General features: G+C 38.3%; 11 protein-coding genes, 3 long non-coding RNA genes and 1 pseudogene across 16 annotated transcripts in view; 7 read left to right on the top strand and 8 right to left on the bottom strand.

Annotated features, from left to right (window-relative positions):
- Nucleotides 1-8,634: 8,634 nt before the first annotated feature.
- On the bottom strand, nt 8,635-9,436 carry LOC132113820 (uncharacterized). The gene is made up of 3 exons (XR_009425214.1): nt 9,192-9,436; nt 8,741-8,878; nt 8,635-8,693 (listed from the first exon to the last, which is right to left on the bottom strand). It is a non-coding gene; the product is annotated as an uncharacterized LOC132113820 (long non-coding RNA).
- Nucleotides 9,437-11,386: 1,950 nt separating this feature from the next.
- On the top strand, nt 11,387-19,907 carry LOC132113812 (serine/threonine-protein phosphatase 2A catalytic subunit alpha isoform-like). Its single transcript, XM_059521831.1, has 8 exons — nt 11,387-11,619; nt 11,706-11,833; nt 12,888-13,097; nt 13,203-13,376; nt 16,050-16,139; nt 16,254-16,415; nt 18,886-19,004; nt 19,118-19,907. The coding sequence occupies exons 2-8, from the start codon at nt 11,732-11,734 to the stop codon at nt 19,188-19,190; spliced, it is 930 nt and encodes a 309-aa protein (XP_059377814.1). The 5' UTR covers nt 11,387-11,619; nt 11,706-11,731; the 3' UTR covers nt 19,191-19,907.
- A 1,074-nt stretch (nt 19,908-20,981) lies between these two features.
- On the top strand, nt 20,982-26,318 carry LOC132113811 (sideroflexin-1). Its single transcript, XM_059521830.1, has 11 exons — nt 20,982-21,137; nt 23,580-23,749; nt 23,862-24,032; nt 24,160-24,258; nt 24,410-24,485; nt 24,639-24,724; nt 25,260-25,387; nt 25,662-25,711; nt 25,905-25,954; nt 26,058-26,105; nt 26,222-26,318. Exons 2-11 carry the CDS (start codon nt 23,586-23,588, stop codon nt 26,316-26,318), a joined length of 969 nt encoding a protein of 322 aa, XP_059377813.1. The 5' UTR covers nt 20,982-21,137; nt 23,580-23,585.
- Nucleotides 26,319-31,137: 4,819 nt separating this feature from the next.
- On the top strand, nt 31,138-47,033 carry LOC132114133 (septin-8-B-like; annotated as a pseudogene).
- A 2,680-nt stretch (nt 47,034-49,713) lies between these two features.
- LOC132113803 (palmitoyltransferase ZDHHC5-B-like) lies at nt 49,714-62,328 on the bottom strand. 2 transcript variants are annotated; one of them, XM_059521820.1, is made up of 13 exons: nt 62,106-62,328; nt 59,425-60,677; nt 59,221-59,342; nt 58,619-58,776; nt 58,328-58,500; nt 58,123-58,225; nt 57,911-58,002; nt 57,703-57,817; nt 56,196-56,304; nt 55,978-56,084; nt 51,429-52,177; nt 51,094-51,116; nt 50,142-50,277 (listed from the first exon to the last, which is right to left on the bottom strand). In XM_059521820.1, exons 2-12 carry the CDS (start codon nt 59,559-59,561, stop codon nt 51,095-51,097), a joined length of 1,887 nt encoding a protein of 628 aa, XP_059377803.1. In that variant the 5' UTR covers nt 59,562-60,677; nt 62,106-62,328; the 3' UTR covers nt 50,142-50,277; nt 51,094. The 2 variants fall into 2 exon arrangements, with proteins under 2 accessions (XP_059377802.1, XP_059377803.1); XM_059521819.1 differs by lacking the exon at nt 51,094-51,116 and having other exon boundaries at nt 49,714-50,277.
- A 275-nt stretch (nt 62,329-62,603) lies between these two features.
- On the bottom strand, nt 62,604-68,810 carry clp1 (cleavage factor polyribonucleotide kinase subunit 1). Its single transcript, XM_059521826.1, has 6 exons — nt 68,665-68,810; nt 68,130-68,407; nt 67,930-68,037; nt 64,521-64,640; nt 64,281-64,418; nt 62,604-63,460 (listed from the first exon to the last, which is right to left on the bottom strand). The coding sequence occupies exons 2-6, from the start codon at nt 68,403-68,405 to the stop codon at nt 62,765-62,767; spliced, it is 1,338 nt and encodes a 445-aa protein (XP_059377809.1). The 5' UTR covers nt 68,406-68,407; nt 68,665-68,810; the 3' UTR covers nt 62,604-62,764.
- LOC132113817 (uncharacterized) lies at nt 66,254-67,591 on the bottom strand. Its single transcript, XR_009425212.1, has 3 exons — nt 66,701-67,591; nt 66,472-66,632; nt 66,254-66,343 (listed from the first exon to the last, which is right to left on the bottom strand). It is a non-coding gene; the product is annotated as an uncharacterized LOC132113817 (long non-coding RNA).
- Nucleotides 68,811-71,497: 2,687 nt separating the features above from the next.
- LOC132113814 (macrophage migration inhibitory factor-like) lies at nt 71,498-72,919 on the bottom strand. The gene is made up of 3 exons (XM_059521833.1): nt 72,618-72,919; nt 71,932-72,104; nt 71,498-71,733 (listed from the first exon to the last, which is right to left on the bottom strand). The coding sequence occupies exons 1-3, from the start codon at nt 72,723-72,725 to the stop codon at nt 71,667-71,669; spliced, it is 348 nt and encodes a 115-aa protein (XP_059377816.1). The 5' UTR covers nt 72,726-72,919; the 3' UTR covers nt 71,498-71,666.
- A 1,099-nt stretch (nt 72,920-74,018) lies between these two features.
- Nucleotides 74,019-78,450, top strand: LOC132113807 (zinc finger protein 696-like). Its single transcript, XM_059521825.1, has 4 exons — nt 74,019-74,721; nt 74,921-75,099; nt 76,300-76,396; nt 77,312-78,450. Exons 1-4 carry the CDS (start codon nt 74,427-74,429, stop codon nt 78,184-78,186), a joined length of 1,446 nt encoding a protein of 481 aa, XP_059377808.1. The 5' UTR covers nt 74,019-74,426; the 3' UTR covers nt 78,187-78,450.
- A 1,136-nt stretch (nt 78,451-79,586) lies between these two features.
- Nucleotides 79,587-82,058, top strand: scocb (short coiled-coil protein b). Its single transcript, XM_059521834.1, has 4 exons — nt 79,587-79,692; nt 80,105-80,208; nt 81,068-81,148; nt 81,267-82,058. The coding sequence occupies exons 2-4, from the start codon at nt 80,190-80,192 to the stop codon at nt 81,407-81,409; spliced, it is 243 nt and encodes an 80-aa protein (XP_059377817.1). The 5' UTR covers nt 79,587-79,692; nt 80,105-80,189; the 3' UTR covers nt 81,410-82,058.
- Nucleotides 82,059-82,912: 854 nt separating this feature from the next.
- On the bottom strand, nt 82,913-93,750 carry LOC132113806 (alpha-1,3-mannosyl-glycoprotein 4-beta-N-acetylglucosaminyltransferase B-like). The gene is made up of 15 exons (XM_059521824.1): nt 93,654-93,750; nt 92,683-92,835; nt 92,478-92,609; nt 91,739-91,872; nt 90,599-90,645; nt 90,387-90,500; nt 90,016-90,091; nt 89,815-89,929; nt 89,252-89,382; nt 89,031-89,138; nt 87,497-87,690; nt 86,447-86,525; nt 85,129-85,204; nt 84,098-84,210; nt 82,913-83,038 (listed from the first exon to the last, which is right to left on the bottom strand). Exons 1-15 carry the CDS (start codon nt 93,739-93,741, stop codon nt 83,021-83,023), a joined length of 1,578 nt encoding a protein of 525 aa, XP_059377807.1. The 5' UTR covers nt 93,742-93,750; the 3' UTR covers nt 82,913-83,020.
- Nucleotides 93,751-93,777: 27 nt separating this feature from the next.
- Nucleotides 93,778-95,265, top strand: LOC132113821 (uncharacterized). The gene is made up of 2 exons (XR_009425215.1): nt 93,778-93,874; nt 95,096-95,265. It is a non-coding gene; the product is annotated as an uncharacterized LOC132113821 (long non-coding RNA).
- Nucleotides 95,266-95,300: 35 nt separating this feature from the next.
- LOC132114132 (saxitoxin and tetrodotoxin-binding protein 1-like) lies at nt 95,301-100,160 on the bottom strand. Its single transcript, XM_059522259.1, has 6 exons — nt 100,000-100,160; nt 99,766-99,908; nt 96,023-96,087; nt 95,825-95,935; nt 95,602-95,706; nt 95,301-95,344 (listed from the first exon to the last, which is right to left on the bottom strand). Exons 1-6 carry the CDS (start codon nt 100,114-100,116, stop codon nt 95,301-95,303), a joined length of 585 nt encoding a protein of 194 aa, XP_059378242.1. The 5' UTR covers nt 100,117-100,160.
- A 391-nt stretch (nt 100,161-100,551) lies between these two features.
- LOC132113804 (matrix metalloproteinase-17-like) lies at nt 100,552-112,670 on the bottom strand. The gene is made up of 11 exons (XM_059521822.1): nt 112,414-112,670; nt 111,589-111,721; nt 111,360-111,513; nt 111,089-111,197; nt 110,831-111,008; nt 110,061-110,237; nt 109,825-109,954; nt 109,116-109,186; nt 108,421-108,570; nt 101,454-101,714; nt 100,552-101,334 (listed from the first exon to the last, which is right to left on the bottom strand). The coding sequence occupies exons 1-11, from the start codon at nt 112,579-112,581 to the stop codon at nt 100,985-100,987; spliced, it is 1,881 nt and encodes a 626-aa protein (XP_059377805.1). The 5' UTR covers nt 112,582-112,670; the 3' UTR covers nt 100,552-100,984.
- A 6,941-nt stretch (nt 112,671-119,611) lies between these two features.
- The window catches only part of LOC132113799 (SUMO-interacting motif-containing protein 1-like), a 5,470-nt gene continuing 655 nt past the window's right edge, over nt 119,612-124,426 (top strand). The window contains exons 1-9 of one of the 2 annotated variants that reach the window (XM_059521809.1): nt 119,612-120,043; nt 120,261-120,287; nt 120,978-122,264; nt 122,924-123,174; nt 123,330-123,399; nt 123,512-123,675; nt 123,770-123,862; nt 124,027-124,158; nt 124,344-124,426. The exon at nt 124,344-124,426 is cut by the window's right edge and continues 74 nt beyond it. In XM_059521809.1, the coding sequence (XP_059377792.1) occupies nt 119,915-120,043; nt 120,261-120,287; nt 120,978-122,264; nt 122,924-123,174; nt 123,330-123,399; nt 123,512-123,675; nt 123,770-123,862; nt 124,027-124,158; nt 124,344-124,426 (2,236 nt within the window). In that variant the 5' untranslated portion in view covers nt 119,612-119,914. The remainder of the gene's footprint in view (nt 120,044-120,260; nt 120,288-120,977; nt 122,265-122,923; nt 123,175-123,329; nt 123,400-123,511; nt 123,676-123,769; nt 123,863-124,026; nt 124,159-124,343) is intronic. The other variant, XM_059521810.1, reaches the window with a different exon arrangement.

Below are 124,426 nucleotides of genomic sequence, written 5' to 3'. Positions count from 1 at the left end.
TAATGAATATTAAGTAGGAAGCCTTCGCGGTAGTAGGATTCGTTCCCTTTCATAGGTCACTTCGATGCTGCGGTATACCATCCCGCCAATCCTACTGGCCAAATAGCGCTTGGCACCACCCCACGCATGCATACGCCTCGTATACCTGGGTGCCGCGCACTATTTCGCTCAGATTTCATTTCCTTCAGGAAAGCGAATCATCTGTGCCCTAGGAATCATCTCACGTTCTCAGCGGTTTTCTCCGAACGGTGTTAACTCCTCTTCGCGGACGCGATGAATTTTCGGAAATGTAAGGAACCCTGAACCAGGTTCATCACGAAGGGAGACTCTCATGAAAGGTGCATAGTGTGCTTGGGCTTACATCACGCACAGGCAGCACTTTGCGGCCTTTCTTCTTGCCCTCACTGTGATGGCCTGCGGCTTATAGTACTGGGCTCGAGGGTAGAAGTGTTTTCTAATATCGCCCCTGCGTCTAACCCTCGCCGTGTCACTTCTGTGGCTGCCGAGGCATCGCATGAGGCGATGGCTTGGGGAGACATGTGCGACATGGATTACGAGGACAGCGCTGCATTGGAGTTTTCTCCACATCGCTCGCTCGCCCCTACCCTAGTGCAGGAAGCGAGCTTTGTCGAACCAGTCGTGTTCTCAAACGAGGATTTACAGCCCACCCCAGAGGCATATGATGCTATCTCCTTCGGTTGTGGATGATGTGACGATGAGATCTTATCCCCCGCGGCCTCGGGGTCTGAGGACTTCGTGGCCGACGCTAGCTCTCTCCCTCCTAGTGGACAGGAGAAGCGTGTTTCCCCCTCCTACAGCGAGCTTTTGGGCGTGGTTTCTCGCGCGGTGGGTAAACTGGGACTGGATTTGGAGGTTGAGAAGGTCGAGGCCCAACCTTCATCGAAGCTGGACGACCGTTTTCTGACTAGTCGTACACCTGCGCAGCCCCGAAGGCACTTGCCTTTTTTACCGGACCTCCACCAGGAGGTTTCGAGGTCCTGGAAACAGCCGTACTCGGTGCGCATTACTAACGCTGTGGCTGCAGATTTCACCACCATTTCTGACAAGGCAAACCATGGCTATGCAGCGATGCCTCCGGTGGAAGAGACTCTCGCCGAACATCTTGTGCCTAATTCGGCCACGGCATGGAAGTCTCGCCCCCTTCCGAATCCTACATGGCCGCAGGCCTTCACCTATGGCGCCCCCTCGTAAGGATTGGGGTCCTAAGGTTTTTCCACCGGCTCGCCAACGACAACGAAAGAGGTTAGACCTGAGCTCGACGTCTAATGCCTCTCGTTCTTGGGCCCCGAATAGCAGCTCCTGATACTCTCGCTGCTTGCCAGGGACTGTGCCCTCCACTAGAGAGCGCTGTTGGACCGCTTTTGCGCATCCAACCCTCTCGCTGCAGTCCCCACACTCAAACATTGACTGTCTTCCCCTGCTTATGAACGCCGTGAGCTTTTCGTGCCCGGACATTTTAACGCGTATGAAAACGTCGCAGAAGGCGGAAATCTTGAAACCGCTAACTTTGTTTCGGGCCGCGTCGGAACGCTTGCCCGGCATTTCACAATGGGTATTACGCACAATTTGTCACGGATACACCATTCAGTTTCAAAAAGGCCCACCTCCTTTCCGCGGAATTCTTCCCACGGTTTTGAAGCCAAAGGAAATAGCGGTGCTGCGACAGGAGATGTCAGCTCTGCTGAGCAAAGGGGCTATAGAGGAAGTACACCCCTCTCAGATGGAGTCAAGTTTTTACAGCCGCTATTTTGTTGTGCCAAAAAAAGACGGCGGATTGCGACCCATTTTGGATTTACGTCGTTTGAATCTTGCACTCAGGACGAGCAAATTCAAGATGTTAACGGTAAAGTCTATTTTGTCTCAGATTCAACCAAACAACTGGTTTGTCACGATCGATCTGAAGGATGCATATTTTCATATTCAGATCATCAAGAGACACAGGAAGTTCCTCAGATTCGCTTTAGAGGGAAAAGCGTATCAATACCGCGTTCTTCCCTTTGGCTTAGCTCTGGCTCCCCGAACTTTTTCAAAATGCATGGACGCAGCTCTGGCCCTGTTGCGGCTCCAGGGCGTTCGCATGTTGAACTACTTAGATTATTGGCTGGTGTTAGCACAATCACAGACTCAAGCACACTCTCACCGGGATCTTGTGCTGAATCATCTAAACAGCCTGGGCTTATGCACGAATTTCCAGAAGAGTGTTTTAATTCCCTCTCAACAGATAACCTTTCTGGGAATAGACTTGGACTCTCGCGCGATGACAGCAAGACTATCTCTCCCGCGCGCTCAGTCTATCGGGTCATGCGTTCGTCGCTTCAAAGCAGGCTGCACAGTGACGGTGAGCTTGTGCCTCAGACTTTTAGGTCTAATGGCAGGAGCATCCCCTGTAATCTGTCTGGGCTTAATTCATATGCGCCCTTTTCAGTGGTGGACGAAAAGTTGGAACATTTCACCCCGTTGTCTTCGGCATCGTACGATTTCGGTGACACGGAGGTGTGTTATGTCAATAAGACAGTGGATGTCAACCGAATTACATCTAGCCGGAGTTCGGCTGGGGATTTGTGCTTCCCGAGAGACTGTCACGACGGACGCGTCTTTGACCGGTTGGGGAGCTGTTTGTCAAGGGCGCCAAGCTCACGGAGTGTGGACGGCGACACAACGCAGTTGGCATATAAACAGGTTGGAATTACTGGCAGTTTTCTAGCTCTCCAGTACTTCTCGAATCTGCTGATCGGCCGTCATGTACTGCTCAGGTCAGACAACATAGCGGTTGTGTCGTATCTGAATCATCAAGGAGGATTACGCTCTCGCCCCCTGTGCAGGCTGGCGAGAAATATTCTTCGTTGGTTTCAGAACAGATTTCTGTCGATCCGAGCGGTTCATGTCCCCGGACGTTTGAACTTCGGAGCAGATTTGCTATCCAGAATACCTGGAGCAGGGGGAATGGAGGTTGCACCCCCAAACGGTGAGCCTCTTATGGCAGATTTTTGGAGAAGCAAGAGTGGACTTATTCGCGTCGAGCATGAATACGCATTGCCCGCTGTGGTTCTCCCTATGCCCTCCATCGCCCCTGGGCTTGGATGCGTTAGCTCACAATTGGCCCAGAACCAGCTTGTATGCTTTTCCCCCGATTCGTCTAATTCCAGCGGTGTTACCCAGGATACGGCTGGACAGAGTGGAGCAGCTGCTGCTGGTGGCTCCGTGGTGGCCCACACAGCTGTGGTTTGTGGACCTGGTCAGTCTGTTAGCAGGCTCTCCATGGGAGATTCCCCTCAGACAGGATTTATCGCAAGCACAGGGAATGATTTGGCACCCAAGGCCAGATCTATGGAAGCTGTGGGCGTGGCCTCTGAGCGGAGTGAGTTAGTATGTCCCGGTCTTTCTGTTGAAACCACCGAGACTATAATGAATTCTAGAGCAGCTTCTACGAGACGCTTATATGCTTTCAAATGGAAACTGTTTATGACCTGGTGTGGAATTCGTAATATGGATCCAGTTTACTGCCCAGTGGCTTCAGTACTGGAGTTCCTTTAGGACCGTTTCTCTGATGGAGTAACGGCAGCTAGCCAGCCATTTCAGCTAACCACGTATATATAGATGGTGCTTCAATGGGCCGTCATCCGCTGGTTTCTCGTTTTATACAGGGTGCGTGATGGCTGAGACCTTTCCACCCTGTGCGAGTTCCTTCATGGGATTTATACATTGTGTTGCAAGGTTTATCAGGGCATCCGTTTGAGCCCTTGGAAACTATACCGGATAAAATCCTGACTCTAAAGACAGTTCTTCTTGTGGCTTTATCCTCCCTCAAGAGAGTTGGGGATTTACAGGCTCTTTCTGTTTCACCCTCATGCATGGAATTTGCACCAGTCTCTCTGAAGGTATTGCTGCGACCGAGGCCTAATTATGTCCCTAAGGTCACTTCTAACCCTTTCCGCTTTCAACAAGTGGTCTTGGAGGCTTTACCCCCTGCAGAGGCGGGGCCAGGAGATCTGAGTTTTTGCCCTGTTAGAGCGCTAAAGACTTATGTTGATCGAACAGCCCCATGGAGTGAGTCTGACCAGCTGTTTGTCTGTTTCGGACACAAGAATAAAGGCAGAGGTGGAAAGTAACGAATTACATTTACTCACGTTACTGTAATAGAGTAGCTTTTTTGTGTACTAATACTTTTTAAAGTAATTTTTTAAATCTGTAATTTTACTTTTACTTAAGTATATTTTGTTTGAAGTATTGTACTTCGCTACATTTTAAAACACATTTATTACTGAGTAAAAAAAAAAAAAAAAAATCGCTCCCTGGAAACTACGGCAGTAAATAATGGGCAGGAGGGCAAACTGGCGCTAAAATCACAAGAAAGATGCAGACGGACAAAACAGGCGTTAGTGGTGCAGACACCGCTGAAAACGAAACCCCGTCATATTCTGAAGTTGAACTCGAAGGAAATGAAGTGAACCCCTGGCCATATGTATGCTCTATTAGTGAAGTGAAGTGAAGTGACATTCAGCCAAGTATGGTGACCCATACTCAGAATTCGTGCTCTGCATTTAACCCATCCGAAAATGCACACACACAGAGCAGTGAACACACACACACTGTGAGCACACACCCGGAGCAGTGGGCAGCCATTTATGCTGCGGCGCCCGGGGAGCAGTTGGGGTTTCGATGCCTTGCTCAAGGGCACCTAAGTCATGGTATTGAAGGTGGAGAGAGAACTGTACATGCACTCCCACCCACAATTCCTGCCGGCCCGGGACTCGAACTCACAACCTTTCGATTGGGAGTCCGACTCTCTAACCATTAGGCCACGACTTCCCATTATGCAGTGTAAGCTGTACTTGCCTAGGAAGACCAAACTAGCAGCATATAAAATCTCGACAAGACATCAACCCTTCGCAAGAATGTAGAGGTAAGCTAAATAATTGCATCGTTGCATTGGTGGTTAAAATTAAGCTTTGACATTTTAGCAAGAGGTTTTGCACAAATTAGCAAAAAAGACAGTGGTGAGGAGTGTGCTATTTTTGTTTTAATGATGTGCGCCCGCATTTATAGTGCGTTCTTTCACTGTGTGATTCAGTCTCCTAAAATGCATTTAGAATGATCACAAAATTGAAGATATAGGGGCAGAAAATTAACATATTTATATAATTTCATATATTAAATCAAAATCACACAAAGAATGCCATCTTTTCCTCCAAAAATCATCATGAATATATACATACATATATATAACAGTTCAGGAAACAAGTTAATTAAGAGACTTGCGTTTTAGACACCATATTGCCTTTTTTAGCTCTATTTCTACAACAGAAAATAATTCCAAACACAGCCACCAAAGCACAGTTTTGCGTCTGAGCAACGTGACAGTGTTTCGTTCCTGAATGAATCAACCGTTTAAATGATTCGGTTCAATCGCAATGACTCACTTATTAACAGTGACTTGCTGACACATACTGGCCATTTTAATTTCACATTTAAAGTATCTTTTGATTTTTTTAAATAATTAATTTCTTATCATTTCAAATGAGTATTCAACATTTTATGTCTTGTATATCAAAACATTATTCATGCATTTGTAACTGCAGGTTAAATGCATTCTTGTCCTGCACTAAACAGTGTAATACATCTAAATGCCACTTCCAATGAATCTTCTGCATTTCCTCTGCATTAAAAGATGAGTTTGTTGATACTGATTTGCCTGGTAACAGCCCAAATGTTTTATTATTCTAGATAACTGATTCCTTTAATTAAAAACAACTAGTTTGAGATTAATAGACCTATCCCAGGGGTGTCAAACTCAGTTCCTGGAGGGTCGTAGCCCTGCAGAGTTTAGTTCTAACCCTGCTCCAGCACACATATCATGTAGTTTTCAAATAAACCTAAATGATTAGATTAGCTGGATCAGGTGTGTTTAATTAGGGTTATATCTAAACTGTGCAGGACTGTGGCCCTCAAGGAACTGAGTTTGACAACCTTGGCCTGTCCCATTTTGACTCCCTCCCACTGTTAAAATGTAACTAAGTAATTTTTACTCTGAGTAAATTTTAAATGAGCTACTTTTTACTTTTACTTGAGTAGATTTTTAGACTGGTACTTTTACTTGTACTTAAGTAAAATTTCATTAATGTAATGGTACTTTTACTTGAGTAGAATATTTTTGTACTCTTTCCACCTCTGAATAAAGGCCATGCTGTCACAAAACAACGCATGTCCCATTGGCTGGTGGAGGCAATATCTTTAGCCTATGAGGCGCATGGACTCGCTTCCCCCTTAGGAGTTAGAGCTCATTCCACGAGAGCAGTGGCTTCTTCACAAGCTTTTCTCAGTGGATCTTCTATGGATGATATCTGTGCTGCGGCAGGATGGTCCTCACCGAGCACTTTTATCAAGTTTTACAGTCTGGATGTGAGGACGGCTCCTGGCTCCCGGGTTCTCTCCGCTTGAACAGATGCTTCCTTGGATCCCCGCTATCAGGTACGTCAGGCGTTATGGTATAGGGTTCCCATACGGTGGCGTCACCGCAGCATCGAAGTGACCTATGAAAGGGAACATCTCGGTTACGTATGTAACCACGGTTCCCTGAATAGGGAACGAGATGCTGCGGTCCAGGCCGTTCCATACCTTGATAGCATTCTTCTTCAGTTCATGAAATCTGAGCGAAATAGCGCGCGGCACCCAGGTATACGATGCGTATGCATGCGTGGGACGGTGCCAAGCGCTATTTGGCCAATAGGATTGGCGGGATGGTATTAGGGCTTCAGACATTCGTCACACCGAGAGGTGTTCCCATACGGTGACGTCACCCTTACGAAAAATAACCATGGTTTTATTATAGTAAAACTGTAGTAACCCATGGTTTTTTGGCGTGTTGACTACCATTTGTATAACCACAGATTTACTACAAATACCATGGTTAAACTATGGTTAATTTAGCAAAACCATTGTTAATTTGTGGTTACCATGGTTTAACTATAGTAACCATGGTTTTTTGGTTTTATTTGTAGTAAAACCATGGTTAATTTTCATGAGGGCACCACAGCATCTCGTTCCCTATTCAAGGAACTGTGGTTAAATACGTAACCGAGATGTTAGGCTTGTTCGACTTCATGCAGCTCTGCGCAGACCGATCGTCGGCTGACTTGAAGCAGTGCATGCCGGTTAGAAATTTTGTCCGACTTGATACAGCGCTGACGCCACGTGACTGTGACGTGTGCCATCAAAGTACCGCGAGAGCGATTTGAGAGTAGACGGAGAACTCAGCCAGCGCAGCTTCTGAAGAGCGGCTGCACAGGTTCTGATGAGGACACAACTGATTGTTTCAAGTTTATTGCGACGACTTCAGTTTCAGAAATTCTCATATGGACTTTTAAAACAGTTCAATACGTTTTTATGTCGTCTTCATCTTATAAATCATATTTAATAAATATTGTTTTACTGTAATATAGTTTGTGTATGTTTATTTTGCGTGACTTTCTTTTTTATACAGACCTTTTACAGTATTCAGCAGCATAACCTATTCAAATGAGCATTTTTAATAACTAAAATGTTAATCTTAAAAACATACAATCTAATGTGGTCATAAATGTATGCTCCTATACAAATGATACATAATACATTATGTTCCTCCATTTGTTTGGTTTCTTCATATTCTCTAGTTTATTTTGTTGTGTTTACACTTCACCTGCATGTGGTTAGCAAACTGCTAACAACTTGCTGTAACTTCAACTTGACAACATTCTGTTCACTTTCAAATAGTTGGTCTAAATCACAATATAAATCCAACAGAATTGTGCTTTTCTGTATATGAAATCTTGTTGCTGAAACCTTCTTAAAAAACACATACCCACCAGGGAATTTTTTTGTAGGTTACTTTTATCATTTTGTAGTAGCAGAAACACCCATGTCATACTGCTAAAGTATAAATCCAATATGTTATCTTGTTTTGGAAGACACCCTTCCAAAACACCACTTATACACACATCTTAAACACATGTTAATACCATGAATACATAGAGTTACTTAATCACTAAATCATGAAAACAATGATCAATGATACAAATGTTGAGCCAAAACTGAAAGTGGACTTAAAATGGTAATTGCAATTGTTGCTTACTATAAGTAATAATGAATGGAACAGGTGTTGGCTATGGTCCCATGGTTCCTTAGGATATATAAAGAACCTGCATTACCCTGTGTAACACACAACAAAATGGACAACGCTGAAAGGATGCAAAATTGTAAGTAAACCACATGACTGTGAAATAATTACAAGTCACCAATGATTTGTGCAAGTGTTTTATTTATCATTTATTCCCCCAGATCAAATGTTCCTTTCCTCTGTCATGGAGAAAGTATCAGCTGTTGAAACAAACGGTACACATTTACTTAATGAACAAGAATATACAGAAAATAATTATTGAGTGACACTGACCACATCTACAATCTTCTCTCCAAACAGCTCTCCTCAGTGGCCCAGCTTGTGCTGCAAAGCTTCTCCAACCTCCTATTCCATGTCCCACTACCTCCACTAGGTCGCCGGCACCCCTAAACCTCAGTTTTGTGAAACCACCATCCACCAGCCACCAGCCAGTGCCCCATTACTACCACTAGGCCCTCTGTACCACCTCCACCATCCACCAGCCAGTGTCCCATTACTACCACTAGGCCCCCTGTACCACCTCCACCAGCCAGTGCCCCATTACTACCACTAGGCCCCCTGTACTACTTACCTCCACTGTCAAGGACCCACCACCTTCCACTCTGCAACCTGGTGCAGTGTGTGGAAACCCTTCAGCATCCATTCAACCTTCATCCTCTTCCTTCCAGTCAGACAGGCATGAATCTCAAGGTATTGCATCAAATTCTGTAAGGAAGATAAATGCCAATACTGTTGTTAAATTACATAATTTTCTTTGTTGATCTATTTCTCTCCTTATCCCCTCCATTTTACAGAAATAACACATACAATGACACTATTTCTACTGGACCTTACAAAAACTCATCAGCACCTTTATTTCCGGAAAAAAATGGCATTCTATAAAAAAATACAAAACTTATTCTCACTAAAGGGCTACAACTTGTCAAGTGAGAAAATGTGAAAAAAAAAAACTAGCAAACATGTTAACTACTTATAAGAGAGTGAAAGACAGGCGCCGTGCAACGACCACAACCCTTACAATTCCTGGACGCTTATGAAGAGCATGCAGAGAGAAGGACTGCTGTGCTTGAGTCCCTGGTAAGGCCAAATCTGGAGAGATGGCGGCGACTTAAGGAGAGGCGGAGAAGGTCCTTCGAAAAAAAGATGGTGACCAGCTTGGGAACAATTGTCGAGGAGCTAAAAAAAAATGGGGAAAAGACAAGAGCAAATTATGCATCTATTACAGAACCCACATGAACCCCAATAAAATTATAATCTAAAGATGTTCTCTTTTGATTTACACCTTTCCCCAAAATGTCCTATGTTTTTTTTTCTCCAAATAACAATTTCTAATGACAAACTAATTTTGTTCAATAAAACAAATTTCTTTATTTCAACACAAAATCTGTTTGTTTTATCATTTGTTGAATATTTCTGAACATTCAAATTTTTACTTTTCATCTTTTGTTTTGTATGTTAAGTATACACATACAAGTTAGATCTGGCCACAAATCTGGTCTCTATAATGACATGCATTAGTGTTGTGGGGTTGCTGGGGGTATGGTTCATCATCAACACCATCACCTACCACAACCACTTGATCACTGGGCACTTAACAAAGATTATGCAAAATGCAGCAGGCTGAGACTGCTGAGCTGATATTAGAAATGCTTCTCATTTGCAGGTAATGAAGCCTCCTAAACTTAGATTTTAGAATGCCAAATGCATGCTCAATGACCACGCAAGCTGCATTGAGCTTTCTGTTAAAATATCTTTGCCTAGCAGACAAGTGGCCATTGTCTCTATAAGGCCTCATAAGTTGAGGCAACAAAGGGTAGGCAGAATCCCCAATTATGTGCATTCCCTGTGGAACAAGTGAATGAGGATCTTCTTCAAGAACACGACAAACTTCTGTGAAGCGAAATGCTCTGGCATCATGCCAACTCCCAGGGTGACCCACACTAATGTGACAGAAGTGCTGCTGACTGTCACAAAACTGTTAAATTTACAGAATAAAACTGTTTCCTATTCATGTATGCTAGGGGATTATCACAGTGGGGTCTCATTATAGGAATGTGACACCCATCTACTGCACATACAGTGTTGGGGAAACCTGCTGTGTCAAACCCTAACTTTGACATCTCCAGCCTTTGACCTCTGGGCCAGGATACGTGGTGGGCCATGTATGTGTTAATATTGTAACAAAACTCATGGAGATGCTTGGCAAGAGTGGATTTTGACATGTTAAATCTATCTGCCACCCCAAGATATGACTCCTGATTCACCAATGTCCAAAGGCAGACAAGAACACTGTTCATGAGTGGCAGTTTGGTCTGTTGTAAATTCATATACACAGGACCAAGGGTAGTGATGACATCCTGCAAAGGTAGAAAAATAGGTAATCAAGACAACATGCTAACACTTGTAATAGTTCAATGAATTTTATATTAACCAGTCCAGTACAAACCTCCACTTGTTCTCTGGAAAGCCTGAAATGACTTCTAAATTCTGAGGGACTGTAGAGAGGGACAACATCCTCCAGAAAATTGTCTATTTTTGGAACCATTCTATATAAGAACAAGAGGAATTGTACTCACTATATACAGTACATGTAGCCTACCTGAACACACATGTAACATTAGTCAAACATTTATTATCAGTGTTTTATGTTGAATAGGGATTTTAATTAAATAATTAGTCTATACAGAAGTGTTAAAATTTGAGTAAAACTCAATTATTTATTTGTCAGAATTAGTCATTCTCTCTAATTAAACTAAAATAATAACAATTATTGTTAAAAGGCAAGCAACAAGAGCTATTGATTACAAAAACACCCATTACATCATTGCAAAGACTTTAGACTTTCGATACAATATTTTTATTCAACATTTAATTTTCCGATTCTAGGTATAGGTCTAGTAACTTTAAAGCTAAATTGATAATGTGTCTATAATTTGTTTAAAAATATACTTTTTACATTTAACCTTTACTCACCTTCGTTGCTCATCGTGCTCAATGTATTGCAAAAATAATAGATTTTCTATTGCTTCCAGCTCGTCGGCGATCAAGTAAGCAGACGCCACGTGATCTGCCATGACTGACGTAATTGCAGCAAACTACGGGAGCCACAACGTGTCGTGTCCGGCTTCATATCTCCGTTTGCAGCTCCTCCCCACCTGCACGCGGCATCTAGCCGCAGCCGATGTCGAACACACCTTTTATCTCGAATGCGGATTAGGTGACGTCAACCTACATGAGCGGATTCTTCGTCGCTGCTGCGCATCATAACCAGACAATGACCGAAATCAAAGGAGCTTTCAGGCTCTAGTTTTAATCATTTACTGCTTGCAGAGAACAGTAATTAATTGATTTATTCTTGAGGGAGTCAAAGTAACAGCGCTTTAATTCATTTCGCGGCCTTAAAGTATTTCAAGTAATCGAGGACTCAACAGCTTTAATTTAAACTGGTAACGATACTGATTACTTTGACGCATGACGCCAACGCCCCCAAAAACCTAATTTTAAGTCATTTTACATTATTTTTTTGCATTAGTTGAATGGTTTAAGGAATTAACGAGAATGGACGAGAAGGTATTCACGAAAGAGCTGGACCAATGGATCGAGCAGCTGAACGAGTGCAAGCAACTATCGGAAAACCAAGTGAAAATCTTATGCGAGAAGGTGAGTTCCGTGTGACGGTCATCGTCACCTATGTTACAGTCTGTGGTTAAAACATGTGCTGTGTCAGGCGGCCCGTGGGCGCAGTAGGCCGTCTAAATTTGTTATCTCGGCTCAGATACAGTTGCAGTGCGCCCTTCCTACTGGCCGCTCACCCGAAGATGGCGGTGCCGAATTATTCTATTATTGGCCGTCCGTGTGTCATGAATCTGACTATTGGTTGTCGGCTGTGCAACGCAGTTGGCAACCAGAGCTCGTCAGGTTATGCCTACTTTTTTAACGTTATTGTTATTCGTTGTCAGGCAGAGTTTTGGGTGTGTTCTTTCTAAGCGAGTACGGGACTGTTATCGTTCGGATCCACCAGCATCAGTAAAAAAAAAAAAAAACCTAAACAACCTAATTTTGCGTTACATTAAATATTCTTTTTAAGAGACATTTTATGTAAATTGTTTAGCAATGTCAAAAAAGTGCCCAGATTATTTCAAGTGGCGCATCTAGAATTAGTCCATCTGCATTAATCAGTATAACCTTGTTCTGTTAAACCAAAAATGTCAATGTCGTATAACTTTACCTCCACAATGTAAAAGTAAAAAATGTGCGGTTGTTGCTTGAAAATTAGTTGACATTTAAAATGTAAATTCTGTCATCATGCACACACTCACATGTTGTTCCTTATCTGAATAACTGACTGTCCTCTGTGGAGCACAAAAGGGGATGTGCCTGAGTTTGTATTGTGAAAAATATACATAAATTATATAAAATAAAAAATAACCAATGATGATGATTCATTTATTTTTATTTTATTATTACCAGTTGGTTAAGATGTTACCACATTTTAAGGTTACCTGACCCACATTTTTACAGCAGTCGCTTTTAAAACCATTTCCAACAAAGACCCATTAAGCATATGCCAATATTTATTCATTACTGGTCCATGTCAACGTTGCCCCTTGCAGTTTGTTAGGAATTTTAAGTGCACTTGTGGTTAATAGTTGATATCATTGTTAGTGTGCTTTTGTAGTCTAACCTGCCTGTTTTTTTTTTTAATCTATTCCAGGCTAAAGAAATTTTATCCAAAGAGTCAAATGTTCAGGAGGTTCGTTGCCCAGTGACAGTATGTGGAGATGTACATGGCCAATTTCATGATCTAATGGAACTGTTTAAGATCGGGGGTAAATCACCAGATACCAATTATCTATTCATGGGAGACTATGTGGATAGAGGTTACTATTCAGTAGAAACAGTCACACTTTTGGTGTCTTTAAAGGTATGTGCATAGACACAGATTTAATTTTGAATTTTTAAGTTACTAATACAAGAAAATGTTAATTTGCATTGTTAATGGCTTGTTTTGTCATTTTAAATCGTCCAGGTTCGATATCGAGAGCGAATCACCATCCTTCGTGGAAATCATGAAAGTAGACAGATCACACAAGTTTATGGCTTTTATGACGAGTGCCTGAGAAAATACGGAAACGCAAATGTTTGGAAATATTTCACAGACCTCTTTGACTACCTTCCTCTTACAGCCCTTGTAGACACACAGGTAAATTGGTTTGTGATTAACAGTATTTCATTCCTTGTAACTGTACTCAACTAGGGCTGTCGTGATAACTGCAATATTGTAATATTGCGATACTGAGAAGCAACTGCCCCAACCTCGATGTTCACTTTATATATATATATATATATATATATATATATATATATATATATATATAGCTGTAGCCAAAAGTTTTGAGAATGAAACAAATATAAATTTTCACAAAGTCTGCTGCCTCGGTTTTTGTGATGGCAAATTGCATATACTCCAGGATGTTATGACGAGTGATCAAATTAATTCCAATTAATTGCAAAGTCCCTGTTCATCAAGAAAATTAACTTAATCCCAAAAACATTTCCACTGCATTCAGCCCTGCCACAAAAGGACCAGCTGACATCATGTCAGTGATTCTCTCATTAACATAGGTGTTGACGAGGACAAGGCTAGAGATCACAGAGTTATAATAACCTCTGTTAACTATGATTACCTGCAAGAAAACGTGCAGTTATCATTGCTTTGCAAAAAAAGGTAATCACAGGCAAGGATAATGCTGCTAGTAAGATTGCACCTAAATCAATCAGTTATTGGATCATCAAGAAATTCAAGGTTTCCTAAAGTTGATTCAGCTGTGGGATCAGGACACTACCAGTTAAGAGCTTATTCAGGAATGGCAGCAGAGAGGGTGTTGGAGTATGGCCTAGTGTCAAGAAGGACAGCAAAGAACTCACTTATCTCCAGGACAGACTGAAATTCTCCAAAAAGTACAGGGATTGGACTGCTGAGGACTGGGGTAAAGTCATTTTGTCTGAAGAATCCGCTATCTGATTGTTTGGGGCACCCGGAATAAAGCTTATCCGGAGTGGAAAAGGTGAGCACTTCCATCAGTCCTGTGTCATGCCAACAGTAAAGCATCCTGAAATGTGTGGGGTTTATTCTCAGCCAAGGGAGTGGGCTCAATCACAATTTTGCCCAAAAACACAGCCATGATTAAAGAATGGTACAAAAACATCCTCCAAGAGCAACTTCTCCCAACCATCCAAGAACAGTTTGGTAATGAACAGTGCATTTTCCAGCACGATGGAGCACCTTGCCATAAGGCGAAAGGGATTATTAAGTGGCTTGGGGAACAAAACATCAAAATTTGGGGTCCATGGATGGGAAACTCCTCAGACCTTAATCCCATTGAGAACTTGTGGTCAATCCTCAAGAGGCGGGTGGACAAACAAAAACCCACAAATTCTGACAAACTACAAAAACAAGCAGTGATTATGCAAGATTGGGCTGCCATCAGTCAGGATGTGGCCCAGAAGTTGATTGACAGCATGCCAGGGTGAATTACAGAGATCTTGGGGAAAAAAGGGTCACCATTGCAAATACTGAGTCTTTGCATAAACTTATTGTTATCGTCAATAAATAACCTTTAACAGTTATGAAATTATTGTAATTATACTTCAGTATACCATAACATCAAGACCTATAAACACTGAAGCAGCAGACTTTGTGAAAATTAATATTTGTCATCTTCAAAACTTGTGGCCACATATATATATGAGGATGTGCCCTTATTGTTTTACACTTAATGCACATGTATTGAATGTTAATATCATATTCAAGTTCATATCATAACAAAAGTGAAGATAGTAATATTTTTACACCATCTGGCTCTTTTTTTTTACGTCTTTAAGACCGTGTACAATTGGGATTTGAACAGAGGTTCCTTAGATATGCAACAGACAGGGCAAGAGTGAGAGAGAACGTCTGAGCATGTGCAGTTATCTGCGTCTGTCCTTCTTCAGGTCAAGTGATGTATCAGTTTGCCATCAGTTATCAGAAGATGAAAGCGAAATCATTGTCACAGCATCCTTTCACCATGTAAGGGGATTTCCCACGACTGCATCAGCAGCACTGTTCAGTGCAATGAATCAATGGCATTGTTCTTTTTGAAGTGAAACATCAACTTCAGTATTACCCAGGGAATGCATTAATCGATGTTGAGCCTTGTAAAGTGGTGCTCAAAGTTAAATTAATTTTAACACATTGTTCCAATTATGAATGAATCAGCATTTTTAAACATATTAGTTGACTCACTTGTAAAGATAGTCACTTGCTGCAACCTCGTTGTGTGATAATGTAACTGCTCTGACTGACGGTCTATAAAATGAGCCGGACTATAAATCACACTTTTTTTCATAGTTTGGCTGGTCCTGCGACTTATAGTCAGGTGCGACTTATTTATCAAAATTAATTTGACATGAACCAAGAGAAAACATTACAGTCTACAGCCGCCAGAGGGTGCTCTATGCTGCTCCGTGCTCCTGTAGTCTACCCCTGAGCAGCGTAGAGCGCCCCCTCGTGGCTGTAGACGGTAATGTTTTCTCTTGGTTCTTAGTTCTAAATAAATGCGATTTATAGTCCAGTGCGACTTATGTTTTTTTTTTCCCTCATCATGACGTGTTTTTGGACTGATGCGACCGTGAGCTTAATTATGTAGACAGATAGATTGATAGATAAGTAAATAAATGGTTATAACAATGCATGTTGTGATATGGAGGAACTCAAAATTACAGCTAGGATAAATTTCTTCACTGAGACAGCCCTATTCTCAAAACAGAGACGTTGCATAGTAACTGGAGTGCACTAAAAGCTTCAACTAAACTATTTGCTTCGTCTGCACAGATTTTCTGTCTCCATGGAGGATTGTCGCCTTCAATTGACACGCTGGATCACATCCGTGCATTGGACCGTATCCAAGAAGTTCCCCATGAGGTATAAATTCCACCTGTGGATATCAGAAAGATGTATAGAGTTACAATAATCAAAATCATTAAGAGTTCCAGCTGTGAATACTACTCACAGGACCTTATGAAATCTCATTGGCAGGGTCCCATGTGTGATTTGCTGTGGTCAGATCCGGATGACCGTGGAGGTTGGGGGATTTCCCCAAGGGGGGCTGGGTACACGTTTGGCCAGGACATCTCAGAAACATTTAACCATGCCAACTGCTTGACTCTGGTCTCACGAGCTCACCAGTTAGTGATGGAGGTAAAAGAGAATTTGATTACCATGTAGAAATATTTGTTAATTAGGGATTTTTGGACACATGAATGTTCCTAGATTTTTGGAGTAAATATTATAGGTTTTATTTTTAGAAGTAAAAAGCTAAAATTAGTCCCTTGGGGTAAGATGGGCAGAGGTGGGTAGAGTACCCAAAAACTGTACTCAAGTAAAAGTAAAAGTACTTCTAGAAATATTTACTCAAGTAAAAGTAAAAGTACCAGTCTTGAATAGTTACTTGAGTAAGAGTAAAAGAGTATTGGATAAAAAATCTACTCAAGTAGTTAGTTACTAGTTACTTTGGGTCATATATACTGAGCATATTTTTATTTAGATATATAGATAAAATGTATGTAATGTATGTGTGCTTGTATAAATGTATATATTTCATCAGCCTTTACTCCAATTTATGTAATTTATTATAAAACCCTGTCTGTTTACTTAAGTAACAGATATAGGTGTCATGCCATAACATTTTTAATACGACTGACTTTATATTAAATGTGAATTTAACATTGAAAGTTAATGTGATATAAATATTGCTACTAATCTTTCATTGTTCAGAAAGAGAGCAAATAACATTTACATTATTATAGATCATTTTCACTGACAGTCTAGATTTCAATCACTCTCAGAAACTCCCATTAAAATCACTGAAACTGTTAACACTGTGAAATCAATATCTTAATTAAAGATTCGTACACACATCTGCACTTTGTTGTTTCTGACGAGAGAATTCGCCAGAAAGAGGTATCCAGTCAGTGAGCGAGTGAAGGAAGCACCGGCATTTCAGCGATGACTCATCTGAACGCCTCTGATTGGCCAATGCTTTAATAAGCTCAAAAAGATCATGTGTGATTTGTTATAATGCGCAGCGCTGTATAAACGCATCTATCTCTGGCTAAGCGCCAGCAAGCAATCACAGATCTGAATTTAGCAGCTGATAATATGACTCGCTGAACGTACTTGCACCAGTGTGATTGTATTAAAATTAATAAAATCTTAATCGGCTGTTTTTTTGTCTTTTGGAAGCTGCATTCAACTTGACTTCCCTCTGTTATAAGCCACACGTACAACAAACTAATGTCACAGTGGTATCGTGTACTGTAATCAAATGTAGCCCAAGTTATTACCTGTTAAACAGTAGACAGCACACACGGTGTTCATCTAATAAGGATCTCCATCGCTAGCAAATAATAACCTTTGCAGATTTCAATTCAGTGCAGTTCCAGTCACGTTTTCAACACTCTTTCTGTTCTTAAACGTTACAACTCCGAGTGAACCACTTCAGACGCTCAGCGCGTGCGGCAGGGAACTGAACGACTCATTCAAACTGATTCATGAACCAATTCACTCTTTTGCCAATTGGTTTGATCAAGCCTTTGAACAGAATTGACTCAAAAGAATGAATCATTTGCGAATGGGCATCGCTCATTGCCCAGAGAAAAGTAGACGGCGCGTTTGGAATAAACTGAAGCATTTATAACATTTATTGCATTAAGATAAAGTAACGAGAGGAGCGTCGCCCACAGTAACGAAGTAAAAGTACAGATTTTTCCCCAAAAATTTACTCAAGTAAGAGTATAAAGTACCCATCTTTAAATATACTCAGAAAAGTATTCGTTACCCCAAAAAATTACTCAAGTAAATGTAACGAAGTAAATGTAACTCGTTACTACCCACCTCTGAAGATGGGCCCCTCAAGATTTGGCACAGAAGGCCCCAAGTGGCATGTTATTATATTATTGTTCTATTATGTTATATTACTTACTGTAACAGGGTTATTATTCAGTATTTCCATGAGTTAGATGTACATTTCAGACATTTTCATTTGTCATTAAAACCTGTATTCTAATTGAGCAAAAACATTTAGTTTGCATGCATATTCTTGCTCTTAAGACATCTTTAATTACAGTAGGGACAATATATATATATATATATATATATATATATATGTATATATATATAAAAGTCTTAGAGTAAATTTACTTTTCAGATGAATGTCTGTTTTCTGGGACTGGAACTGTCAAAGTACAATTTTAAATAGAATAGTTGATTTAGTATTTTACATTAATGACCATTTATAGAACATATAAATATTAATACAAATTTTAGCAAAATCTAAATGTTTATTTTGACCGTTTAGTTAATTAAATAATTGAGTCCCAATAAAAGATAATCATCTGAAAGGTACATGTATATAATTATGTTGTCGTATATAATTTTTGTTGAAGATATTAAATGTTGTTTTTTGCACAAGTAATTTAAACCATAACATGAAATTTTTTTACATATTTGAAACAAAACTATATAATAGAAATTTGAAACTGCACGAAAGTCTAAAAATATTCAAATAACTTTTTATTTTGAATTTGTAACAGCGAATATTTGGCGAATAATACACCTACCTACCATTGATTATGTGCTGGCTAATATATTTTTAAAATCATTTCTACAGGGTTATAACTGGTGTCATGAACGTAATGTTGTAACAATCTTCAGTGCACCTAATTATTGCTACCGATGTGGTAACCAGGCTGCGATCATGGAACTTGATGACACGCTCAAGTACTCCTTGTATGTATATGACATAAAGCATTAAACGATTTCTGTTTTGTTAACTCCCCTTTCCCAGTGTTATATATCTGTAATTTTTCTGTTATGAATATTAACAGTATGTTTTCCTTTAGTTTACAGTTTGACCCTGCACCACGCAGAGGAGAGCCTCACGTCACTCGCCGCACTCCAGATTATTTCCTGTAAGATGGGAAGGTGTTTTTTTTTTTTCTCTTTTTTTTTATTACAGTATTGCAGCACTATCTGACCCATGGACAGTGATCATTCATTGAAGACATCAGTTTCAAATTTTCCAACACAAACCCCTGTCCTTGGACCAAAACGTGCCATATCTATACTGCAATAAGATAGAAGCAGTCATCTCAACAAACACACAAATGTAACTGTGCTCTCTCATCTGCATCGTACTTTACTCTCTTCTGAACTAAAAAAGCTGTTTTGTTTTTGATCAGGATCCGACTAATGGGTTTATGTACATTATTCAGAAACGCGGTGTTTTGAAATAACATTTTGAATATACACACTAAATGCTTATGACTGGATTATGTAGAATTCATGATGAACTTAAAATAGTACTGTGTATTATAGCTGCATTCTCATGCTGCATGGCCTCGGTACACGATATTGAGCCATCATCTGTCAAATTTCCGACAGCTGTTTTAATGATTGCCTATTGCAGTGTTTGTTGCAGGTGGGTATGAGACACTTTAGTTTTAGTCCCTTCTCAATGTCTTTTAAGCACTTTTATCAATGCATTCTTTTGTTATTGTTCTTAGTTTACAGAGCCGTGGTTTTGTTTGTTTTTGCCTTTGTATGTTACTGTATTATTTCACAATAATTTGTAAATCAGAGCACAATTAAATAGGGATTTGAACGGCAATAAAGACTCACGCTATTTATCTATGTAAAGCCTGTTTCTTTAAAGACAGCAGCTGTAACATTCTGTTCTTCCCCTGATATAGGATGGTGCAAAATGTTGGTAGTGTTGCTGATTGATTTTAACTGTCAAACTGGGTCATTCCCGTTATTCAGTACAATGTACTGAGCACTGTAACTATAAAAAATTTATATGATTTTTTTAGTATTTAAAGAATTATATTTTAACTGGTTACAGTACAGCAGACTTTCATAAAAATATGGTCTGGTAAAGTTCAGGCAACTACTTAATGGAAATAATTGGGTAGAACCTAATAGGAAGAAAATATAGAGCTAAAGTAAAAAATTGCTGCGTGAGAGATAAAGAGTTTGCTTATACGAGGGTGAAAACCTGAAATTATTTCACATTTAAAAGTGAGAGATTTTATAAAATCCAACATTTCTTCGTGATATAATGTTTGTTTTGCGGGGAGTGAAACAAAACAATTCTTTTTTTAAAGAACGTGTTTATTTATTAAAACATTCCTTATTAAATGTTTAGGGAATAATGTCCAACAGCCACTCAAACCAAAGTGTCTTAAAATTCACGCGTTTGTTGGCTTAATGTGATATTGCGATAAAACAGAAGTGATTTGCCTGACCGATAATCTTGAGTTTAATATTTCACACATCAGAAGTGCGGACATGAAAATGAAAAGTATAACAGGAACGACTTGGTGTTTAAAATATCCACTATATGAGGCATTTTCTTAGACCAGTCGTTCTTTTAAATTTAAACGGAGCTCTGGATGAATCCATCAGTCTCTCTTTTTTTTATCTTCTTCTTTTTTTCAAAAATTGGACAGGAATGGAACCAGTGTCGTCTTCACCAACTAGATCTGATTTTTTTTTTCACAGCAAAGGAATGTGAAAAACAGGCGTTATGTTTAATGTATATTACCAATAAACACGCTGACTGCTGGAATACAAAAACATTGTTTTAGGTCGAGCTCGATTTGTGAAAAGTTTCACAATCGCATTTTATCTATAACTCTTTTCTGTCATATAAATCTAGTGTTCCCATGTTACAAATATTTTCCAAGCTATTGAAGACTTTTATTTTGAATGCTGAACAGCGTCTCTGGTTGGTTGGGCCAGAGGGCGGTGTTTACTGCAGCGTACTTCACATTCATTCGTAATGAGCCTCTGTGCGGGAGACTGATAGCTGCTGCGGAGCGCTGTGATTCGGGCTGACGGCGAGCTTTGCACTGTTGCACTGTAAGTGACCTTTCTTTATGGATTTCCACGGATGCCATCATCAAGATATAGGTTTCTTCTTCTTCTTTTTTTTTTTTACTGGCTGCATTAGAATGTAAAACGTTAAGCTGCCATTAAGTGGATTTGTGATGTGGCATCCAGAGGTTGATAAAAGGTGCACAGCTGGAGTTGTACAGATGATTTTAAATATTAAAACGTACATTGATGAAGATTTGTTTCATAAGGTGCATCCCTGCGACATTTTTATCATGACATTTATACATACAATTATTCTTATATGGATTTATGACATATTGAAAACCTCAATGGAAGCCACCTAACCGGTACTGACTGGTTTTGAACCATTCCTTGCCATTGGGCTACAATGATGAAACTCTAGCAAGTGATTTCATAAAGAGATCTATCATATAAACCATATAAATAATGTAATTTACCCACAGTGTTTGCTCTTTAAAGAGCACCGTTGTTTTAACATATAAAATAAAACCTATGAATTATAATGTGTGCATGCATATTATTAATAGGCTATTATTAAAATAACACGGTCATGAATGCATACTATTGGGCAATAAATGGGCTGTTTGGGGAAAGTGTCATAAACACGGCGTCTACGTTCAAAGTTCATTTCAGATCAAGAGGCCTGTGCATCAGTCAGTATCTTATCACTACAATCCATAATGTGCTCGCGCTGTTGTAGTGTTCTTATTGTAAGACGTAATGTAGTCGCTTTGTTGCGATATTCGATTCGTGAATCAATTGTTCTTTTGAGTCGGATCTTTGTTTAGCGAATCGGTTGAGCTTCTGTACTCAGGCTGTCTGAACCATAACGATTGTTCACGAAAAGGACTGAACGATTCGTTAACGAATTGGATTGAATCATCTATTATCAAATTTTTAATAAACTTTAACTAAACTAAACTTATTGGCAAATAGAAGAACGTTCTAGAAAACGTAATTTAAAATGTTTATTTTTTTTACATACGTAATAATGTTGAGTTGGTTTTACTAAATTGCTTGTTATAAAATGCTCAGATATTTAAATCCATTTAATTAAGTACTTAATGTTAATACACATTTTAAGTTCGAAAACATTTTTGTGAATTATGGCTGATCTACATAAACACTAACCCTATTATTAAACATAATAGAATTAAAATGTAAACATAATAGAATAAAAGTAATTGCCTACATATTGAAACGTTTCTTAGCAATACCACACTGTCTGAATCACTGAATTCTTTTCGAATCGGTTATTTGCAACGAACTGTTCAAAAGAATCGATTAGCGCAACTGACTCGGTCTTCCTATCACCAGTCAAACGCGTTACAAACATAGACTGTATAAAAACGGGAAAGAGCTCAAGCCAAAGCATCAAGTGATCTCGTGCAAATCACATGAACATGATTTGATTTAAAGAGACAGGCCCACTTTTGTAGCTGTCATCAGTGAAACATTTGATTTATTGTCCTCACTTTAGCTGTTTCTGGTGCATTGTCAAGATAAAATGTCACCAAGCTGCACATTTAAAGCGCTTGATTTATTTATTTCTGCAACTGCGAATGCTTTTTTCTTGTAATATGCACATGTAAATAAATGGTTAAATTCTGTTTCTTCTTAAAATTTTATCTGAGCTCAACCTTGAAGCATTTGATAATGAAGCTGGTTTTCTATTTGTCATTGGAAAGGCATGGTTCACCCAAAAATAGTAACCTCGTATAATTTTAAACCAGTATGACTTTCTTTCTTAAGTGGAAGCAAAACTTGTTGTCTGGTATAATGAGCCTCTGTGATCTTGACTTGAATTGTAAGAAAAATGATGCAGTGAAAGTGAATGTTGATTAAAATTGCAGTCCTTCACATTCTGTCGAATTTCTTTTGTCTTTCACAGAAGAAAGATGAAAATAAATGAGGAACTGATGTCATTTTTTGAGAGGACTATCCTTTTAAGGAATCCCAGACTCAGTTTCTAATCTGGTACTTTTTCTAGTTTTGTATATAAAAACAGGCTTTATATACAGAGACGCTGCTTTATAGTAGTAGCCCCTTATGCAGTTTTCAGTGTGACTGATGTTTTCTTTTCTTTGGTTGGCTGGTCAGCTGTCTTTAGCAGCCCAAGCTGATTCAGCAGTGGCTTAATCAGGAGAGGAATGTCATGTGCAAGCATTATTTGGTTTTGTTTCTGGGGGAAATGAAAATCTAAAAAGGCTTTTGATTCATTAGATTTAAAAATGTATTTAAAAAGAAAAGAGTTGTTTATTCTAATTATATTTCACAATTTTACTGTTTTCATGTATTTCGGTACAAGTAAATATAGTTTAGGAGCAGCGACTTCTTTTAAAACCAATGAAAATAAAACCATCCTAAACCTTTGAACAGCAGTGTACTTACCATCAGAAATAAAAGATAAAAAGACGTGTTTTTAACAGTGTAATGTTTTCACAGTGTACCATGGCAGCTGAGCTCTCCACCTCCATAAATATTAAAGAGCCACGCTGGGATCAGGGAACATTTGTGGGGCGAGCAAAGCATTTCTTCACCGTCACAGACCCCAGAAACATCCTTCTGTCAAATGAACAATTAGAAAAAGCTTGTCAGATCATTCTGGATTACAAGTAAGATTTTTCTCTGTATTATCTATGTACTTTTGTATAATAATACATAATTTTCTAGATAACAAATCCGTTACCATCATCATCATCATCTTCTGTTTTCTTCTCCTTGAAGGAAAGGGGTGGTAAAACCAGGTCTCACAGAAGATGAGCTATGGAGGGCAAAGTATGTTTTTGACTCTGCATTCCATCCAGACACAGGCGAGAAAATGCTCCTGATCGGTCGCATGTCTGCTCAGGTCCCCATGAACATGACCATCACTGGATGCATGATGACGTTTTACAGGTGAAATCATGCTGAATTTCGCTGTGTGATCCATTATTGTAGGGTAGCTGTAGGACTTGGTGGATATTTTCTGGATATTATTTGTCCACAAATAATGCAGAATATATATATATTTTTTTGCTTTTAGAACAACTCCAGCCGTTCTGTTTTGGCAGTGGATCAACCAGTCTTTCAATGCAATAGTCAACTATACCAACAGGAGCGGAGACGCCCCCATCACAGTAAAGTGAGTAGGGTTGGGTTTCAAGAACCGGTTCCAAATTTCCCAAACCAGGTATTCAATAAAACACAGGGAGTTTCACTTAATGCATTATTTATCTTGTCCTCTACTTTGACCCAATTTACAAAATCCCTAAATTCCTAATATGTCCTTGCAGCCAGCTTGGCACAGCATATGTATCAGCGACCACAGGAGCCGTGGCTACTGCTTTAGGACTAAATGCATTAGCAAAGGTAATGGTCTTGCTTTCTAATGTTTAAGGGCTGTAACACTTTCAAAGCAAAGTAATAAAGTTATAAATATTAGAGTGTTTACTGCTCACTTTTTGTTTTCGTGTATTAATCAATATGTATGTTTCAACTAAAACTGATTTTTCTGTCTTTCAGCATGTGTCTCCACTAATAGGACGCTTTGTTCCTTTCGCTGCTGTAGCTGCTGCTAACTGTATTAATATTCCACTCATGAGACAACGGTAAATAATTACCTAAAACAAATCTTTTGCATAAAGAGCTTTGACCTCATTTTACTTGGGTTGCTCAGAATTGGTTGTTCGGTAGTCATGAAATACTGGAATCACAAAAAAAGGTTTCTCAATGCATATTATATATGTGACCTTGGACCATAAATCCAGCCTTAAGCAGCTGGGGTATGTTTATAGCAATAGCCAAAAATACATTCTATGGGTCAAAATGATAGATTTTTCTTTTATGCCAAAAATCATTAGGATATTAAGTAAAGATCCTGTTCCATGAAGATATTTTGCAAATTTCCTACCGTAAAAATATTAAACCTGATAACATTTTTCCATGATTCTTTGATAAATAGAAAGTTGAACTAGAAACAAAAAATATCTCGTAATATTATAAATGTCTTTACTGTCACTATTTTCATGCATCCATGCTGAATAAAAACCAAACATTTGACCGGTAGTGTATATTGTGTGCTGCTGTTCATTTAACAGACATAAAGTGATGTAAACTATGTTGTTCCTTTGGTTTTTCAATCAGGGAACTCAAACACGGCATCCCAATAACAGATGAGAATGACAATCGGTTAGGAGAGTCTTCAAAGGCAGCTCAACAGGCCATCACACAAGTAGTGGTTTCCAGAATCCTCATGGCCTCTCCGGGAATGGGTTCGTTGATTTTAAATCTGATATTAAGCTTACTGCAATAGAATGGACTTTACACCTATGTTTATAAAATGATGCACGTACAGTGACGTCCAAAAGTCTGAGACCACACTGAAAATCTGGAATCTAATCAAAACCTAGTAATAATGTTGAGGGATTTTATATGTAATAGAATATAAAATATCAGGGTTTTTATGACTGGTCTCAAACTTTCTGGTTATATCTGGTTATGAGACACTGATAAATAATCTATCATTCTAATTAAATCTTCCTATAGCCATCCCTCCCTTTTTAATGAACTCTTTGGAAAAGAAGGCTTTCCTGAAGGTAAATTCCAACCTACATTAAAAACATTTTGTTAACATGAATGAAAACTTACTGAAAGCTGGTTAGCAGAGCATGCACACAACCAACTACAGTGTCCGGTCTGCTTGAATGCAATAGCCCTTAAAATGGCCCCATAGAATCGTGGGCTTTGTTGCCAGGTTGATTTTTTTTTTCTCGCCCCTTTATTTTTCAGAGGTTTCCGTGGATGAGTGCACCCATTCAGGTTGGCTTGGTTGGATTTTGGTGAGTTGCCAAAGATAGATAGATCGTCTTATAAACAGTTATTTCTTGAAAGGCATTCAAGAATTTGAGACCCATTCTTTTGTACATTCTTTCTTTTTGTCAGCCTTGTGTTTGCAACCCCATTGTGCTGTGCACTGTTCCCACAAAAGAGGTGAGAACATTCTCAAAACTTTCTGGATTGAACGATTTAGGAACGTTTTCAGAAGGATTAATTTTGTTTTATGAATCATTCTGTTGCACTTAATAATTCTAATGAAAATCATGCAGCTCTATGGCAGTGAGCCGTCTGGAACCAGAGCTGCGGGAGAAGATTCGAGCCAGTCATCCTGGAGTAGAGACTGTCTACTTCAACAAAGGACTGTAAAGACTGTCATGGTTTCACGTACCATCTTTGTGTGCCAAAGTTCACCCGTTCCTCTCCAGGACATCCCAGTTCAGTCATTTTGTAAGATGTTTTTACATTTATGATTGTTTTAATTGTTTTAAGCTAAATGCTGATTTTTTGCTGATCTTTTGTCTGACGGTACATACTACTGTTTTTAATTTCTGAAAAAATTTAGTTTGCTGCCAGATTATTCCATGTGCCATTCAATGTTGTTTTCAGTAAGGATCAAAGATAGCTGGTGTTGACCTTGTTTTTCTTTTTGTTAGTCTGTATTGCATTGTTGTTTTCAGTATTTGGTCTTCATGACATATGCTGTTTATATGTTACTGCCAAATTTCATTTCAGTTTCCAGAAAAGTCAAGGGACCTCCTTATGACAATAGTGCAATCCATTGAAAAAGTTGCCAAATACAAACCTCTGCTGCACATTTCTTTCGAATGCAGGTTTATTAAATCGATAAACTACAGCATGGGTTTTAAAAAGAGTTTTATCTATTTTACTATCCTCAGTATTTGGGTTTAACTAGGATGTTATTCAAGATGTTCTTATATTTTTTTCTGCCTGTCGACAGTGCATGAACAAACCTTTTTTGAATGTGAAAATAGTGTGAGGTTAAAGTTCAAACGTGTTCTCATTGACTGCTCCAAAGTCCACTCCTCCAGCAGTTCAAGGTAACGCGTAGTTTTTCAATATAAACGTATCAAACCTGCATCTGTTTTGTGTTTAATGAAAGGCCATTTACTTTAGTCCACCCTGAAAACGGTCTTTTCTTGTGCCATATTTTGTTATGTTTAAGGTAACACACAGCGCTCTACATAAAACCTACCAGAATAACTAGAATAATCAAAGAGTATAGCAGTTAAAAGCTAATGGAAGATAATGTGTCTTTTAAAAAAAGGACCCAAGCCAAATGTTTTTTGTCGTTTTCTTTTTTAACTAGTGTGACTTTTCCTTTTATTGCCTTTCCATAAATCCTGTTTCTGTTTGCAATCTAGTACATGGCCAAAGTATGTGGACTGTTCCTTTGAATGAATAAGTTTGGCTATTTCAGTCATTTATGATGACAAGTATTAATGCAGCTACAAAAAGGAATTCTATCAAGAGATTGGTATTTTAAAGGAATAGTTCCATGTATTTTTGGTTATGTTATGTGTTATTGGATTTAACGATGTTAATCTTTGTGAACTTTCCATTGAATTGATTCAAGTCTCCATGTGTTGAGGTGTTTAAATATGTTTAATGTTTACTATGTAACATACCAAGAGAGCGTAACAGCTCTCGGTTAGCTGTGTGTGGAGCGCTCTGATCTTTGTTGATGTGCCACATTTGTTCAGTTCTTGAATGTAGTGTTGGCAGTATTGAAATCAAACTGAGAGCATGTACATTTCTGTGGATATATGGCTGGTTATGTTTGTAGCCACTCATAGTTTTTAATTGTGACAAAAGCACAATGGTCCTTGATCTTCAAGATTCCCTGAAGGTTTTCAGTGTTATGCATTAATGATATCTGTTAAAGATGATGGTTAGGTGTTTATAATTTGTTGAATATTTTTTTTTGGCAAGATCAGGCCAGCATCTTCAATATTCACAGGTCCTGGGACAGTATTTAAAAAGAAAATTATTTGTCCCCGTCAATGATGGCCCTAAGTGCTCAGATCTTTGATAGTTCCTATTCCATTTGAAAACTTTGATACTTACAGAGCTTGTATAAATGAAATGATTTCATAACTGATGTAAACGAGCAGATGCTGGATTGTTCAGGAGAATCACAACAGTATTGCAGCCACGAGGATCTTTAGACCAGAATTTACAGCACACCTGTTCTTTTTTATCTTTATGAGGTGGCTGATTTTATTAATTATATACTAAGTGAAATGCAGTGTTTTCCTGGACAAGAAGACATTCCCTTGTGCATTGAACACAGCATAATACTGTTTGTTTCTTGAGCCCATATTACATAATCAATAACTCAAGACATCTGCATACTGGAAACAAAACGCGAATACTCTGACGTGACCCTCGCTGAAAAAAACGATAGAAACCATTACAGAATTTGTAATGCTTTTACTAGTTATAATGTGAATTGAATAATGGGAATTGAATTTAATTGAATCCTAATTGAATACGTCCCAAAAGACACTACAGGAAGCCATTTTTTAATGGTTATAATGGTTAATAGATGATGGTTTGTACTGGTATTTGTAGTGAAAACAATAAGAATTTCCATGATGGTTTCAGTTGTTTTGTTTTTTTTCAGCAGAGAGGTGGGACTCAATGGTCTGATCTTTAAATGAACAAGTTGCTCTCGTACAATAATTTGTTTACAGTGAATTAGATGGTTGTATGAATTTAAAGATTAATATTTTAAAAATGTTTCTTATTTTACAGTGAATGGGGATAATGTACTGTGTGGATTACCTAAATGAAATAAAGAGTAGTGAGCAATGAATTGATTTTGTGGCTTGTCCTCATAGCACGTTTATTTATTTATTTATTTGTGTGTGTATGTGACACACTAGATTTTGGGGCTGTGAAATTAAATTTCTTACAGTTTGCTCAGTATGAATGAACAGACATTAGTTCACTTACCTTTAACTGGTTGTTGTTCTATTCATCAGTATTCAGAGCTCATGCCTAAACGTGTATGAATGTCATCGCATTAAATAACAACATTGCAAAAATAGCTTAAATGTAATTATAAAATAATATACTGGTAAAAAGAAGTATTTGGCTTTAAACGTTATGAAACAAGTTCATAGTTAACCTGTTTTATCGTGTTTTTGAGGGTTAACTTTGTGAAACATTAAAAAGCTGAGGTTCTTGTGATTGGAATGATGCAAACCATTTTAAGATACAATCAACTCAGCAGGTACAATCAGTGTCTTTGTAAGACCACCAGCAAGGATGAAATGTAGGCTGAAATTATTATTATTATTATTTGTGAGTTCAGTGTTCTATTATTCAATACCAGGAAGACTTACAGTGATTCTGAGGTTTGTTCTGTTTAGTTTTACCTTTCAAAAGACCAAAACCATGCCTATACTACAAATGGTTCAAGAACAGCATGCAATTTACTTTGAGTATGCATTTTTTAGGCTTTTTTGACCAGTTTTACAGGAATGCTAAGGGGTTAACGTGAAGAACTACACCTTTGTTAACGTAAATGAAACCGACTTCACCCTCTAAAACCTTAGAAGACTTGCAATCATTTCTGGGAAAAAAGGTTTCCTTTCCTGTTTTTTTTTTCTTTTTTTTCTCGAAAAGTTCTAAAATTATTTTACATTATTAAGGTGTCTGCTTTATTGTTATCTTTAAGATTCATAACTTTTAAATCTGGCCCAAGTGTCTTCTGTTGCTGATTGTACGTAAGGGGTGGAAATAAAATGGGCAAAGGGTGACACATACTGGACATACATGGAACTCAGCACTTCGGGCAGTTTACTGTAGACACAACAATATACAGTAGATGTAGATCCGTAGATGATGAAGAAAACAACAACAACAACAACAAAACGATTCACTGAGTTGGAAAAGGGATCACCCATGTCAGTATTTTGTTTTAATTTTTAAACCACATTTTGATTTAATTACAGATTTTAGTCTGTTGGGATATGTCTCTGTCTCTACTAACTTTGTACATCTAGACTTTGCTATATTTGCTTACTTTTCTTTGCAGATCCGCTCAAGTTCAGTTCAATTTGATGGCGAGCGTTTGTGGACTGCAGTCTTCAAGTCATTCCACAGGTTTTCAATGAGGTTTAAGTCTGGGCTCTGACTAGATCATGCAAGGACATTCATCTTTTTGTCCTTCAATCCCTGTGTGCTCAGTTCTGCTGTGTGCTTTGGGTCATTGTCTTGTTGGAAACCTTCTTCCCATTGATATCTTTCTGGCAGAGGGCAGCAGATTTTTCTCAAGAATTTGACCATTTTTTGCCCCATCCATTGTTCCTTCTATCCTGACAAGTGCTCCAGTCTCTGCTGCAGAGAAACCCCCATAACAGGATATTACACCTCCGTGCTTTACTGTATGATTTCTGTTATTTAGATGGTGAGCTGTATTGGATTTCTGCCAGACATCTCGTTTGGTGTTGAGGCCAAATAATTCAGTCTTCCACTCAAATAATTTTAGTCTCCTCTGTTTTAAAATCATCACGGTGTGTTCTGGCAAAGCTCAAACTTCATGTGGCCTTTCTTGGGGAGTGGCTTTCTTCTTGCAACCCTCCCATACAAGCCACATTTGTGGAGAATTTGTGATATTGTTGTCACATGCACAAAATGAACACTCTTTTTCATAAATCCCTGCAACTGCTTCAGAGTTGATCTTGGTCGCCTCTCTGAGCAGTTTCCTCCTGGCTCTTTCATCCAGTTTGTAGCAACATCCTGATTCAGGATCCCACCTCTTAATAATAGACTTCACTGTGCTTCTAGGCATTGATAAAGCCTTTGAATATTTTATTTTTCTTATTTTGTGACAGTCCACAACCGGAGATCTTTTGACAGTGCCTTTCTATGTTTGATTGTTTGCTTCAGTTGCACTACCAAGGACCGAAATGCTGCAGGAAAGCTCTTTTCATGCTGAGCTAATCAACATGACCACAGCTGATCACAGTTGAAAGTTGGTATCTTTCACTTGGATGATAGAAGTTTTACAGCTGCAAAAATGATAGAGTAAATACAGCTGGATAAAACAAAAACTGTGTCCATCTGCATTTCAGGCCGAAGTTTTATTATGTTGTAATCCGAAGATCCAAAGCTTTCATCGGTTTTATGGTGTTTATGCTACAAAAATGGAAAAACAATGTGCCTAGGGTAACGTAGACTAACCATGTTCCGTACACAACTAAAAAAGCATTATATTTAGCTCTGCTGTAAATCACAATTTGTAATGCTTCATAATGCATGTCATGAAACTATTTCTAGATGCATATACCGGTATTAGTAGTTTATATTTATAGTTTAACATTGGGGTCTTTCTCTGGTTAAATCCACTGTCAAAGTTATTTCAAGCTGATTAGCTTAGTTCTTATAAGCAGCTTTTGTTCTTTTGGTTGCTGCTTCAGTCATCATAGCCTACATCCCAAGTCTGTAACGTTTTTGCATTGATGCCATAGTATCATCCTAATACTGTTCATTTATGATTTTAAAAATGCCCTTTAACTTGTTGCATTTGTTAACCCAGCACTTAAAGAGCAAAAGCAGTGGAAACCTTTAGTTCCTGAGAAACACTGGCTAAAGAGTCCTTTGTGCCCCAATGGCTACGTTTACATGCACAATTTCTGGTTCAATTCATTCCTATTGATGAATCCGAATGTAGTGACTTTTATGTCTCAATGATTTATTTACTCATATTTTCTCTAAAATTAGTCACATATTTATGAGATATGGCTTAAATTGTATATTTAAGTCTTCTATATCACTTTAAAAGAGATAATAGACATTTTAAATACTGTTTTGCATTTTACACACCTTTTTGTTGATGTATGCATTCAATTTTATTATGCCCTCAGTGCAAAGTAATCAACTTCCACAAGAAACATAAACCATGAAATTATAAAAAACTCAAAATATGTTTTAATTATGTTATAGACTATAGGCTAAACTGCCTCTAATCATACATACAAATCATGTGAAAATATAGAACCTGTTAACACTGGTATTCCACCCTGTTATGCTCATTTCCACCCTGTTAGACAAGTCGTTTTAAATAATAATTTCAGAGCAACGTTAAATGTTTGGCATACTTTTGTCTTATTTTGTGAGGTGAGGAGCACTAACAGCATATATATGTTTTTGAGCAAAACTTTTTTTTATTATTATTATTTACCAGGCTTTTGACAAAAATGGGCACAAAATAGTACCTGTTCTTAATAATTAAGACTATTAATCTTCTATTAGTCAATAATTGTTTTGTTATTGTTTTGAAAATAAAAAAATTATACGATGGCATATATCAAAGAAAAGCTCATTATTGTTTAACATTTTCATTATTAACATGTTGTGATAACTATCTTTATGTCCCTAACATTGTGGAATATTACATAAAAATATACATAAAAATCATGTATTTTTTTCTAACACTTATGAAGCCAAAATGTTACCGCATACCAGGAATGACCCGTTTACATGAACGCTAAATAAAGTTATCGGGTTGATGTGTGCGTTTATGTTACACGCTTCAAATCGGAATTGATTATTTATTTTTATTTTTTTTTTGACATGCGCACACTGCACAAATATAGAGTTTCTCACTACTACTGTTTGCACATAATAACCACTCTCCTACACATTTCTTATTTGTTTTTTAACAGCAGAATTAATATTTATCCATTTATATAAACATAACCGCTGTGCTGTGCTGCTTATATTTATCACGGATAAATAAATAATAAAGGAATAAACCACTGCCTTCAATCCGATCTAAATTTCCATGCATACCAATATGCTCAGTTACATGGGGGGGGGGGGGGGGTCAGCATCTCTTTGATCTGTATCTCCCATATAGACACAATAGGGCAGACTATGAATTTGTGATGGAGCACTGATTATATTTTTGAAATGGTATTACAATTTAAACTGTTTTCATTTGAATATATTATAAAATGTTATATTTTTCTGTGATGCAAATCTGAATTTTCTGAAGCTCCACTCTTTAGTGTCACATGATCCTTCAGAAATCATTCTAATGTGCTGCTTTGATGCTCAGGAAGGAAATTTCTAATTATTATCAATGTTCACAACAGTTGTGCTGCATAATATCTTTGTGAAAACTGAAACATTGTTTTAACAGGATTCTTCAATTAATAGAAAGGTCAAAATATTTTAAAAAGTAGCACTAAGGTAATGTCTTTACTGACACATGATCAAATCGATGCATTTTTGCTAGATTTAATATTTAAATGTAATTGTATATATTTACATTAGTAAACTTCAGTATATTTATAGATTTACTGTTTAACTGATTCTCAAACCATTATTATTTCTGCAAACAAAAATTGTTTTTGCTTAATTAAATCCACTAAAATATTTTTTTGAAAACAATTTTTTTTCTTTTACAAAGACGCTTGCAGCAATTATTCATTACTATCAAATTTTTTGATGTTGTAATTTCTCAGAGAGAGGAGATGAGCGTTTTGGCAGTCTTCCTGATCAGCTGGTCAACAAAACATCCTTGAAGAAGAGCTTAAAATGAAATGCTCCCTACACAACTATCACGATTCACGCATCTACGTCTGCTTCTCTTTTACTTCTCCCACCGGTCACTCACTGAAATCTCTGGACTTAGTTGCCATGAAGAAACTGGACAGCAAGATAAATTGTTCAGAAAGTATATGTTATATAGGATGAAATTATAAGTTATATACATAGAATTGTTGAATTAATGTATATCCATATATTTCCTTCCCAACCAGGTCAACATTATTCAATCATAGTGAAGGAAGACACTATATCCAAGAGCGAGCTTCAGACGTTTAAGATCAAGATCATGAGTTAACTGGTGTTCAGATCTACCAGTTCTCAACAGATGATGAATATCAGATATGTTTTGTAACAATTTTGCTATTGATCAGAACAGATACACACTTTATGCTCCTATACAAATGTTTATGCTAGAACATAACTTTTAAGAACATTAAGTTAGACAAAATGGACATATTGGGCAATGCTTTTTATATACTGATAAACACAGGAAATATTTTAGCGCAAATGCAAATGAATAGTAAAGGCTGCACTAGCACATAATTAATACATTATTCGGCATGCATGCATAAAATTAATCAAAAGTGACAGTAAAGGTTTTACATTGTTACATTTGGGATAAATGCTGTTCATTTGAACTTTAAAAACGAAAAAATTTATATATTACGCAGCGCCACTGTTTTCAACATTGATAACAATGAGAAATATTTCTTGAGCAAGTCCGCATCATGTGACACTGAAGACTGGAGTAATGATGCTGAAAATTCAGCTTTGCATCACAGGAATAAATCACATTTTAACATACATTAAAATAGAAACAGTTATTTCAAATTGTAGTATTTTGCAGTAGTACATTTTTGATCAAATAAATGCAGCCTTGGTTAACATTACAAAAACATTACAAAATCTTAGTGACCCCAACCTCTAGTGAAAATTAGTATTGTAATTTATCTTCTACACATAATGCATACAATCTAATTGTACAGTCTGCATTCAAAATGAAATCATAATTACAATCAATTTGCATCTCACAGACATGATTATTTCAGACATTAATTGAAGCATTATTAAGTATACTGTATGTCCATTTAGATTAAAGTGACAGATGATTGAATACTTAGTGTCCACTGAAATATATATTTACTTCCATTAATTTCTGCTGGTACTCACAGTGTATCCTGTAGCTTGTCAATATGAATGCAAAACAAGCAGCAGATGGTGTCTTGATTACTGTAGGCATCATGAGAGCTACACCAGATTATTAGTGAAGTTAAGATGTCTGGGCTTTGTGGAGAACGAGTCACTGTGACTTTGTAAAGCTGAGAGAGATGCTAATTCGTGTCAACATGTTGGACCTGAGGAAACAGACCCACGCCAGACACTATGAGCTGTACCGCCGCTGAAAACTGGAGGAGATGGGCTTCAAAGACACCGACCCTGACAGTGAACCCTTCAGGTTCTGCAACACACTTCCACAGCTCATGAATGTCTTGCTTGTACTGGTTGGTCTTACATAACGCTACACAGTAAATTTGAAATCCGGAAAACAACACCATAGGAGTTATTTTCAACACTTTGAAAGTGTATATATGAGAACCACCCACAAAGTGTTAATTTAACACTTTCAAAAGTGTTGCTTCATGCAACACTAATACAGTGTTAAAATGTGAACACTAAGAGAGTGAAATATTAACACCGATGCAGATAAAAACAACACTGTTACAGAGCTGGGTGTAGCTTTGAAACAAACACTGTCAGAGTTAAAATTCTACACTATTCCGGTGTTGACATGACACTTTGAAAAAATGAAAAATCACAATATACTCAATGTATAAAAGAGTCAAAATTTACACCATCCTGGTGTTGATAGAACACTTTTTTGGGAGTTATTTATGGTTCTGCATTACCTACTAAAAAAAAAACTAAAATAAACTAGAAATTCACTATGAAGAAAACATCACTGTCAAGGTTTCAAAACTTTATTTCAGCACAGAGCAAGAAACCATAAATGCCATGAAATTATTACAAATAACAAGTAATGTAAAAAAGATGGTCATTGCCATTGGACATTTGTAAATCAAATGGCTTGTAGTACATCAATTCCTCAGGTTTTTTGAGTACAAGACTGTGCTCTTGTTCAACAACACTGAAAGCATGAAGGTGTTCAATAAACTCTGATTGAAAAATTGTAACAATCTTTCCAAAAACAGGTGCATCATCAACAAACTCTAAGAAAACAACAAGACCATTGCGATACTCAGTACCTTGACACTTTACCCACGGTGTGACCATTACCTCGCTAGAGATATCAATCTGGAGCTGCTCTGAAATAAAATCAGAGTTTTCAAGGTCAGACAACAGCTCATTTGAAACAGGGCCAGACTCAATACCCATGGTAGTACAGGACTCCCAGTGATAGGCAATGGCTAGCTGGTGTTTTTTTGCAAGTGATTTGGTCAGGTTTTTGAAATTTTTTAGATTTTTCTTAAAAAACCTGTGTTTTGCCTCATACCTCATGGTCCATACATGAATCAATGGGCCAATTTGTCTGATGCATTCAGGGTAGTGAATCATAAGGTGGTGTTTTGGAATTAGATTCCTAGGATACAAATCCTTAAACAACTGATGATGCTCTTTTATCAGATGCTTCAAAAATTTTTTATCATTCCTTCAGAGATGCAAGGAGAAAAGATAATATTAACAATATGTAAGAGCAGCAACATCAAATGCCAGTGCTTATCTCCCACTGGGACTACATCTCCAAATATGAGAGGGATGTTCTTAATGAGACACCACGTCTGACTTGCATTGAGACCAATGTTGTTTCCTGCTTGTTGAAGGTTGACCTTGGTTGGGCGGTTATTTCTTTCTAAAAAGCCATAGTTGAAGGCATACAATCTTTGAGGAATGGAATCGCCAGAAATTAGATTGCAACTCATATATTCAAAAAGCAGTTTCACTTCATACTGTGCAACTCCCTCCAGGATATCATGCATAATATCCAGCACAAAGTTCTCAGATACATTAAAGTAAGTCAAGGTATGGAGTATAGAATTTCTTTTAACACCATAACAGGAGTTTTCATTGGGGTTGTCAGCAAGATACTTGTAATGCTCCTCATTTAGATTTCTATTACGCAATATCATCCGTGGGTCATCCTCACTAAATACTTCCTGTGCTAACACCTTGTCAGTGAGACAGAGTCTGCAGTAATGTTTTGCAGAAAAAGATTCAACATAACCAAGAATACTATTTAGACCTAGGTTATCACCAGTAATTTGCGAAATAGTACCAAAGATGGGCTCCTCAGAAAATGACACCATCATTCCCCTCTTCTCAAGTACTTTCACATCATCAACCAATGGGCCAAGTATTTTGTCCATGCCATACTTTTTTCCATCTTCAGAATGGAATAAAGAAATTAGATGCATGTTCATTAAGGAAGAGTTAATGTGTGCTGGCAGGTTACGAAGTACAAAATATAAACAGCCAAGTTTATGAACTCCTGCTTTAGAACCTAATGGGTTCGCTGTTTCAAAATCATCATAGTAAATTTGGATCTAAAGTGCATTGCTGTGGATGGAGTACAAAGGATGTTTTTTGTAATACTGTCCATCACAAAAATCACAATACATGTCACTTTGCCGTTCCTCTTGGATAAGATTACACACTTTATCATTCCTAAAAATGAACTCAAGAGTCTTCAGAAGAGGGATATATATGAAAGTGTCATTTACTGTTGTCTGTTCATACATCCCAGAGATTTTATTTCTTCTTGAATCGTATCTGACACCTAAGTGTATTTCAATAGGTTCAACAACCCCCCATTTCTCACTGAAATATTTTCTCCATTTTGTATCAGTATTAAAATCAGAGAATGGATTATTAAAACCATTAAAAACTTCTTCAACTGAACTTCTACTTGTGCTGTCAACAGGCACAACATTTAAAACATTTTCCCTTAAACTTGTATGGAAATCATTAACAAAATCCTCCATGCTTTCAACAACTGACATGATTACACTGTTTGCAACACCATTGCCCTGTAATTTGGCTATTATTGATGCACACCTTTCCCTCGAACTATCCCTTGAAACAGAAGAACATTGAAGCAAACTCGCATCATTATGTAATCTTTGCTCTGTGTCAGACACAACAAGTGATACTGCTTCATTGAGATCTGGAGCTTGTTGATTTTGTAAAGATACAATTCCACTGCTTGATGCTACAGCCCTCAAATGAAATCTAGTTAAATGTTTTCTAAACCCTTCATAACTTTTAAATTGCAAGGAACAACCATCCTGATCACAAACCAGACCAAATTTCTTACCAGGATATAAACCATGTACAAGTTTTAGGTGCCGAATTAATTTAGCTATTGTAGCAAACAGTGATTTACAGACATAGCATCTAAACATCATTCAAAAACTTAGCTCTAAGCTCCTTTACTCTCGGGCTCTCACTTGTAGTGCCAACATCAATTTTGTACACTGTAGTCTGGAGAAAAGTGTACAAATTTTTGAGTGGAGGATCATAACTGAGACTGAAAACAAAATGAACCTTGAAGAGTTCATCAATGGCAGCCAGTGAAGAGGATTCTTGACAGGGGATGAGCTTTTTATCCACCGCAATGAAGTAGTGACTGATGGCTTCCTTGCTGCTCCCTGAGGCAAGAATGTATGGCTGACGATTCTCTTCCAGCTCAAGGTGTTCCTGTATACTCCTGCATGCCTAAATGGGTAAAAATTAAGTCTATGAATAATAATGATAAATTAATAAGAACAGCTTTATCAGTTAAAATTTATTTGCGACTTTTTAGCTTAATTACACATCATAAAGACCGGGAAGCACTCCAAATCAAAACAGTACATGCACGAACAACTGTTAATTTTAGTTTAGATTTAGATCAGATTTAGATTAATTTTACATTTATCATTTTACAGTTTATCTAATAGTAAAAAATAAGATGAAGAAATTACTGAATCAATTCCAAGTGTAACACTTATAGCCCTTGTATTGTGGCACCAGTGTACCAGATACCTACTTTGTGAAACACCACCAGATGGTCAATAGTCTGTGAAATACTGATCCTTTGGATTTTCTTTCTTCCTGAAGCCTGGGGTGATAGGAGATGCAAAAGTAGAAGGAAGGATGATACATCACTGTCCCACTCTGAAGAAAAAAATAAATAACTTTGTTAAATATCTACACAAAAATGAGTATATATAGTATAATTTCACTGCAAAGTCATTGGAAGTTTCACCTGGGGAACCCTGTGCCTCGCTGCTTTCTTTGCTCTGTTTGGCAGATGACAGTAATCTTTTCAGCAGTGGAGTGGAAGTCAAGGTTTCTCCTAGTTTGATAACCTTTGCTTTGAAAACTGTCGGCCACCTTTCCAAAAGTCTGGAAGCAGTTTCTGACCCAAAGAGGAGTGTGAAGTCCTGAAGAATCTGAAGCAGTTTGAAGAAAACACAAAGAAATTACAATATATTGTGATTACAATAATGTGGTCAGTTTCAACAATGCAGACCATTTGACAGTTCTCTGATGCTAACATTTCAATTTTAGTAAAAAATGAAAGAAAATCCATACCAATCCTTTAGTGTCCAGGAATCGAGGAAAAACAGAGAGAATGGTGGTGGATCCCTCTGGATCATGGACAAGGCGCTGTCTGTATTCAAACGTTGCCTTCATCTTCTGCATGATGACCTCACGTTCACTTGTATGATTCATCAAAGAGATGGCCTCTACACTTTGATCATTATCTAGCTCATGTTCTTGGTAACATAGCTGTCTGTCAAGCAAAGGACCTCCCTTTTCTTCTGTTTTTGGATCGTCCTTATTTCCAGAAGGTCTTGTCCCCCTTTGTACTGTCTTGAGGCGCCATGACAAGAATCCAGTGTTTTTTTGGCCATCATAGAAATGTTCCTGTTGAAATGACACAAATTCTTAATTTAACCCTTAATTAAAAATGAAAACATCTTTAGACATTTCCAACTGAGCACAAAATATTGAATGTCCGATCAGTGATAATGACATATCCAGTCCTTCCTTGGGGATCTTTGAGTGAGGGAAACAAGGTGATAATTCCCAATCCATACTTCTGTTTGGTAAGTCGATGTGGGACCATTCTGAAGAATTGGAACACTCAATGTTACTTTACGCTGATAGGAAATGTTTAAAAAATTTAATTAAACTAACGTTTAGGGGAAAAAAAAGAAAAGAAAAATTTGGACAATTTGCACAAATTTGTATCACCCAACTACATTTATCTACTTCACAATCTATAGAGCATCAAAATCACTAACAAACTGAATAATGCATGAAACGAATTATATTTTTTATAATTACCCTTCGGTCTCCATCATGTGTGCAACTAAGATGTTCACCATCACTTTTCTCGTGTCATCACTAATTGTGCCTGTATCTTCAAACTCCTTAAGCACATTTCCTCCACCTGGTCTTGTCTGTGGAATTTGATTTATCAGCTATAAAAAAAGGAGAGGATTATTAACAGATACTATTATGAGAGAAGATAGTGCAGTAATATCTAAATTACCATTAAACATGACCCTGATCTAAAAAATATTACCAATATATATGGGGATAAAAAAAAAACCTTAATGAAACTGAATATCATGATGAGTAAAACACCCAGTGTCTGTGTAAGGCTACTGGGACTCACATCTCTGGCCTGTGCTCGTTGTGATGCCACATCATCATCCTTTCTGAATCGTTTTGGACTAAACCAGTCACTCTCTTCACTGCTTTTTGAAGTTAGAGACAGTGTATCTGTATCCAAGCTGACTGAAGACTGAGGTGTGGAAGATCCTGTTAACGTTAAAACTGGGGTTAATAGATGTCATGTTAGTATATATAAATACAGAATTAAAAAATAGAAATGAGAATTTTTAAATCCAGGACATTGGTTGTTGAAATAAAAAGACTGAATATGACCCTTGCCATTTGTTTACTTTTTAGAAATACATTGTTGTACACCTACAATATTTTGAACACTGAACATATTAAAACACTACCAGTACTCCAGTACCAGATACCAGATACTCCACTACCAGTACCAGATACAGATCATTCAGCAGGTTCTGTTTTCACTCACCAATGTCAGTCAACTCATTTATGACTAAAACCAACCCACTGGTGGACATTAGATCAGGAAACACATCTTTATCCACCTCTGTACCAGTTTCATCTGTAACTGTAACTGTAACAGCAAGGTCGTCAGGAATTGAGAACTTCTCTTTCACTGCAAAACAAAACATTTACCAATTTTAGTCAAGTTTTATTCATAATTTGACAAAGATATAAAAAAACATATAGATTTAATTATTATGATATTAAATATCACTCACCCTCTGCTAGAAATAAATCAAAGCACGCCTCTGAGATTTTTATGAATTTCTTCCTATTCCGAAATTGTGCTTTGACAATCATTGTGATTAAGCACCTGAACTCCTGGCTTGTAGAGGAAAAAACACATCTTACTGGTTTGCTACAAACACAGACTCAATTTGAAACAATAAAAATATCAAAACAACTTTCATAATTTATCAAAACGGCAAAGACACCAATTAAATCGAAATAGGTTAACTTTTTATCTGTTATAACCCCTCATTTACAAGACAAAACGGGAACTTTTGAGAAATGATACCATTTTCGTCTCCGTGTAAACTTTCACACTCTCCTCCTCCTGCAGTCTAAATAAGCGCGCGGTTTCTTCATCTATTGTATCCGGAAAGACTTGCAATACAGTTTTACGCTACGTACAGCGCCCCAATGGTCAAACTTCATTATTGCCGATACATTTTACATAAAAATATATGTTGTAAATTGGTTTTAATTGTCGAAGTTGTCCACTTTTCTCAAATGAGTAGAGCTGAAACAACGAATCGATTTAATCGATTAAAATCGATTATTAAAATAGTTGTCAACTAATTTAGTCATCGATTCGTTGCTAAATAAGTTTTATTTGCCGTAAGCGGCTCATTTCGTGCATATTTCAAATCTGCGGTGACCAAAGTGTGGCAGTAATGAGCCACCGGAGGTTTTACTCAGCCAGTACAACAGGAGAAGTAGCGAATAGCCAATAGCTGGCCTTGTTTTATGTCACGTGCTTCCCGAGCAGCGTCTCTGCAGCCATAGACATCATATGATGTCTATGTCTGCAGCATTCAGCGTGATGTGGGAGTACTTTACATTGAGCCTTTAAAAAAGAAGAGTAACCTGTAAACTCTGCACTACTGCACTGTTTAAGGGGACGTTCACATATCGCGTCTTTTGCGCGCTCAAGTTCGTTATTTCCAACACCGCACCGCATCGAGTTAAAAACATTTAAACTTTTCAGAATGCCGCAACCGCACCGCGGGTCATGTGACAAGAACTAACCAATCAGCTTCATCCTTTCCCGTAACAACGTTAAAAGCTCAGTCAAGATGAAAGGAACAGCTGATCATAGCTGTATATGGATTTCCATTTTGAAATAAATTTAGTAGCAGAGCTACTGCAAGCAATTTTTTGAGCTGCAAATCCATTTATCCTTTGCTGAAATTTCCTCGTCTTCAAGGAGAGAGCACGTCATGGTTGCTTAGCAAAGGCAGACGCCTCAGGGGCGCTTCTGCGCGAGCGCTTTGGAAAGAAGGAGAAAGCGGCGCGCCTAGCGTTTTCCACGCGTTTTTAGGCACGATATGTGAACGGCCCCTAAGACTTTTATTTGTGCAGATTCTCCAGTACAATGTTGTTTGCAAATGTTTAGTCGTAAAAGCTGAGAACATTGCTTTTTAACAGTTAACATTTAAAGCTTTACAAACATGTTCTGTGATCAGTTTGTCGTTTACCAGTTCAAAATTCAGTCGTGCAGCCTAATTATGACTGAATGAGAGAGGTAAATGTAGATATTTGAAATGCACTTTTTTTTCTAAGTATTCACTGCTCTTTTTCACACAGCAGGTTTTTTGTGTGTGTCCTATTTTTTTTTCTGGACAACCTTCTGATGGATTTTACTTTAAATTGTGAGTTCCATTCAGGTTTCATGCCATTGGCACTTTTTTTGAAGGATTGTTTACAATTTCACAGCAAAAGCTATAAAGCTGTTTCCCAGTAAATAATAAAATACAATGCACTGCAATTTTATTCTGTTTTATCCTTATTCTTCGTGAAAATATGTTCTGAAAGATTCCTTAATAAGCTTTGTTCAGGATGTTAAACTACTTTAGGAGCTCTAAGGACTGCCATGGTGAAAACATTATTTGAAATCTCCTTGTGAAATTTGCTAGAGTATGGGTCAGTGTTCTGATTGCAGAAGAGTTCGACAAAGGATTACTAACACAATAAAACAACTCCAGGTATATTTTTGATGAGGATATGACAGTGCAAAATGGTTAAAATCTCTTAAATCTATGCTGAATGATAAAGACCATTTATTAATAATTTACTTGGGGAAAAAATGGAAAAAACTAAAATATAAGTACATAAACCGATTAATCGAAAAAATAATCGACAGATTAATCGATTATCAAAATAATCGTTAGTTGCAGCCCTACAAATGAGACTTCCCCGATGACGTATGCAGCCTTCAAATGCGATCTCCGGGGGACGCAGCCTCCGAAATGAGACAGCAATATATTCAACAACTTTGTTAATACAAAAACACATATTACATTTTTTTTGCTCCTTAAAATGTAATAGAGTACTTTAATTCACTAAAATAATTAAACTAACGTTAATCACGTGTGACCATAGACTGTATAAAAACACAAATCATATAATTCTGCTCAAACATTAAAACGTATCATTAAGTTACCACAGTTCAAAACCATGAAGGTCCCAGAAGCATGGTCAACGATCAGCAGAAATCCAAGCCGAATCTTAAAAACAAAATCTGAACAATCTTTTTTAGGCCAATAACCATATTGATATATACATTTTCTGTTAACGTTAGAAGACTGCAGAAATTGCACGTGCCAGTTCACCTGTAAAATCAAGTAGGGCTCGCTGTAAAATGGCGCGCGCGCGTGACTTTAGACTCATTTTGAAAAGAACACGATTAGACTTTAATCAATAAAAATGACTGCTGTGTGCGACACGCGAGATGACAGACGAAACTACTAACGTTAAGTTACATTCAAAGCTTTAATTCGTTGATAAAGGGGCATGACACAGGATGAATTTACAAAAAGCAAATGTCAGAGCTCGGTGGCTTTCTCAATCATTATTATAATTATCTGTGATTGAATTATAATGATTATATACAAATTATGAATTAGAATAAATTTACAGTCTGTATCTGTATTATAACATTAAATTTAAAGACTTACCACGACTCTTCCAGCGAAGTAAAATGGCGTACGCATGTGGTCTGTTTCGATAAAAAAATGACGTCTGTCTGCACGTTAATGGAGGTGTGGCTTGATTAACTCTGAATGAGAGTTGGCGTTTGCAACTATGTAAAATAACACGGTCCGTGTATATTTTGGTCATTTGATTTTCTATTTAAAAATAAATAAAGATAAATGAGAAACGGTTTGATTTTCGTTTTTTCGTTTTGTTTAAGAAACGGAAAACGAAAATTTAGCTGCATTTTTCGTATTTTTGTTTGTGGGTAAAAAATGAGATTATGCTTTAATATTTGTTTGAATGTGTGGGCGGCGCTGAAACGCCCCTTTCATCCCTTCTGTACTGCACCGACAAGCGGCAACCGCAAGCTCAGTTCATTTTCACCAGGAGAGAAGCGGCAGACAGCAGAGCATATTATACTAGTGGTGCTTGCAAGCTTTATATATATATATATATATATATATATATATATATATATATATATATATATATATACATTTTTTTTGACCAAACAGAAATTAATTTATTCAATGACATTTGAATTTTACTGTAGGCCTATATGATCTACAATGACATGAAATATGCGGATTTTTAGCCTACTAATTTTATTCTATACCTATTTAAGAAAAACCTCACAAGTAGCCTATGTTTTCATTTGCTATTACAAACAACAGCAACTGAAGCTTTATCTTGTAGCTAGTGTAGTCTGCTGCACTTCTCTGATCGGCGGATCCCGATCCACACCTTCCATCCCGAAAACAGGGGAAAGAGCTTCAGCTCCGTCAGTTTGGATCGTAAAACACCCTAAATAACACGAAAACCTTACAAAACTCAACACGATGTGCTTTCTGCCATCTCGGTCTACATTAACTTCTTTCTGAAACGTCAGAAATGAACCAGGCTCATGCATCAGACGAACCATGTCTAGCTGGACATGTCTACTTTTAAAATAATCAATTTAAATAGAAAAATAATAATAATAATTTTATATTAAGGCCTATGTAATTCAAATGAAACCAAGGAGAGGTGCAGTGTTTCCCGTCTGAACTCATTATCTGTAATGATGTCACACCATCACTATATTCATACTGTCATCTACAGAATTCGTGAATTCAGTTCATAATTCTAAGTAGCCTATAGCCTATAATTAAAACATTTAAAGTAGACTAATTATGGGGAAAACTTAACTTATTTTAATATAAATTTTATTATAAATGTGGGGTTGGGTTTTTCCTATTTTATATTTTTTTTATGAATGGCCTAGAATAAAATAAATAAAAATTAAAATAATTAAAATAAAGTTGTCAAGTCTGCTTTGTCAATAACATGCAGCAGCTGGAAAATTATAATATTATTTTTTATTTTATTATTAATTTAATTAATTAATTAATTATTATTGTTATTATTATTATTTTATCTTGCAAGCACCACTAGTATAGAATCCGCGGGATTAATATGCTCTGCTGTCTGCCGCTTCTCTCCTGGTGAAAATGAACTGAGCTTGCGGTTGCCGCTTGTCGGTGCAGTACAGAAGGGATGAAAGGGGCGTTTCAGCGCCGCCCACACATTCAAACAAATATTAAAGCATAATCTCATTTTTTACCCACAAACAAAAATACGAAAAATCCAGCAACATTTTCGTTTTGCGTTTCTTAAACAAAACGAAAAAACGAAAATCAAACCGTTTCTCATTTATCTTTATTTATTTTTAAATAGAAAATCAAATGACCAAAAGATACACGGACCTAACACCAACTCTTATTTGAAACCTGACACTTCTGGTGTTAGACCCATTCTGTTCAGTGTTGATCCAACACTTTATTTTAACACTTTATTGTAACACTGGAAAATCAACACTGGTAAATTTACTGTGTACTTGTTTTCAAGAAGACCATGTAACAAAAGAGGCAGTAAATTCATTCTAAATTGTATTATCATAGTCATATGTCCTCACACACAGTCTGCAGGAAACATATGTGGCCAAGAGGAGAGAATTTATTAGTGCGCTATAACTCAAGGAGGAGCAGAAGAGACAGATGTTTGTCAGCAAAGTAAAGGAGACAGAAGCAGAACTAAAAGAGGAGAGTGAGGTAAGAATCACTGGATTTGACATTATTTTGGTATTAACTCAGGACAAAAGTATATTCGTACAAGCCTTAATTTAATATAAATGGTCATGTTAAATTACATTATAACTGCTTTGGAGAAAAATAATAAAAAAGAGAAAATGTAAATACTTTTCACTTTTTATTAAAAACTAAAATATTTAAATACTTTTAAATGTATACAATTGTAAAAATAAAAATGCTAAATACGTATTTTTATTGAATAAAATAAAAACTTTAAATTCTTGTCACCTTTTAAATATTAACACTTTTTTTATATATAGTATCTGCAGGTTTTTATTAATTAATAAAACCAAATTAATTAACTCTTCATTAATTAATAATGCATTTAATTAAATATTAAAATATGAAATAAAACAATCTTCAAAAGTGTCACCTTTTATTCAAATGTAAATAATATAATACAATAAAATGAGCTCTTATTAATAGTAAATTCATAAATACACACAATTGTTGCAATTGCATTTAGTATCTCAGCATAATAAACTAGTGCTGTTATTTGGTTAAATAATAATGGAATTTATTTTTTTTTATATTGAAATAATAAAACAAAAAATAAAATAAAAGATAAGTAAATTAACCATTGTTCTGTATTCCAAGCATGAAAGATTTGAGATGCTGAAACGAGAAGATAAGAGATTTGGAGGAGGAGATGAACAGCTTCACCAGGAGGAGAGTGGCTGCTGAAACCCTACAGACTTTACAAAGCTCTTCTTCCTTCAAAAAAGACAAAGAGAAGAAAACATACCTACTCCTCCTTCCTTTCTTTCCCATATCTGTTTCCATCTCTGGTAGTCCCCATCTGTGAATGAGACTGATCTGTGTCTGCATTCACAAGCGTCTGAGGTCTTTTTGATTTTCTGTGTTGGCTGACCATCTTCTGGGCTCTAAAGCCCAGGCAGAGGATGCTGGGAAAGAAGAGCTTCAATAAAGCAGACAAGATCTTGGAATGTTTAATTATAAAGAGATTGCTGATGACACTAGTTGCGTGTTACTGCCAGCTGTCAGATCAGCATGCGTTTATGCCCCCAGATGAAGTGTGTTTGTAATTTACACAGTTCAACCTGTAATGCGATACATATCAGACACCACACTGGACTGTGATGATCCACTGATCTGTACTTGATTTTTTATTATTATTTATTCAACCTCATTTTCTTCCAAACTTATATGACTTACTTTCTTTTGTGGAACATAACACAATATTTTGAGAAGATATTTTTTTCCATAAAATGGAACTTAAGCAAAATATTTTAGTGTGTTCCGCAGAAGAAAAAATAAGGGTTTAAAATGACATGTTAGTAAATAAATGATGACAGAATTTAAATTGTAGATGAACTATCTCATTAAGTAAACATGAAGTTCTGTTTAACGTTGTATTGTTTTGATTAAAACCAGTTAACTTTGTCATTGTCTTAATATTAATACACAACCTGACTATGATTAACTGCACTTTTAACATATAATTTCGATTATACATCATTTTTGTAATAAATTTTTCTCTAAACAGTTTTACCAGATAGAAAAGTACTGCACAAAATTAATTGTTTTGCAGTATAATTATAATAATTTTAAATGTTGGATATCTCTGCTTATGTTATGGCTTACCTCTCCTACACAAATGCAAATGTATATTTTTTCAGTAAAAATAAACTAATTTGGTTTTGTTTTACTTTTGCATAGGTCTATTTTGTAGCTTCTTGAGGCTTTGGTCTGAATATTCCTTGACCTCAAAGAGGTACTGAACTAGAAGACTTAGTGGCTTTTGCCAAAGGATTGCAATGTGTACTTAACCAAATCCCAAAAGTACTTAAACCACCAGTTATTGCTGAATTCTCCTAAACAAGAGATGCATTTGCAGATTGGGTGTGTTATTAGTGAGTGGTGCTTGTACTGAATGTTTTACAGTCTTTTCTAACAAGTATTCATTTACACTTTAACCAGCCTACACTTTAAACATCAGGACAAAACCGTACTGAAATATGAAATGAGGGAACCCAGCTTATGTTCATTCTGTTTATTGTTCTGTTGAAAATGTGTTGCTCATGTGACTCAGAGTCAGCGGCATTTAAGAAATACAGAGTCTGCATTCTTACCCAAAAGTCAACACAACAATTCTCTATCGGTCATCTCTAACAGTCAATTACACATACTGAAATACCCTTGATAACAGTTAAAAAGGCATCATAAGGCCATGGTGGAAATGGAAAAAAAAAACTTTCACAAGTCTCTGCATAAGCGGTTTCTATCTTACTCTGACTGGTCACTGGTCCTGACCTCAAAAAGCAGAAAGAAAAGTTGTGAACGACCTCTGATCTGAACCAAAAGGATAGTTGGAATGTGCTCTTGTACAACAGTCAGGTAAGTTCAAATAAAATTTCACACTCATTCTCTCACATAGACAAATACAATCAATCTTATATTATACATCTATGAGGAGATAATCACTGTACTCTAGCTATTTAACCAATGTCCACTTAAAAAAAATAAAACAATAAAATAAAGAATGAATTTTCAAAATCAATATGATGGTGCATCCAGCATGTACTGCACTGGCCTCCTCTAGCTGAATAAATAAACTCTCTTGTGATTGGCTGACCATGTGTCAAGAGAGTATGGCTCTTGATTGGAGAACACACCGACACAAAGTTACAATTTGCATGATATCTTCAGTACATGTAAATAATCTTTGCTTAATATGTTGAGCTCTAGTAACTTGTGTGTCTTTAGATACATTAATTCCTACTTGCTGAGTGTGCTATCTGTCAAACAGACCGAGTCTTTGGCTGAGAATTTCATCATATAAATCTGACAAACACCATCCAACCTAACACAAACAATCATACATCATATATGCCTGCATCTTAATATTATATTCTTTATCAAACTTAACACGTATACATCTGTACCTCTATATATAAAATAATAATGGGGAAAAAAAATAGTTCTAGTAGAAATAGTTCACCCAAAAATGACAGTTCTGTGATCGACACACATGAACGTTTTACACAACAATTGTTGCATTTTGCATCTGTCAGCTATCATAAGATTTTTCAACAGTGGTTCTCAAACCTTTTTGACTCCAAGTTTCCCATTGTCCAATACATTTTCAAAAGCCCAAAGACTTAATAATGATTGAGGATAAGGATTGTTTTTAAACTTGGCTAAAAAAATGAACATTCATTCTAAAAAAGCCCATGGAGTTATAAGTGTTTTTTGATTTTCTTGACTTTTCCAGGTTTAGAAATCACACATTAAAAAATTTGGCTTCCTCGTACAGTACATCAAGATGCATTTTTTTAAAGACAGTGGGAATCCTGGTTCCTCAAGGTGGGTGAATTAAGATAAGCAATATCTTGATTTTTACTTATTTAACTCAATCTCTTATTTTAAATAATTTTAATTCATTTTAGACGTTTCCCCAAAGTGGTTGAGAACCACTGCTTAAGAAGACTTTAGAAGTTGTATTGACCACTTTTATGGCCTTTTTTGTCTTTGTTGGAACTGGAAAACATGTGCACACTATTGTCTGGAAAAGAGCAGCTTGAACATTCATTAAAATATCTCATTTTGTGTTCCACAGAAGAAAGTCAATCATATGGGTTTGGATGGAATGACATCAGGGTGTTAAACGATGACAGAATTGTAATTTTTGGTGATTTTTCTATATTTTTCTATAGAAACTGAGTGCTATAGAATCTGCAAGACTGAACAGTGATTTATGTATGCTTATTGGCTGACTGCTGAGAGGCTTTTGGTTTCTGTCGACGTCATTCTGAATGAGGCATCAGTGTGTCTCGCATGGTCCTGCCTACCATGGCTGAATATCCAATGATCATTGGACAGTCTTGTGTACAAATCAGTAGGAAATACACTGATGTACCAAATGATGCTTTAAATTACAAAGAAAGTCTGTGGTATTTCTGTACCATATTGATATTCAGAAAACAAAATGCTGTAAGTTTTGTCTTCACTGGTCCATGTTCTCATAGTATGTCCTCCACAGTGACTGATAAAGTTGGATTGGGAAACACTTAGGATTCTTCTTTGTAGTCTTGTATGCTTTTTTTGCATGTGTGGTTGAGCAGCTTTACATCCATCTGATCAAGGAGAAAACTGCAGAGTGAATCCGGATTCTTTTGTGTCAGTCATTCATAACTGAGATCTCATAGGTCGTTCCTCCAACACCAGTCACTTTCTTCACCCCTCCTGCAGGTTTGTGTGAGTGGGTGTTATGATTGGCCATGTTTTGTTTAATAGTCGAGCTAATGGTTGGTGGGGGAAAAAAGAGAGAGATATAAGTAAACGTTAAAGGATGCATGTGAAAAAAGCCTAATAATTTAACCAAAAACACTGGATGCATTGAAAGTGTTGGACGGATACATGAGACACAGACAACGCAAGCAAGACATTTGCAAACTTTGTTTAAAGCCAACATGAATCGACATTCACAAGCCATTTAATTACTATAATACTGTGAAATGATTTCCTCAGCAAATGATTGGAAGATTAAGGTCACGGTTACCATTGAGAGCATTTACAATACTGTTCATTCCGTTTCAAATGTATAATTTGCTATTATCATTGCAACATTTTTTTCAATAAATCACCAGGGCTCAAGAGGAAGGATTTTTTTTTCTCCTGGCCAGTTCTAAAGGTCAGTTCTGCTTCACTTGCCTTCAATGCCCTGGCAAACTGTTCCCTGGACCAGTATAATGATGACTTTTTATTTTTAGCAGTGCATTTTATATTACTAATATTTACAAAATATTTTAATATTAAAAATACATTTATTAAAAAAGAAAAAAAACAATCTGGAAATTATACAGCTATAAATGTATAAATGTAACCCAGCTATAAATAAAACACTGGCATACAGCTAGGTGACAAATCTGCAAAGTTCACAAAAATGTAAAATACCTCAGAAAACCAGAAAAACATTACGTTTTCAAAGCATAAAAAATATTTCTTAACTTTCATGTGCACTAATCTAAAACTCTGAATGTTTTAGGCAAGTAAATAATTTCACTTTCATGTTGACTTTGAAGACCTCAAAATTACAGAAGCAAAATGAGACGAACCTTAGCACAGAGACAGAGTCATCCTTATGGCCACAAGGCAGGAGGAGGGGAGGGCAGAACAGAGCAGATGAACGTAAAGAAGAGAACAGAGAAGGAAAAAGGACAGAGAAAGATGGAGGGTGTGTACAGAAATTTGAGGGACAGTAGAGTGGCAATGGGTTGCAGGAAGAAAGAGACAGTGTTACTGAACAAAGAGAAGAAAGACCAGACCAAATGAATACAAACACGAAGACTTGACCTCAATGTTCTACTTGACCATCACACACACACACACGCGTGCATGTTTTTCTGAGGGGTGAAAGAGAGAGACAGCTAAATCTGCAGGCATTACTCACTTCGGCATCGGCGTCCCACCCCCTGAGCTAGAGGGGCGGTGCTGTAACTCGGCGCCACCTCCATAGGACAGTGATTTGCCCAGAGGTGTAGGACCAGGGGCGGGGCCAGGAGGATGGGAGCCCAATGAGCGAGCACTGGGAGAAAGGGGCGGAGCCCTAGAAGGGGGTGAGCTTGTTGGGCACAGTAAAGCTCTGTTGGGGGAGGGTCTTAGGGGGGCAGGGCAGGCCTGGAGAGAGCCCTCCCTCTGCTGAGCAGATAGAAAAGGGGACGTGTACCCCAAAATATGTGGGGCCCCTGGTGCTGTGCTAAGAGAGTGCGGAGGCTGCGGTCTGGGCGGGGACAGCTCGTTAGCAGCAGACTCAAACTCTGGGCTTTCGGAGGGTGTCAGCAGACTTTCATATGACAAGCTGCCGTTGCGTGTCTGATTGGCTAAACTCTTGTAGCTAGTGGAGGTTGTACCCTCAGAGATGAGGGGCCCGAGGGCATTGTGGGCCGTTTGGGCAGAGCGAAGGCTTGAGGAGCAAGAGGCTGCTGCTGACTGGAGTAGGGTGTCAGTAAAAGAAGGGTAAGATCGCCCACCAAACCCAGAGCCCCCACCCAGGCCCCCCGAGCCTGCTCTACCTCCCTCCCCTCCCCCACGGCACCCCGCACCCCCCCGGCTTGACAAACTGGGGTCTGAGCAGTAGCTGGGCTGCCCAGTGGTGACGGGGACAGAGGGAGACTCGGTCATACTGTTCCCTCGACTCATCTGAGAGGAAAAAGAAAGACAGAAAAGGTACAGCAAACATCCTCAGCAGCTGAAGCATCACCAAAGAGATGAAAGATGGCACACAACTGAAAGTTTGAACAAACCACACCGTATAAAGGGACATACAGAGCTCCTAAAGGGATGTGGTGATGGAAAAATTATGAGATTGGAGGACAAATTACATTTCAATGTTTTTGTGTTCCACTGTAAAACTTTGCAGTTTCAAGCTAAACTTATGTGTTTGCTCAAAAATTTCATGGAACTAATATGGAGTGAGGAGAAACTATCGCTGTGTTCCAAATTGGGTAAATCCACCTCCGAAGGGCACTTCGATGTAAGAACAATCATGGCTGCTATTTTTAAAGGGTCATATAACATTGCTAAAAAGTTATTTTGTGTATAAAAATTAATAATTAATAAATTAATAATAAAAATTAATACCTCAAGCGTGAGATGAAAATGTTACGGCCCTATACTGTGATGCTACAAACAACAAGTGCTACTCTATACTGCTCAAACCTCACGCTTGAATCATCAGTGGCAAATTCTTTAGATATGAAAACATGCTTACAGGCTGTGAGTCAGATGCACCAGACTGTCCTTGCAAAGTTGGAACTGCCTCCCTTTATAAAAACAGCCTTTGTGCCAAAGACACATTGTAGGCTAGTCTGCAGGTTCAGGTAACAGTCCTCAACCTACATAAAATGTGCAGCACACATCTGAATATTTGGGTTGAACTGTTTGGAACAGTGTTGTAAATACAACTTAACCACTGATTTCTAGTCGTGTCCCCTTTTGGAAAGCCAAAAGAAAGTAGTTTCGCTTTCACAATGAAACACAGCATATCCACAACATGGCGGTAGCAGAAACAACACTACAGTAAGAATCAAAGTTCCACCTTCTTTCTTTGCGTGAACATTACGCAAATCTTCCCACACAGTGATGCAGACGTGGGGGCGTGTTTAAACAAGGCATTTTAGGAGGGTGTGGACGAGTCTTAACTTTTATAAAGAATATCTCTTTGGGTTTGAGACTTTAGTCTTTGCATTTTTAGGGGTCTTATCTATTCACAAACAGCTTGTAACACTCCAAAGTGAAAGGAAAACTTGATTTGTGTCATATGACCCATTTAAGGACTGTTCAAAACCAAAGAGCTCAAAACTGGCCACTTAAAAGGGCCCTGCTGAACGAAGGATTTCAAAGGGTACAACTGATGAAATCTTTGCTCCTATCATTCTTTCCACAGGTTTAATTGTGCAATGATTGCACCACCTTAATTGGCCCAGCAAGATGATAGAGAAGTGCATTCCAGAGAACCGTTTTTTGGTCCCTTACATCCTTCCTCCCTTTAAAGATCTCACTCTGGAGGTCAAACCCTTTAAAGATGAAGGGATTAGGGCATCGGAATGAGCACTATATTGTATTTCACATGCAAAGTGGCATGGCAAACGCAATGGCGAATGCAAAAGATTTGTGAGTGAACAACATTTTTGGACTTTATTGTCCACCAAGGTGAATATTTTCACATATTTAAACAAAAAAATAAAATAATTGATATTCACTGGAGTGCAAAACCTTTATGAGAAAAAATGCAAACAATGCGATCAAATTCAAAAGTTTTGGGAATGAATGCAAATAATTTTTCTTCCCATCACCACGTCTCCTTTAGGGGCTCTGTAGGAACATATGAATGCACAAGAATTATGTTTAAAACATCAAGGAGTATTTGACACTACACTGTGTTCCAAATTATTATGCAAGTGACATATCAATAGGATTTCAGTGGAATAAAGAGTCAGATTTTGTTTGTGTTGTTTTTCACAACATTTCAGGTAACTGGTATCAATCTCAGACTGGTTTGGTCAATAGTTTGCCAGGTATTCTTAGGGAAATGCAAACCCTACTTAAAGAGGTTGTTCAACATTATTAAGCAAGTCACAGTTCTCATGAAATATGGTGAGGAAGAGAGATCTTTCTGAAGATGAAAAGTATGAAACAATGCAATGTCTTGCAAAAGGCATCAGAACCTTGCTAAAAGCGAATAGAGATTATTGAACCGTCAAAAGATTTGTGAGTGACGTAGAGCACAGAAGATCTCGGTCAGATAAAGATTTATTAAGGAAAGTTTCTTTCAAACAAATGAACTGTATTGTAATGGCAGCTGTAAAAAAACCTACTGCTGAGCAGCAGACAGGTGTTTGAAGCTAATGGCGTCTCAAGATCCTCTGCATGCAGACTGACAGTTGTGTTTAAAACTGTGTTTCAGTCACTGCTAATCAAACCTCACAAAGAGAAACTTGCACAGTGGCTGTAGAAACACACAAAGACTTGTTTTCAAATAGTTTTATTCACTTACGAATGCTTCAGTACGATGGATGGTCCAGATAAATGAATTTCTAATAGTAGATGAATGGCCATCCTATTCCAATGAGACTGCAACCTCAACAAGGAGGCGGTGGGTGATGATTTGGTTGGAATATTGGGAAGTGAGATGTAAGGTCATTTTAGGGTGTCAAAATTACGTCTGCAAGATATAAACCATTTTCTGCTGCGTTATTAAATGAAGAATAGTGTTCTCTGAAATAAAATGATTTTCATGCATCGTGAACGAGTCATTATCTGGCTCGGCTCGGTGTTCATCTTCAGTTTTTTCTTCACAGCAGTTCAGTCAGTGTACTGTTTGAGTGCATGCATTACTGCAGGATATTGGTTTGTTTGAACTCAGAGGGAGTGTCAGCCACATTAAAAAAGTTAACAGCTTAAGTCATTTGTGGATTAATGCGTATTATAGATGCGAACCGTTTAAAACGATTCATTTCGATTTGGTGTACTGGTTCAAAAAGATCCGGTTACATCGAATGATTCGTTCGCGAACCGGAAATGACAAACTGCTTTGTTTTGAACTCTCTCACAACAGACACGGAAGAGAAGACAATGCTGAATAAAGTCGTAGTTTTTGCTATTTTTGGACCAAAATGTATTTTCGATGCTTCAAAAAAATTCTAACTGACCCTCTGATGTCACATGGACTACTTTGATGATGTTTTTCTTACCTTTCTGGACATGGACAGTATAGCGTACACACAGCTTCAATGGAGGGACTGAGAGCTCTCTGACTAAATCTAAAATATCTTAAACTGTGTTCCAAAGATAAACGGAGGTCTTACGGGTTTGGAACAACATGAGTGTAAGTTATTAATTATATAATTTTGCAAATTGGGCGAACTAACCCTTTAATAATGTGGAACAACCTCTTTAAGTAAAGTTTCCATTTCCCTAAGAATACCTGGCAAACTATTGACTACCTGAAATGTTGTGAAAAACAACACAAACAAAAATCTGACTCTTTATTCCACTGAAATCCTATTGATATGTCACTTGCATAATAATTAGGAACACAGTGTACACTCATGCCATTTTTACAGAATGGATGAATGAAATGATTCCAGGAAAGTTATGCTTCAGAACAAGAGGAAAACAGCAACAGGATAGGGTCCAGCTTGAATAAAACGCAACAACTGCAGAGTCAAAATGACGAAACACAAGAGCAAGGTGCAAAACACACCATAACAACGGATAACTCACAACTAAACTTACTCGCTCACTGACTGCCAGTGATTTCAGGTTTTCAAGAAAAATAATAAAAGAAAGGATTCAACTTATTAACTAAAAAAAAAAAAAAAATGCAATGCAAACCTCAAGTGCAGTAGATTATGGTTGTCTCAAACAAACAAAAAATACATTTTACAGTTTCAGTACCTGAACTTGCCTGTATTTGTGTGTACTTCACTTAGACTTACTTTGCTTGAAAGTGTTGAGGCTGTGTGTTTTTTTCCTGGACTGCTGTAGGCCAGCTTGTATTTATATAATGAAGGTGTGGGTGGAGTCTCAGTCAGCAAGCTGCACTCTGATGGGAAGAAAAGATATATTAAAAAAAAGTTATAAAAACAGTCAAAAAATTGCTCTAGTGACAATGTAAATTATCTGACGGGTATGATACATCTGTGTGTGCACTCACCTTCATTTTGTGTGTGAGGCAGCCCAGGGTATCTGTGCTCTGGTTTAGGTGGTGGAGGGGGGTCAGCATCAGTGGACTGACTCTCCATTATCTCCAAACTACTTTTACACTGAAAAAAAAAAAGTGACGTGACATACAGCCAAGTATGGTGACCCATACTCAGAATTTGTGCTCTGCATTTAACCCATCCAAAGTGCACACACACAGCAGTGAACACACACCCGGAGCAGTGGGCAGCCATTTATGCTGCGGTGCTCGGGGAGCAGTTGGGGGTTCAGTGCCTTGCTCAAGGGCACATAAGTCATGGTATTGCTGGCCCGAGACTCGAACCCACAACCTTAAGGTTAGGAGTCATACTCTCTAACCACTAGGCCACGATTTCCCCTGAAGTACACACACACACAGAGCAACTCTTTTAACAAAAATAGCCTACTCATCTAAAGGGATTTTAGGAACCTGTTCTAGTCTGAGATCTTACACATATATGTCAGTTACTTTCAAAAGAAAGTTACCTTATTTTCCGGACTATAAGTCACACTTTTTTTCATAGTTTGGCTGGTCCTGCAACTTATAGTCAGGTGCGACTTATCAAAATTAATTTGACATGAACCGAGAGAAATGAACAAAGAGAAAACATTACAGTCTACAGCTGCCAGAGGGCGCTCTATACTGCTCAGTGCTCCTGTAGCCTTCACTGAGCACCATAGAGCGCCCTCTCGCGGCTGTAGACTGTAATGTTTTCTCTTTGTTCCTGGTTCTAAATAAATGTGACTTATAGTCCGGTGCGACTTATATATGTTTTTTTCCTCGTCATGACGTATTTTTGGACTGATGCGACTTATACTCAGGTGCGACTTATAGTCCGAAAAATAACTCTCTACATAGACAAAATAAGAGTATGCCAAATATTACGTAGTGTACGGTTTGTGAATTAAGGATGGAAAAGATTGACTGATATTGAGTTTTACAACTAATGTGAATAATTTTTGTTTATGTGTCAGAAAAGCATAACCAATATAAAAAAATTAAAAAAGCACAAAACGTATCCAAATATTTATTAGACTAAAACAGGTAAAGATAACATTCATAATAAATATTTTAACAATATGAATTAGCATTCATTATATACGCAATTAAATCAACACTTACTGGCTGACCAGCAACTCAGGGTTGCTTTTCTCAAAAGCATCGTAAACAAAGCTGATCCCAGAGACCATTAGTGGCAATGGTTCTATAATCTACTTAGGCTTACAATGCTTTTGGGAAACACAGCTCAGATCTTTAACCAGTAGCACACATCACTTACACCTCTAAAACATGGTAAAAAGTGCTCAAGCATTAGCATAACATGCTTTAATTAATATTATTGTTTATCTATTATAAACAAAAAAATGAAAAAAAATAAAATAAAAAAAAGCTTTACAGACCTACTCCATTGCAAAGCACTGCAGCTGCCAACCATGACTCTTAGCAAGAAAAAAAACTAAGTGTATGATTGTGTTTGTACCTGTTGGATGCCATTATCCAGGACTTTAGCTGCTAGTTGGGCTTCAGACAGAGGTGGCCGCAGAAATGGTGGCTGGACCTGAACAGAACGAGGCTTTCGCAAGCGACCAAGATACCTGTACAAAAAACATATACATAGAATTAGAACTTTAAATCCAACATAATCTGCAAAACACATCTTTATTTGTTAGAAAATATGATTTGTGAACCTGGGAGCCTGTGAACTGCAAAGCATGTGTGCAATGTTTTTCAAGCACCCATGTGTGAAGGGGTTAGCGCCGCCTCTGAACTTCCCAGTCACCTGAGGGTGAAGAGAGGAAATTTGAGAACAAGCCCTTAGAAATCAGAAAAATCACATCATTCTATTTGAGCAAACACATACATTGTGGACAAGGAACACACCGAACACACACACACGCACCTGTTCATTGGTTGTTCTCCCTCTGGCTACAAGAACAAAATGGAACCCAGTGAGCCCTGCAACTGGGACGAAAAACAGGCCAGCTACACACATCACCGCCATACTGAGTAGTGTGTTAAGGATACCAAAAAACATGGTTGATGTGTATTCATGAGATTACATCATGTGCACATGCATATGTAAGTGCGGTGTGTATAAAGGATACGTGACTGCAGAGTGGACCTGGTCCAGTTGTTTAGTGTGATGGAGGATGTATAGCAAACTGAAGCCAAACACATTCATAATGTGAATAGTGAGCGAGAGCAGGAACAGAAAGAAATAACGATAATTCCGCCTTCCAATGCAGTTGTTCACCCATGGGCAGTGATGGTCAAACTCCTAAACACAGAAACACACATGCATTTAGACAATAATAGAGCCCAAGTCAAGTCAAAAAGACTTAAATCAAACACTGAAGACTTGGTTTAGTGTGAAAATATGCTGAATGTCTGTGTACCTCCACACAGTTGTCACACACAGAGCAGTGTGAACAGCGCGGTGGTCTGTAAAAGCGACAAGAGGAGCACCACTTCATCCGCACCTGAATGCCCCTCACCTCCACCGTCTTATAAAGCGGAGCCCGGAAATCATCTTCTTTATCCTCATCTTCTTCAGCTGCAAAACATACAATCTCATGAAAACTGCTAAGAAATGTCCAGGTCACACTTCAACACAAAATCAACACGAAAAATATAAGACAAGTATATTTCGCTTTAAAATATTAAGCCTAATTTAAGGACCACTAAGGTTTCTTTTACTTATGACATGTTAAAGTAATATGTTTATTTTAATTAATAGTGTATCTGTGCAAAAAATACATTTGAATTGTAAAACTTGTAATGTTTTCAAAAGAGGTCTCTTACACTAATCATGGATGAATTTATTTGATCAAAAATACAATAATACCTGTATATAACAGTAACTGTTAAAATATTTTTTTTTTTTTATGTAATGTATTTGAGATGGTGAAGCTGAATTCTTGAGTGTTACATGATCCTTCAGAAATCAATATGCTGATTTGCTGCTCAAGAAACATTTCTAATTTTTGTAAGTATGTACCTCTAGGAAAAATGCCAGGGTCCATGAATGTGGCCATACAGAAATTGGCCAGTGTGAAGAGGAAGATCACAACATTATAGATTGGAATGGAGGAGGAGAACCGCTCTGACAGCCACGGACACCTGCACAGAGATGCCTCTCGTTACACTTACAGAAATTCTGATACATTGAATTTCTATATTAATGTATTGAGGTTCTACGCACGTAAAACAGAGAAACAGTGTCGTGGCCCCCACAAGGAAGGCGGCTGCTGCAGACACAGGCACATAGCGACTGGGGTGGAATGAACAGGATGGAGAGGGGTCTCCGAGAGCCCCACCCACACTAAGACCCACAGGCATTTGGAGATGTCAAAAAACCGAGGGAACCGGGGGAGGCGTCAGAGAGCGAAGGAAACACGTCTCCCACCCGAGTGAGGATGATGTGTAGCCATGGCCATAACAATAAATTCAGTGAAATAGATTATGTTCTCATAAAAAAAGGTGCATTTCTTACCAAAAACAATCGTTAACGTAAAAAGGTGCAGATGTCTTTGTATACATGTGTGTTGATACATAAAAAAATAGACTAAATTTATATACACATAATATGAAATATTTCTATGACTTCACTGTAATACAAAAATAGCTCTAGCTTCATCAAAAATAAGTTCATATGGCTTGAATGTAACAAGATTTGGTCAATAAAAGGAAAATCAAGTGACAGCAATGCTCTTTTAGTGCAAATCTCTGGTAAACCCCCGTGTTAGACCAAAAAGAGCTCAAAGGAAGCAGCCGTTTGAGATCAGGCATTCATACAGTACTCACTTAGAGACCAATCTCACATCTCTCAAAGCATCATAGCAGATGAGTGCACGTGAGAATGATGTTAGACTACTAAAGGGAAAAAAAAATTTTTTTGGTGGGAGGTATACAGTGAAGCAAAAAGTATGAGAGGAAAAAAAAAAAAAAAAAGCTTTCTTTCTACAATCTCAAAGGAGTCTGGATTTCCCTCCGGAACAGTCCGTCTAAGAAAAGACAGTAATTATGAGTACAAAACATGAAACAGAGCTCTTGATGTCTTGTGCCCTAAATGAGAGCTCATTCTCCACTCTGAGATGATCTAAGCTCACACTTTGAAGATAGACAAACTGGCCGAAAAGTGAACAGAAAAAAACGGTTTGCCAGGTCACATGAATCTTGTAAGTGCAGATATCCACTTGATAAGTTGCTTTTCAGATGCAATCCATATGCAAAAAATGTACGCCCACACCAGAGTGCTTGTCCACCATCGCAACTGCACACAATCCGTATGCGTCCGGGGTTGAAAACTCCAGGTTGTGATAACACACGAGTGTGCAAAACCATTTTAACCCTGCATAGTGTCCCATGAGGCCCTTCTTCCTCACAAGGATGTGACTGAGGAGTCTAAAATGCCGTCCTCCTCCTTTCTGATTCCTTAACTGGCCTGAGCGGTATCTATGAGAAGAAAAGATAATTAAACACGTAGATATGAACTCGTGACCTGATCTTACACATTCTTGAAGTTCGCCATACCGGTTCCAAGCAGCAAATATCATACGAATGATCACATGAACAAGACGGAACAAAAAGCAATGAATTGTGAAACCTACATCTGTGTACACACACATCGTGTTGAAACCTGATCACACTTTTTTGTTGCCCTGTGTCACAACTTCTGACTCACCAGGAAAGGGTGTGCCTCTTTTTTTCCTGTTTTCTCCAACAGGTTTACTGTATACAATTCAACCCTATCCCCCTTTTACAATCCCCTTTATCTCCTTGGGTTTACTGTCACACTGACCACTTAGTGACCTTGAGTCTTGAATAGACAAGCCTTAATACACCACTTATAATCTTCTCTTGCCGCTCCTGTTCTCTTCATTCACAGTAACACCTGAAAACCAATTCACTTCACATGGGAAATAAATATATATTTGATTAATTCATAAACATTAAATCATACCTGACCATCAATGTTGAATCAATAATGAAAAGAAAGATAGATGTCAGATGATATCTGATTGTACCACATAATGATTAACAAACTGGAAAATTATGTTAGGATGTCACTCGCCCACAATAGTCATTTCAACAATTTAATAGTCAAACAAAATTGACCCCCTTTTTTTTGACAAAAATGGCTAGCTGTGATGCTTATAGGTCAACTCCAGTTTACTGTATAGATGACTGCAGTGCATTCGGAGTAAGAGTAAATATATATATATATATATATATATATATATATGAAAGCTTTTTGAGCTGCCTATCTACATATCTACATAGAAAGCATTTCAGGGTATCATATGTGGATTGCACACATCTGAATAGAACCATAAAGCCCATAAATGCTGTCTAGGTAGACAACTAATTAGGGGGCACAGTCAATCACTACAGCACAAACACGAACCAAATGGGTCAGCTGAGTCCAGATGTTAGTTCAATTTCAAAGCATTAACTATTTCACACACACACACAAAAAAAAGCTTAATCTGAGTCAAAAACACTACGGTTGTGTCCCGTTTTTGGTTATCTTACCGTCCCAGCTAATATCGCCCTCCATAACACTACCTTACACAGTAAAACAAGACAGTTTGGATTACAAAACACAAGTAAAATACACGTTGATCAAATATTAGCAAAATTAACTAATAAACCGCACCGAAATACGATAATTTAACTTTTCGCTTGGTGTTTCGCTTTGTTAAACTAGGCCTCAAAGTGAAGCCTCGGACTCCAGTTGTTCGAGCCAACACTGAAAGAAGCTCAAATGCGGCGATATCGATCCTCGGTCGAAACATATCAAAAGCAAACAGCTACCTGCCTAAACACTTTTAATTTAAACAGCACATCTATTATAAATGTCATCCACTCGAATATACTCACGCAGTGTCGGATGTCCCGAATGTTTACGTATTTTAAATGGCTGGCGTTTATTCACACGTCCTGTGATCTGGAGACTTGGTTTCTCTTCTGCATCCTGGCTCGGGGCAGCGTTATTATCAGATGAGAGAGGAGCTTCAGCTCTGTCTATCCTCTCTCTCCCTTAATCTCACTGTCTTTCTACTGCTTGGGAAAAGGCTTTTGATCTGTGTACGCCCGGGGCTGAAAACTCCCCAAGTCGTTTATCCTATACGGAGTATAAGCCAAAAATAAAACCCTTAACAAGACATCAACATCATCATCATCATCTTCGGTCCCATCATCATTTAAGGACACCGGTATAAGGAAATGCAGGAAAAGATTCTTAAGAGATTTTTGTCTACACAATAGATATAATGTCAAATTAATATTTGCTCAAAGGATGTAATCACTGAAAAAAGGCATGCAGAATAACATTTAGTCAAACAGTTTTTTTATTGTTTGTTCAGAAGGATGAAATTGCAATTGAATTTAAAGAAAAAAAGTTGTTGTTTTTTTCCCACAAAATCATTAAAACTTGCCCTTTAAAAAATAAACAGAGCTATAAATATTTTCTAAGAACTTAACAGATGTGATAAGATAATGTCCCTTTTAAGTGTCGATCTCTGCTAGGCTTCTATGCTTCATTTAAGGTCGATAAAACGAATGTCCATGATGAGCAGAGTGTGTCGCGGCAGGGGTCTGGGTGCTGGTGAGAGTACCGTCATCACCTGAGCTTGTGTGTCCACCGCTGTCACAACTACGAAGCCACACACGGGACTCTCTAGAATCCCTCTGCTCTGTTCTGCACCCACCTCGGCATCATCATCCACCGAACTCACACTCAGAACATGGTGGGTTAAGTCCCTGCCAGGGCTGACTGGGACGAGTTTGAGCTGGGTGTCATCCTGGGACATACCCAGAGGGAGACAGGAGTCTGGAATTGAGGGCGCACCAATCTTGTAAATACGCACCTCTGAAAAACGCACATCAAAGGCATGAGGGTAAAAGGAAGTTCCACGAAAGCCATAGAAGTATTCCCGGATCTTTTCATCCCGTGTATCTCTTCGGCAGTCCTTTGAGCGCTCCACCACGCCACCGGACTTTGGCATAAGGACAACACGTACAAAGTGTGGCAGGTCACGTTTAAGCTCATTATAGAGACGCTCCTGGTCCAGGACTAGTACAACATCCACCTGGAAGGCTGAAGCGCAGTGGACCAGAGCCTGGTAGCCTGAACCTTTGACCCAGCCACAGGTGTTGATTATACAGCCACCCACACTAGCCTTGCGGTTCACCTCACAGCGCTGGGAAAATACTTCTGCAAGACTGGAAGTCAGCTACACACCCAAAGAGAAAAAAAAAGAGACTCCTTCAAAAATGTTTTATTAATATGTCTGGATAATTCATACTGATTTAACAAATTCAACATGAAACAGCATTCACAACCCATGTTACTTCTGTAATCTAACATACACTACCATTCAAAAGTTTGGGGTCAGTAATATTTTTGAATGTTTTGGAAGAAGTCTCTTATTCAAAGCTGAATGTGACGTTTGAATGTATGTGTATTATAATCTGACAGTATTTGACTTCAGGGAATGACTTAAAATATTTTTTTATAAAAACAAAAAAGTAATATTAAAACTGCTAATATTATGAAAATCAGTATGTAATATTGAATACAGTAGGTACATACTATTCATTTTAAAATAAAAATCAAACAAACATTATTAAATTTGGAATAATGTGCATTGATGGACCAAGAACCAGTAACATACATAAAGTAAAAATAAAGTAAACGCTTTCATTCTAGTAATACCAGAACTATTGCTGTACAATGATTTAAAAAAAATGCAAAGGAGGATTCATCATTGTCATGTCATCATGCAACTGGTGATTACTACTCCTTCAGTTGCTGCTACAAAAATTTACTTTTGTTTTTGTATTAACAATTGCATAAGAACAAAACTTTATAGGTGCATTAAGAAAAAGATTAATGCATGTTCTCCTTTCTATTATTGATTAAACAGTGCCAGGATAGTTTGGTACTTTCTGTTTGGGGCCAAGCTCAATATGTTCTAATAATTTATGGGCCAAAGCTCAGTATAACACTGAAGTGTAAAGAGAAAACACCCTTAAGTGCAATTTTGTCATTACCTTGTTGTAAAGTTTGATATTCGTTCCTGGTGTGGTAGAGCCAAAGTGAAAGACAAGTGGAGCCTGCACAGAGAAGCCTTCTTCTACATCAGCAGGACGTTCAATGCACAGAGCTGACATAGTTCCAGGCACAGAGACCTATGGACAATAACAGTTAAACATGCATATAATGCTTCATTTCTTACAAGCCTGTAATGTTTAGCAGATGTTGCACTGATCCTTCAGGCATCATTTACTTACGCTGCTCTGGCCGACATCCAGTTCTACCAGCGTAGGTCTTCGTCCCAGGCGCACAGCATAGTTCAGCAACACTCGACATACTGTTGACTTTCCCACATCAGTTGGTCCGACAACCATTACCTACAACAACAGAGCGCATTTAACCATCATTAACCACAGAGATGTCAAAAACATGCTACGTTAAATAGACACTACTATTCAAAAGATCATAAGGGGTTGGTAAGATTTTTTAATATTTAAGTAAGTATCTTACACTCATTATGGCTGCATTCATATTGTACTAGTAATATTGTGAAATGTTATTACAATTTAAAATAACTATTTCTGTTTTAAAACCTATTTTATTCTCTTAATGGCAAAGCAGAATTTTTACCAGTTACAGTGGGTGAAGAAAAGAATCGCCTCTGTAAAATAATCACATTTTGTTGCTTTGAAGATGGACACAGTTTTTTTTTATCCAACTGTATTTACTCAGTGCCAGTGCTTTAAGTGGGCCGGTACGCACCGGTACTCAGTACCGCCACTTCCAAATATAGCTCTTGAGCGTACCGCCACCTCTCCGTGCGCCCAGAACGTGCTTTTAGCGTACCGGTACGCTCATTTGGACATCTGTTTTAATAGAGGTTTTAACCCCTGCCTGCGCTGCCGCTTTTCAGTGCGCCCTTCACAATGCAAGCTTCGTAAATCATCCCACCGAGAGCAAAGACTACATTACCCATACACCCTTGAGTTTTACAAGTGCAAATAGCATGCGTTGCTTTTGCTGCTGTCAGTAACAATACAATGTGGCCGGAGAAGTTGTGTGAAACGCGCACACTCCGCCCGGTATAAATTCAAATACAGTGAACAACACTTAATATACTCTCTTGACTTCAGACTCTAAGTACTAAAACAACACGGTCAGAATCAGATGACTCGCTGGCTGCAACCCCACTAAGCCTGAATGATATCGCTGCAGGTCAGACGCAAGCCAATGGAGTAATGCAGTAGCTCTTTCAGGTAGCCGGCTGCTCATTGGCTGCAGCATCTTTTTTCAAAGTTCTAAAAAATACCGTAGTCCGTAGGCGGCTAGGCACGAATTTAGATATTCATTTATCTAATTAATCTATATGCACAAAGACAATACAACCTTTTTGTCCCCTTTTTGTTTTAAAGCTTGATGAAGAGAGCGCAAGTTGCTGCAGCTGCGAGGAGGACAGTGATCGACGCGTACAGGAGTGATTGACAGTTCGCGGCACTGTGTACAAAAAATACGTTTAAGCTCATTAGCGTTAGCATTTCAGAAAGGTCTGATTTACATACTGTTACAACAGTCATTGTATTTTTTTTTTTACAATGACATTTGAATTCATGATTTTAATGTTGTTGTTTCTTGTGGCAGACTAAAGAGTAATAACAGACGGTTGATCTTTGAATAAAAATGTGTTTAGTTAAGGTTTGAAATTCATTATTTTTTATTATAGACTACGAAATCTAATATCATAAGCCCCCCTTCCCGTCACCCAATATTGCAGACCCCCCCCTTACTATATATATATATATATATATATATATATGAGTACCGGCACCTCTTTTGGGCCACTTAAAGCACTGCTCAGTTCAACTTATGACATCCATATATAACACCAACAGTAAAAAATCTGTTAGGTGTAGCTAATCACCTTCTTAATGGCACACAAAGCCATTTGACATTCAACTGTGATCAGCTGTGGTCATGTTGATTAGCTCAGCATGAAAAGAGCTTTCCAGGAGCATTTCAGTTATTGGCAGTGCAACTGAAGCAAACAATCCACTATGGGTGGCAAGGACTGTCAAAAGATCTCCTGGATAAAGTTGTGGACAGCCACAAGTCAGGTGATGGATACAGTTTTTTTTAAGGATTCATCAATGCTTAGAAGCAAAGTGAAGTCTATTATTAAAAGGTGGAAGGTCTTCGGTAAAACAGACCCACTCTGAATCAGGATGTTGCTCCAAACTGGATGAAAGAGCCAGGAGGAAACTGCTCAGGCCTACAACAACTCTGAAGCAGTTGCATAAATTTTACAATTTATGATTGTGTGCATGTGCCAACAACATCACAAATTTTCCACAAATGTGGCTTATATGGGAGGGCTGAAAGAAAAAAGTCACTCCTCAAGAAAGGCCACATGAAGTCCCGACTGAGTTTTGCCAAAATGCACCTTGAAGATTCTGAGGCAGCTGAGACTAAAACTGAATTATTTGGCCTCAACACCAAACGAGATGTCCAGAAGAAATCCAATACAGCTCACCATCTAAATAACAGAAATCATACAGTAAAGAATGGAGGTGTAGTATCCTGTTATGGGGGTTTCTCTGCAGCAGAGACTGGAGCACATGCCAGGATAGAAGGAACAATGGATGGGGCAAAAAATGGTCAAATTCTTGAGAAAAATCTGCTGCCCTCTGCCAGAAAGTTATCAATGGGAAGAAGGTTTAACTTCCAGCATGGCAATGACCCAAAGCACACAGCAGAACTGAGAACACAGTGATTGAAACCTGAAAGGAGAAAAAGGTGATTGTCCTTGCATGACAGAGTCAGAGACAAGACTTTAACCTCACTGAAAATCTGTGGAATCACTTGAAGACTACAGTCCACAAATGGCCAGCAACAAATTGAAATGAATTTGAACGGTTCTGCAAAGAAATGTAGGCAAATATTGCAAAGTCTAGATGTGCAGTTTGTAGAGACAGAGACATATCCCACCAGACTAAAGGCTGTAATTAAGTCAAAAGGTTCAACAAAATACTGACAACAAGGGGGTGATCCTTTTTCTAACTCAGTGATTGGTTTTTGGATGTGTTATATCATTCACTTGGATGTTACAAGTTGCACTGAGTAAATACAGCTGGATAAAACAAAAGCTGTGTCCATCTTCAAACCAACAAAATGTGATTATTTTAAAGGGGGGCAATTATTTTCCATATTTACTGTATTACTCTGGTCTTCAGTGGCTACATTTACATGCACAATTTTTGGTTCAATTGGACTGAATTCATTCCGATTGATGAATCTGAATGTATTGTTTACATGAACGCTAAATAAAATGATCGTGTTGATGTGTGCATTTATGTCAAAAGCTTCAAATAGGAATTTATTTTTTTTACATGCGTACTGCACAAATATAGAGTTTCTCACTGTTTGCACATAATAACCACTCTCCTACAACATTTCTTTATTTGTTTTTAACAGCAATTTTTTTTCATGATACTTTGATGAATAAAGTTCAAATGAAGAGCATTTATTTGAAATGGAAATCTTTTTTAACATTATAATTTCTTTTTACTGTCACTTTTTATTTATTTAAGTCAACCTTGCTAAGTAAAAGTATAAATTTCTTACCAATCCCAAATTTTAGAAAGGAACTGTATTGTATGTCTGTTTACATACCCGAGGGCCTCTCTCATTGTCTTTCTCTGCTTGACGTCTCATCTGCTCTAGAGCTGCATGGGTGTTGAGGTACAGCAGCATGGGTGCATCTTTGGAGATATAAGCCACCTATATTTATGAGAGAAAGGCATTTTTGAATTCATTTAACATTCCATGTCATCATTCTAGACATCCATTGGCATCGTTTTAACCTCTCTCACCTCTGTCTTTCCTGAAAGCGACACACTGCAGCCTTGCCAGGTGAAAACAGCAATCTTAGAGCCTGGTCCGAAGGTGTACTTCTTATTCCGGTTCAGTTCGGATCCGAACACCTCTGCCAGACCGGACAACAGCTCGAGCTGCACTCGTTCTCCTGCTTCGACCTCGAAACGCAGTTCTGTCTCTCTCTCCAGGTCAAATCGTGTACCTGAAGTCCCAGCACTGCCCGAAGAACTCAGGCCCTCATCTGCTGACTTTTCAGGGGCTTCTGTCATCATGGCTGTGATAGAAAAATTGGATGTTCAAAAACTGCTATATTGCTAGGTACTTGTATTCTTTAAGATGAGGGAAATAGCATATTATTGTGCCATTCCTGTTTGAACTCGTCCCCTCTGTGATTCATCTCGGCAAATACAGTGTTTTATAAAAAATTTGCCAAATAATGTATTGTTCCGGTGGTGTTAGCTTGTTAACGTTAGCCTGTTGAACATAGTTATAAATAGATGGAGGTCGGGTAGATAATATTATTTAATATACCGTAATATGTCTAGGCTCTTCCAAACATCCACTGTTTAAACTTCGTCTTGTTATTTGGAAATTGTCCCTCGGTTCTTCACACCAACGAGGAGTGCCGTTAAACCATCACTCTGCACACTAATGACGTGATGTCGCGCGTAGATGATGTCATGGCAGTCCAATGACCAATGCTGAGTCCCAATTCGCCTTTCCCCTGGCTATTTTATTTTATTTTCTGTTTACCTCTGTGTTTTTTGTGTGTTATGTATATTATGGCTAATCACATATGATTTGTACCCTTTTTGCAATAAAAAAAAAAAAAAAATTCCCAATTCCCAATTCGCCTACTTATACTACGACCTAAAAGTATGTACTTTTTTGTGAGGAAAAAGTACATACTTTTGAGTGTGTAGCAAAAGAGTATGCACGTTCTGGGACATACTTCGATGACGTCATGCAACGTGAACGACAACGTGGTTGCCTAGTTACGCACACCACAACTGTTAACGTTTCATTCATTCTTGTATGTCCAATACAATTTTATTTACTATTCCCATCTTTTTTTTCTCATCGTTTTTTCACAATACATTTTAAAATGTGTTCAGCGCATGATCCTATCAACATGTTATTTATTTATTTATTTATTTATTTATTTATCATTTGATGTTTGTTTGTTTGTTTGGTACCTGTGGTTCATGTTTCGTTGTTCTTTAATAAAAACAAAGAATAATCAGATCTAACATGGGTTTGCTTGTCTTTTTTTTCAATGCTATGCTGTCAAGTTTTTCCAATGCTAAACTGTCTGGTATAAAAGTAAAAAATAAAAATTGGAAGACATACTGTATAAATATATCAGCAGAATTTTAAACATGCAGAGCATGTTCTCTTGACACATAAATATGTGTTTTCTTATTTAAGATATAAAAATGGTTAATATTCTTATTAATCTTGCTGTATCAAATAGTACGTTTTACAGTGAATAATATGCAGTTTGAGATGAAAGTGCTTTAATAAAACTAGTATTTCCTCTCACTGTTTGCAACATTTTGTTCGGGTGAATGAACATGTATGTGAAGATGCATTGAAAAAGACATTTAAGGAATTAGGTCTACTATTTTGTTACTGGCTGAAATATTCATCAGAAATATGAAGTAGTGTCAACCCCAATTTCACCCATTTTAGAATTAAAATAGAAAACTTTTAAAAATTTAAAAAATAAACATAAAAATTTAAACAAAAGAGGAAAAAAAGAAGAAGATTTGTTTAATGAATGTGTCCAAGTGTAAAGTCAGTTTATTTATTTTATTTAATTTAATTTGCATTTATATTGTTTTGTGCTAATACTATATATGTTGTAACTTCCCAATACAAATGTTGGGGGTATGTAGGTCTACGCTTTGTTTTAGATTTGTGAAGATTTTTTCTTTTTTTTAGTTAAAATATCCATTTATTAATTGTGCTTTCGGGTTGTGCTTTATTACAGGACTGATGGCCTAATCATATCAGAACTGTCGGGGACACGGGTTTGAATCAAGCCTGAATCATTTCCCGACCTCATTCCCCCTTTCCCCCATTTTTGTGTCTGCCTCTACTGTCCTATCCAAAATCAAGGCCAAAAAAAAAAGTAAACAGGTGAGGTGAGTGATTAGGTAAGTATGATTTTAGCCTTCCAATATAAATTTATTAATTGTAGTTTCTGTTTATGCTTTATTACAAGACTAATGCCTAAAACATATCAGAGCTGTTGGCTGAAGTGGACTCAGTTAAATATAATTTTAGCATTCTAATTAAAATATAAATTTCTTAACTGTAGTTTCTGTTTGTGCTTTATTATAGGACTGATGGCCTAATCATATCAGAGCTGACAGGGACTTGATCCTGGCCTGGGACATTTCCTTACACCATTCTTTCCTCCAATTTTATTGTCTGTCTCTGCTGTCTTATCCTATGCCACTTCAATCATTTAGAATATAATTTAAATATATACACATATTTAACGAATTATAGCTTTGTAAATGGGAATAAAATTAATTTTCCTAATTTTTTTTCTCCCTCTGGTCAATTCATCTTTTTTCCTGGATACTGGATGCATAATGATGCAAACAGACTAATGGGAATATCTCCTGATGATCAGCTCTGCTGTTCCAGACTGGACAATTGACCTTGCCTTGTTTCTTCTGTTAAACTCTCAAAGTCTTGTTCGTGTTCTATTTTGAAATTATTAATTTTAGACTACTACCTATCTCTGTACTCAATGTTAATGTTTTGTCAGTCTTTTTTTTTTCTTTTTCTGTTTGACTTCTATGACTTACTTCTAATCTGCATCATTACTATGCTAGTTTTTGGTCAGAATAGTCTAGAATATTAGTCTCATGTTGTGGCTAAAATATTTCAGACAGATGTGTGGTTTCACTGCTTATATATATATATATTTGCCACTTGTGCCTTTTGTAATCTTACTTTCAAACATGTATTTCCCCTCAGTAATGATTTCTCAAAAGGATGTTTTTGCTAGGCTGGTTATGAAATCAAAGTTCAGAAACAGTTCAGGATCGTACCTTGGTATGACTTAAGGTTTATTAAGAGACATGCCTAAAACAAGATTTTTGACATTGGAAGTGTGGCTAAAGAATTAAAAATGCCACAAATTCACCATGATGCCTTAAGTCTAATGCTGAGCTACTTAATTTTTCCAGTATGTTGTGGTTTCTTTTATTTTGAATATTTATGAGTTAATATATAATATTTAATTTTATAGGCCACAACAATACAGTACCTTTGGCAGCATTATGATTTTGTTAAAACATCTGTGCTTTTAAAGTGGCATATAACAAAAAACAAAAACACATCTCAATACAGTTTAAAGAAAGCTTTATTGTCAAAGGAAGATGTTGTCTGCTGTAAGTATAAGTGCTGTGTGTTAAGACTTAATTGACTATTAGCATTATGCTCCCAACAGCTTTTCTTCATGTAGAGCTGGAACAGAATCCGCCACCTTCTACCAGATCATAAATCTATATTCTTTATCCGAAGGTAGTGCTGTTCCAAGCCACATTGGCAGCATCCATATCAACAAAGTTTATATAAATCCTGTAAAATATACAAAAAGGCTTTACTAAATAAGTGCATTTGACATACAACACAACAAACAACCCATAACATGAAAGGTATATCTAAATGTAACATGCATGCATGCACATTAAAAACTAAAATTCATTTGATATTTACATTTTTTGCACAACATACTGGTAAATGCTAAAGGCAGCCAGCTGTAATACACTGATTTACCTGTCAGGTGAAATGCCAAGGTGTTTGTTGAGCAAGCCCATAAGAAGTTTGGAGTATTGTTTATTTTGGGCGCCCCCGATCTTTCCAATGCTGGTGAGAGAGCAGAGCGCGCACGGATCTCCTTTGCCCCCGAAAATCATCATCTGATCCGGGATGATGTGTATGGCGATGTACTGTCATACAGCAATACAAAGACAGACACACAAGGGTTAATAGTTAATGACGCAGTTATTTTGAACAGGATCTTTTCAAAGAAACAGATCAGAAAAATTTCATTCAAGAATCCGAGTCGTTCCGAGAGGCCCTCAAGTCTAAATTTTCACAACAAAAGTTATTTTAATATCGTGTAATGAGTTAGAATATTTTTTAATGAGTCGATACGTACGTCAAACGGTGGATCTAACGCAGTCACGTAATTGCGTCAGGACGTTAAGCAATCACTGAATCATCTTTTGAACTGGGTCGTCGAAACATTTGTTTGAAAACATGATTCACTGAAATGAGAATGATTTTCCATCACCAGTTAAGCTTAATTCGACAAATAATTAAGATTAATTAAGTCCAACGCGACTTAAGCCAAGTTACAGTTAAGAGGATAACTGTAGAGTGGACTCTCTCATTTCATGTCGACTAATATAAAAAAGTCATACGATTTGTAGGAAATAAGTAACATGCAGTCTACCCACCTGCACGGGTTTGCCCATCACTTTGGCGAGCTCCTGCGTGGCCTCCGACAGCAGCTCAGCAGGAACATCGTCCTTTGCAACATTTGTGTTCACCACGAACATAGGCATGACTGCAACGGCGAGACAGCACTTGGTCTACTGCAAAATAGTGCAAGGTGGACGGATCAAACACCTTCGTGAATGACTCCAGATGTGAGCCCTGGGTTGAATAAGCTAACCTAACCGCGATGCCAGTACTTCTTCTAGGCTACCGTAAAACACCATATGACCCAAATAAATATTTAGCAGTGCAGACCCGTTACACACCACGGTTGCTCGGCCGGCGCATGCAGCCCTAGAAGTCCATGATGATGCAGAAGCATGGTGCACAACTGAAGACAGTTACATTACCCGGAATTGCATTTGTCTAATAAAAAATAAAATAAAATAAAATAAAAAACATATGCATTTTTTATTGTTGTTTATATAAAAAAAGCTTTTTTATATACAAGTTGTATTATTATTATTATTATTATTATTATTATTATTATGCAATAAAGTACAATATTGATATAATAAACAATATTATACACTAATATAAATAACATCCAAGAGAAAGGTGAAAAAAAAATTAGACTGTAATAAGCTTGTAGAAATAAGACTATAAAAATTCCAGTGGAATGAAGAACAACAGAATGGGCCAGACAGTCTATTTGACATTGTTAAGAGCCATCAAAGGCACTGCTGAAACGTTTACTTTAACAACAACAACAGCATTAAAAATAATAGCAATTATTATTATAAACTTATATTACAATAGTCACCAAATTCTTCACAAGCAAAATATCATAACTAACAAAACAAGATTAAAATGAACTCCACTTTATAATGATAAGAAAAGATAAAATGATTACACATAAAATGCATTTAAAAAACAATATAATAATAATAATAATAATAATAAAGGCCAACATAATAATACAAGAAAAATAATTTGCTAGCTGCAAAAAAAAAAAAAAAAAAAAAAAAAACATTTTTAGCTTTCTTTAAAAAAAAAAATAAAATAAAAATTTAGCAAGCTTGCCTAATTCCCATGGTAATGGTAAAACAAAAACTACATCTTAATAACATAAAATATTTATATATCTTGCAAAACGTTGGTTTTCTTCAAAATTCATTTAGTGGATATGTATTTTGCCTCTGTAATAGTTCACGGCATTTAGGAACAAAGTAGCTTGTTTTTCTTATTTTTTCAACAGGATATTCTTGTTTTATTTTGTACGCATCCACGAACAGGAATTAGATGCCAAAGCTAACCAGCCAAACCTTTTATTGGTTTACTTTTTCGGGTAATTACGGTAGCACTGCGCGTGCGCAAAACGCGACATCCGGAAATAATATTGTAGGCGAGAATTAAAACCTCTTGAGTTGAGAGGGGTGGTCTTGACTCGGCGAAACTGTGCAGCTGATAGCGCACAAACGCTCGTAAATCATGAACACGGATCTCTTTTTTTGACCTTCGACTATATTTAGGCCGTCATCTGGAGTGGAATTTCATCTTTTGAGGATTTGATTGGTGTGGTTGCGAGCTCAAAGATAGAGCAGATAGAGAAACAGGGTCCATTCCACTGGCTGTGCGCAAAGTTGGGTTACTTCGGATGACTGCCGTTGCCACAGTTGATGTCAGATTGTTATTACGCGCATTTAAATTAACTGTTGTCATTGTAAAGCAGATGCTTAAAAACATGACGTATAACTGGTGTTGATATATGGCGTAAAATAGTTTTGTTGGATGTAACTTTATTTGTGCGACTGAAAACTAGTAAAACCATGGCAGAATCGGTCAAGACGTTTCAAGTGCACCTGACTGCTGTCATGGACAGTTTGGTTCGCGCATCCGTGTGCGAGATCACCAAACTCTTCCAGGACACGGTGAACGACTACCTGGTGGAAATCTCGCTGAACAAAAAAGAGAACGAAGCGTTGAAATTGAGACTGAGGCTGACTGAGAATAAGCTGAGAAACGAACGCAAATATGGCATGGGCTGGGCGGCCAGTCGGCGCGCGGCTGGTCTTCTTGGCGCAGACGACACCGTGCGTAAAGCGCGCAGAACGGATCTCCAAAGTAAGCGCACTGGCCAACTCGCGCTCATTGTGTGATGCTGTTGTTTTATCGTGCATTTTTCGAGCCTTTATAGTGGGAAACCATAATGGCGACCTGCTCCTCAGTTCTCAGGTTTCTTTCTCCTTCCTCTCCTCTTCTTTTGCATTCCTCCCTCCCCCTCCTGTTCTCCTCTTTCCTCCCTCCCATCTTTCTCTCTCAGGAAGCAGGCAGAGGAAGGAGTGGAGTGATGATGCGTGGGAGGAGGGGACTGGAGGAGTGAGAGATGAGAGGAGGGACGTGTTCCGTGTCCATCAGTCAACTGGAGGAGGTGGGGAGGAGGAGGACGAGAGGATATGCGTCTCTGGGGAGAGGAAGGAGGTGGCTAGCATTAAAGAGGAGGTGAGTAGCCAATCAGATGTGAGGAAGCAGCTGCAGGGAGCAGAGGGGAAAGAGCAGATGCAAGAAGGCTACGGACAGAAGAAGGATCTGAACAGAAACCCCCCTTTCTGCAAATTCAAACCGATTTGAAAGTTTAGCTGAAAGTCGATATTGCAAGTGTAAAACTGCACCAAATATTACAACCCATGAATTATAGTAATTGTAATTCACTTTTTTATCGTCTTTCCCTCTATTTTCTTTCCCTCTATGTTATTTAAAGTGATTGTTCACCCAAAAATGGAAATTCTGTCTACTCGCCCTCAAGTTGTCCAAAACCTGTATGACTTTCTTTCTGCTGCTGAACACAGAAGATGATTTTGTGATGAATGTAGGTAACCAAACATTTGCTGGTAGCCATTGACTTCTGTAGTAGGGATAAAAATACTATGGAAGTCAATAGCTACTGTCAACTGTTTGGTTACCTATATTCTACAAAAAAATCTCATACTGTCACTCTGAAATAGACTATGCGCTGACTTTCTGAAAAGACCTACATGAATTGAGGCGCACAAACAAGGATCACAAAACCCAGACGGTCTTTAAGTGGAAGCCTGACAGTTAAAGTCCATATCTGATTTTATTGTTGTTTGTATTGTCATGTTACAGTATTTTACTTAATAAAAAATATATTTATTTTTGTCATTTTATATGCTCTGTTGGTAGGTGGGGTAGCATCACCTGGGGGGATATTTTTTGAGGACAGAATGACGACATAATTTATATTTTTGGTTGAACTATCCCTTTAAGAGGTCCTATTCCCAAAAGTATGCGTGAGCTTGACTACTAATAATAAGACTACATTTAGATTTTAACATCTGTATGGTGATCAGATCACAAGTGGACAGTGTTATTTACCAGTGTAAACAAGGTCAATGGATTTTATCATTTAGCTGCTCAAATCACAAGTCAGAATCACATATGATCACATCACTAAAGGACCACCAACTTACCTGTCAATACAAAATAAAACACCTTTATTGCACTAAAACAAGTTTAAATGTTAAAATAACAGCACATAAGTAACATAAGATCACTATCACATCAGCTCTGTCTGAAATGTTTATAATCTGTTTTAAAAGAAATGTTTTATTGTCAGCAAAGTGAATTTATTTCACACCTTATGTTCTTGTTCTTTCTGCTTCTGTGGGATGATGGATAAAGGTGGAAGGCTACAGATCAGACTCCTTGAGGCTGTTGCAAGAGGCTCTACAGATGAACCAAAGTGAAACCAGCCCTTCCTCCCCCAGTCCCACCCACGGTGAGCACTGCAATGCTTTGTTTGGGAAAACGGCTAATCATTTCTTTGTGATTGTGAGCATGAACGGGTAAAGGAACACAGTTCTGCCATTATCTACTCACCTTTGTGTTGTTGTTGTTGTTTTCAGGAAACACGAGGAGAAATTTTGAAAAATGTACACATTTTTTCATACATCAACAGTATATTGGGCCCATGACTGTTAAGTTCCAAAAGACTAGTTTTACGCAAAAGGAATAGTTCACACAAAAATGAAGCTTCTGTCATCATTTACTCACCATCACATCATTCCAAACCTGTATGACTTTGTTTTCTTCTGTGGAACATGTAAAAAGACATTGTGAAGAATATTGGTAACCAAACAGTTCTGAATACCATTCAATTCCATTTAATTTTTTGTCCATACATTAGAAGTCAGTGGGAACACCGATACATAAAAAACATTTTAAAAAAATTCATAAAAATCTCTTCAATGTTCGGCAGTAGAAAAATGCAACAGGTTTGGAAGGTTGAGTAAATTACGACAGAATTGTTATTTTAGGATGGACTGTCCGTTTAGTGACTTTTTTTATTTTATTTTGCATACAAAGCCATTGTATTGATACATTTAAGGTTTTTCAAATGTGCATATGTTTTTTGGAGCTTGACAGTGGTGGCTACTATGAACTGCTGGTGTATAAATAAGAACAGTGTAAATATAGCTATGCCATCACACTCAAATATTTTATTTTCAAATATTTTCAGGTAGAAAACTAATAATATTTCATTTTATTCATGTTTACTATATTTCTGAAGAAATAAATGCAGTATTAGAGATCATAAGAGACTTCTTTGAAAAGCATTCCTAGATTTTTAATTCTGAGGTTAAATTTTGTCCTTAACATGCTTATGTCTGATATATCTCACATCTGTCTTCAGGTGAAATGGGCCCTGCTTCTGCTGGCCCTGAATCTGCTGCTGCTGAAGTGTGGGAGGAGCAGCCGGCCTTGTCAGAGGCACCAGTGACCGGTGGAGATGAGTTCAGCAGACTGGAGACGGCCCTCAAGGCAGAGCGCGAACGCGAGGAGGCGGAGTCTGGCCTGGGTAGCCTGTCTCAGGAGATGTGTGGATCCGAAGGTGTGGCGTTCATCGGACTTGACGGTTTATGTAGCTCTCAGCAGGCAATGTCGTCCTCGTCACGTAGAGCAGACCCTGCTGAACTACAATTCCCATCAGCCCCTGCCAACAAAGAGGAAGTGGAGGCAGGAGGAGAGAGTGGGGACATGCTGCATTTCTGTGCACGGTGTGGCAGCGGCTTCAATTCCACGTCTGACCTCATGAAGCACACGTGCCCTGTGGCCGAGGAGCATCCCTATCAGTGCTCCGTGTGCGGGAGAGCGTTTGGCCATGCCTGGAGCCTTAAGAGCCATGAATGCATCCAGGCGGGAGAGCAGCTGCACCACTGTGAACTCTGCGGCAAACGCTTTACACACTCGCGGTCCCTCGAGCGTCATCAGCTGGTTCACACAGGTGAGCGGCCCCACAGGTGCCCGCAGTGCGGCCGCAGCTTCAGTCGTCTCGGCAACCTGGAGAGGCACCAGCGCATCCACACGGGTGAAAGACCGTATGAGTGTGGGACATGTGGGAAACGTTTCAGTCGAGTGGAATATCTAAAACGGCATCAGCACACCCACATTAGCGATGTTATGATGAAACTCCCACCTCTGCGAAACTCTCACCACTGTACTCAATGCAACCAAACATTCAGTGACACTGAGCAGTTCAAGCAGCATCAATGTCCGTACAACACATAATGTTATTCAGCATTCTTTAGAATCTATAAGACCTTAACTAGCAATCCACAGCACTCTGAAGACCTCGTTCTTCATAATTCTCTTCCTTTTTTTGTATCTTCTATGAGCATTTTATCACATGCTTCTACCTTTAATGACCCAAAAACATGATTTCATCACTGACTTGCACCCAAAACCTCAAAGCACAGCACATTTAACCTAGTACAATGAAATTAAGTGAAATTTCCTGTTTATTGTTATTATTTGAAAACGGTCTACTCATTATTCACAGTGCATATATATATATATATATATATATATATATAGCAACATAATATGCACCTCAGTTTCAATTCCAACAGCCTATAAACCCAGATAACTCTATTTTTATGTAAGATTTCTTTTAACAAGCTGTGATTTTTTTTTTTTTTTTGTGAACAAAGACATTTATAGAAGCTTGTTGCTTCTTATTAATAACGAATAGAATGATTATTCATGCATTCCTCATATTTTTGTTCCTCTTATAGGGCCTATGTGTTGTTTTTACTCAGATCAGAAGTGAAATATTTGTTGTGATGATAATAGCTTTTAGGTCTTGTATCTGAAAGGTTTTTTTTGTTTTGGTTTTAATATCTTTTTTTTCCACTTATTCTTGTTGTTTTCTATTTACTCAACAATTTCATACTGTATTGAAGAATGTGGGAAATGTTAATAAATCATGTATATACTGCTATAGCTTGTCTTTATAATTTGTATGTTTATTTGTTTGTTTATTAGAAACTGAGGCTTAAAATTACATGAATTTCTGGTAATTATCATAATATGGACTTTTAATTTGGAATACAGTTCTGAACAAAACTGTACGGAGCAAGTAGAAAGCTATGCATGTAGAGATAATGGAGTAGATGCAATAAGAATAAATGAAATTAAATACATACCGCTACTCTCACAGATAAAATATGAAAGGCGTTTGTAAATGATTATTTTATGTTAGTGGATTTTATGTTGTTAATTAGCTCTACCTATACTTTATAAAAACGAAGTATTGACGGCTCATTCCAGTGAATCGGTTGAACAGGTCTCTCTGGGTCTGCGTTTCCTAAAAGGCATGAACGATTTAATTCACTTAATCATTAATGTATTGAATCAATGCGAGCAGTTCACGCGGCAACCCGTTTTGAAACGATTCCTTGTAACGAATACTTCTAATTTGAATGAATTCCTATAAAAATAGCAATAATATAAATAAACACAAAATAAACAGATAAGTAGGCCAATCTAATACAAAATGTTTTTTTTTTATCTTATACTGAGATCATATATTCAAGTCATTTTAAAAAAGAAAACAGAGTTTACAGTTTGAAAATTGTCATTTGTGAATGTAAAATCAGCTCAGGAATATAATTTAAAACAGATTTATTTTGTGGGATCTAAAGGGTTAATACTTAATCCCTGACGTCAGACTCCAGAAGACGTCGCTGTGGTCGTGTAGGATCTCTTCTGCCGGTCTAATTTCACGTTGGGAAGGTTTGGATTATATTTACATAATTTATTTTTATTTTGTTTATTTATATGTGTAACGTTATACGTGTAGGCGAAGGAATGAACTGTGCTTCAGCGGGAACTGTAATGGGCAGTGTGTTGGTTTGTTTACCTCATCAGCTGTGTGTCAGCTAACGGCAGCAAGCAGCATTTTTTACGATAAAATGTGAAACTATTTTGCACTTTATTCTGCGTACTTTGACTTAGCCCATCCACAAAATGACGTAATACTTTCATATTACACAAGCTATACAACCACAGTGTACTGTAACTGTTACACTGCGCATGCTATGTAGTCTGTTATGTAGCGCCTAGCATTGCAGCATCAATAAAAAGACTCCACATTATAAGTTTATGACTGAAAGCCTCTTTGCAAACTCCCGGTCTGTGTTTGTTGTTTCCACCAGGCCTTGGGCTCATCCTGAAGTGTGTTCGCACGAGACGCAGCCCTGCATTTCAAAACAGAAGAAGAGTATTTCGCCATGAATTCTGAGATGGATGGTGAGACACTGGGTGGATTCAGCACGAGGATTCATCTTTAGTTTCTTTGCTTTATAGTGCAGCACACAGCAGTAGAGTTTCAGGATATTTTTATTTAATTATTAAATATTATTATTCAATTAATTTATTATTCAAAATGAATTAAGACAGTTGTTAATAAACAAGTATAGATTGATTAACAAATGCATTAACATACTATAACATTTGGAAAAAAACAAAAACTATACTGTATTGTAATGTATATCATTAAATTGTAAAGAATGTCTCCTAAATTTTCATCTAACAAATATCAATTATACAACATACACAAACAATATATGTGCATACTGTACATATTTATACACATACTTACAATCTACAAATGCATACAAAAATATAAAGGCACACATACATACATATCTACATAGTTCATATGTAAACTCTATATAAATACTTTAATTATAAATTGTATGTATCCTTTATATTAGAATATGTCATATTATGTTTTGTAATTTAGCTAATAACTCAAAACATTTTCTATCAAATAATGTTTAAAATATCTTTAAAATGCATATGAATTCAAATCTTAAATATCCTCGAATTTAATAATATATACCTTTCCAGCTAAAATAATACTTTGATAAGGATGTTGTTGATCACCCCCAAATTATTTTATTTGAATTCCAAGGTTATTTAATGCCAAGTATAGCTAACCATTTTGCTATGTTCGATCAAAAGGAAATACCAAAAAAATTCAATGTCTTCGTCCTCTTCCTTTTACAACTTTATTCATTTCATTCTTTTTTTATTAATAAGTGTTAAGGAACTTTCTAGTGACTCCCAAGTTTGCAAAGCATGTAATTCTGAATTCATCTTCCAGGTGACATAGAAAATCAGGTGGAGTTGGAGGAGAAGACCAGACTTATAAACCAGGTCCTTGAGTTGCAGAATACTCTTGAGGGTAAGTAACCAGCCCTGAATGGTTTGTCACATAGTATTACCTAATGCTGGGTTCTTTCATCTTTTTTATATTGTATAGCAAGCATTAAGTTCTGTCTTTCTCTTTCTTGTTTTGGTAGATCTCTCAGCTCGGGTGGATGCAGTAAAAGAAGAAAATCTGAAGTTAAAATCAGAGAATCAGGTTCTTGGGCAGTACATTGAGAATCTCATGTCGGCATCTAGCGTGTTTCAGACCACTGACTCCAAGAGCAAACGGAAGTAAGAGAGCATCCCTCTCCCAGAATCCCTCGTGTAGACGGCAGCCCCACGCAGATAAACCCTTACCACATCAGCTCATTTAAAGTTCCCATAGCATTCATTTGATCCTTATGCCACTAACATGGTAAATGTTTACATTCATCAGTATTTACGTTCGTTTACAATTCATCTTATTACATATTAAAATCATTTTATAAAGAAGTTAAGATTTTATATGTGTTATTTTGTAGTTGTTTTTTATGTTCAGACAGGTTATGATTATTTTATTTGTAATATTTTACTTTGTTTTTGTCTCGCTAAACAAATTGATAATGGTTTAAAAATGTAATATGTATTTTGTACTTCATTTCATACGTTTGCGTTGTAGATGAGGGTACAGCTGTGATGATGTGACAGTTGCTCTCTCCCGCTGAGCTGTTTGTCTGGATCAGTACTGATTGTACTCAAGTTGAGAGAAAACATTACTGGTCATTCTAATCAGGGAAAGAAATTTAGATCCTTTTCTTGGTGCTATCAACAGAAGGGAGTTCTCTGGCATGCATCACATCTGTGCCTCTGAATATATTAATGTATTTGTTGTGTTTGTATGTGTTGAATCTTACCATTGCGTGGCATTGCAAATGCCTGTTTTAATTAAAACAAATATAATTTGCTGTGCTGTGAGTGAGTCCTTCTGTTTAGGATTTTTAGGCCCCTGCGGTGGTTTGGTTCTCAGTCAGTCACCTCACTTCATCTGGGATTCAAGTCTACACATATTAGTCTTTGGTAGCCACCTGCTCTCATCAGAGGAGTGAGGAACTGAGTCTCATAGGGTAGCATTGCCTTCGTCTCCTCCACCCTCGCTTCAGATTGTGAATCTGCAACTGAATGTGTGTCTCCCTTTTTCACAGGGTTACCAAAGTTGTTCGGAAGGACAAATCAACTAGTGTTTAAATATGCATCAACCAGTACGTTGGAGTAAGCAAACCTAAGATTAAAGCTGAAATGTGTACATTTGTTATGTTTTTTTTTTCTTAGTCTAACTTGATTAATTTGCAAGTTGATGCTCTTAAAAAATGTGAGCATTATAGTGCAATCAAGTCTTATACAGTAGCCCTGGGTGGACATATCTGTTTGTTTAACCAATGGAAGATGGAAAGATACAATTTTTCTAAATAATTAAAATCAATTTTGCAATTTTACTTGGTGTTGCCAGTAATGAAGAAATAAAAAAAAAAAGATTATGACATGAGCAGAAAAGAACACAATGATGCCGTGACAGTTGAAACAGTTGGTATTGCTGCCATTTACTGTCAAAAAATATTTTAAATAATTCTGTATGATATAAAACATGGTCAAATCCTGCTTGTGTGGTCCCTATTTTGCAACACTAAACAATAAATAGAGTAATTTATACAAATCAATAAATCAAACAAAACCTTCACGGGCCACAATAAACAAATAATAATGTAAACAGGTTTTTCACTCAGCTGTCATTCAGAATTTCATTGCACCTCAAGATAGTACACATACAAGCACAGAGAGGTTCACTTCCAGACCAGCAGAATGCGCTGTTGTCCACAGCAGGAGGTATTACATGTTACCATGCAGATCAAATTTCTCCTTTCTCAACAGCTCAAACTTTAATAAAGATCTGTCAAAGAAAGAGATGTGACTTTTAAGCAGACCTTAGATACTGTGTCACAGCTGCAAACATGGCTATTGAAAACTATCAGTGGGTAACAGGAAGCACAGACTTCCTCAAAAAGGCCTTTTCTATTATAACCAAACAAAATAGAAAGAGCTTACAGGTAAAGTTACATAGAAATATCAATACAATGGTGACTGATAGTGACTAAAATGGGGAACACTGTGAGATACTCAAATACTGTGAATGCATTTACAAGAATTTTGCAAAACATATTAAAATTAGATATCTCTAATTATGCTCGGCTCTTTCATTTTTAAGAATTGTTGGGTTGATCTCCCAACTAAAAAAAAAAAAGGACAACTTCAAATTCTGTTGTAGGGGAAATCTTGAATATAGATGAATTGAATATATGTTCAAATTAACTATTGACATTTTGCACTGTTACTATTAATGATTTTTATAATACAAACTGTTAAATTAACAGATTAAATTAACAAAAAGATAATTTAGCATATACACTTTAGACTCTCTCTTCAAGCGTTAATTCAAGTTGCTGTGTTTATGTGAAGACAAGAAATGAAAGAACACAAAGAAATCTGTTGAAACTGAAAACTAACATCAAAATCAATCATCAAATGGTTAATAAAATAAAAGATTAAAGTTTTCTGAAAGAAAGGACAAATAAATAAATAAAAAAAACATAAGAGAATAACAACAAATGACGAATGCTACTCTAGCTTAGCATTATGTTGTATTGAAGGACCCAATAACCCCCCTAACAAGTCCAAAGAGTGCTTTCCTGCTCTTGTTTGTCATACAGATGCCTTATAACCTCTTCCTTACTTTCATTTGATTTAACTGTAAGAGTGAAACACCTCACATACCACTTTCCTTTCTGTATTTCCCCGGAGAGTCTTTTTATTTATTTATTTTTTTTAATTCTTAACTGCATTTCTGTGTGTTATGTATTACTCATGCCAGTACGGCTTTCTCAGAATTTAATGATGGTTAGGTAAGGCCTGTTTCTAAGGGTCATTTCTAGATGGTATGAATGTGGTTCACCTCACTGAGAAGGACCCAGACATCAGAATCAGAGTGAACCAGGAGTCGCATGGCCGCTGTTTCTCCTAACGCTCCATCCACTTCTCCCTCAGCCACTCCGTTCTTGAAGGAACCTAAGAAAACAGACATTTATGACATATCCCATCACAAAATAAAGAGAAACCACCTGACCTCTTTCAATCAACAGATTGCATGAGAGGTGCCACGTTTTGATGCTGGTTGGATGTGGATGCTCACATGCTTTCTGGCATGCTCACATACATTTGCATAACCACGTTTGATCTCACATTCCTTATTGTGCTTTATCCAAATATTTGAAAACAATCTAATGTGTATATTACAGACATGGACATGCATACTTGCTCATGGTTTCTGATCAGATAGAGTCTGAGAATGTTTTAGGAGTCTTTGATAAATATAAAGCATTTATTTGTCACTTTTGATCAATTCAATGCATTCTTGCTGAATAATAAAAAAAAAAAAACTTTCTAAAAACCTTTGAACAGTATTGCACACTTTGAAAGTTCTTTATTCATTTAAACATGAAAAAAGTAATGACTTGAGTTTCAGTGAGGGAGAACCACAATGATTTAGCAAATGAGAGAAACATTAGAACAATTTAAATTGAGTCGCAAGTCTTTGTGTCTCAGTTCAATAAGAAAATGAAAGCACACACACACGTCAGCTAACCTTCAGTTCAAGTATGCTGTCACAGTTTCACTACACTCTGTGCTCTTCAATAGTGGAAAATAAGCCAAATCAAAAACTGGTTATGAAACTGAACATCACAAAAATCATTTTAAATGAAAAAAAAAAAGTTCTTTATTAGTACAGGTTTTTGATACCCCCCCCCCCCCCCCCCCCCTTAATAACTACAGACCTCGCATGCCGAGTCTGGAGTTCCCTGTAATTATCATGATTATCATCACAGCTAGCTTTACAATACCTCTTATGTAAATATTTTAATCTTACAAATGAGTGACAGAAAAGGAAAGAAAAGAAGAAACAGGAAATCGAATATGGTTGAGTACCTATCTGAACAAAATCATCAGATGAGGGTTTACAGCAGGCTAATTCTCCTCTCGTCACCCTCTCTTTCACAGATTTCTGTAATACACAGACATACCTGTTAACACTTCATACTTCAATGCAAATGAAAAAAAAAGTCATATCAGGAAGTATTTTCAAAAATCCTTGTCTAACAGGTTTAAAGTAAAGCTTAAACTCAAACACAGACAGACTCAAACTCATTTGTTTTTGGGTGTGAGTTTTCAGTTGTCTTAGAGAAATGTTTACATGGCTCGCAAGCACAGGAGCAAGGCCCCATCACGACAAGCAAATGAATACAAACGTTCACTTAGAAAAAGGGTGTAGTCAAATACAAGCTATGACAATACCAATATACAGTATTTTACACAGACTGAAACCACCCATTTTCCGGGCAGCTTTGGATTTGTTAATTTCAAATTATTTAAGACGTTTATAGTACTCCAGGGATTTACAAAAAACGATTAAACAAAGAGTCACGAAGCAAACCCACCAACAACAAAAAAGTGGGCTTAAAAAAGACTGTTTATTATCTTTTGTGGGGGAATTAATTACAGACCCATAAATCATAACAAATGACATAATCAAATAAAAAATGTCAACACAATATAAAATTATTGGGACAAGTAGGGAGACTCTGGTTTACAATGTTTCATAGCAGAGGGTGGTTACTCACTGCTGAGCACTTTTTATTCTGATTTGTTGTGATTCTCTGATTGGTGGAGCCTTCTCTTCAGGTTTTATGGGTAGTGTAGTCATTCACCTGGAATTTAGCTGTTAATAGTGTTTTTTCTTTTTCTTTTTTACTGATCCTTCAACAGAACCTCATGGTCTGTCCTGACAGGTTTACGGTTCAAATGTTTAGAGTCAGTAAGATTTTCTTTTGCGTGTGGAATTTTTTGTTCAAGGATTCGATAAATTCATCATAAGTGAGAGTAAACAAGCATATCTCGGTATCCACAAAAAGAATAATCAGCACAACTGTCATAAACACTGATAACAATATTATGTTATGAAATGTTTGAGCACCAAATCAGCATATTAGAAAGATTTCTGAAGGATCATGTGACACTGAAGACTGAAAATTCAGCTTTCCATCAAAGGAATAAATTACAGTTTATAATATATTAAAACAGTTTTTTTATGTAATAAATATTTCACACTATTTCTGTTTTAACTGTATTTTTGATCAAATAAATGCAGACTTGGTGAGCATTAAAGGCTTCTTTCTATCAAAAACAATGATTCAAACCTTTGAATGCTAGTGTACACAGATCTTTTTTGGCATGATACTGTACTTACATTAGTAGGGAGCACCTCCACTGTAGTGTTGTAAAACCTGTCACCATTTGTCTCAATATTGCCAGATCGAAAAAGGTACCTGGAAGTGAGTGGAATAAAAATATACAAATATTAATCAGCAAGTAGAAGTTTCACTGTCAGTCCATTTGTCTAAATTGTCTGGAGTCTAAATGTTTCTCATGGCATAGATGTTGACGATAATTTAACTTAAACTGTATAAAATTAATAAGGGGTTTTGTAAGTTATGTATGTAGCTTAAACAAACCATTGTTTCTATAGCATTAGTGAAATTTGTTTAGCAAGTCAAAGAGACAGTCTGGTGCGTAAAAAACAAACAAAAAAAAAGTCACTCTCTGTCAAGTGACAGATTCACCCATTACCCACAAGTTCATGAAGATAGTACTGAAAATGATAGTACTGATTTTCTTTACAAGACTTTCCCCAAATGTCAACTTAGTTTTCAGCTCATTGTCAGTATAGAATATCCTGCTCAGAGGAAATGAAACAGAAGCCATTGGTTCATATTCTTTCAGCAGGGCAAACTCACTTTAATATAAGAGTGCACAGACAGACAGCAGGGTTCATTTACATTGCCACTGGGTTTTTACTTCTACTGATATATCCACGTTAAGAGATATTTACAATAAGCCATGGCTGCTGAAAGACAGACTCCCCTAAACATACTGACCCATATCAAGTTTTCTTTCACAGATAAAGGGATAGTTTACCCCAAAATGTACCTGTACAACTTTCTTTCTTCTGCAGAACACAAAAGATTTTGAACAACACTGGCCTTCACTGAATTTCATTGTATGAAGAAAAAAAAATGGCAATGATTTTCAAAATATCATTTTTTGCAAGAAAAAACTAAACAAAACAAACAAACAAAAAGACAGTTTTGGACTACACAAGGGTAAGTTAATGAAATAATTTTCTATTTCTCGTCACATGCAAACTTGATATAGGAACTGGAACTTTAGCAAGATTGCCTGTTCCCGTGTACACATTATATACTCATCATCAAATGAATGACCTGCACGGGTGTCTCACCCTTTGACAGCTTGGGGTGTGCTGAAAGTAATGAGGATGTAATCTCCTCTTTTGGGTGTGAGGCCCCAGAAGAAGTCCACTCCATTGTAAGCTCGCTCCAGAGTGTGAGACAGATATTTCTCCAGACTGCTCCTGAGTTCTGCTGGTGGGTTATTGTGACCTTTGAACAGCACCTGATTCCCAAAGTCTTTAACCTGTGCATCACATAAAATCACAGACATACAGAAAAGTGCTGTTCCGAAACCTAGTGAGCGGACATGCAGCATCCTAGCTGTAATAGAACTTAATAAGGGAGTGATTTGGAACACTCTACATAGGCATCATGAGAAGAGACCTTTCACTTCGGTTGGTCTGGCATTTGATTTGGTGACAAGATCCTGACACTCATATGTTGTATTGTCCTCTCTTGTCCTTGAACATGCGAGTTCAGGGATTTTTCTCTGAGTCCTGCATACTCTTGTGTAGGTATTGTATTTGGGGCTTGGTGTCTGGACTCCATATACTTTGGTTTCGATCCTAGGATCCTGACAGTCAGGCTCCGGGCACTATCTTGTATCATGTTGTCACCTGTTTCCTATAGACTAAAGTAGACGGCTTATGTTTATGTTAATTTGCTGCGTGCTCTTCTGTCTTGACATTGTGTCTGGTGGTTTTTGTGTTATTTTTTTTATTTTATTTTTTATTAATAAAGACCTTTTTAGTACATCTGGGATGTTCTGTGTTTTGGTTCTGTCGCAATTTCTGAGAAAACCATGCTCGCTTGTAATTATTATAATTTTTTTTGGACACATTTGGAACTTTGTATTTCTGCACTTTTAATGGAAATGTTTCTTTAAAGGTGAAGTGTGTAATTTCCTTTGAAGTTAAAATTCCTTCCCAGTTTATTTTTCAGAGAAAACAACATTACCCATTGGTTGGGCGATGTTCCAAAATAGATAACAAAATAAAATGATAAAATAATAAAAAGCAATTCCGATTGGTGCCAGTAGAACACTAGAATTAACACACTTCACCTTTAAGATGAATTGCATGAGTTGTGTTATTTCAAATTTGTAAGTCATTATGGAAATACAATATGCTAATATAAATAATGTAAATGCCCTCTTTGCAATGTAGATGAGCTGTTGTCTACCCCTACAGACTTATAGAACTATTTTACTACAAATGCTTCTTGCATTATAATATTATAGTTTTATTAATATTTTGAATAAGTTTTCTTTTTTTATATTTTCCATTTTCAATTTTTAGTTTTAAGTTTGTTGTGCATTTTGGTCATTTCTTCTTATTATTTTTTTATATTTATTTTTTTATGAATGTTTATTTTAGTTTTAATTTTGACTTGGCAACTACTTGAAATGAATTTTTTTTAAACTACCTGACATTTATTTATTTATTATTTTTATTCCAGTTCATATTTTTTTTTCATGTTACATTGCTTTTATGGTTTCAGTTTTAGTTTTCATTAAAAAAAAACTAAACCTTAGCATACATATATGTGAAAATCTTCATACAAGGAAGAGAAAGTTTGAATTACCTTTAGGTTTTGAATTTTACCGGGGAGTGAGGAATGCAAACCAACATGCTGAAACAGGGAGGGTTTGTAAGTTTTCTTCAGTCGGGCCTTCTCATTATCGCAGTGTTTCTAAGTGAAATGAATTATAACAATAAACAATGAAATGTCTTACACCAATCTCACAAATAAATAAATAAATAAACAATCAAACAAAAATAAGTGCATATTATATTCAAACTTACTGAGTCTTTCTCAGGATTACACACTTTAACCCACAGGATGTGATCGAGCAGCCAATCGATTGGCTTCTCTTTGTGAAACATCAGGAAGAACTCCACAATCATTGGTAGATCTGATGTGCGGAAAAGCTTCCCTAGAATATGAAAAATTTGTGATTTACTTAATTTCATGCTAGGACACAAATAGTATCATAGATCTGGTCATAGTAAACAGTATTTATGGGAGCTGTGAGACACTGACGATGTTCCTTGAAATCTGATGCTACTGTAAGAAAACCTTTAAATAATCAAGAAGATCTGAACTGAATTATTTTTAATTCAAATATGCAAATAAACAAATCCTTACAGAAAGTGTGTTTGAGTTTTAACAAAGAGGGCTCATATCATATAAGGACCATACATTTGGATTCACAACTGAGACTGCGCAACTAACAACTATTTATCAATGAACTACTGGTCCAGCTGTACAAATAACAAAACGGCAAACATATGAAACAACTGATCAAACAGAAATCGTGAGGATAGAAAGACAGGACATCAATGAACAGAGAGGACAAGGCACTGACCAATGAATCCCAGCTGGGAAAACTCCAGGAAAAGCCACTCCTCTGAAAGCACATGCGCTATATGTTTTTTCATGGACTCAAAGAATCCTTGTTTTGCTACAATATCATCCTCAAGCTGAAACACATGCACAGACTCAGACTGATAAAGGCAATGGAACATAGAGCTAACAATGAGCTGCATGACAGTGGCTTTGGTATTACCTGGACATAGTATGTGCCCTTAGACTGTGCATACAACATAAGGAAACTGTAGTCAAGGTTCTGCTTGGTCCTCCACCTATAATCAGTAAAACAGGTTTCACAATTAAGACACCAGAACAGCGCTCTCTTCCACCCTCAATATCCATAGCTGAAGTGCCCTTGAGCAAGGCACTGAACCTGCTCCTCGGGCGCTGGAGCAAATAGCTGCCCACTGCTCCGGGTGTGTGTTCACTGTGTGTGTTCCTATTCACTGCTGTGTGTGTGCACTTGCATGGGTTAAATGCAGAGCACCAATTCCGAGTATGGGTTAGCATACTTGGCAAATGTCACAACTTTTTTTTTCATATTTGCACAATAGGTGAATCGCTAACCTGACACGCTCCTTGGGATCTCCAAAAGTTTCCTTCAGGTTACTTAAGTCTGGGTAATAGTGAGGAGATGGAGAGATCACCTCTATCACTCCAGAACTGACAGCATCTGGGAGACTCCACAGAGTGAAATACACAGTTACTTGCACTGCCAGCTTAAAGAAACATGGAAACATCTCTTATGAAGCTGATGTGTAATTAAAAAAAACACTCACTTGGTCTGTACACTCTGGACAACAGCTTTCACAAATCTGGCATTTGTCTAAGAGAAGAATGAAAATACATATCAAGAAATAACAAAGTGCACTACCGTTCAAAAGTATGGGATCAGTAAGATTAATTTTTTTATAAATATTTTTTTTTCAGCAAGGATCCATTAAATTGATCACAAGTGACAGTAAAGGTATTTATGATGTTACAAAAATGTTACAAAAGATAATTGCTGTACTTTCTATTCATCAAAATATGTATTGAAATTTCCACAAAATTATTAAGCAGCACAAATAATTCTTGGGCAACAAAATCAGCATAGATCATGTGACACTGAAGACTGCAGTAATATCTGCTGAAAATTCAGCTTTGCCATCACAGGAAATACATTAACACATTAACAAATCGTAATGATTCCCAACTTTTGATCGGTAGTGTATATTGTAAACAACTTCTGCACACTGCTCCAAGATCAGTAAAAAGAAGAACATTTATGCATATCGTGAAACATTTTTAGCTCCAGCTAATTGTATTAAATGAGCCCACAAATTCACATTAGTTCAGATCAACCACAGTAAAGACTTTTGTAAACAAAACTTTTCTTTGTATACAAGTCCAGTCCTCACGTACCACTGCTCTGCATATTTTGCATGTCTCTCTTATTTAACACACCAGAGCTCCATGCTTGAACTCTCTTCCAATAAACAGGATCCCTACACAGTGTCCACTGAAGTTAACTTCGGAACATTCATTCACCGATTTGTGCACTGCCTGCAGTGTCTTCACAAACATACGAAACTTAGAGAAGTGACATAATATACCTCTGTAAATAGACACAATTTAAATTCATGTCTCGCACACTTTAATGTCCGGTCCCTTCGGACTACTGACGGACTATCCTGTGAAGTACACTTTGCAGGGCACTTACGGTCAAATAGAACACATTTCTGAAGTGATAACAAAAACATACAAAATGTACAAAGCAGTGGCACGTGGGGACTGGACTGGAAAACTCATAACATAAAGTGGCTTCATAGGAATGAATTGATATAACACCATAAAGTTTAATGCAACCTTACCAGAGGAACAAAACTGATAAAGCCAGGAGAGATATAAGAGAACAAAGAGCACAAGTAAAAGGTTACCTCGGCAATAAAGACTACAATGACAATATCTTTCCTCTCGGCAGTTGATAGGTCAAATAGGAGAGACTGGAGTGTGTTCACTAGATAACTCTGTTTCTGCCTGTGCACGGTGGGCACCCCTAACACCAGAGACACTGTGTAAACAGTTAAAACTGTGTGTCAGCTTGTCTTCCTATGGTGAGACTGCATTACAGTGATTATGTATGCGTAAAACTATTAGAAACGATAAAGCTGACAAAGTAAAAGAAACACTATGAAAGCATGGGTTCAAAAATAAATAAAACATCATAATACAACTTAGATTAGCAGGAAAATTAAAAGTGCTCATGTTTAAGTGAAGGGGTTTTAGGGGCTAATTAGGGTTTCAAATAAAATGTTGCAACTGTGATGCTTTGCTGCTTGAATGATACTCAGCAGGCAATTTAACAAAACATGGCTGGCAGTGTAACAGCAGAGATGCATGAAAGAAAAGAGCAACATTTATTATGCAAAAAGAAGGCCAGAATGTAGTATGCAAATATTACAATGATATCTTTGCTTGTGGTTACATTTTATAGATGGGAAATTGAGATCTTAGCTTCTTATGTAAAGCCACAGTTGGTCTTTTTTCCCTTAATAGAAGTTTAAAACATTAAGATGTTGATATTACCTATGCCAAGTATGTTTAAATCAAATTAAATTGCTACATTGCAAGCATTGTAACAATAAAAAATAGCAAAAATTGATCATGGGAACAGACCTCCAGTGCGTCGCTGCCCCAGGTGAACGATGGGTTTCAGACTGTCCTCATGCTCCTTCAGGTGAGGCAAGTAGATGTAGGCATTAGGCTGTGAAGGCAACAAGTGTCGAAGGACCCTCTCTTCTAATATAGCTAAAAATGCGGATAAAATACTGCATAACTGTATAGACACAAATATTACAGCAAGAAATGTTCTTGGACTCACCTGAGGAGTTGCTGATTGTGCGATTCAATGTAGCAATGCTGCGGTTTTGAAGTTGACCAAGCACTTTAGACAGTTCTTTTGATAAGACCTCCCCTTGTTTTTCTGCCCGCAGTAACCTCTCATAGACCGAATGTAGCTGAAATGGCAAGTTATCTGAAACACAGAAGTCATCTCATGATGTGAATTAAAAAAGATGTTTCGGGTTGAAAACAAGTTCATTAAACTTTATTAACAAGTTATATCAATCATCATGTTTAATTGCTGCCTATAGAAACTCAAAGCTGATTCATTTGGCTTTTTGCTAACTACAATTCTTCCCAACACAAGCTACCCCATATAACTTTAAGGAAGCGTTTAGTGTTTCAGGAAGTTTTGTACTGGTGAATATATGCTGCTATGCACGGTATACATTTATCTCTGTTGATGAGCTGCAAAAGTTCCTTTTTGCCTCGATGCACTTTGTTATTTGGCATATGATTTCATCTAATTCCTACACTGAAGCACAGGGCTTGTCAAAAAGTTTACTTATTATATTAAATTAAATTTGAGATATCAAATTGCAATTTTTGAGCACTTTGTTTTATTAAAAACTGCTCAAATTTCAAAACCAGAAATCACCTTTTTAACATGTTATCCATCTTTTGTATTATTGACATCATTTAATTTAATCAAAATGTAATTATGTCTCACATGAAAGAAACTTAAGTTCCTGCGATACCAGTTTGTCTGGCATACAGCAGTCTAGACAGCCACATTGACAACTGAAAAAAAAAAAAAAAACTTAATTTCTAAAAACAAAAATCTAAATTACGGCTTCTTTAGCATTGATATACAACTCCTTCAAGTCTAAAATGTCAGTTACAGAAATTGTCAAACAAACAAAACAAGAAAATTGTTGATAAATGCATATTCCGAATAACCAATCGGAATAGCTATTTTTGAGGCAGTCTTCACAGGATGATCATGCTCACCTGACTTTGATGTGTGCCAGGAGGTTAACAACATCAACGCATATAAAAAACAGGCGACAAAGAAAAGTTTTCCATACAAGGACCTCATCTCATTACACGAAAAACCAGAATACAACTCATAAAATGCTGCTTCTTTCCCGCGACGTCTGGATGATCCTTTTAAAATGCACCCTGCTCTCTCAGACCAGGCCCAGGTCAGCTACATTGTGGCGAAACGCGCTGTTAGTTGATGCCTTGGTTCCTCACGAAGCATTTAAAAAGATTCCGCTCACACCTCCTGAGCAGCAGCAGCAGCGCCATCCTCCACCTCTCCAGCTCATCAGTATTCATCCAGTCGATGCATATTAATGAGGACGCGGCTGATAGTAGTATACTGCCGTGTTCATTTTTACATATTGCGTTTAATCGTCTGTCAAACGTCTCCCCTGTTTGGTCATTTATAGGAATGATACGGAGCTTTCCGACTCAATGAAGGATTGTATGTGGAGAAAGTGACACCTAGGGGTGTAGTCTGACAACACTTAAGACGTGAACCTCTTTCTCAGGGGTCACCAAACTCTTTATATTTGTTACATGTTAAAAAAAGGCATAATATCTGTCTTTATTTCTTTTTAAATTCCTTTTTAAACCTCCATTGATTAAAATTAGGCCTTTGACTTGTCTTGTTAAATAGACAGGTAAGCTTAGCCCATTATTCTCCGTTCTCTATTTCACATGACAAGTCAAAAACTAATTTGTAAAAACGGTATAGGCCTATGCTATATTATCAAAGTTTTTTTTTTCTATGACTAATGTGTGTGTTAAATACTGGTCATATAGATATAAAGTTATATTTAAAGATAAAAAACGTATTTTACATGCCCTTATTTGTAAAGATGTATTATATTTGATTATATTATATTTTATATTTGACATACGAGTTACTGTCTGTATTCTATGTGTGTGCGTTAGTGCAGCAGCGCAGTAGATTAGAACGGCGATTAATTTACCTGTACAATAAACTGTTTAGAATGTGCATTCTCTTGTTAAATTTCGAGCATCCAGTAATATAATCACACATGTCTTGTGGAGCTTTCGGAGTATACATTTATTTATCATTTTAGCTGTAAATGTGGAAGTCCTTTAAATATTTATTATCGTGTTGTGCCCTCTATAGCATCAGCGACGAGTCGACGTCAAGCATTGAAGTCGATTAGTCTGTGCAACCCCTAATATGTAGGCTATGTGCTGTACATGTGGAAGAATTGACAATAAAGCAAACATGACTTGATATTTATCCATTTTTGTGGTAAATTTGGGGTAAATATATGTAAATTAGTGTTTTTGTTTCTCGAAGAAAATAAATGTTCCCTGATTACTCATGTAGTGTTAATTTACTATAAAAGAATACTTGCTCTAAAATATATCAATAATGCACTTAGACTTTTATTATCATCCTCCAGGGTTAGCAGTGTAATGAGCTCCTTACAGTCTGGCACAGATGCCAGATTCAAACTAGACAGGCCCAGAGCATTCAAAACAACTGACATAGATCATAGACATTATAGAACTACAGAAGAGGATTTCAGAAAATCATGCTGTGTGGATCAAGTACCCTAAATATACACAGTACTGTTTTTTTCTCTCTCCCTGAAGTGATGCAACAGGTTACTTCTGGTCAGATGAGTTGACCTTGACCACATGACAGAGTTCTGCAATAAGAAAAAATAAAATAAAAATAATACTAATGTGCAATTAATTCAGTCACTCTTAATTCTGATTTCTTTTGGATTTGTGGGTTAAATTATGATCTAAACATGTTCTAGATTTTGTGAGATTTACCTGTAACTTCTGTATCTGAAATCATGTTTTATACACATTTATAAAAGATATTGAATCTTAAATGACCAGGAGCTGTAGCTGCTCTACATCAGAACTAATAACTACAAACACTGAAACCCAAACTGACCTGTTACATCATCATAGGAGTACTGGGTTTCTCTTTTCAATCCAAGACATTCAGCTTGCTTCCAGTAGTTGTCCATGTCAGACTCGGTTCGGTTGCTCTCTCTCTCTGCAGGAACAAAGAAGAAATAACTGAATGCTTTTTCACTTCACAATTGTTCATGGAATACATAATTTTAATATGATGCAATGTGTCTACATCTATTCCTATGGATTTTGTGACTTACTGAATAAGTATAAAGAATATATGGTCTCATTTTTAACTTGGTTGTTGAAGTTTATGGTGAGACAGTCAGGACAGGATGGCAAGAACTTGCCCTCTGAAACTACTTCATTTCCTGTGCACCAAAAACACCAACATTACATGCATTAGTACTTAGAGCCAGTGAGTTTTACCTGAAATAAATAAGCCTGTGTTAACTTACCACTGGCATACAAAATACTATCATTAACAGTTGTGTTAATGGTGCAAAATCTACACTTTCCATTTCTGAGAGTGAGAGAGATATTTGTCACGATCGGTGTTACAGAAAACACAGGAGAAGGAACCAATCGCAGGTAAGTCATTTATTAAAGGGTAATCCAAAAGGGGAAAACAGTCCAGGCAGGGTCAAAACCAGAATATCCAAATCCAAACATAAACAAGACACAAAGACAAGGCAAGGCAAGGCAAGATGACGGACATGAATAAACTTTCAACATTAAACAAGGACTCCGTAACACAGACTCAGACAGACCGGGTATAAATAGACAGAAGGATAATGAGGGAACAGGAGACAGGTGGGGAACAATCAATTACTAACAAGGAGGAAGGTGACCAAATAAGGGAACAGGAAGTGATAAGGTGACAGACACCGTGAGAAAGGGGGACATCTAGTGGAAACCCAGGGACACAACCCAGACACTGTGACAGTACCCCCCCTCTACGGAGCGGCTCCCAGACGCTCCACGACAGACACAAAACAGAGACCAGGAGGGAGGCGGACAGGTGGAGGCTCAGGGGGAGGGACGGAGGGCCAGAAAAAAAATCATGGGGAACAGATACCAGAATTGTAGACACAAAACAGAGAGACCAGGAGGGAGGAGGACCGGAGGAGGTTCAGGGGGAGGGACGGAGGGCCAGGCTCACAGAGAGGAACAGGGACAGGAGTGAACACAAAAACAAAAAACAACATGAAGACCCTTCAGGGCGGGGCAGAAGACCACCACGTCCGTGTGGTGGAGACTGGAGTCCCCCAGGGCGGAGCAGAGGACCACCACAACCGTGTGGTCAGGCCGGAAGCCTCCCAGGGCGGAGCAGAAGACCACCACAGCCGTGTGGTCAGGACGGAAGCCCCCCAGGGCGGAGCAGAAGACCACCACAACTGTGTGGTCAGGACGGAAGCCCCCCAGGGCGGAGCAGAAGACCACCACAACCGTGTGGTCAGTACGGAAGCCCCCCAGGGCGGAGCAGAAGACCACCACGTCCTTGTGGACGAAGCCAGAGTCCTCCAGGGCGGAGCGGAAGACCCCCACAACCGTGTGGTCAGGGCGGAAGGCCCCCAGGGCGGAGCAGAAGACCACCACAGCCATGTGGTCAGGACCAGAGCCTCCCAAGGCGGAGCAGACCTCCGTGCGGCTGGATCAATGGGACAACGAAACTCTGGTAATCCCCTGGTGTCCTTACTGGACTCCAGAAGATTGGTGCTGGCCTGACACTGCTCATGAAGATCACTGGTGACTTGTATTTGCTCATGAAGATCAATGGTGACTTGCCTTTGTTCATGAAGATCAGAGGTGACTTGCCTTTGTTCATGAAGATCAGAGGTGACTTGACTCAGTCCTTGAAGATCAGAGGTGACTTGACTCAGTCCTTGAAGATCAGAGGTGACTTGACTCAGTCCTTGAAGATCAGAGGTGACTTGACTCAGTCCTTGAAGATCAGAGGTGACTAACCCTGACTCTGGAGGATCAGCGGTGACTAGCCCTGACTCTGGAGGATCAGCGGTGACTAGCCCTGACTCTGGAGGATCAGCGGTGACTAGCCCTGACTCTGGAGGATCAGCGGTGACTAGCCCTGACTCTGGAGGATCAGCGGTGACTAGCCCTGACTCTGGAGGATCAGCGGTGACTAGCCCTGACTCTGGAGGATCAGCGGTGACTAGCCCTGACTCTGGAGGATCAGCGGTGACTAGCCCTGACTCTGGAGGATCAGCGGTGACTAGCCCTGACTCTGGAGGATCAGCGGTGACTAGCCCTGACTCTGGAGGATCAGCGGTGACTAGCCCTGACTCTGGAGGATCAGCGGTGACTAGCCCTGACTCGGGAGAGTTCACTGGCACCTGACTCGACTCGGGAGAGTTCACTGGCACCTGACTCGACTCGGGAGAGTTCACTGGCACCTGACTCGACTCGGGAGAGTTCACTGGCACCTGACTCGACTCGGGAGAGTTCACTGGCACCTGACTCGACTCGGGAGAGTTCACTGGCACCTGACTCGACTCGGGAGAGTTCACTGGCACCTGACTCGACTCCGGAGAGTTCACTGGCACCTGACTAGGCTCCGGAGGTTCAACTGGAACCTGACTTGACTCCGGAGGGTAAACTGAGACTCATCCTGTGCAGCGGCGCTCGGCAAGCAGCCATCTTGGGCCATGACTCTGGACAGGCGGCCCTCTTGTACTGTGGTGCTGGGCTGGCGGCCATCTTGTACTGTGGCGCTGGACCGGTGGCCAATTTGGGCATTGGCACTGGGCTAGCGGCCATCTTGTGCTGTGGCGCTGGACTGACGGCCATCTTGTGCTGTGGCGCTGGACTAACGGCCATCTTGGGCTGTGGCGCTGAACTGGTGGCCAATTTGGGCATTGGCGCTGGGCTGGCGGCCATCTTGTACTGTGGCGCTGGACCGGTGGCCAATCTGGGCATTGGCGCTGGGTTAGCGGCAATCTTGTGCTGTGGCGCTGGACTGACGGCCATCTTGTGCTGTGGCGCTAGGCTGACGGCCATCTTGGGCTGTGGCGCTGAACCGGTGGCCAATTTGGGCATTGGTGCTGGGCTGGCGCCATCTTGGGCTGTGGCGCTGGAACGGTGGCCAATTTGGGCATTGGCGCTGGGTAAGCGGCCATCTTGTGCTGTGGCGCTTGGCTGATAGCCATCCTGGGCAGTGGTGCTGGACTGGCGGCCATCTTGGGTTGTGGCGCTTGGCTGGTAGCCATCCTGGGCAGTGGTGCTGGACTGGCGGCCATCTTAAGTTGTGGCGCTTGGCTGGTTGCCATCCTGGGCAGTGGTGCTGGGCTGACGACCACCCCACCGGAAGAGACAGAAGTGGCTGGGGCATCCCACCGAAGCCGATGCTGCAGGTAGCGCACGAATTCCCAGAATTCCAGTGTCTCTAACTGCGCCATCTTCTCCTGAGACACTGGATCATCCAGCCCGCCATTGAAATAGTCCTTGAGGGCCGCATCGTTGTAGCCCATGCCCTCGGCCAGGGACCAGAACACCTGAGCCAGGGCACCCACTTCATTGCCCTCTTGGCGGAGGGCGATCAACCGAAGGTACTTGGTTCGCCGCTCCGCCATCTTGGCTGGGGAACGGAAAAATGACATACCGCTGGTTCCTACTTTGACGGAGTCCTTCTGTCACGATCGGTGTTACAGAAAACACAGGAGAAGGAACCAATCGCAGGTAAGTCATTTATTAAAGGGTAATCCAAAAGGGGAAAACAGTCCAGGCAGGGTCAAAACCAGAATATCCAAATCCAAACATAAACAAGACACAAAGGCAAGGCAAGGCAAGGCAAGGCAAGGCAAGGCAAGGCAAGGCAAGGCAAGGCAAGGCAAGGCAAGGCAAGGCAAGGCAAGGCAAGGCAAGGCAAGATGACGGACATGAATAAACTTTCAACATTAAACAAGGACTCCGTAACACAGACTCAGACAGACCGGGTATAAATAGACAGAAGGATAATGAGGGAACAGGAGACAGGTGGGGAACAATCAATTACTAACAAGGAGGAAGGTGACCAAATAAGGGAACAGGAAGTGATAAGGTGACAGACACCGTGAGAAAGGGGGACATCTAGTGGAAACCCAGGGACACAACCCAGACACTGTGACAATATTAGATTCAGAATGCTGGTCATCATAATGATAAAACTCATTTAGTTTAGTTTAGGATTACAGGACAGCCTTACCGCATATCCCCTTGACTGAGCGTTAGAGTTTTTGCAAGAGTGCTTGGGCCAAACTCCATCCATGAGCTGTTCACAGTCTTCAAGATATCTGTAAATAAGTGGTGATCAGCTATGCCTTCAAGGAAGATCCATTTACCCATGATCTGTTTGGAAGAGAAAAGAAGATAAATAATCTCCCATAGTGTTAATTTGCTATAAAAGAGTACTTGCTCTTAAATATATTAATGCACTTACACTTTTATTGTCATCCTCCAGGGTTCGCGGTGTTATGAGCTCCTTACAGTCTGGCAGAGATGCCTGATTCAAATTAAACAGGCCAAGAAGAGCAGCCAAAACCACAGAAGTAGACATTATAGAACTTCAGTAGAGGATTCTTTAGAACATTACGCTGCACCACCTGGGGAACAAGTACTTTATATAGAACAGCTTATCACATATTGTCATCTGGATGTTCTGAAGTGATGCAATAGTTAGCTTTTTTTTTTGGTGATGCCAGTGCCAGTAATCTGAAACAATTTAAATGGGTCAAATTGTGGACTTTAGCGACCAGGAATGCAAAACATGCAAGTAATTGTGGAACAAAATAATTTTCTTATTTTTCTTTTTATTGGTACAGTCTTTAAGGTACATAAAAAAAAAGAAAATTGTCAAAGAAAAACAATATTTATAAAATATATTAATAATAACAGTATCCATAAAATATATTAAATCATCAAAATCATTGCATTTTCATTTTCATTTTATTATAATAGATTTAGTTCTGTAAATGACACTTTACTGATCTGACCTTATTTGACCGTCCTTCCCACAGTAGTACATTATTTTATAAAATGACATTGGTATTTCCATTAAATTTCCCAAGCACAGTCAATTTTCTATGCCCTTCATGATTCATGTAAATTCTCAAACTATTTTAATAAGGGGAATGTATGAATACATCACACTTTATGAAATTTATGGTCAAGTCATTTTAGGACATTTGCTCTCTACATCTTCAGAATCAAAATACTACATGTATATATTGTTAGATTTTTGAACTCTAGCACAATATTATTTGCCGTCACTCTTTAGTGAGCTGACAGACTCTGTGAACTGTAAATCATTAACGTTTAGTGATTCTTAGAAATCTTCTTACCAACTACTTTAGTCACTTGCTTTGGTCAGAGATTGAAAGTCAAGGAAAAAGTTATTGTGGAAATTATGGTTTAAGTGGAATAAATTAAATTGATGGATAACAAGTCCCAGTGATCAGAAATAAAATGGGCAGTAGTAAAATAGGACAACTTTGAGTCACTGCACTGTTTAGACATGGACAGTCCCAGCGATAAGGTTTATCTCTTTCGGTTTTGTCTATGTGCCTGATCTGGTCGATTATTCTTTGCCCTTTCTGCTCACGAAGCTCCTGTTGACTGTAGTGAGAGATCAAAGAGATATCATCGGGGCTGTAAGAGGATGGCTGAGGGCAGTCCAACCAATCAGTGGCCAGAAGCCGAGGGTATCCTTCTTCAGGGGTGGAGCCTGGGTGAGTAAATTTCCAGTAGGAACTGCCTTTGAAAAGGTAGGTTGGACCTGATTGATATAGAAAATAAAAAATATATAAATAAATCAGTAGCGCTCTTAAACACATACATTCCCATGCAATGCAGTAGTACTGATATATTTTAACTAATGGTTTTGAAGAAACCCACCCTTAAAGTCCCCAGTCCTTTCTCTCTCTTCGGCATTCTCCATGATGATTCCATTCACTCCTTCTTCAATGAGCTCTCTCCAGACTGCGCTTTCCTCACCTTGCCCTCCTTCCTCTCTCACAGACCCCCATACCACACCCTGCTTTGGGTCCCAGTGCAATCCTTGCCACCCTCCTTCTGAGTCCTCAGGAGCCAGAGTAGACAGAGGCTGAGGGAAACCCTCTTGGAGAGACAGATCCTTAAACAGCCAAACCTGGGAACCTGCACATATATGTTTAGTAGTTTACTTTAAGTAGAGTAGTGTCAAGTCATTGGTGTAACTGATGATCACTTGCACGTAAAAATAGCAAGGTTGTAGAAATGATCTGAAAATATGTTTTACGTAAAATTAAAAGGTATGTTTTTATAGCGTGTCTATTTACACTAAGTGCAAATAACTTGTTGGCAAAGGGTATTTACTCTAGCTCTGCCCACCAGACAACAACAACAACAACAAAAAACATCCGGTAACAGGAATAATGGGGTGGAGAGGAAGGATATATGTAGCCAGCATCCATATCACCCTGCAGCCCAAGACTGGTTGCCCACAGAAGCTAAGCAGGGTTGAGCCGGTCAGTACCTGGATGGGAAACCTCCTGGGAAAACGTACTCGGTTACTAACGTAACCTCGGTTCTCTCTAGAAGAGGGAACGAGTACTGCGTCTTAGCTAAGACGCTACGGGAAAAGTCTCTTTTCACGAAATACTGAAGCAAAAAATTATCCTTAATTTAGAATTTTTGTAAAGCGCATTTGCAGCAGCACACAGCCATAGGCGAGACGGCTCGCTCGCTCATTGGCTGCTCTGCGGCAACTGCACAGCCTATCGAGCGCAGGCTGATGCAACATCAGACCCTTCGCGCCCTTCATGCCACTTCCCGCCGAAACGGGTGTGGCCCAACCCTATAAAAGGAGCTCGAAAAGGCTGACTCACCTGATTTATTTCATCGCCGAAGCGAACCAGAGTGAATCGTACGCACGGCAGAGAACGCAGTACTCGTTCCCTCTTCTAGAGAGAACCGAGGTTACGTCAGTAACCGAGTACGTTCTCTTACGAGAGTTCTCTCGTACTGCGTCTTAGCTAAGACGCTACGGGAACCCCATGTAAAGCGCCGTGCGCGCAGGGATCACACACCAATAAACCTGGAAGCAACGCCCAGGATTTACAGTGCACAGTCACCCGAGGGACTCACAGAGAGTCCAGGACAGGAGGGCGGGGGGGACCCTCTGCCCCATATCTAGCAGCACCCGTAGATGCGGCAATATGACATCACACAGTCGAGGCAAGGCCTGACCAATGTGGCAATGCGGGTCTTACGCAATACTGCCCATATAACAGTCGGCAGCGCATAACGCTCGCGATCTCAGAGTTCCAATCAGGGCCCTGACTCGACTATACCGACAGCAGCCTTGCTTGCAAGGCGGGAACCTCCAGGTTATAGAACCTGATAAATGTAGACGGCGAGGCCCAACCTGCCGCCATACATACATCCTTCAAGGAGATCCCTGTAGACCACGCCCATGACGAGGCGACGCCCCTTGTGGAGTGTGTTCTGACGCCCAGTGGGCAATGAAGGCCCCTGGAAGCGTAAGCTAATGCTATGGTGTCAACTATCCATCTGGATAGAGTCTGTCTCAAAACAGCCATTCCCTTGGAACGTCCACTGAACGAGACAAACAGCTGCTCAGTCTGTCTAAAGACAGCGGAGCGAGACACATAAGCTCTTAAAGCCCTAACAGGGCAAAGAAGACTCGAGCCTCCATCCTCTCCTGACACCGACAGGGCAGACAGGGCAATAACCTGAGCCCGAAACGGCGTGTTGAGGGATTTCGGCACATAACCGTGCCTAGGTTTGAGTATGACCCTTGAGTCATTAGGCCCAAACTCCAAGCACGACTGGCTCAACGAGAGCGCGTGCAGGTCACCCACACGCTTCACTGAAGCCAGAGCCAACAAGAACACTGTCTTGAACGACAGATGCTGGAGGCTAATCGTTTGGATAGGCTCAAAAGGGGGACCCTTCATGGCCTCCAAAACCGCCGCGAGGTCCCATATAGGGACTGACGGGGGTCTGGGAGGATTCAGCCTCCTAGCTCCTCCAAGGAAGCGGATGACTAAATCGTTCCTTCCTATTGACTGAGCGAGCGCTGTCTCAGAAAACGCTGCGATGGCCGCCACATAAACTTTGAGCGTGGATGGGGCTCTGCCCTCATCCAACAGCTCCTGTAGGAAGGAGAGAACCTCCGTCACCTCACAACTAAGGGGTGAACATCCCCGAGCGGTGCACCAGCTGGAGAACACTGACCACTTCGAGGCATACAGCCGTTGTGTCGACGGAGCTCTAGCCGGAGTGATGGTATTTAGCACTCCCACTGAGAGATCAGTGGGTAACCGTTGAGCGCCCACACATGGAGGGACCACAACTCCGGTTGAGGGTGCCAAATCGAGCCCCTGGCCTGCGAGAGGAGGTCCCTCCTCAACGACACTGACCACGGGGCGGTGTCTGCTAACTGCATTAAATCTGGGAACCATGGTTGGTTCTTCCAAAATGGTGCTACAAGCAGTATTGAATATCTCGTTTCTCTCACCCGTTCTATCACCTGCGGAAGGAGGGAGACGGGGGGGAAAGCATAAAGCGGGCAGCACGGCCATCTCCGTGACAGCGCGCTTTCGTTCTTGGAAAAGAACGCGGGGGAGTGAGCGTTTTCGTGGGACGCGAAGAGGTCCACCTCCGCCCTGCCAAATCTCTCCCACAACAGCCGGACTGTTTGCGGGTGTAGAGACCATTCGCCCGTGGGAATGTTGTTTCTGGACAGCCTGTCTGGACCCAGATTCTGTAGCCCAGGTACATGAACTGCCCTCAGCGAGCGCAAGTTACGCTGAGCCCAAACCAGGAGGCGTTCCGCCAACCTGCACAGGTTTCGGGACCCGAGACCGCCCTGGCGATTTATGTAGGACACCACAGACATGTTGTCCGAACGGACTAAGACGTGGTGGCCCTTGATTCGGGGACAAAAGCGCGTCAGTGCGTTCTCCACTGCCAGCATTTCCAGACAGTTGATATGTTGGAGCTTTTCCCGTTCTGACCACAGGCCAAAGGACGGTCTGCCCTCGAGCAGCGCTCCCCATCCCGAAGTGGAGGCGTCCGTCGACACCATCTTCACTTTCGAGGAAGTCCCCAGGCCTACACCTGATTGGTACCAGTCGTTCGCTGTCCAGGGTTTCAGGGCTGTAACGCCGATCAGATACCCACGCTCCGCGCGGTACCCACGCTTTCAGCCAGAACTGCAGGGGGCGCATGCGGAGCAGGCCAACTGAAGAACTGGAGATGCTGAGGCCATGAGACCCAGCATCCTCTGAAATTCTCTGACCGAAACGGTCGCGCTGCAGTGGAGAGAACTCGCTGCGCGCTGAATGCCCAACACGCGCTGTGGTGACAGCCGCGCCGTCATGGAACGTGAGTCCAAAGCTATACCCAAAAACAGTATAGTCTGACTGGGGTTCAGCGAACTCTTCGTCCAGTTGACACTGAGATCGAGGTGATCGAGTAAAATGGCCCCGTGTTCCACGAGCTCCGCTCGTGATTGAGCCAGAATCAGCCAGTCGTCCAAATAGTTCAGCACTCGCATGCCTCTGAGTCTGAGAGGAGCGAGCGCTGCGTCCATGCACCTCGTAAACGTACGAGGAGCTACGGACAAGCCGAACGGCAGGACTGTAAACTGGTATGCCTGGCCCTTGAAGGCGAATCTCAAATATCGCCTGTGACTTGACGCTATCTGTATTTGAAAATACGCGTCCTTCAGATCTATTGACATGAACCAGTCTCCTCTGCGAATATGCGCGAGGAGTTTCCTGGTCGTAAGCATTCTGAAACTGTGTTTCACTAATGCCTTGTTCAGCTGTCTTAGATCCAGTATGGGCCTGAGACCCCCGTCTTTCTTGGGCACTAGAAAGTATCTGCTGTACAGCCCCCCCTCGCTTTGAGCTTGAGACACAGGCTCTACAGCCCCTTTGCTCAACAGTTTTGATATTTCGGCCCGAAGTATGTGTGCTACTTCTGTTTTGACCGCAGATTCGACGTGCACTAAAAAGCGCGGAGGGCGTCGAAAAAACTGTAGCGAGTAGCCTCTCTTTATAATGTCTAGCGCCCAATCCGGAACCCCTGGAAGCGCTGACCATGCGTCTGCATGAACGGCTAGGGGTTGGATGCGAAGCGCGCTCTGTTGCTGGGCAATGGCAGCGCTTCGATGCGCTCTAACACGGGCGTTAAGCCTGTGACATTTGAGGCGGTGAGCGCGCTGATCACAGCGAGCAGATCGCTCGTCCTCGCCCCCCCCCCCCCCCCACGGTGCTTAACCGAGTGAGGGAGGGCTGAGCGGGTCCCGTGGCACTTGTGCTGTCTGTGAGTAATTGTGGGCTGTAAGCGTGCACATTTACTGCTTTAGACTCGCTGTCTGCCTGGGCAGAACGAACGTGCACGAGTTTCGTTTTTACAGAAACCACATGACGCGTGTGACATAGTGTTTGTGGGCACTGAGGAGTGGGCACGTTTACTATGCGGTGCGTGCGATCGACTTGACTCGCTTTTATGGGCGCGAGCCCTGTGTAAAGGGCTGTGCTTATATGTGGAGATGGGCACTGAGCAGTGGGCATCGTCACTACATTTATAGCACCATCGGCCGTGGCCGGGACACCAGAAATTACACCCTTTTCGGGAAATATCTGGGTAGCCGTGATAACGGTTTTTGTGTGCAGGCAAGCGGGCAACCCTACAGGCTTGCACATTGCAAAAGAAGCTGAAACAGTTACAATCCCTGGAACTGAAACAGCGACGCGCTTGGGTGGAAGTGACTGGTAGTTCCTGTTTTTAGCATCATCCAGTGCGGAGAATGCTAGTGAGACAGACGAACGAGTTCGCGCTGAATATGGAGCATTCCAAGCCTTTGCCACCTCTTCGTGAAGCTCAGGAAGAAATGAGGCGGGCTTTGAGAAGTACGCGGCGGCAGACAGCGGGCGCTGCCCATCGGGAAGCGATGCAGGGGAGGCCGGTGAAGCAGGGCGAACCGGCGAACTCGGTTGAGCTGGAGGCGGTTCCGGTAAACGCTGGGAGCGGCGCTTTTTACGGCGCTGCGGCGCTGCGGCACAGCGGAGGATGCAGGCTCGGAGAAGAATGCCAGGCGAGTCCTCAGAGTCACCATTGGCAACAGCTCGCAGTGAGGGCATCCGCCGTCAGCGAGCGCGAGCGCTGCATGATCCTCACCCAGGCAGGAGACACAGATGACGTACTGGTCTCCCTCGCTGAGTGGGACTCTGACGAGCCGCAGGAAGGCATCTTAAAAAAGACGCAAGCTCTTTTACGAGTGTGTGTCGCAGGGCGAACACACACAAGGATATAAAAGGATATAGGCGCTGGAGAGCGCAGCAGGAACGGCAGTGGAAGGCGGCGAAGGCCAGCAGCTTCAGAAGTGGCTCGTCCCGCTGAGATGCTTATCAGACGTCGCTTGCTTCCTTCGTGATCCAACGATGCGTGAGCTTCGCTGAAGAGATGAAAAATCAGGTGAGTCAACCTTTTCGAGCTCCTTTTATAGGGTTGGGCCACACCTGTTTCGGCGGGAAGTGGCATGAAGGGCGCGAAGCATCAGCCTGCGCTCGATAGGCTGTGCAGTTGCCGCAGAGCAGCCAATGAGCGAGCGAGCCGTCTCGCCTATGGCTGTGTGCTGCTGCAAATGCACTTTACAAAAATTCAAAATTAAGGATAATTTTTTGCTTCAGTATTTCGTGAAAAGAGACTTTTCCCTTAACGTCTTAGCTAAGACGCAGTACGAGAGAACTCTCGTAAGAGATTTAGGTTGCTGCTGGAAGAGGTGTTAGTGAGACCAGCAGGGGGTGCTCACCCTCTAGGGTGTCTTTTGAAAAGAGCAGAGGAGTAACCTCGGCATCCTGGCCAAAATCACCCATTGGCCTGCTCTGACCATCATGGCCTCCTAACAATCCCCATATCTACTGATTGGCTTCATCACTCTGTCAATGTCTGACAATAAGCTGGTGTGTGGTGGGTGTTCTGGTGCACTATGGCTGCCGTCACATCATCCAGGTGGATGCTGCACTCTGGTGCAGGATGAGGAGATACCCCCTCAAAATGTAGAGCGCTTTGAGTGCTATATAAGTGTAATTAATTATTATTATTATATAACAAAATTACTAAAGGTCTCAGATTATAATAAATATAAATATATTCACTGAATATGTTGAATGAGTATACTGCATGCTGTTTTTATAAATGTACTACAATACATTATGATGCAAATAGCATCTGCCTATAAGCATTAATAGCATTCAATACACTAAGTGAAAATAACATCTTACTACTATTTAGGAAGTCTGTATTTTACTACTATTAAACAGAGGTGTAAAGTATTTGAGTAAATGTAATTAATTAATGTATTTGATTAACTTTTTTATAATACTCTGTAGTTTTACTGAGTATCAAAGATATTAGCAACTTTTACTTTCTATTTCACTACATTTTTGAATAAGCTTCTGTACTCTTTACTCCACTACATTTGTAATGAGTGTTGCAATTACACATTTCGCTTTGCATGACACCTAGCTTTTTCTGCAGCAGTTTATTTCTGCTACAAAAGAAGTGATGCTTCTCAACATTTTCTTGTTTTTCACTGGCATGTCTCTTTGACTAGTGCATCTATGAGCCTATATTTAATATAAGTAAAATACTTAAGTACTGTTAAAATCAGACTTTTACTAAAATTGCTTTGGCATTGGTGACTTGTAACTTAATTTATTATTTGCATTATGGCCGAGTCAAATAAATCTCTTTGTATTACATAAATCAACTCTTAAAAGTGTGGTGCACAGTTGGAATTCAGCATGAATGTGGGTTTGTGAAGTGATTGTGCTGGGAAACTGACCACTGATAAATATGATGGCATGATCTGTGTGTCTTTCCATAACCGCTCGCAGTGGAGGCAGTGAAGAAGGAAGAGCTGACCAAAGCCTCTGTACAGGAACAGCCCTGACTGACACCAGACCACCTCTGCTCACTCTCCACATGTTCTGCCCTGCAAAATGCATGAGGAAAGGTAAGAGAGACATAAAAGGTAGGAGAAATATAAATAGTTTGTACTGCGGTGACACTGCCTGGATGGATACAGAGTGTTGTATACCAATAACAGCAGGGGCGAGCATGATTTCACCAAGTACAACATGTTCCTGGATCAACATCCTTGTTGATCCTGGACCAACATTCCAATCAACCAATCAGAACTGAGATATAACTTTTCAGAAAATATCTATTTTAGGTTTACAATCAGAGTTAGGTGCTTCCACACCCTTGTTAATCAGCTATTATTTCCTACTGATTTTAGGAATAAATTATGGGTAGGGTTAGGTTTAGGGGTATAGGGATTGGGTTAAGTCTATATTTTTGGACAATAATGTTGACCCAGGATCATCAGAAGATGTTGATCCAGGAACATGTCTTACTTGGAAAAATCACAGCGACCTAACAGGAGGACTAAGAAGATGACAACAATACAAGTGGAGGAAGTGTTTTTGTTAATATATGAAATAACTCCTTAAATCAGATCAAGCTACAGCTATCTACCTTTGAAGAAGAAGATCTCTCCTCGAATCTTGGCAACTGCATCAAAACTGGTGTTACAGCGATCCACAGAACTTGAGACGAGAGAGAAAAAAACATTTCATTTCATTTTCATTTCATTCAGGACATTTCAAATGATATTTCTCTTAATTAAAATACATTGAAAATTTTAACAAACTTCTATAATATATAATAATAAAAAATAAAACAACTAAGAAACATGACTTTGAATATTTAAAGGTATAGTTTACCTTTACCTTTTATAGAGTTAAACATAAAATGAGATATTTAGAAGAATATCAGTAACCAAACATTTGCCGGTAGCCATTGACTTCCATTGTATGGAAAAAGTACTTTGGAGGTCAATGGCTTTCGGCAACTGTTTGATTACCAGCATTCTTCAAAATAATGACAGAATTTTCATTTTCGGGTGAACTTTCCCTTTAAACATCTTTAGTCAGCCTGAATACAAAGATTTTGTATTTGTCATGCGCCACCTATCAATCAGGCTCATGTTTCTGCTTGAGTTTCACACTATTTGAAAGTCTGTTAATGTGTAACCCTTGGACATTTGATGTTCAGTTTTTCTCCAGTTACTCCTAGTGTTTAAAAATATGTTTATATGTAATGCACTATTAGTGCAGAAGTAGTGTATATAATCGCGGTTTTTATTTGATGTTCAATTCAAAATCTTTAACTGATTCTTTCTTACCTATCCAAATGGCTGCGAGCATTATGTCTGTATATGTGTGTGAGCCTGTTTATTCTTCCATGTCGGTGACGTGATTGAGCTTCCGTCACAATAAGAGGTCTGTCCGTTGGAACATGGTTACCCCTCTTACCTGGATTCATAAACAGACACACATGCAGAAAAGATTATTTGATTATTTCTTCATGAGCTATAATTGACAAACAGAGATGCCAAATAAGGCATTTAATGACAGTTACCATAAAGGGCTGTGATGTGTTGAAGGTCATGATGTCCAAGGCTGAAGTGTAACGGGTCTCCTAGGGGCCCCTGGTAGTATGGACGCATTACAGATTGGCGTGCTGATGAATGGGTCAGTCCGAGAGCATGACCAAGCTCATGCACCAATACCGTGAACAGATCTGTGCCCTCCGTTGCTGTGTGTACATATGCGCACGTTGAATTAAGTTATCAATATAAGCTGATACTGAATACTTAACCTTATTAGCTCCTTATTAACCTTATAAAGCTCTACTGTATTAATTTGATAAGTAAATAGCTGAGGCCCCGAAATTATCAACATAGTCAAAATTTTGCTGAAAAATATGTTATCTTCTGTCATCTGATTGATAATTTGAAAATCAGCTTTTCAGTAACATCTACCTTAAAATTTTGGTAAATGTGTCTTTTTTATTTATTTTGTCTGAAGCTTCAATAAACTATTATAAATTTTAGGACCATAATTTCATATTTTACAATAAGATTAAGTAAGCGTTAGATGATGGGAAATCTAATCTTTTAAAATAAAAATGATTTAATAATTGTAATCTTTAGCAAATCTCAAACTGAATATTTTTCTTTCATACTGTACAGTACATTATAATTTTGTAAAACTTAAATTAACTTGCAAAAAAAAATAATGTTTTTATTTCTTGTCCATAAGATGAAAATGATTGGCCTGTACTGTCCTGTTGGCTTTTACTTTGACTTTGTGTATTATTCCTTACCTTTGCTTGTTTTGCAGAATTACCTGGTTGTCTGAAGGTCCATTCCTCCTCTGCATCCAAGTGAACTCCACCTGCCCTTCCTGGATCTGATGGAAAGAAGGCATGGCCAACAGATCCACCTGCTCCATCAAAGGGATATCCGTCTCCATGGGGACCATGCAAAAAATCTATTTGGAGATCTGCCCCCTCTGGTCCTCGCACCTATTTGAAATAGTTTAACACATAGTCTGTGAATTTAAATGAAGACAGATGTATTCAGATTTTTAAAAAGTAACCACAACCTCATGGAACTCAAGTAATGTTGGATCAGCCCACACTCTGAGTGCATAGTACACAAGGGAGCGAATCATTTCACGGGACAGTTTAGAGGACGCCGGGTAAGAGCGCAGTCTGAGAAAAAACAAAGAATAATAGACTAAGATACATTTATTGAGGTGTATTTATATATATATATATATATATATATATATATATTTTACTTTCCTGTGATGCTGTACACCAAGTAGATGAAAGCAGGAAGAAAAACACAACTGGTAAAATAATCAGGCTAACCTCCAGTTGATATTTCTTCTTGTCCAGGTAGAAACTGCTCTTTTCATCCTTTGATTTTGGATCTCACTGTGTAGTGCCGATGTCTGAATGGTTTGGTCATCATCGTCCGGAAGTGAACACCGCGGTGTCTGCATCAGCTGAACTGTCTCTTCATCTGTGAGAGGAAGGCGAGGGTAATGATGAAGGCACAATAGAGAAGTTATGAAATAATACTGTCTGTTTATCATACCTAACACTCCTGTATCATCCAAACCAGCAAACCTCTGCATTTTCTTCACTGCTTGAGTGACAGCTGTCCAGGCCTGTAACTGACCTGTAGAGGGATCAGGTGGCGGGAGATAGCCATACTTTGTGAGCCAATCCTGCCAAACAGAACAATATGAACTGTCAACCATAAATATTCAAATACACCACCACGGAAATTTATAAAAAAGAAATTAATACTTTATTAAGCAAGGATGCATTTGACTGATCAAGAGTAACAGTATTAAAAAACGTATATGTTCAATATGCTCGATTAGAAGACAGTTATTTTAAAATGTAATAATATTTCACAATATTACTGATTTATTTTTTTTATCAAATAAATGCATCCTTGGTAAGCATGAGAAACTTTTTCTCAAAAACATACAAAATTGTTTAGCATTTCTTATCATTTATGATAATTGTTTTAAATTATGTAATGCATTTGTAAATGATAAAAAAAGTAAATGTCTATAAAATGCTTTTTAAATGTATATCAACCATGAAAGCAATATAAAAATGCCATTGCAACTCCATTTAGTTCTATAACATGCATAGAAACAATAAATTAGTGATGGAGAATGTGATGTTCTTAAAGTTCAATTTAGGGGCAGAACAGATAAAAAAAAAAACTCTTACAAATTATGAAAAACTAAATAATGTGGAAAGAATGTGCACAAATGAATTATACACAATCAGAAGCATACAGGGTTGATTTAATGTTGACTTTTAATAGAAGACTACAACAATAAAAAATCTTTTACAACTGCAGGTGAAACAGTAAATCATAAAACTTCCAAAACATTCTCACCACAAGTTTGATGCTCTCATCTTCTGTGGGCAACACAGTGGGTAAGGCAGTAGACATAACCTTGCTCACCAAAGTGGTTGGGAGGGAATCTTTATCAGCATTTCCATAAACTTCCATTATATGTCCACACATGTAGAAGACAACTACTGTCCAAAACATCGCCATCATACTGAGAGTGTATAGTAGAACTAGTAGAACTATGAAAAGAGATATGCAAATCTCTGTCCTACTTAGTAAACTGATTTCAATGATGTCATCTTTGCTGAATCAGAGATGGTGGCCTCTTGTGTTGAGGAATTGATGCCAGCACTGTAAATGCAGAGTTTGGGGGTCATTTAATGGTAATTATACAAGATTGTATTCTATAGTATTTTAAACAACTTTGTATAAGATGTTAAATGAAATCTGTAGTGCAGTCTAATCAAAAGTAAGCACTTCTTTCTGTCTTAAAATAATTTACTCCACTACACTGCTGACTGCTTTGATTGTAATGCTGCATGATTGAATTGCACACGCTAGTATCAAAGAGAAAAGGAGGAAAAGGCTGCAGAGGTTTTATGTGTTACATTTTAAAGGAAAAGGGGAAAAGGACAATGGATGTGACTAGGAGGTGAGATTTTAATTAAATTAGCATGTGTCATTTCATTAAAGAAATGTGGGAGACAGCGGGTTGTAAGAGTAGAGGAGGAATGGGGGAATGGGGAGTTAAGAAATAATGGAATTAAAGGAAAACACTGCCAGTATCAGAGGACAAAGACAGAGGACAGTGTACGAAAAGGGAGGGAGACTGACGGGAAAAAGGGGAAGAGACACATGTATGCATGCAAATATGTTATGGATTTATTACCATCTGAGAGATGAGACATTGACCCAATTACAGGAAGACAGTAGGGGAGAACTTGCATAAATGTGACAATCGATAAATGTAATAACCTAATGCATCGGTATGTCATTTATGATATGCAATTCAGTCTCTCAACCTAACCTCCCAAAATGTTCCAGATGTGTGGAATTTATGTCAAACACACAGCAAAATAAATTCAAAACCAATTTATTTTTATTTAGTTTTAATAACAGTATATTAAATAAACTGCTTTGGGTGTAAAAATGTAAGTAAGTAAAGTAAATGTGTTGTCCTTAAGTAACGTTGTGGTTTAGCGCCATCATTTAATTTCATATGTTTTTTTTAATATCAACTTGTTTGTCTTGCTCTGTTTACATGTCCTCTGAAGTCATGCACTCAACAGTTTCAGACTTTTTCAAATTTAATTGATGTAGGTAACGACCGTTAACATGTCAAAAATGTTTAAAGCTACATTTCAAAGCTTAAAGCTAAACATTTTCCAAAAACATGAGCAAAATTGAAAAAAGTGTTGCACTGATACATGCTTTTCTACAAACCGCTGGGAAATCTGTTGATATGGGGATCAAGGTATGGTAATACAGTCTCAGACTGAGTTTTAGCTTCACTTAATCCCTGATGGAGTGCATTTCTTATCCATTCATTTAAACCTGTAATTTACACCACAGCAATGGGCGAATTTTTTTATCAAGGCAATTTATTAGACATAACAAAGGATCCAGATTAATTTTAATCTTCTCCAACACTAATAATAATAAGTTCAAGATAGTCAGACAACAACAAAGAAAACTTTACAAAAAAGTTACAGTTTTATGCAAAGATGAAGTTAACGCAATGAATGATCTTATTCACAACAGAAAGAAATGGGGCATGCTTACCTTCACAACTTATTTTCTTCTTTCCTCCTTTGCACTCGCCTGTTCTGTCCAGTTGCCCTCCTTCTCTGTTCATGAACAGATGTGTTTCTCTCATCTCCTCATCCAGATGCCCCCCCCCCCCCCCGCCCCTTTCTGCCTCTGCACTCTCACAATGGACTCCTAATACCCCCTCAATAATGTACCCACCCACCCTTGCTAAGTGCATCGGACATTTGCTAACTCTCTCTCTCTGTGCTTGGAAAATACCAGTGTGAAAAAGCCTCTTTATATCCAGCGAGGAGATTTAGATACATGCTTAGTTTTTTACATGTCCATCCACTCTCAATCAAATTTCCTATATTTCATATTCAAATGACTCAAATGTCTCATTTAAATAACGGATGAAACAATAAAGTGATTCTACACATGGTATAAGAACATTTACATATTTATATACAGTATGCATCATTTAATGGGAGATCATCTCAGTCAACTGCCGGATTAGAGTTTCACTTTATCTTTGGGCTTGTGTGTAGTTGTGGATATGTTGGGAATTGTAAATCCTCTTAACGAAAGGATTAAAAATAAAACACGAAGATTTGAACAGATCTAGCTAAATGCATTGTTGCTATTTGGTCTACTATGACATAGCAAATTTAGATAACTTTGTGACAATTTCTGTATAATTTTTTTTTTTTAAGTTTGTTGGCACATATACAATTAATTAAATCCTGTGATTTCTGTGCAGGGGTTCATTTGTTCAAACTTACTATATCATGAGCAAAAAAAAAAAAAAAAGCTAGAGAGAAAGCACATTTCCAGATGGGCTATCTGTCTTTTTTGCTGGATAATACTGTGGGGAGTCCCAATGGAATAGCCGGATTGGAAAAGCATACTTACAAGGGCAACTGAGGCGTGTGCTGAATGTTTATAGTGTAACTTGACCTCCTGATCTGGTAAAGATCTTAGAGTATAACCTGTCTAAGAGAACTGCAAACTTTGTAACTTTCCAAAGAGAGAGAGAGAGAGAGAGAGAGAGAGAGAGAGAGAGAGAGAGAGAGAGAGAGAGAGAGAGAGAGAGAGAGAGAGAGAGAGAGAGAGAGAGAGTATGAGCAAAGGATACATTATTGCCTTGTTGTGCTGCTAATGATTTTGACCCGCAGGTCAAAGTGTGCAGCCTAGAGGGGCAGATGTGTTCAATGTATTTTTAGAAAGATGCACAAGGCAGGAAGTTTATAAGTGAATGGAAGTGTGTGTTCAAAAAGAGATGGATTAAGAGCCACAAAAGACCAAGTTGTCTCCAAGACAACCAAGATGCCTTAAGAAGAACTCCGCAATACAGATATTCATTGTGCACCCAAGACATGGGCCTCAACTTTGTTCTCACAAGGGACGGCACTGGAATGTCTTACTATGGTCACCTCTGACTACCACAAAAGATGTCCTTCTGTTTAGAGAAAAGAATTGTATTTTACTGTTTAAAAGTATGGGATCAGTAATACTTGTTTTTAAAAGAAATTAATATTCCACAGACACAGTTACTTAATCATAAGTGACATTAAGAACATACTGTTCATTTGAACATTCTATTCATCAAAGATTCCTGAAAAAAAAAAAACAATTCTCCCCCCAAAAATAAATAAAATTGAGCATCACAAGTTTTCAACATAATAATAATAGATAATCTGTGGATCTAATAATAATAATAATAAAACAATTTTATCAACACTAAATCCATAACTTTTTGTCAGCATGGTCTGAAGATGATATGATTTGATTTTGGTGAAAATCGGACCAACGGTCTAAGAGGAGTACACAAAAGTATGTTTTTAAAGAAAATCTTAATGGCGGAGAGGAATTTTGTCTGACTTTGGTAATATTGGTATCACTGTTCTCAGTCAGCATGGCCAAGGGAATATATTAATACCAGTCTTATTAAAATAGACAAAATTCACAGACAGCTATTAGCATTTAATTGAAATTTCATTATAAATTTTGATCACAAGGTGACACTATCTCAAAACATTATGCATACTTTCAGGTCATGGTCTTTTTTTTTTTTTTTTTTTTTAATTTAGTCAGTTCAAGTACAAAAACATTTCAGTACAATACAAAAAAAAAAGAAAGGTTACAAAGTATTAACAATACAGCTCAAAATATTTTACCAGAAAAACAAAAAAAATAAAAAAATAAACATAAACATAAGAGCAATTACAAAAATATAAGTATAACATATCAGGGCAGTTATATGTATTTGAAAAGCTTTAATATTTGTATTGTTTTTATAAGCTTTTTATTTTGTGATCTCATGTTTAAGAGAGTTTCAAAATATATTGTTAGATCAGTGTTATAGAAGGCAATATAGGAGGGTTTCTTTTGAATTATTTTTGTCTTATGAATATAAAATTTCGCCAAAATGATAAAAAGATTAATTATATAATTTTGTTTTTCAGAAAAAGATGGGTTTTGGAAACAAAGTAAAATGTCATGAGGGTCTAAATTAAGACATTTGTTAAATTTTTTTGTCATATCCATTTTAAAGTCAGTCCAAAAAGAAATAGAAAAAGGGCAATATAAAAATAAATGTTCAATGTCTTCAAGTGATGTATTACAAAAAGTGCACTTATCACAAACAGCGTGAATATATCTACTAATGGTTGCATTTACAGGATAGCATCTATGAATAATTTTGTACATTACTTCTTTGACTTTATTAGAAATAATAAACTTATAGGGCATAGTCCAAATGTTGCGCCAAGATATACAATAAGGTTTAAGCCACTTTGATTTACATGGAGGACTGGATCCAACATTAAAGGAGTTTCTTATAAAGTTGTTATTAAAACCTTTATCAAATAAAGAGAGACCATTTACAAAGAGTTGAGGATTTTGTAAAGATGTATTATTGATATCTACATCTGAAAATTTGTTTAATATTAGTATGCCATTAGGAATAGCCTTAATTACTTTGTTAAATTCTTTTTCATTTACAAATAAACCATATTTTGAAATAAAATTAGGGTAGGAGTAAAATTGCCCATTTTTGTCAATTAGTTGGCTAACAATTAAAATGTTGTGTTGGACCCAATTCTCCATGTACAAAGATTTTTTATTATGAATGATATTACTATTGTTCCATATAAAACACCTACTGGGAGAAAAATTGTGTTTGTACAAAATGGACCAGAAAAGTAATGTTTGTTTATGATAGTTAGCTAAAGCAATTGGAAGTTTACCGGTCATATAAGGACACTGCAACAAAAAGTTTAATCCCCCAAGTCTCTTGAACAAAAAATAAGGGACTATATTAAATATACTTGTTTGATTTTTTAAAAAGTTTTTAAGCCAATTTATTTTTAGAATTTGGTTAAAGATAGTAAAATTAAGAACGTTTAATCCACCATCAGATAGTTTATTAACAAGAACGCTCTTCTTAATTTTATGAGGTTTGTTTTTCCAGATGAAATTGAAGAGTAATTTATCCATTTGTGAGCATATATCCTTTGGGGCACTAAGTGAAGAGAAAAGATATGCTGCTCTTGAAAGACCTTCTGCCTTACTCAATAGAATTCTCCCTTGAATAGAAAGATCTCTTGCTAACCATGAGTTATATTTCATGGTCATGGTCTTGATGGCACATAAAACGTTTCGTAATGGTACACCAATGCATTCATAAAATATAGCATTTTATATCGTAATAATCTATTGGAGTCAATAGCAATTTCATGTTTTGTTCAATTATAGCACCACCAAGAGGCACAATCCCAGACATTTTTTATGTGTCCTTAGAGTGTGCCCATACATATATGTGTGTCAAATTTGGTGAAAATATATCATTTTGTTAGGGAGTTTTTTAAGTGCTAAAATGCAATGTTGCACAAACCACTTACATTACTTACATTTCACTGCTGATCATATGCTCTCCGAATAACCATGTACGTGACAAATAAAAAATCTTGAATCTTGAAACCATTAAGCAAAACCTGGCATGTTGAAAATTTTATTTTACCACTAGGTGGCGCTGGCTCAAAACTTCTCAGGGTCCTTCAGGGCATCATGCTGATGACCCATACTAAATTCTGTAATGATACATCTATGTGTTCATTCAACTCAACAGCATGATGCACCAAATCCAAAGAGACCAGTTTTGTTCACTGCAGGTAGTCTCAGTTCATGCTTGTTATAACACACACCAACCCTGTGTATATTCAGAAGGGCTCACCCTAATGCCCTAATTCCTTTAAAAGGGTTTACCCTCCAGAGTGAGAGCTTTGAAGGGTTGTAGGGTGTAGGGGACCAAACAACTGTTTCTTGAAGTGCCCTTCTGCATCATCATCACATGCCCACACTGAGGCACCATCATCATGCAGAGAATCTACACAAAGGATCATTGGAGCCCAAAGTGTACCTTTGAAATTCTTAATTCCGAAGGGCACTATGAAGTAGCCAGTTTTGAGCACTTCGGTTTGGAATGAGCCTTCAATATGGCGGCCATGATTGTTTTCACTCTGAAGGGCCTTACTGAATCCATTTGGAACAAACCACAAGTTAAGTTTTTTAAGGGACATGATATACAACCAAGTATGGTGATCCATACTTAGAATTCATGCTCTGCATTTAACCTATCCAAAGTGTACACACACAGCAGTGAACACACACCCACACTGTGAACACACACCCGGAGCAGTGGGCAGCCATGTATGCTGCGGTGCCCGGGGAGCAGTTGGGGGTTCAGTGCCTTGCTCAAGAGCACCTCAGTCATGGTATTACCGGCCCGAGACTCGAACCCACAACCTTTGGGTTAGGAGTCAAACTCTCTAACCACGAAGACACAACTTCCCCGTTTGGTTTCAATATGCCATACTATTGCGGACATATCATCTCACAGAAGAAGCTGAAAACTCAGAACTGAAAGGAAGAAAATATATTTTAAAAAATATATAAAAATAGAAGAATTATTTAAAGCTGTATTATTTCACAGTATTTTAATACTATTTTTTAACAAACAACCTTGGTAAACTATACACAAACACACTAATTTGGCCGTCCTTTAAATGTTGTTGGCTCTTAAAGAAAATAAATAGCTTGTGATGTTTTGTTTTTGGATAAATCTTTTGATAAATATGTAAATGTTAATCGACAGAATTATATAGACATCTACGTGATCTTCGACAACAGCCTGTCATATAACAAACAAACTATAACGTGTAAGAAAAATGGAAATGTCGGAGATTGAACCCGGGGCCTCACAAAAGCCTATGCAAAGCATGCTCTGCCACTGAGCTACATCCCCGTAAGCTATCTGGAGGTAAATCAGTAAGCGTCCTTAACGAGACAAAACCAATATATATTGGCCAGACCGACCTACAACATGGCACTGAGTTCGAAGCCCATAAACAGATGTAATGTTGACTTAACGGGAATCTAGGCGGCGTGCAGCGTATATAAATCTTTCTGACGCAAACAAGGCATAAACGCATAGCTCTGAATCATAAATCCACTAATCCAACACACTTCCGCATAAACCGACAACATTTCACTTGCGGAAGTTCCTTCATCAAATCCTACAATAGTGAAACCAAAACTTTTCCACCTATGTGACACTAGTATTGATATTTACATCCGTGCTTATTTGTTTTCATAGAGGATTTCTTGAAAGAAATAGCTAAACAACAACGTCACGATTGATGTTCTCCTGGACAAACTTTTTTGTTGTTGTTGCTCAAGACTGTGCTCTGTCAGCACAAACATGATTAATATATGGACAGGGTGAGGCAGGATTATGGAGGATATTATTTGTGTCAGCTCGGGCAGCGACGACGACTCCGATTTAGAGGTTATAAGCATTTATAATGATGACAAAGAAGACCCAGTTCCGTTCATTCGAGAACAATGGCTCTCAGTCACACCTGTAAGTTTATTCAACTTTTTTTTGCATTTTTTCTGTACCACACTCACAAATTCTGCTTTTTTTTTTAGCTGCTTGAACTTTTATCAGTTTCTATGCAGGGCATTACTTTCACGTGGTTTCCATATGCAAAAAGGCATATTTGTTTAGAGTGATGCGTAATCTTATTCTTGTTTCTACACGTGGTTTTTGCTTTTTATACGTGACGCGCGGACCATAGCTGCAGGAGACGGTGGCACGCGCACAGGTGACGTTATTTCTAGTTATTTATACATTTAAAAAAAAAGGACATTTCCGTCAGTTTGCGGAAAACCGCAACCTTTAAGAACAAAACTAAAAATTAAATAAATTTAATTTAAATATTTAAATAAAACAAAAATATTTTTTGTAGGCTATGATACATTAATGTTTTGTTTATCGTATTTCATTTTAGATTTCATTTTAATTATTATGAAATCAATGCAGTGTTCATCGATAAATTGACTAATGCGCGATTAGAAGATTACATAGCATTTTTAGCTGCATTTTATATATATTGACCAGTCGAGTTTAACTGACCGCTCATCCGGGAAACCCGTGTTTCTCAGAGTTGTGCTCTACACGGTCTGTGCAAGTAGCCTAAGCTACTTAAATAATTTCAGCTTTAATCAGTATTTAATATATATCTATTTATTTCTAGCAGTGTAATGAGTGGGACAATGTACAACAGTTGTACAACAGCCACTGTTGCAAAATTACAACCCCTTCAAGGAGGCTTGATAGCCTTGTCAGTGCTATTATTTTGTTTTCAGTGCAATATTTTTGACATAAGCTACTGGCCATCAGCCACATGCTCTGTAGTTATCAATACTGGTATTAGTCATAGAAAAGTCCATACCAATCTTTCATTGTATTTATTTTGGTTTCTCCCTCTTTATTCGTTATTTGTTTGTCTCAGGTCCTCATCGATATCACAGGCCACAACTTCACCCCTCCAAGGCAAAGATGCTCAAAAAGAGATACATGCTCCTCCCTAGAAGTTATAGATCTAAGTGAAGACGATCCTTTTGAAGATGTTGGTGTGCAGAAACCATTCCCAACTTTGCCATCAGTAGAAAGCAGAGCCAAGAAAGTGCACGTAACACTGGCATCTTTTGGAAAAGCTCAAGAATCAAAATCTCAAACCTGTATTGGCGAAGATGTGGCTAATTCAATGTGTTTTGTAGGAAGCAGTTTGCAGTCTGTTGCCTCTAAGTCACTCAGTCAGGAGAGGACTCTCACAGATGTGCTCCAAAGTACAGAAGATTATTTGCATCAGGACCCAAATTGTAATTCAAACTTGTCGTCTGAGCAGCTGAGCTGGGATATGTCTTTAGAACATTCCAGGTCCAGTGATAAAATTAAAAATCCATTCAAATGTGAATCTGAGGCATTAAAGAACTCTATTGCAGATGTATCACAGAACACTAAAGACACACAGCTTAGTACACCAGCTGTCTGCAGCATAGAAGCAGATCAAAAAGACAATCTTGACTCATCGCAGAAATGGGAAAACAGTGTTCTCTCTCCTTACAGTCTTGACAGTCCATATTACTGTCCAAGTGAGGTAGATGCTTATATATTCTCTGATTCATCCATTAAGTCTGAAGATAATGATCCTTCCTTTACAACATGCAACAGTCAACAGTCATTACAAACCTCTGAGTTTCCTTCTGCTTTTCATAATGCATCAATGTCCAACGCACTTTCATTAAAAGAGGATGGCAAAACAATGAATAACGGCAAAAATGAGGAACTTCATACTCCGGTTCATCCCGAGCCTTCGTCCCCATCCATACCTACATCATTTATAGCATCGCCTCCCTGGAGCCCTGTGTTTTTGTCTAAACAGAGTAAACCCAACAGTCCCACTTCCACAGAGATTCTTGCCAGTGACACAGCAGCACATTCGCGTGATCGGTCTACACTGAGCTCACCAAGTAGCTCCATCAGCCTCTTCATTTCGCAGGCCTCCTCGCCAAACCTTCCAGAGAGAACAGAGCAAAAGAGAAGTTATTCAGATGCAGGCTCCCCAGAAAGCCCTCCCATCAGCCTTTGGGACACAAGCAGCGATGGCGATAATGAAAATGTCCCGCATAATATGGAGTCAGATCTTTCTAAAAACAATTCAGAAGATAGACAACATATCTGTCTGACTCAGTACAGAAAATTTAGTCAGTGCATGAGTGGAACGATTCCACACATGGTAATACATTTTGATATGCACATTGACATTTTAATAAATAGATTTAAAGGGATACTCCAAAATTCTGTCGTCTAATTATGCTGTCACAAATGACTTTTTTTCTTCAGATGTACATAAAAACAAGTTTTTTTTGAGCATGAGAAGAGATGTGAAAGCACAGATGACAGTAATTTCTTGTGCTTCACAACATGGATACATGAGTTCAAATATACTCCATTAAATTGACTTTTTATGATTTTTTCTGAAACTCTTCAGGTTCATTTAAATATAAATAAATAAATATAAATGTATGCATTTAGCAGACACTTTTATCCAAAGCCACTTACAGTGCATTCAGGTTAACTTTTTTACCTAACGTGTTCCCTGGGAATCGAACCCACAACCTTGCACTGCTAACTCTGCTCATCTGAAATAAGAAAGTCATATTTGTAGTATCAGTTTAATAGACAAAATATTGATAATTTGGTTGTTTTCATATTGGTGCTCTGTTAATACAAAATTTTAACATAAATCATACAGTATTTTGTGTTTACCTCAGTGCTTAGGACCAAAATTGCAGCAAGACACACCCTTGGGTCTCACCCTGAACATGCCAGAGAATTTGTGATTATCCTACAATACGAAATAGATTTCAGTCAGTCAGTTTCTGTTTTTAACAGGATGACGATGGGGAAGACGAACACTATGGTCCCGCTGAGCCTCTATGCCGTCAGAGCCTTAGCTTGGTCTACAGCACTATCGAGGAGAATTACCCAGAAGGCACTCTTCAGCTGCTGTCTGACTTCATTCAGCCTCGGTATTACCCACCAGTGGATATTACGACACACCTGCTCAGGGGGATTTTCTTAAACCCACAAAGCCCTGATGTTTTAGTCATAGAGGCCTATAACCTATTGATGAAGACTCAGAGGTGAGTGTGACCACAGCTGCAACTACTTGATTTAAAACAGTTATGGGAGTATGAACAATTTAAGTTTTCATGAAAAAGTCAAATGTAAACCAAAAATGACGTATAAAACGTATAATTCATGTTTATTTTAGAAGTTGTTGGTTTTATATGTTAAGATACCATCCTGTGGATGCTTCAACGGTCCCATGCGATTGGGAACTGGTGAAGTCAGTTATGAAAGAACAGGTATATAAATTTAACCCTTAAATAAAAAAATGGCATTAAGTAAAGTTAAAAATATTATTAGCTAATGCTTTTATTTCTTCAACATTCCATGCTTCATTATTCCTGTCTTAAGGATGAGACTAGGAGGTTGCGGACAGAGGTCCAGTACATGCTTCTGCAATATATGTTGCAGGTATTAGAAGACGATTTTCATTTTAAACTCCGGTCTCAGTGTCTTCTTCACTCTGTTGCAAAGAAGATGCTTTCATTTGGCTATGAAACAATTGGGCAAGTCAAGTGAGTTATATTCTCTATTTTTGAGCTGTTTTTATTTAAGCCCCAAATTTGCAATTGGTTTTGGCTTGGCATAATACTTTATTTTTGTTCTTAGGGATGTAATTGTTTGGATGATGAATGCTGCTAAGGAGTCAGTGAACCACTCAAAAGATGTGGAATATCCAAAGAAAGAGGACAACTATCTTAAGTATACGAAGCGATATTTTTTGTTATTAAACATTGAATGGTAATATAACATCACTTTTCTAACAGTGATATATTTCTGCTGTGCAACAACAGTCTGTTAAAAAACAGCTTGGATTGTTCTTTCTTTTTTCGCTAAATCAATACATTTACTTTATTTTGTTACAGGATTGTGTTATCTCTTCAGAGGATGTTAACACTGGCCTTGGAGGTGGACAAGAATCCCAACTACAGTTCAGACAAACTCTCAGAAGAGCTCTTCACTTTTCTTAACAGAATGCATTCTTGCAGGCAGATAAGGCAAAAAAAAAAAAAAATCCCACAGATAACCAGTATTATATCAGTGCTTGCACTATTTTACATTTTGCAATCATTAGAGCTTTATTGCATGTTCTTTAAATGAAAAGTTGTTGCTGTTCTTTGTATTATAGCAGTGCATTTATGTACATTTCTATCTATGCTTTCTTTCTCATTGTGTGTGCTAGACTCTTGTTGCTGAGAACTCTTGATAGCAAGCTGCTGAGATGCAAGTTGTTGAAGCTGCTGCTGGATGAGGCTTGTTCTCAGA

Source organism: Carassius carassius, chromosome 33 (assembly GCF_963082965.1).
Source record: "Carassius carassius chromosome 33, fCarCar2.1, whole genome shotgun sequence".
NCBI classification, from domain to species: Eukaryota; Metazoa; Chordata; class Actinopteri; order Cypriniformes; family Cyprinidae; genus Carassius; species Carassius carassius.
The sequence above is the reverse complement of the archived record's forward strand: the minus strand, read 5'-3'. Positions and strand labels throughout refer to the sequence as shown.

Excerpts from the sequence above, each read along its gene's own strand:
- LOC132114132 (XM_059522259.1), bottom strand. The coding sequence starts at position 100,116 with ATGTCTACTTCTGTGGTTTTGGCTGCTCTTCTTGGCCTGTTTAATTTG. Across the intron at positions 95,707-95,824 it reads ATATTCTTTATACTTATTCA|AGAGAGAGAGCAACCGAACC; the intron begins GTAAGTCACAAA and ends TTGTTCCTGCAG. Across the intron at positions 95,345-95,601 it reads CTCCTATGATGATGTAACAG|AACTCTGTCATGTGGTCAAG; the intron begins GTCAGTTTGGGT and ends TTCTTATTGCAG.
- LOC132113803 (XM_059521819.1), bottom strand. The coding sequence starts at position 59,561 with ATGCCTGTGGGTCTTAGTGTGGGTGGGGCTCTCGGAGACCCCTCTCCA. Across the intron at positions 56,305-57,702 it reads TGGATAATGGCATCCAACAG|TGTAAAAGTAGTTTGGAGAT; the intron begins GTACAAACACAA and ends TTTTTTTTTCAG. Across the intron at positions 56,085-56,195 it reads GCCTCACACACAAAATGAAG|AGTGCAGCTTGCTGACTGAG; the intron begins GTGAGTGCACAC and ends TCTTCCCATCAG.
- LOC132113811 (XM_059521830.1), top strand. The coding sequence starts at position 23,586 with ATGGCAGCTGAGCTCTCCACCTCCATAAATATTAAAGAGCCACGCTGG. Across the intron at positions 23,750-23,861 it reads CAGATCATTCTGGATTACAA|GAAAGGGGTGGTAAAACCAG; the intron begins GTAAGATTTTTC and ends TTCTCCTTGAAG. Across the intron at positions 25,955-26,057 it reads GTTGGCTTGGTTGGATTTTG|CCTTGTGTTTGCAACCCCAT; the intron begins GTGAGTTGCCAA and ends TCTTTTTGTCAG.
- scocb (XM_059521834.1), top strand. Across the intron at positions 81,149-81,266 it reads GTTGCAGAATACTCTTGAGG|ATCTCTCAGCTCGGGTGGAT; the intron begins GTAAGTAACCAG and ends TTGTTTTGGTAG.
- LOC132113804 (XM_059521822.1), bottom strand. The coding sequence starts at position 112,581 with ATGATGGCGATGTTTTGGACAGTAGTTGTCTTCTACATGTGTGGACAT. Across the intron at positions 110,238-110,830 it reads ATGGACCTTCAGACAACCAG|CAACGGAGGGCACAGATCTG; the intron begins GTAATTCTGCAA and ends ATGTACACACAG. Across the intron at positions 109,955-110,060 it reads ACACATCACAGCCCTTTATG|GTAAGAGGGGTAACCATGTT; the intron begins GTAACTGTCATT and ends TTATGAATCCAG.
- clp1 (XM_059521826.1), bottom strand. The coding sequence starts at position 68,405 with ATGATGACAGAAGCCCCTGAAAAGTCAGCAGATGAGGGCCTGAGTTCT. Across the intron at positions 68,038-68,129 it reads CGCTTTCAGGAAAGACAGAG|GTGGCTTATATCTCCAAAGA; the intron begins GTGAGAGAGGTT and ends TCATAAATATAG. Across the intron at positions 64,641-67,929 it reads ACAATGAGAGAGGCCCTCGG|GTAATGGTTGTCGGACCAAC; the intron begins GTATGTAAACAG and ends CTGTTGTTGTAG.
- LOC132113814 (XM_059521833.1), bottom strand. The coding sequence starts at position 72,725 with ATGCCTATGTTCGTGGTGAACACAAATGTTGCAAAGGACGATGTTCCT. Across the intron at positions 72,105-72,617 it reads TGATGGGCAAACCCGTGCAG|TACATCGCCATACACATCAT; the intron begins GTGGGTAGACTG and ends GCTGTATGACAG. Across the intron at positions 71,734-71,931 it reads CTTGGCATTTCACCTGACAG|GATTTATATAAACTTTGTTG; the intron begins GTAAATCAGTGT and ends TATATTTTACAG.
- LOC132113812 (XM_059521831.1), top strand. The coding sequence starts at position 11,732 with ATGGACGAGAAGGTATTCACGAAAGAGCTGGACCAATGGATCGAGCAG. Across the intron at positions 13,377-16,049 it reads CAGCCCTTGTAGACACACAG|ATTTTCTGTCTCCATGGAGG; the intron begins GTAAATTGGTTT and ends TCGTCTGCACAG. Across the intron at positions 16,416-18,885 it reads CTCACCAGTTAGTGATGGAG|GGTTATAACTGGTGTCATGA; the intron begins GTAAAAGAGAAT and ends TCATTTCTACAG.
- LOC132113806 (XM_059521824.1), bottom strand. The coding sequence starts at position 93,741 with ATGAGGTCCTTGTATGGAAAACTTTTCTTTGTCGCCTGTTTTTTATAT. Across the intron at positions 91,873-92,477 it reads GGGGCAGCGACGCACTGGAG|TGTCTCTGGTGTTAGGGGTG; the intron begins GTCTGTTCCCAT and ends CTGTTTACACAG. Across the intron at positions 90,092-90,386 it reads GATCCCAAGGAGCGTGTCAG|GTGGAGGACCAAGCAGAACC; the intron begins GTTAGCGATTCA and ends TACTGATTATAG.
- LOC132113807 (XM_059521825.1), top strand. The coding sequence starts at position 74,427 with ATGGCAGAATCGGTCAAGACGTTTCAAGTGCACCTGACTGCTGTCATG. Across the intron at positions 75,100-76,299 it reads TGGCTAGCATTAAAGAGGAG|GTGGAAGGCTACAGATCAGA; the intron begins GTGAGTAGCCAA and ends TGATGGATAAAG. Across the intron at positions 76,397-77,311 it reads CTCCCCCAGTCCCACCCACG|GTGAAATGGGCCCTGCTTCT; the intron begins GTGAGCACTGCA and ends ATCTGTCTTCAG.